Genomic DNA, 144,179 nt, shown 5'->3' with positions numbered 1-144,179 from the left:
TCAAAGTCTTAAGACAAACGGATTCCTTGGGAATGGATCTTTTTGTTCGTATTTTTACAGTAGGGGGCACCTTCATTACAATGGAGCAAGGGAAATGGTTCCTGGCGATGAGTGAATTCAGTTTTATCATATCATCAGCCTGCATTGAACATAACCCTGGCTGCGGCATGAATATATACAATGGTATATAGCTGTCACCATGCTGTTTTTTTTTTCAAATGGAAGGAAATATGCCTTATTTATAAGACGGTTTGGTTTCTATTACTTAAAAAAGACAGCTGAGATATATTTACTATAAGAAGACTGAAAGTAATGCACATTGTGATGAAGTGATCCATCTGCCACCTTTCTGGTCTGGGAAAGTTGAGTGGATTTAGGCAAATGTTTAAGTGTATTTCCTTCCAAGAAGAGCTGATCTGTATTCATTCAATTTAGTTTAAATATTAATACGTGGGTCTCTATTACTAAGTGGGCTCACAGACAGTAGAACTATTGCTTAGTGGGAACACAGTGAGAGCACTATTAATAGGTGAAGAAGGCAGAAGGGGCCACTGATGGGACACTATTATTAAGCAGAGCCAAAGAGAGGGCACTATTATTTTGTGGGGCCATAGAAGGGGCACTATTATTTGTGGGGCCATAGAGAGAGGACTGTTACTTTGTGGGACCACAGAGAGAGGACTTTTACTTTGTGGGACCACAGAAAGGGCACTATTACTTTGTGGGGCCACAGAGGAGAACTGCTATTAGTAGGGACATTGAGAGGGAATTTTGAGTATCGGTAGCATAGGGACAGTGTGCAGAGAAGAATCGTGGCTGGAAGAAGTTTTTATGATAATCTAACTCTGGATAGAAAAGAAAAGGGAAAGCAGACGTCACTGGAGAAATCATCAATCAGAGAAAATGTCACCTGTGATGACTGGAGGTAACTGCACTGGAATTACTATCACCGTGTACGGTAGGTATATATTACGTGGTGATTGCATTGCTTAGACTTACATAGTTATATTGGAGCTGAGCCTTTGTATCTGATTCTATTGTGCTATAAAAGTTGTCTAACAGAATGTATATATAAGGTATAATATGTTCTCTATTTTGGGGAGCAGGGGGCCAATTCTGAGTTTTGCTCTGGGGCCCATTGAGTTTTGTGTAGGCCCCTGATAACAGGCCTGCTACTCCGGAGCACATGCAGCGAGTTGCTCTGGCACTAGAAGAAGTCTCACTCCCGTTTCTCCTTCCTTCATCTCATATGCCCTCCTATTGTTCCCACTCTCTACAGCAATGCCACCGTGCAGTGCCACAACACCGTCCCTATATCAGCATCAAGACCTATGTGGGCCGATCCTGACGCTAGACTCTATCTTGTGTACTGATGTGCAACGTCCCATAGGGACACCCCGGACACTTGACAAACGTGAGAAGGTGGGAGGGTTAAGTGTTGGCTTGTCACCGCGGCACTTACCAGGCTCCTTTTCCCAGAGGGATGACACGTAGCCAAGGCGAGAGCGGGATTGCCGGCCACCGTCGACACCCCTAGGATAGGGAATGCCAATAAACAGGTTAAAGGGGATAGTAGTTGTCACGGGTGACGCCACCATTCCCACACACCAGTATGTCACACGGCGGAGAATAAACACAGACATTGGTGTATAGTACCTCGGGTCCCCAGGAACGGTTAGGGCCCGGTATAAACTTTTCTTGGCAAGACAATTATTCACAACAATTCAGGTACAATTCTTCACAGTGCAGGTAAGAAAAGGAAGTTCAGAGGTCAGGGAGGATGAAACCGGTCCTACAGTTCACGATATCTGTAAGGTATCGTTCCTGGACTGGGAGCACTCCGGAGGAGGAAGGGGGTAGGGGTCACTTCACAGACACTCTGACAGATGCGTGGGTGTGACTTAGTACATTTGCACTGGGTCTTGTTAGGAAAAGTGATTACTTACAAAGCTCTCTCTAAGGCCGCCTGCACACGGGCGGAAATCCCGCGGCGGGATTTCCCGCGGGATTTCCGCCGCTCAAAGCCTGCATAGGAGTGCATTACAATACGCACTCCTATGCAGACGGCCGCGGTTTGGCCGCGTGAAATCTCGCGCGGCAAACAAACTGCGGCATGTCCTATTTTTTTGCGGGGCTCGCAGAGCCTCGCACATATACGTCACTCACCCGGCCGCCGGCTCCGGTCTACGCATGCGCCGGCTGCCCGGCAGCCGGCACATAAAAGAGCCGGGGCCGCCGGGCGCGGGTGAGTACGCGCTCGTCTCTGCAGGCGCTCAGGTCGGGTCCCGCGGCGAGAATTCTCGCCGCCAGATCCGACCCGCTCGTCTGCAGGCGGCCTAAGGCTTGGGGCTCATTCCACTCTCATTCAAATTACAGTCGCTTTGGGAAGTCTTTCTTTCTCCTCCATCTTCACCCCAAGGAAGCTAAAGGTGGACTCTTTTCCCACTCTCAAGCACTCCTATTTATCCTCTCACTTATACCACATGACATGGCAGACTGATACATTTACATGCAGGCAATGATTTTATTAGAGTTAACCTCTCAAGCGCTGCAGCTGTGCAACTTACACGCTGAATATGACAGGCAGTTTTGCACAGTGCAGACAATTATGGAGGGGACCAGGATGATATTCTAGGACACTACAGATGCTGGAAGGGTTTGACGATTACGCACCCGCCGAACATCATTCAGCAACAAAGGCACGGGACAGGTGTAAATCAGGGGAAGAAAAGCGAATACAAAGACGAGAACCAAAAAATATCGTAAGGGGAAAGTATTACCCCTTTTACAACTGTGCCACCATGTGGATTTTCTTGGCACATCTGATTGGTTGAGGGGCTTGAATGCTCAGTTCGAACACTTAGCCTGGGCATTTCGACCATCAAAAGAGAAAATATAAAACTAGAGTAGAGATCAGCTCGCTGCTGCCTGAAGTATGCGGGTCATTTTCTCTAGTAGGATGTAGGCGTACGGAGCCCAGGATGATTAGCCGTCTCTCCGATAACTATAGACCAGAAGACAGGAAAACCTGAAATTCTACAGCATCATTAGTTTAAAAGCATTTTTTTGTTTCATTTTTAGCTTTTTTTTTTTTTTAAAGCGTTTGCGGCAATGCCAAACATGTTTTTTTTTGTGATTTTTTTTTTCTTTTATGTATATGCATTTGCTTATATATTGTGATATGGACCATACCGGTATAACCTGGGCATCTCCTGTATATAATTATATATGTACAGCTGGTAAAAGTTATAAATCTCCCTGTATATAGTGATATGGACCATACCGGTATAACCTTGGTACCTCCTGTATATAATTATATACTGTGTTTTCCAGCTGGTATAAGTTATACATCTCCCTGTATATAGTGATATGGACCATACTGGTATAACCTTGGTATCTCCTGTATATAATTACATATGTACAGCTGGTATAAGTTATATATCTCCCTGTATATAGTGATATGGACCCTACTGGTATAACCTTGGTATCTCCTATATATAATTATATATTTACTACTGGTATAAGTTATACATCTCCCTGTATATAGTGATACGGACAATGCTGGTATAACCTGGGCATCTCCTGTATATAATTATATATGTACAGCTGGTATAAGTTATAAATCTCCCTGTATATAGTGATATGTAACATACTGGTATAACCTTGGTATCTCCTATATATAATTATTAGAGATGAGCGAACGTGCTCGGCCCCGCCCCTTTTTTGCCCGAATACCGCGATTTTCGAGTACTTCCGTACTCGGGCGAAAAAATTCGGGGGGCGCCGTGGCGGCGCGGAGGGTTGCAGCGGGGAGTGGGGGGGAGAGGGAGAGAGAGAGGGCTCCCCCCTGTTCCCCGCTGCTACCCCCCGCACCGCCGCGCCTCTCCCCGCCCCCCGGCGCCCCCCAAATCTTTACGCGCGAGTACTGAAGTACTCGAAAATGGCGGTACTCGGGTGCGTAAGTACTCATTACGAGTACGTTCGCTCATCTCTAATAATTATATATTTACTAGTGGTATAAGTTATACATCTCCCTGTATATAGTAATATGGACCATGCTAGTATAACCTAATATCTTCTGCATATAATTACATATGTATAGGTGGCATACGTTATATTGTATGATTTATTCCAGCTGTACATTTATAATTATATACAGGAGATATCCATGGCATACCAGCATGGTTGATGATATCACTATATACAGGGGATGGATATACATCTGCCTACATATAGTAATATAGACCATACTGCTGTAACTTGGGTATCTCTTGTATAGAATTATAAATGTACGGCTGGTATAAGTTATACATCTCCTGTATATAGTGATATAGAGCAGCTGATATAACCTGGGTATCTTCTGTATATAATTATAGATGCACAACTAGTACACATTATACATCCTGTATATAGTGATATGAAGCATGTTAGTATAACTTGAGTATATCTGTAGTGGCTCAGTGGGTCCTCCAGAATAAACCACTATATCAGTATTCTGTTCCACCTTGCTATGAGCTCTAAGGAGGCATAGAAGTTGTCGTCCGTCAGAGGAACCCTGTTCTCCCCCTTCCTTACTTTAAAAATCAACAAAGCTGCTTAGCAAAAGCTAATCTACCATTGGCTGTTTGTGTGGCTTTCTCTAATTGGTGGAGAGAACAGATCCTAAGAAAGAGCTGGAAAAACACCAGAGGCAGAGGGGAGGGGTTGGAGAAAAAGTGCAGGAGAGAGAGGACAGAGGGGCAGTGAGTTGGGTCGTCGCCGGTCGGTTGCCGGAAAGAGAGTAATAGCCCGGAGCAATCCAAAGAAGGGAGTCACTACAGCTCTGAGATAAAGTACCCGGGAGTGAAGGCTTTATCTAATCTACACCACCCCGAGATGGAAGAAGTGGAGTACAGGAAAGTGTGGCGCCATCTTGTCGTCTTAATCGGGAGTTATATAAACCCTCACCTAAAGTCAGAGTCAGGAGTTTCTACAAGGGCCCTTCCTAAACTGTCTAATTTCAACTAAACTACTAAATTCATCCCATCAGTTACCTAAAGAGGGAGGATCAGCTTCTAGCTTAACGACCTTTAAAGTGCAGAAAGAGAGAGTGTTGAAGAGATTGTCAACTGTATTCCTGCGTTATTCTGCTTGCACAAGTGTATCTTTGGAACTGTAGTGTGCTCTCATTGGATTGTGCCTTATTGCTTTGCCTCTGGCAACTGTGTTTAGTAAAGTCTGCACTTCCAGATGCTGGAGTTTGTTGTTCTACAGGGTTCCAGGAGCACACCTGCACAGGTGAGGGTTAATTGAGCTGGCTGGGTGTTGTGGTTCTGGTCAGCCAATCCCCTGGATTTGCGTATAGATATATATATATATACCCCAACCCCTCTGCAATGAGGAAGCTGTATTTCCTCAGTCTTGTCTACTGTGTGAGTAGTGTCTGGTCAGCTTGCAGCTTGCTGTGTGTTTGGTGTCCTGTGCTGCCTATTTAGTGTCTTGCTAGAGTAGGGACTGCAAGACACGAGGAGCCTTGTCACGGCCTTGCAGCTTAAGTTCATTGGCCAATGTACGAGCTAATTCCTCGCTTTTATATTCAGCTGTACCATCTGTTTTAGTGTGTGAGGTTGTGTGGTAAGTGAGTTTGTGCATATAATGTGTCAGTTCTGCCTGGTTGCGAGTGTCACCCTTTCAGGGAGAACAAGGACAAGGTTCCAGCATGGGGCCGCCTTTATAGAGATAATCACTCTGTTTGTAGGTAGGGCCAAGTCATCCGCCCTATAGCATAGGGTCAGTTTCCTCTAACCCATGTCTGCGGGTCACGTTTGTGTGGGCCCGGTGCTTAGTTGCCCAAACGAACGTAACACCAGCTTTGCTAAAAATGACATCACTGGACTTGTGTCAAGTTATTTCTGCCATCTCGATGAAAGTCCAATACAAATTTAAAGAAGAAGACCCATATACAGGTAACCGCTAAGTTAGCATTGCCTTGGCAAAAAGTCGCACGCGTCCTTCGGGGAGGAGTCTGGTAGAGGAGTCCACAGCTAAGGAGTTTACTCTGCCATCTCCTTAGCTGTGGGCCCCGTGCCTCGGTCACTGCATATCCTGTATATAATTATATATATATTCAGTTGGTATAGATCGCCCTGTATGGACAATACTGGTATAACCTGGGTATCTCCTGTACATAATTATATATGTACAACTGGTATAAATTATAAGTCTCCTGTATATAGTGATGTAGAGCAGCTGATATAACTTGGGAATCTTCTGTAAATAATTATAGATGTACAGCTGCTACACGTTATACATCCTGTATATAGTGATATAGAGCACGTTGGTATAACTTGAGTATATACTGTATACAAATATATATATATATATATATATATATTCAGCTGGTATAACGTATACATCATCCTGTATATAGTGAAATGGACCATACTGGTATAACCTGGCTATTTCCTGTATATAATTATATATGTACAGCTGATATAAATTATATATCTCCTGTATATAGTAATATGAACCATACTGGTATAACAGTGTTGTAGAATATGCCGTACTTGAATTCCGTGCCAAAATTTGCATGACTACCTGTGGATTTTGATGTAGAATTGCCAGCAGGTTTCTTCTATTTTCAATTCCGCGCTAAAATCCGCACGTTAGCAGTACAGATTTCGGTGCTGAATATTCCGCAGGAGGGCATATTCTACAACGTTGTTGTGGAATATTCTGTCCTGCATGAAAGGTCCCTTAGAGAATGCCTTAAAGAGGGTTATGGTTTCAGTGGAAGCTCTAAGTCTCTGGAGTAAAGGAAATCATGGATTTTGCTTGTGATGTTATTGTGAGATGTTTGTGTTTTCCCATTAGACAATTGCTTTGCAATTCTTCCCTTCATTCCGTGGCTCTAATTACATAATTGAACAGCTAAAATCTCATTTTTCTGGGAAGTGCTAAACATTAGCATCTTAATGAAATCCTTAATGAGCTGTCTTGTGTGCATTCCAATCATTGGCGCTCCTGCAGCCTATGGCCAGGACGAGCCCCTGTCAGGAGAACTTTGCAGTGGATTTTGATAACCCAGAATGTTATAAGGCTGGTGGCCTAAACACTTGTGTACGATTCTGGGCGGGAGGGGTGCGCACAAGAGATCAACCTGTATAATATTCTTTATGGATATGGGACACAATAGAATTATTATGCAGGACCACATTTGCAATTTTGCTGGAGCTGGTGGATATTCATACACAGAAAAGTTCATTAAATTGGTTGCATGAGGTTAGAAAAGAGTCTGCTTTTCATTTCAGAAATAGCACCATTCTTGTTAGCAGACTGTGTCTGGTATTGCAGTTCAATTTCTTGGATATGAGCTGCAGTATGAAAAACAGATGGTCAATAAGAATGGCACTGTTTTTGAGGGAAGAAAGGTGACCTTTAGTTACGTCCGAGCAGGGCACAACCTTAACGTTCTACTTGAACGTAAATATAGACTTACTTTTTAAAGGGGTTGTCCAGGAATTCAACCAAATGGCCACCATCTGTGTAGCCTCTGAGAAACCCATGCCAGTACGAGATAATGTTGTGCTGCTTGTTTTAAAAGCAATGTCTTAAATTTTACAAGGACAAATTCTGTCAGGTGAACACAACACTCAAGCACGGGCCTTCTCCACTAAGGAAAAGTAGTAAAGTTACTGAAAAGTAAGCTAAGGGAGATAGCAGCTGTGCTAATGTCAGAAAGTTTTCAAAGGACAAATTCTACCAGGTGAACAGAACAGCCAAGCACGGGCCTTCTCCAAGGAAGAGCAGTAGAACTACATCCCTTTCTTGTGTGTTAGAAAGTTTTGTTTTTGGGAGAACGAGAAAGATGAGGAGGAGGGGTGAGGAGAGGATAGACAAGGATGAATGTCCTACAACTCTTGGGGGTACCTTGAAATATGGACCAAGACTTTTGGCTTTATGCCTCACCTGCAGGACATTCACCCAGTGTTCTGTTAAGGATATAGAACACCACTGGCCATGATTGCTGCACCAAGTGTTCATGGTCATGACAGTATTCTAGAACACCAGAACAGGGATGGCTTTTTGGGCAAAGAAATGGTTGCTGGGAATCTGGTTCGATGGGTTAATATGGAGCATCACGTCACAGAAGGCATGTGTTTCCACTGGACTGAAGGGCAGCATTTCCATTGCAAACAGCTGTGCAATGTTTGCATTCAGGCTCTGTGCTCATGGATGGTTGGGGTGGTATTTTTTTTAGGTTCTCACAGCTGGGGAATAGGGGGCTGGCTGCTCACCCAAGATATTGGAAATATGGGATAGATATCAATGTTGGTGAAGGTGGTGGTAATAGTGGAGGCTCAACTTCTGCTCTCCGCTTCCCACTCCTGACTCTGAAGCCTGCAGCCTCATCATCAATGGTGGAGGAGAGGCTTAAAGTAAGTGTGCTACTGCCCCTACACAAAACTGCCTCTCTATGCTCAGAGGCTACTGCATGAACGCGGAGGGACATGGAGGAAAAGGCAGTTACAGCAGCGGAGGAGGGAGCAGGAGAAGGTCGACTCCTTGCCCTCTAGTCCTGGTGGGCTTTCCAAGGTATTGGGTGGAGGGGGTTCATGTAACTGTTCATACAAGCTGTGTTTAAATTATTTAAATTCTTGCTGTGTTTTAAACACTTACCGCAGATCTTACAGATGACCGCTCTTCTGTCATCACATGTATTTTCAAAGAATGCCCAGGCAGCACAAGTCCTGTGAGCAGACCTAGCTGTTGGCCTGATGTTGCTGCGACTAGTAGTGGCTGATGGTGCCAGTACAGCTGTTATGTTTGTATGTGACACTCTACTCCCTGTCTTAGAATGGTGCTGCCCCGGAACATCCACCTCTTTCCCTGTGAGCTGCTCTCATGCCTCTCCCTGTCTGTCCATGTTGGGTCAAGCACTTCATCCTCTTCCACCTCCTCTTCCTCTTCATTGTCCTTCTCCTCCTGACTCTATGTCACAGTGAGCAGCAGATGCTGGAACCTCTATTTCCAAATCCCCTTAATACACATTGACGACTGACCCTCATCTTCCTGTTCTTCAGAGGAAAATAGTGGTTGGGCATCAGTGCGCTCAATGTCTTGGTCTTTTTCCACTGGTTGTTTGGACTGCCTGGTTGACATCGTGATACTGAATGATCAAACAGCTCCTCAAACAGAGCCATGTGGATTGCTTCAGAGGGCGAGGGAGATTTGGCATGGCCTAAAGTGGAGGGGAAATGCTCAGGGCGGACTGACTCAGATTGACTGCTGTGTGCCTGCAACTGGGAGGAAGAGAAGGTGGTGGTACTTGATGCCTGCTGTGTCATCAATCTGCAACCTGTTCTGTGTGCTGTGGATGCAACTAATGGTAGAAACACTTAATAAGGAATGCAGTGGGCTTGCCTCACATGCTACAGAATGTGGCATTTTTGGTTTAGTGGGTCCGCTTAAAGTGCCAACTTGCCCTGTTCTCTACCACCTTCAACATCAACACATACCCTACCCTTCATCAGGTTTCCTTTTTATTTAGCTTTTATTTGTTTTTTTCGGTTTACAATATGTGAGAATAGAAGGCCACAGAGTATAGATTGTATTTTTGTGAGCTGTCCCTGTTTGGCACGGTATAATTGAATCCCCCAACCCCACTGCTAGCAAATAATTTGTAGGGCCAGACTGGCGACTTTGAACGAGTCTGAGCCTGTTGACATGCACTGTGTGTATTTACTGTTTTCCTGTTTGGGTTTCTTTTTGGTTTTATGTTAACACAAAACACCACCCCAAATAAATAACCCCCAATCCCTGGTCAGCACAATATGTGAGAATAGAAGGCCACACAGTACAGCCTGTATATTTGTACACTGTATGTATTTGGTGCAGCGTAATTTATTTCCTCAAACCCCACTGCTAGTTACATAAGGTCTGAAAATAATTCCGAGTGGCTGGACTGTGGACTTTGAATAATATCCACAAACAGAGAACTCCAATATTCCCCATGGCAAAGCCTGCTTTGCTGTTATCTACATTGACAGCAGTAGAAATATACCCTCTCCCAATGTACAGGCCACGTTTTGTAGTCATATAAATGTGATGCAGCTTCTTTTTCTGCTCCCTCCAATAGAACCTATTTAAATTCTCTGTTATAAAAGCTTTCACACCAGCAGCTATATCTCTGTAGAATATCTGTCCCTAACAACAGACCACACTTATATAGGCATATAAATGTGATGCAGCTCCTCTGTCCCATGCTCAACTGCTTACACTATGCCTATGTTATATATGGCTAGGTCATGTGATGCTGGGGACCAATGAAAGTGCTGCTCATATGCAAAATGGAGGATACATTTGGTGGCACAATCAAAATCTGCTACAAGCAAGCGCACCCTAAACAACAGTCTGTATTCTATTGATGGGTCTGCAGCAGTCTAATCGGGAACATGAAATTCAGTTGTAAAGCATGGACAATCCAAGGCCGCCAGATTGAAGGCCACTGTTTATGACTCGCACTCTGATCTAGCCCATAGGGGGGATCCAGAGCTGGGGAGCCCCCTAGCAGGGCATTTGAAGAGGCATTGTCTTGATTAGACATCTTCTTTTACACCTTTAGGACGTGGCTCTTTTTTTCATTTTTGTTTTCAATTCTTTCTCCCCACTTGCCACCATCTTCCTTTGAAATGGTTGTGTCAGGGTTCGTTTTTAGAGAAATGTCCTGTAATTTCTATTGCCACCATTTTGGAGTACATACAAGTTTTTGATCGCTTTTTATAAAAAATTTTCTTGGAAACAGGGGTGACCAAAACAGCGCAAATCTGTCATTGTGTAATTTTTACAGACATTTACCGTGCGGGATAAATAATGCAGTAGTTTTATAGATCGGATTTTTATGGACTCAGCGATACCAAATCTTTTTTGTTGTTTTGAATGTTTTATTATAAATATGAAATAGGGGATTTTTAAACTTTTAATATATATATTTTTTTCAATAATTGATAAAACTTTTTAAAACTCATTTTTACATGTTTTTATGGGACTCGAACTTGCGATCGTTTGATTTACCTGGTTAACAGCCACACACGGCATGTGTCAGCTGTGAGAAATAGCCAGTACCCGTCCTGTAACCGAAATTATCAAAACGTCCAAAACAAAACGGGAAATCCATTCCTGTATTTTACTTTAGTGTTAGTGCATTAGTTTTAGAAGTAAAGAACTATAGATTTAATTATTTTTTTTAACTTTTTGTTCACATTACTCCTAATAACTAAAAAAAAAGTTTAAAAAATGATCAAAAAAGGGTATTAAAAAAAAAGAAGCTCGATATGGCACAAAAAATGCAGCAAAAAAAAATTGTTCCCTAAAACCACCACATGCACAAAATCACTTAAAAGTGTCTAGTGCTTTAGGATGGAAATACTCTGGTCTTTATGGGGTTTAGTAAAGCCATATGATATTTTTCAAAGCAACTACACTCATTGTCAAAAAAAATTCATGCACCTCGAATAAAACAGAGGAGAAGCAGAAGTATTACAGATAAGAGCTACATAAAACAAACATAAGTGAGCGTGTGAGCTGAGCGAGTGCGTGGCTGTACTCTAAGTGTGCTGTCTCCTAAAATGTGCTGTTTCTTAAGTGTACAATTTGAGATTAGTGACTTTCCATTGAGATACTTTGGAAGAGTCCCTTGTATTTAATTACTGCTTATCTATTAGAATATATTACTTTCATCTAATCTAGTTGTATGATCCCCAGTTAGAATGTGCTCCATGATTGACAATGCCATCCAGGGTACATCTTGTGCCACGTATGCAGTCCATGAACAGCCGTCGGAGGGTGCATACTGCTTTATGAGATGTGAGCATGTTGTGCATTTGGAAGCCCAGATCCTGGATCTAAAGGAGCGTCTTGCAAAAAATCACAGAGGTGAGAGAAAAAAACCCAAAAAACCAAAGACATTCACTGAAAGAGCCAATTTACTCCTCCCCAATCTGGGCTGGGTTGAGTGGGAGACTGCACATTAGTCTGCACTGAACAAGCAGCTCCTCCTTATCATAGTCTGTCAGACTGCATTTTATGAGGCTTTACGGCGATTGCCCTTGCCCTATGGCGATTGTGCCTACTTTATGGCGATTGTGCCTACCTTACGGTGATTGTGCCTATCAGGTATTGCATTTTTCGGCTCTTTCAGTGAATGACTTGCAACACTGAGATCCATTGGCACCATGGAAAGCAGGTAGACTCTGCAGTAGATGTGGGGGTGGATGGAAGTATGGTAGCTCACGATGATCGGGAAGCTAGCTGGGTGACAGTTAGAAGGAGGAGTAGACAGAAGAGATCCAGGGAGCTAGTCCTGAACTGGCACACCCCAACAAGTTTGCAAAGTTGGCAGATAAGGGGGATGCCATACAGGATTAGCACTGCTGCAGCCCAACATGGCCTCTGAATGCCAAAGAGATGCCTTCTCCATTAAGAGAGGGAATAGGAGAGCAGGGTAGGCTAGATAGGTTCTGGTAGTGGGGACTCAATTATCAGGGAGACAGACAGGGCAATCTGCCACAAAGACCAGCATTGTCGAATGGTGTCTTGCCTTACTAGCACTCGAAAGGGTTGAACCACTTGAACCACTTTTAGGGTCTTGGGTGACAAGACCGTTCATCGAATCACACCCCAACTCTAATCATTTGCATATCTGCCTGAGATGGAGCTGCAGGACGGGTTTAACAGCAAGACGACAACTTCTTCTAAGGCCATGATTTTTTTTGACACTGAGTGAAAAAGATGGAACTTCTTCTCCTGCTCCCATAAAGCACTGTAGCTGCTGTCATCTGATAATGAAGTTGCAAATCCTCCAAGGAAGCATGAGCATTCATATATTATGGATTTCTATGTGGGGATTTCTAGGATCGCTGATCTGGGTCATTACGCGTCACGTTTATGTCCGGTGCAGCCGGTGACACTTATTACTAGCCGGGATTTGTCACTTTTATGTAGGATATAATAAGTGTCTCCCGGTTGATACTTCTTCACCTTGAGATCACAGCTTTGCTTTTCCTAGATTAACTTGGTGTTATTTATGATTATGGTCTTGTATTCATATGATGTGCTGACATGAGGCTCATCTCCTCCCCACTATGTATAAAACCCATCCTGGTGTCCTCGCCAGAGTCAGGATATGTAATCACAATGTCATTGCACAGCACGAGGGCTGCAAGCGAGGGCTGCAAATTACCTGACAGAACCGAGTTGGCAAAACCCATTCACTGCCATACAGACCCCATCAGCTTCCCATTACCAATCAGCAGAGCTGCTCTAAATGTGTTTCTTGCACTATAACATGATACTCCTCTTGTCGTATGACAAGTCCCAGCGGATACCCAACCTAGCGCCGGTCTCTGTGGGTTCCATCTATCATTATGTCTCAGACCAGATGCAGACTCTCTCCTGCCGAAACATATGTTTTTATGCGCACTGCATCTGTTATATAACAACCCAACCCCGGCTTCTATAAGTGTTTTCATTCCCTCCTGTTTAATCTGATGGTTTAATGGACCCCAGCAGTCGGGACATTATTGTCCGCACATCAGGTTATTTTCTATTTTCAGAATACTCAATGGGAAGCCTTTGTTTAACTGAAATCGCTTATATGAAAAATGTATGGTTTGGGGGAGAAAGAGAAGAAATCGTGAGATATTTTTACAATTTTTCATCTTATTAAAAAATTACAGGTAGACAAAGGGAAATGAGAGAGTTATACGAGATTAGATAGAGAGATAGATAGATAGGAGATAGATATTGGAATGATAGATAGATATGAGATAAATAGATATGAGATAGATAGATAGATAGATAGATATGAGATAGATATTAGAATAATAGATATGAGATAGACATTAGAATGATTGATAGATGATAGATAGATAGATAGATAGATAGATATGAGAGATAGATAGATAGATATGAGATAGATAGATAGATAGATAGATAGATAGATAGATATGACATAAATAGATATGAGATAAATATTAGAATGATAGATAGATATGAGATAAATAGATATGAGATAGATAGATTTGAGACAGCTATTAGAACGATAGATATGAGATAGATATTAGAACGATAGATAAATGTGAGATACTTAGATAGATATGTGATAGATAGATAATTATATATGTGATAGATAGATAATTAAATATGTGATAGATAGATAGATAATTAAATATGTGATAGATAGATAGATAATTAGATATGTGATAGATAGATATGAGATAGATAGATAGATAGATAGATAGATAGGAGATAGATAGATAGATATGGGATAGATAGATAGATAGATAGATAGATAGATAGATAGATAGATAGATAGATAGATAGATAGATAGATAGATAGGAGATGGATGGATGGATGGATGGATAGATAGAAGATGGATGGATAGATAGATAGAAGATGGATGGATAGATAGATAGATAGATAGAAGATGGATGGATAGATAGATAGATATTAGATATGAGATAGATAGATAGTTATGAGATAGATAGATAGATATCTCATATACGCTGTCTTATTTTATTGTAGATGATTATGGGGAAAGTCATTTTTCCCTGAGATGCAGTTATCAGCATTCAGAGATATTTACAGCTAAAAAAAAGACCATAGGAACTAGTAGTCTAGAAAGGATTCACTGACTTCTTTGAGAGAGTGTTGTGGGCATGCTCTGTGACCTATACAGAGCTCATTGTGCGAGGAGGTGAACTGTAACCCCCACCTATTGTGTTAAGACCAGTGGGTGTGGACCCACTGTGCCAACTAACTGATTTGACTTTGGGCTAGACCTAAGGGCGTTATCCTAATGGCTCCCCGGTATTCACCATTTAACCCCTGTACAGGGATCTGGTTTTCGCTAGGGGGAACCAAACAGGCTGCTACCTCCTGGAATAGTCCAGGAGTAGTTGGCGGCTAACCCACGGGGGTCAGCAACACTGGCGCAGTGCGCCATGAGACAGGGAAAAGCGCACAGTCAGGATACGGTCCAATGTCAGGACAGGTGATATACAAACGAGATGCGAGTTACAAGTCCGAGGGCCGGGGCACGCAGAGTTCAAGCATATCTAAATAACAAGTCCAAGGTTTGGTGCACGCAAATCAGAAACAGAATATCTTCACTTGGAGCAAAAAACAAACTAACACCAGTACTTGGGCAAGGAGAAACATTCCCAGTGCAGCTAAATAGGAATGTAGAAGCCAATTTCCCTGCAGCTGGGTTGAGAGCACTGGGAAGGATTAACTCCTGCAGTGCTGATGGAAAGTATGCAGTACTGGGAAGAATTACCTCCTGCAGTGTTGATGGAAAGTAAATGGCTAAAAACTATTTATACAAGAGGAGTGGGGCAATACCCGCAACTGCCCGGAATAGTGAGAGGATGGCTGCCCTCAGTAACTGGCCTTACATAATGTAAATGGTGGATTGTTTGTAATCTATATATAGGTGCTACCTTTTATTGTGATCCTGCCTGTGATAATAATGAAATGACTGCTGAGAAGTTTTTTTTATACAGAATACAAAGTATCAAACTATTATTAGTGTTCAAAGTGAAAACTGCAAGATTTCAAGACGTTTTGAAAATATAAATCTAGACATGGAAAATCACAAAAAATTCTTAAATATGTTTACAATAAAAACTTGATAGATCATTTTCTCATCATACATCCCATAAGGCCAGTCTCACACGGGCTACAGCTGCTGGAGATGTCATGTGTTTCATATATGGCATGCCTGCACCACACTGAGGTTTCTGGTGCATGTGCTGTAACTCCTTGGCAGGAACGATGTTACAAGCATACACCAGCTATATCTTAGCTATTCATGAATGAATAGTTAAGGGCTATGGGTGATTGGCAGAGCGCTCAGCCAATAGCTAAGCAGTAGCTGCTATTGGCTGAGCCCTCAGCCCATCTGCACAGCCCTTTCAGGAGGCGGGGATTTTTAAATCCCCGACAGCTGAAAGAGCTTAATAGCAGTGTCGGGGAGCCAGCAGGAGGGCGCGGCTGAGCGCAGGAGAGGTGAGTAATAATTTTTTAAAAAAATTTTACCACTTATTGATGATTATCGGGGAAGGGCTTATATTTCAAGCCCTTCCCTGATAATCATTCTGCGGGGCTTGGCAAAAAGCAGTGCTTTCAATGGGATCGGCAGCAGTGCCGATCCTATTGAAAGCAATGGGCTAGAATGCCGCGGACTTCTGCCACAGCTGTAACAGCTGTGACAACTGTGGCAGAGGATTCCTTCATCCCCGCGGTCCTCACGGGGATGAAGGAAACTCCTGCCACAGCTGTCACAGCTGTCGCAGAAGTCCGCGGCATTCTCCCTATGCTTTCAATGGGGCTAGCGCTGCTGTCACTGGCCCCATTGAAACCACTTGCGATATGCCGGTTCTATACCGGCCTCTTTCTTGTGCTGCGATGCGAGAGTTTTCTCGTGCTCTCGCAGCGCAAGAAAGAAAATATCGCCAGTGGGTGGGAGCCACTAAGGTGCTTTTAGTTTATCATTCAAAAAAATCATTCAATCGAGCTTAAGTGAACAATAATCATTGTGTCTAAATACGAGCCAACGACCGAGTATATCCAGGCTGTTGTATATCCATATCATTGTTGGCTTGTTCACTTATCGTTCAGTCTAAACAGCAATCGTTCAGTCCCTCTCAATCACTTTTATGTGAAAGAGTGAACATCTCTGAACAATTCTTTTTGAATCTGTCTGTCTAAACAGGCTGCACAAGGGCGAATGATCTAGCGATTATGTCACTTGCTCAAGGCCCCTTCACATGGCCGTAGGCCGCTGGCACCATAAAAACGCGTGAACAGGCACACAAATCTAACGTTTGTGTGCCCGTTCAGATGGCACAGGCCTGGCGCATATACACCGAAGCCACAATGCCGTTGGGCGGGGGGAGATGTTTTAGCTCTGCTAAGCCGTCTCCCCCTTCCCTCTCCTCCGGCTGTTTGTTATGGGAGGAGCGAGACCTGAGCGGAGCTAAGCTCCCGCGCCTTCCCTCCAATCAGCAATGGCACAGGGCAGGACGGGGCGGAGCTTAGCTCTGCCCCCATACTGACCCCTCCCATTGCGAACAGCCAGAGGGGAGGAGAGAAGGAAGAGGGAGTTTAGCAGTCACGCTGCCAAACTCCCTCCCATCTCCCTTCTCCTACAGCTGTCATAGGCTCCAATAGGAGTCTATGCAGTGGCTGACGTATTCTGGCCAGGAAGATAGTTCCAGGACTATCTTTTCTGCCCGACGCTATATTGGCCCACCAGGCGCTTTTACGCCGCAGGAGTATGTCTCTGATCTGATGCATTGGAATCCAATGCATCAGATGGTAGCATATATTGGCCGTGAAAACAGCGGCCTATATACGCTGTGTAAATAAGCCCTCATTTAAATGATAATCAGCTTGTATACTAAAGGACCTTCAACCATCATTCAGTTGCTCATATGTCGGTATTCTGAGTTTAATTAGCTGACAGACTTCCTTTAATGATTTCAGTGATACATTTACTGAAGCGCAGTTACAGGCCTATTGCAAATTATTACGCTCCTCAAATATGTAGTCACTTAGTTATGTTGCAGACCACTTTAGGCACACGAAATCTCTGAATATTTACCAGACCTCTTGTGGTTCAGTGGCCACGCGATACGTTATACAGTGATTACTACTCACAGGCCTTGTAGTAGAAGGCTCTCTTTCTGCAACACAGTGGAATTTGACCAAAGCTTCTACAGTCCAACTATCCAGGCATTCACTCTTGCAGACAGGAGGCTCCAGGAAATTCCCTCGCAGTTCCCAACCCGTCCACATGGGCTACCCAAGATTTGAGATTGTTAGCCCTTACCATGCCAACGTTGCACTGTCCGATTACTCTTGCTTTCGCTTCTCACCACCAAGATTACGCAACAGCAACTTTGCATGCCTGAGCCGCCTCTCTCAGTAACACGGAATTTCCGTGGCGAATCCACCCTGTGTGAACCCAGCCTAAATCTACTGTATTTGCACCACTATTTATTAAAGGTATTTCCATAAACAACACCAGTGTTTATTACACTTCTCAAGTAGGCATTTGTACTCTCCCTCACTAGCAGATATGTATTACCTCCACTATTTAACAGCATTACCGGCTTTTTCTCTAAAAAAAAGCCCCGTGTGGTGTAGAGTGCTAAAGCCGCAAACATGCAGTCCTAAGTGAACAACCTGAAGATTGCAAGTTCAATCCACGCGTGGGTCGAGTAGCTGGCTCAAGGTTAACTGATACTTTCGAGGTCGGTAAAATTGAGTACCCAGCTTGGTGGTGGTGGTGGGGGGGGGGTAATAAATTATTCAAAAGTGCTGCGGAATAAGTTGGTGCCATACAAATAGCAAGGTTTATTTTTTATTTAAAAACACTGGAATTCTAGCATTTCCCTATAAACAATTAGCATTGAATGCAGTCTTCCAAGCTAAACGCTATCAACCATGATGTTTTTCCTAAATTTGTGGGGGTCAACTTTTCCATCTGCCTTAGCCCGGCCGCACACGGCCGTGACGGGCTCCGCCGCGTGAATTCCGCGGCGGAGCCCGTCACGGCGCCCCCCAGAGACCCCAAACTTACCTGCGGATCCGGCGTCCTCGCTCCCGCACGACGCTTCGGCGTGACGCGCCGCAGCGTTATGTGACATGCCGACCACGTCACATGACACGCCCACCGCATCACATGACATGGCTGTCCGTGTCATATGACGCGCCGGAGGCGGAGAGGCGGAGGCGGTAGGCGGAGAGGCGATTTCACGCTATCTTCTGCTGTGCTACAGCGGAAGATAGCGTGAACGGACGGCTTCCATTGACTGCAATGGAAGCCGTCCCCGCGTACACCCGCGGCAAATAGAGCATGCCGCGGGTGAGGACGGGAGATTTCACGGTGCGGAATTCCGCGGTGGAATTCCGCGCCGTGAGCCCTGAGCTATTAGGTTCAATAGAACCTAATAGCTGCGGGCAACGCAGCGGATTTCCGCCGCAAATTACGCGGCGGAAATCCGTCTGTGGGAAGGAGGCCCTACACTCTGGCTATTGGTTGTTCAGGCCGTTCAGTTGTAAACTATAACCCATCGTGATGATAGGTCAGTGATGGCGAACCTTTTAGAGACCGAGTGCCCAAACTGCAACCCAAAACCCACTTATTTATTGTAAAGTGCCAACATGTCAGGGGGCGGGGCTTATCACAACGTATGATTTTTACCTCCGTCGTTCTTAAAAGGATAAGGCTGTTTCAAAATAGACCGGGTGCAGATTTTGACTTCTTTTGGATGCAGAATTGCTGTGGAATTTGCCATGGAGATTTCCGCTGAGGACATTCTGCAGCATTTCCACCTCGTGTAAACATATCCCAGCAGTGATATTGACCCCCCCAGAACGGCCCCAGCAGTAAGGGTGACCCCCCGAGAGCAGCCCCAGCGCTAATAGTGACCCACCCCAGAGCGGCTTTAGTGGTTTTAGTGACCCCGCACAGCGGCCCTAGCGGTAATAGTGACACCTCACCGTGGCCCCAGTCGTAATAGTGACATCCCACATCAGCCCAGTAGTAATAGTGTCACCTCACAGCGTCCCCAGTAGTAATAGTGACATCCCACAGTGGCCTCCTAGTAGTAATAGTGACACCACACAGTGGTCTCAGTGGTAATAGTGACATCCCACAGTGGCCCCAGTAGTAATAGTGACACCCCACAGTGGCCCCAGTAGTAATAGTGACATCCCACATCAGCCCAGTAGTAATAGTGACATCCCACAGTGGCCCCAGTAGTAATAGTGACATCCCACAGCAGCCCCCAGTAGTAATAGTGTCACCTCACAGCGTCCCCAGTAGTAATAGTGACATCCCACAGTAGCCAGTAGTAACAGCGACATCCCATAGTGGCCCCTGTAGTAATAGCGCCGACCTCTGAGACCCAAATTTCCCCCCACCCCCACCCCCCACCTCCTCTGCTTGGTGTTGCTGCCACTGATCCCAGGAGCACAATGTGACATGCTGCCGGACACCTTCTCCCCTCCCCTGCTCTCGCGAAACCAAGTAGGAGACGTCAGAGGAGGGGGGAGGAGGATCCCGTCTGCACACTGACATCACAGTGTGAGCCGGGATCAGCGCCTCTAACAGCGCTGCTGAGTGAATACCAGCAGGGGAGCTGCGGCACCCCTGACGGTATTTACTAATGTGATGAGCAGCCGATGGTGGCGAGTGCCAGCTGGGAAGGCTCTGAGTGCAGCCTCTGGCACGCGTGCCATAGGTTCGCCACCACTGGGATGGGTCATCAATATTAGATTGGCAGGGATCTTCCAATAAGTTATTCGCGGGGATGCTCCACTGAGCTGACTTTTGCAGGCAGCAGACAGCTCTGTTCTTACTACAGTGGCCAGGCTTGGTATTGCAAGCCAAGTTCCCACACAAGTGAATGGGAACTTGACCTGTAATACCAAGCTGGGCCACTGTAGTAACAACGGAGCTGTCTGCTTCCTGCAAAAATGAGCTCAGTGCATGATCACATTGGCCAGCAAACAGGATATACTGTTTATGTCCTATCCTGAGTATAGGCCATTAGTAATTTATAACTGGACAACCCCCTTTAAATCCTTGATGCTGCACGTTCAGGGGCCACAATTACCTGTCTCACTTTCCCATCTCCTTTTGGTGTTACCAAAGGAACCATTTCACTTTCTGCATCAGGCAGCAGAGTTGGCTGCATTTCATCTTCCTATATTTGCACTATATTTCCAGATTTTCTTAAAAAATAAGGACAGTACGGACAGGACATATTTCAGCAGTATCTGCAGCATGTGTCATGGTGGCACGCAAGATAGATGCTACTTTCTCCTTGATGGCCCCAAAGACATTGTGTTAATAAATTAGTAGAGCTAGGGAAGCATGGCTATTCAATTTGAGCAACAGTAATCTAGATAAAAGGGTTAATAAACGAGAATGACATTCACTTAGCAGCGACTGCGGGTTTTATTTATGCGCATATCCATCACCATTTATACGTGTTGTCTCTTCTCTTTAATATTTTGCTCAGGTTGAATTACGAGCCCTTTATTGCTGTAATATCTGAAACATGTCTGCCGCGCCGCTGCAGTAATAACAGCTGTTCTCTATCTGCTGTCTGCTAGCAGAGTCTTCGCAGCATGTTCATAGTTTCCAAGAACAGTTGCTAAATACCCTGTTTCTCCGAAAATAAGACGCGTCTTATATTAATTTTTGCTCCCAAATATGCGCTATGTCTTATTTTCAGGGGGTTTCTTATTTCGCCAGCGGGAAGCTCTGCAGATCTACCTATACATCTGGAGGTAGGAGACAATGGGGATGGCAGCAGGGGACAGGCCTCTTGACTTGCCTGCACACTTTACTATGCCTTACTATCGGGGGGTGCCTTATATTTGGGACTTCTGCAAATTTTGGGGGGGTGTCTTATTTTCGGGGGGTGTCTTATTTTCGGGGAAACATGGTAGGCGCATGATTTTCTGGCAGGGCACCAATGGATCAAAATTAGAGATGAGCGAACCTACTCGTTTCGAGTAATTACTCGATCGAGCACCGCGATTTTCGAGTACTTCCGTACTCGGGTGAAAAGATTCGGGGGGTGCCGGGGGGCAGGGGGAGGCGTGGCAGAGCGGGGGGTAGCAGCGGGGAACAGGGGGAGCCCTCTCTTTCTCCTTCTCCCCCCCACTCCCCGCTGCAACCCCCCACTCACCCATGGCACCCCCCGAATCTTTTCGCCCGAGTACGGAAGTACTCGAAAATCGTGGCGATTGGGCGAAAAAGGGGCGTGGCCGAGTATGCTCGCTCATCTCTAATCAAAATCCTTTATAATAGTACATTGGATGGATTTTGGAATATCGACTGATCATTTAGAAGACTTGTAACATGTACAGTAATGATTCTTCGATCCGGCATCCAGTAGTCTAGAAAGTCTGATAGTCTAGCGATGACTACAGGCAGACTCGACCATCCCAAATACACGCAGGCATCTCTCATACTAAAAACCCATACTTACATAGACCCTGTATTAAGTAAGTTGGAAACGCCAGACAAGGATTAAAGTTTTAGGTGGTCGGCCACGGCTTTAATTAAATTCTTGGTCTAACAACAACCCGTTCAACCGTAATGTAATATTTATGAATTGGCTGGGAAGCGGTATGCCACTCCGGACTCCTGGCGTGCAAGTCCACCTTCCCAGCATCTTCTCATATCACCCTGTAAATACCGCCAACTGTGATTTAGTATCAAACAGCAAAGCAATATAAAATATGTATCAAATGTATATTGACTTGTTATTACATCTTCTAACTTATTATATGTGTTCAGTTTGCATTGATTTTTCGATGTGCCGTTATGATGTTTTATGGTACACTTAGGAATATATGTATTAAAATAAAAAAGATCTATGCATACATATATACAGTATGTGTATATACAGATATTTTTATTTTAATATATATATATATATTTTTTTATTTTTTTTTTCAAGTGTACCATGAAACATCATAATAGCACATCAAAAGATCAATACAAACTCAACAGGGAGGGAAGGGCAGGTCAGCTTCCAGGACTTGGTGGGAAGACGGGAGGGAAACTAGGCTATATGGGGTATTATTACACAGTGAGGATCTATATGAAGCATTATTCCTCAGTGAGAGCCTATATGTGGCATTATCACTGAGTGGGTGCCTGTGAGGGCCATTATTGAAAAGGGGTCAATATGGAAGACTTCTTCTGAGTTGGGGCCTATGAGGGGGATTACTACTGAGTGGGAGACTATTTGGGGCGTTATTACTGAGCAAGGGGATAAGGGGAGCATTATTATTGAGTGGGAGCAGTTATACTTTGTGGGGGATATGAATAGTAGCACTCACTATGTGGAGCCTATATGGAGTGCAAAAAGGGGAATACTATTACTATGTGGGTCATCTCAGGTGGCATTACTACTATCTGGGGTACTATGGATGGGAAGACTATGTGGAAGCGTGGAAAATGAAGATAGGTCCCTGAAAAATTGAGGAATTAAAGATATCTGTGTGTCAAATTCGGCAGAGATATGTTATGAACGGGAGAATTCATCATGACAGTCTGGGCTGGATGAAGAAAAAGGGAAAGTGAATAACTCCAGTTTGAAGAGATGTTACCTGTGATCACTGGATATAACGGCACTGTAATCATTTATACAGTCTGTAAAGTGCCTGTGTAGATATAGTATATATTGCTTTAGGGATCATATCGACGGCTGTGTTTTCACTGTGTATCACGTGTGGACACATGATACACTGTGAATGGATTCAATGAAAGTCAATGGACTTTAATTGATCCATGCACAAGAGCATGTGGACATTGCGTATCAATACGCAAGAGAAATAAATGGCAGCATGCTCTACTAATCTGTGTACGCACATAGCATGAGCCTTCGTATGATACGCTCTCCATACGCAATACATTGAAACAGAGCAGGGAGTTTTAAAATACGCCGGCATGCACAGTGCCATACGCAGCAGGTAGTGCGTATGGTTGCACAATGTGTAAAACGCTGTGGGGAGACCCGCAGTGTTTTATGCATACGCCCGTGGGCATGAGCCCTTATGGTCACTGTATGGGGGAGTATTATTGGCCTTTGTATAGTAACACTATGGAGGCATTATACAGTAACTGTCTGGGGGTGTTATTATACCCTCATATAGTGTTATTGTCGGTAACATTGATCTTTGGAGTGGTCGTTTTAAACGACAGTATGTTGGTATTAATCACTATGTGGTGGTAATATGGTGATTAATGTGGTGATACTGTCTGTGGTTTATTTTTTTCATTAACAGGGCTAAGGCCTCATGTCCACAGGGAAAATCAGGCCCGCTACGGATTCTCCATGTAGAATCCATAGCGGGTCCCTCCTGCCCCGCGGACATGATGCATAAAAATAAGAATTAACTCACCTCTCGCCCGCTCCAGATCTTCCCTTCGCCGCAGTGTCATCTTCTCTGCGTCGCGGCCGGATCTTCTTTCTTCGGCCCGGCGGATGCGCAGGGCACGTCAGTGACGTGCCCCGCGCATGCGCTGGCCCGAAGAAAAAAGATCCGGCCGCGACGCAGAGAAGATGAAGCCGCGGCGAAGGGAAGACCTGGAGCAGGTAAGTAAATTCTGATTTTGGTTTCCCGCGGATCCGGACGGCTTCCATAGGCTTCAATAGAAGCCCGCGGGAGCCGTCCCCGCGGGAGACCCGCACGAAAATGGAGCATGGTCCAGATTTTTTCATGCTCCATTTTTTTTAAAATCACTTTTATTGACCAATTTATCTACCCCGCGGGTGGTCAATGCATCCCTATGGGATGCGGATCCGCGGGCAGGAGAAGAGTTAAAATCCGCTGCGGATTTTAATTCTTCTTTTGCCCGTGGACATGAGGCCTAAATCCGCCTGCGTATTCATGGCAGAGTAGTCATAGATTCCTGCTGTACTTCAGTAGATTCAGTGTGGAGAATTCTGTAGTAGAATCCACCCTGTGAGCACACCCTTATGGTACATTCACACATTGTGGATTTTGCTATGGTTACAAACCAAAAACTGAGTCCCAATCTGCACTATTGCTGCAGATGTTGATGCGGATCTGTAGCATATTTCACCTGCAGAATTGAACAAATGAATTCTGCTGCAGATCCAAGTCAAAATCACCACCAAATCTGCTACATATGAACACACCCCTAAGGGTAATTATGTTGGGACTATTAGGCCTCATGTCCACGGCTAAAATAACATTTAGAATCCGGAGCAGATCACCCGCAGCGTGATCTGCGCCCCATGGTGATGCATTCGACACCCGCTGGTAATGAAATACCTGCGGATGTCGTTTTCCCTTGAGGCGCGGATTGTCTGTGCGGGAAAACAACCGCAGCATGCTGCATTTTAGTGCGGGTCTCCCGCTGGCTTCTATTGAAGCCTATGGAAGCCGTCCAGATCTGCGGCACACCAGCAGATGAATTCCTGCTCTCCGGCGCAGGAGAGCAGGAGTTAAAAAAAAAGAGAGTGCACGGCGCATGCGCACGGCATGCTGACGGCGTGCCGAGCACATCCGCCGGGCTGAAGAAAGAAGATCCGGCCGCGACAGAGGGAAGATCCGCAGCTTCCGGACAGGTAAGTAATTCTTCTTTTTAGGCCTCATGTCCGCGGGAAAGGAGGGACCCGCTGCGGAATTCTACATGAAGAATCCGCGGCGGGTCTGATTCTCTCCGTAGACATGAGGCCTTAGGGTTTTTTACACATAGCGGATTTGCTGCGGACATCGGAGTCCCCGGGTTGTGTAAACAGTCCCGAGCCTTTGGCCCCCTTAATTTGTCACTGCCAGCAATGCAATGAAAAGTTACGCACAAGCCGTTGTTGTTGGTCTGAAGAGGAGATGAGTGCTTGCTTGGGGGGAACCAAACTAAACTTTTGCACCAGGGCCCATGAGACTTTAGCTATGCACCTGCTAGAACCACAATGTTACAAGGCAACAGTGCTGAGCCATCAAGCTTCTTCCTTCCTCCTCCCCCTGCGTCTTCCTTCCTCCTCCCCCTGCGTCTTCCTTCCTCCTCCCCCTGCGTCTTCCTTCTCCAGGGTACTAAAAGAAGGAGAAGACGAAAGAGGAGAGGAAGATCTTCTCCTCCCCCTACTTCTTCTCATTAATTTTCTTCTTCTCCTTCTCTTTTGAAGAAGGAGAAGAAGACATAAAAAACATGGTGGCTCAGTTGCCTTGCAGTGCTTAAATCGTAGGGTCAAACCTGAGTTTTATGTTCTCTTTGTGTAGTCTTCTTACTTTTCTCTTTCTCCAGAAATGAAAGAACAAGAATGGTGGCTCAGTGGCTATGACTGTTGCCTTGCAGTGCTGGAGTCGTAGGTTCAAAGCTGACAACTATATCGAGTTTTTCAAAGTTGATGTTGCCCTTGATGAGATTTGACCCTAGCATTGTAAGACAACAGTGCTAACCACTGAGCCACATTCATTACCCCACCAGCACATAGAAAAACATCCTCATGTCTAGCAGCTGCACAAGAAAACAGATTTATTTTAAGTGTTGAAGAATGGATGTAAGTGGAAAGCTTACCAATACTTCCCTTTTTTCATTTCTGTTTTCTAATTTCTGTTTTCAGTAAAACTGGATCCACAGAAGAAAAACTCTATTATGAACGAGCCCTAACACTGATTGGGCAAGGCTTACCAAATCTGCAATAGGCTTAATTTCTGGTTCCCTCTTCAGCTACCCCTCAGCACAGTCCTAGTAGTTTCTGCATCTCTCCAACGGCTCTGCAGCAAAAACAGGATGAAAAGCAGTCTGCCACCGATAGACTCCTTGGGTGGCCATGGTCACCTTGAGCCTATAGCCCCAGGCAGAGGCGTAACGTGAAGCTCCTGGGCCCCAGTGCAAAACCCGTAACAGGGCACCCAACTATAATGCTTTATTCATAGTACTCGGCTCCCTATATGGAGAAGAGAAGCCTTATGGGCCACTCAAGGCTCCTCGGCCCGGGTGCAACCGCATCCCCTCCATCTACTATAGTTACGCCCCTGGCCCCAGGGACCATCCAAAATACCCATGTTATGATCTGCTACTGACCACAAAAATTGAATTAATACCCCTGGACCAAAATGTATGCTTGTTGTACCCCAGCTCTATTTCCTAATAGAACAAGAAATATGTAAAACTACAATAGCCTCTGATGTATGTTCACATCACGTTTGAGCTTCCATCCATTCGTTCTGTCCTGAAAACGGGATTGGGACATTACTCCTGGACATAAGTCCTGTCTGCCATTTAACAAATCTGCTAAAACAGAGACCAGAAGGTCTCCATTTCAACAGATTCACATTAGTTTCCGGCATTCTGTGCCAGAAGGAATAACAGGGTTGACCATGGAGGTAACCTAGGCTGGAAGCCCTAAATGGAAACTCCAATGTGATGTGAACCTACCCTTATCTAGATAGCGCATTTGGTATCGATGTGTATGGGAGAATCAGAATACTAATTTTTGAGGTATAACTACAGAATGTTCTTGCTTCTGACACCAATTCCCTAAATAAAACATACAAAATAAATGGATGCCGGCTCCAATTTTAAATACGAAGAAATATGATGAGAAAGCCTCTGAGTTCGGCAAAAAAAAAGACAACCTCTTTAAGGAACAGAATCCGTATATTTAGATATGAAGCATTAATGTGCCCTTGGTATAAGTATCGGTAGATTTTACGTTTGTATAAAGTGGCTATGGTTTTAGCAGTGCTTTAATGAAGACCTGATAGCGGAGTCTGGATCTGAGGCTTTGATTCATCTAGTATTAGGGGTCAATATATTCTTTTTTTTTCCGAGAAAAGTACATCACAGACATTGATCCACATGGAAGTGGGGTCGTAGTTTGCCTCACATTATGGATATACCTTTAATGAATTATCTTACTATAAAAAGCTATATGAAGCCATCTAAAGAAAGTGCACTTCATCCTGGATTATAGAGTAAGGACACCACATTCACTGCAATGGAAATGAAAAATCTCTTAGATGACCGTTCTTAACCGAGTTGTACTCTACCACCAAAGTACACCATCCTACCAAGAGTATTTGGACACCTCGATCAGTAGAATGGATCGTGTCTTATTAGCATGTTACGTGTCCTAAACCATGCTATATAAGATGGAGACTCTTGGAGGTGTCTGCCAAAGTTTGTGGCGGGAAGAGCAAGCTATTGGATATACCAATTATGCCGTGGCATACAAGTCATCTATCAAGAAACACAAAGCATCAACCCTTCTACAATGTTGCAAGGAGCGTCATCATTGGACAGTTGAGCAATGGAAGAACGTTCTATGGAGTGACAAATCACGCTACTCCATCTTCACATCAGATGGCCATACCTGGATGTGCAGGATGTATGGGGAACATCTTCTGCCTGATTGTGTTGCGTCAACAGTTAAGTACAGCAGAGGTTCAGTTAAGGTCTGGGGATGTTTTACATGACATGGTCTCATTGGTTGTAGTGACAAGAACCATGAACATGGAGGTTACCCTGACGTTCTAGAAAGTAATGTGCTGACAACAATGTGGTAATACTCTGGGATTGGTCGACCATACTTACAACAAGACAATGCGCCTTGTCACAAATCCAACGCTGTTCTACATTGGTTTGAGGACATGGATGTTCCACGATTGGACTGGCTGCACAGAGTCTCGATATGAACCCTACTGACCAATAAGCAGTTTTTTTAGAAGAGCGATGCTCGCTCGAGTGACTGCTGTATCCGAGCGTGCTCGCTCATCTCTAGTAGAGACTAATAAAATGTCACAGGTGATATATGGGTAGAGACGGTAGAGCTTTAGAATCACTTCTGAAAGTTGGATCTTCATTTGTTCTACTGATGAAATCAATTGTTTTGCCACCTTGAACATGACATTTATCTCTCCCATTGAGAAAATCGGAGAATCCTCTGGTACTCTTCCTCTGTTACTCCCATGGGTTTACACAACCATGAGGATCCAATGTCATCTCAAACTCTGAAACAATTACATGCCGTGAAGGTCCATCATAAGACAACTTCATATGGAGATGATAGTGGAAATAATCACTTGTCAATAGGGTCAATAACCTATGGGTTGATGATTACAAATGACCTATTAGAGCTTCTCAATGATATGTCCAGTGTGTACAGCAATAGTAACAGAGATTACTATGCAGTTAAAAGTGGATGTGTACCTGTTCCATATGGAGGGAGGGAGAACCTCAGCATTATCTCTGGTGGGCCTAAGAAACCATATGTGATAATATACACCACATCATAAATGTGTCTATGACCTTACAAAGTGTCGGACTGAGGTTACCAGGGCTCAGCTGAGGAAATAATTGTGAGAACTACACTATACAGAACACAGCCATGTCCACTTTTAATTGTATTCTAATCTTTGTTCTTACCACTGTACCCATAGCACATATCATCCATAATGTCCAATAGGTTATTTGTAAATCATCCCATAGGAAATATATCCTAGTATCAAGTGATTTGCTCCAAATGGGGTTGTTTTCTGCTACGCCTTTGGGGTCCTGTAATATTATAGCCTCATTACTGTCAGACCTTGGGCATACTGGAGAACCCTCTGGTTCCCTGGTGGGCCAGACCAATCCTGACCTTGAGTAACCTTGAATCTTTCACACAGTTATGCCCCACTATCCAAAACCCTTTTGAGCATGAAAGGGGTTGTGTAAAGTTTATAGCTTATCCTCTATCCTCAAGACATGGTATAAGTGTTTGATTGGTGGCAGTCCAACTGAAGGGACCTCCACTAATCATGAGAACGGAGATCCCTTGTCCCCTTAGAGGAATGGAGTGTTGCCAGTCTCTATAGGACTAAAGGAGACAGCTGAGTACAGAGTTTGCCAATATTCGGAAACCATGTAGAGCTCAATGAAGAGGCAGCGCATATACTCGACCACCGCTCCATCCATCCAGGGGACAAGGAACCAACGTGATCGATGAAGGTTCCAGCGATTGGACCCCCACTGATGAGAGACTTATCTAGGGGACATACTTTAATCTTGGCACAACCCCATTAGTGGTTTTGTAATCCAGGGAGCAAAAGTAAAATTATAAAAGCGAATAACTGAATTAAATTCTGATACCCTTCACAGAGTCGGGAAAAAATACTTAGGACTTTCCTTATTTCTTCCACGTTTCCCTATTTGTGGCACGCACACGATTGTTTCAGTGATCAGAGAGGCAATTACTTTTTCACACATAACCAGATGGTGTGATTTGTTTCATTCAATAAATGAAATCATTTTTAAACTTATTTTGTGTTCGGTCGTCTTATCTTTGTCTTCTATTAAGTTTTAGTTAAAGGAAATGTATCACATATATATATATATATATATATATATATATATATATATATATATATATATATATATATATATATATTGTCTACTGATTAAACCCGGATAGTGACACATTTTCCTTTTTCATAGTCTGTTTTTATTTAGATTTTTTTATTCTACTGTCTGCACTTGACTATGGGGGCATCTTGCAGACCAAAAGACAGAATTGTACCAGCAGCACCATCAAATAATCTCCCCTGGGTAGGGCTGGAAAGAATGCAATAGCCGAGGCAGAATCTGAACCATATTTCCCTGAAGTGATCCAAATATTGCAGCACTAAGTCTCTTCATTGTGTGGGGGCATCTTGCCTGAGCTGTAGTTAACAGCATTTAGAGCTTCATGGGCCATAGACACAATGGAGAGGAGCTGTTTCATTGACTTCTATGGGAGGGTGTTGTGGGCATGCTCTGTGACCTGTGCAGGGAGATGGAGGAGGTAAGCTGAGACCATCACCTATTGTTAATTGTGAATACTATGTTATCTAAGTATAGGTGTCAACTTTCATTGTAATCTTGCCTGTGATCATGGGCGTAACTATAGAGGATGCAGGGGATGCGGTTGCACCCGGGCCTAGAAGCCTTGGGGGGCCCATAAGGCCTCTCTTCTCCATATAGGGAACCCAGTACTATGAGTAAAGCATTATAGTTGGGGGCCCTGTTACAAGTTTTGCATTGGGGCCCGGGAGCTTCAAGTTACGCCTCTGCCTGTGATAATCAGATGACTACTGAATTACTTTCTCTACAGAATGGAAGAACAGCAGTCAGAGTGAAAACTACAGATATTCCCTTCAAGGATCTGAAGCAAGTGTGTGACAAATAGGCAAAAAGAGATTAAATCAGGGAGGGGCAAATACTTTTTTCATGGCACTGTTTTTGAAGTATGTGGAGAAACATGGGATTTCTCAAAAATTTAAATGCAAGTAGTTTTAAACTGCAGTGTGTGACCCCCAAAATTGTGCGGGATTAGAAAAACATGGCTGCCACGTCACCGCCTGTATCCATGATGTGTGTCAATTGCAGCTCAGCTCCATTGAAGTTAAACTGCAATACCACATACAACCTATGGACAGATGTGGCGCTGTTTTTAGAAGAAAGTAGCCTTGTTTCTCTAATCCTGCACAACTTCTTAAAGACGGACATGGAAACATTTTGAAACTTCCTGTCTTGATAAGTCATGTGTTGCTACATCTTGTAATGTCCTCAGTCAAAGACCTTCACAAGGTGGGCAGCTCTTGTCCCAATCAAGAAAAAAAAAATGCAATTTACCGTTACACTCGAATTCTAATTTGGTTTTATCTCTAGTGGAGTTTAGGCCTTTGCTGCCCGGAATTTTAATTAAATCCTGATGAACTTTGAATCTTTAATTTTCCCACAAAGACAAATTTATCTTTATCAAGTTGCAAGTAGCTGACTAGAGTTTGGCCGAGTGGCAACCACAAGGAGCAGGCAACCCCGAATCATACTACTTAAAGCGGAAAATGTATCCGAACTGCCAGGCAAGTAGTTTAGAGTATGAGTAGCCATAGAGGTAAGTTGGCCAACCCATTGTTGGCTGAGGCACAGTGGGTCAAATGTTTTCCCATACATGTTTCCTGTTATACCTTCATACCACTCTAGCATACCCATAAATATCAATAATACTGCCATAACATGGCCAATCCTTACCACCATATAGATGGGTAAAGACAGTACTGATATGCCATTGTCAGATAATTAAAGAGGTATTCCGGTCTCAGTCAATTGTAGCTGAGAATACCCATCTCTATGCAGTGGCCACTGCAAAGAGCCAAACTGACTGTTCTACACTTTCTGAACACTTCCATAGTAAATGGGAATTACAAAAAACAATTTCGCACAGTGAGATACGCAGTTCTTGTAACTCCTGAGTTGCGGATGTAGTATAACTTGCTGTACTATGCTGTTTCCACCGCCCCCCATTTATTTCTATAGGAGTTATGAAAACAGCGTAGTACAACCAGTTTGACAATTTCCATAATCCTGGGCACCAGTGGCTGGCGCATACAAATGGGTATTCTCATCTTAAGGCCCATTTACACGGAGCGATGATCGTTCAAAAATTACTAAAAAACGGTCGTTTGAGCGATAAGCATTTTGTCTAAATGCGCGGCCATCGTGCACTTTTTGGGCACTGCTATCTGATCGTTAAGTTCAGGCCAACCTAAAAATCGGCATCCAGCCCTATCAGCAGTTCTCCGCGGGGAGTGCTGATAGCATTGTTTTCCCGCTGGAGAACAAGGGAACTGAAAGCAGATAAGAGCCCTTTATAAGAGCTTTATAAGAGCAGATATAAATACCCCTTTAAAAACAAGTAAAGGCACAGATGACGTCTTCTGTGATGGTATTTCTTCACTATTCCTGTGTTTCCTACCTGCCCAACAGGAATTAAAGGGGTTTACCAAAACCTCTCTGAGAATGTAAAGCTTAGGGTGATCAGCTGTTTGCCTTGAGTCCTACCCTGCGTCCCTGGCAAACAATGGATTCTGCCAGGGAAAGCTGTGGCCAGTCTGGCAATTCTGCTGTAGGGAAAATGTAGTATTACAGGATGGCAAAAGGTCCACCAGGACAGGAATCGCTCTCTCTTCTGACCCCACTCTATGACATTCATATGCCCCAATAGGGTGTATGAATAGGTGATGCCATCTTAACACAAGCCCTTTAACCCCTTGAGTGGCGGGCTTCCTACCACCCTGTCGTGCCCACCAGGGCAGGTTTTTTAAAATGGTCTAATCATTGAATTTCAACTAATTTTGCAGTTGCGTCTCAAGAGCCATTTTTCCATTGACATGGCCATAAGAGGGCTTGTTTTTTGCGGGACAAGTTTTGAGTTTTTTTAAACGGGGGAGGAAAAAAAGAAATGGGGGAAAAAAGAAAAAAAGGGGCCATGTCATTAAGGGGTTAAATAATGTATTAACTTCCTTCTCTGGGTCATTACGATGCATGGATACCACATGTGTGATTGTATTTTTGATTTTTTACAAAGTAAAGGGAGACAAGTGTTTTTATTTTTTTTTTTATTATTTTTTAACTTTTTTTTTTTTATTTTAATTTTTTGTCCTTTTAGGGGACTTCCACAGGGACCCATCAGGACCCCCTGATCACATTCCGGGGGTCCGATGGTGACAGCCCTTTACATGCTGCAATGACAGCCCTTTACATGCTGCAGTCACATAGACTGCAGCATGTAAAGGGTTAACACAGCAGAGATCGGAGGTTTTCTCTGATCTCTGCTGTAAGAGCTAGTACCTAGCTGTCCTCTGACAGCCGAGCAGCAAGCTCTCCCTGCCACAGAGACCATCGGCTTGCTTCTGACAAGCCGATGGTCTCTATGGCAACCTGTAAACAAAGCAGTAGTTTGCCGGCACATCGGGCACATCGGCAATATCTTCTGCTGGTTTTTCAAAGTCCTGCACTGCTGTATGTGGGTCTGTGCAGGCAGAGCACAGTGCCACAGCTTGTGGCATTGTGCTCTGCAGCTCCCATAGTGATACATAGCCCGGAAATCTTCCGGGCTATGTTGCTATGAGCAGTGGAGCTCGTCCCGGAAAATTTCCGGGCGTGCCACTCAAGGGGTTAAAGGGGTTTTCCAATATTGGGCAAACATGGCCCAGATTGGAAAACCATTGGTTATGGCTGGGCGACTTAGATGATGGAAACAGCTAACTTGGTTGAGCTATACTATTTCCGTAACTCCCATAGATGTCAATGGGAGTTACAAAAACAGTATAGCACAGTGAGCTACACTGAATTCAGTGGGCGTTATGGAAAAAGCATTGTACAGAGCGCATGACCAGAGATGGTGGCTGGGGCAGTAGAGGCCCAGTCATAGAGGTGGGGACTGCACCTTTCAGACTTTTATGGTATATTTTGTGATTATACCATAAAAATGTGATATAGGAATACCCACCTAAGGCTTCCTTCATCTATGATGCGCCACTGCAGGGTTTGCTTTCCAGGCTCCTTGCTTTTACACCATACACCCCCCATGACAGCCACAAAACCCCAAGCCAGTCACATTACACTCCTCCCTTGTATAAGTACAGCTTTGCTTACCTGCTACCTTCTCACTATGTCTAATATATGCAAAGTAAAACCACAACGTGTGAATGTGCCCTTGGAGCCGCGGCTGCCTCGCCTATTTGTTTTGAATTGCATTGGCATCCTAAAGAAATGGTTACAACTTGAAGTAGCGATGGCCACCCAAATCGTCAATGGCAAGCTATCCATTGATTGTGCCCATGGTTCCCTGCTTTAAGAGCACCACTGCAGTCAGGTATTATATAACTAAAGTGCACTGATTGAAAAAATGTAATTTTAATCAAATTTATCCTATTTGCTAAAAAAAAAAATGTGGAAGCAGTCTTTAGTACATAACAGCTCAGTTCGTATAAGCAGCTACAAAGCCGCGGAATTGAGCCGTACCACTGAATGTCTCATATTCCCTCTGACTCTGTCCTTTTCTCCTTGGCACCAGCTTATACAGTAATTGTCATTATATCGCCTGCTGTTTGGTCTCTCCTCGCTTTCTCTGTAGATGCCACTAGGAATATAACCTAATTCATGTTCTCCCAAAATACAATTGTTTTCTGCATTTGCTTCATGCTGCTTGAGTGAGTGGAGATGAAGTCACCTTGTGACCCGTTACACCCGACTCCTGATCTGCTATTATTCAGTGGCAGAGTACAGCCACAATGTAACCTTTTCACTACTGGCCACTAAACCAACTACAATTTATGTAAATGTAGACTTTACAGCGAATGTAATAAAACTGCAACATTGTAAACCCTATAGAGGTTGCATCAATTTTTTGTAGCGATTTCTTTTGGCAAAGTCATGGCAAAAACACTGAGGTTTGGAGAATTTGCTCCCCCCCCCCTCCCCCCAAAAGTTGCAACAAAAGTACATTCAACCATATTGTGTAAGCAAAGTTTTACTTAAAGGGAACCTGTCAGCAGAAAAATAGTTTTAAAGCCACCACCATAGTTCATGACTAGAGATGAGCGAACGTACTCGATAAGGCCGATTTCGCAATCGAGCACCGCGATTTTCGAGTACTTCACTACTCGGGTGAAAAGTACTCGGGGGCGCTGTGGGGCGGGGCGTGGCGTGGTGGAGCGGGGGGTAGCAGCGCGGAACAGGGGGGAGCCCTCTCTCTCTCCCTCCCCCCCCCACTCCCCTCTGCAATCCCCCGCTCACTAACAGCGCCCCCGAGTACTTTTCACCCGAGTAGTGAAGTAGTCGAAAATCGCGGTGCTCGATTGCGAAATCGGCCTTACCGAGTACGTTCACTCATCTCTATTCATGACACAAGGAGGGCACATGTAGTATGCAAACATGCTGTCTCCAGTAAAAAAAAAAAGGTTGTGCCATTATCCTCACAAGTCAGGACATCTCATCAGAATCTCGGCCTCTTCTCCCATTGCCGCCTCTTCCTGTATATTGATGTCAGCCCTGGTAGCGCTGAGATCTTCCAAACATGCACTCCTCTGACTGCATCTTCTGATGCACCGGTAAAGTCGAGGTGTATACAACTTGCTTCACTGCACATATGAGGAAAATGTACAAGTACGCAATATACTGCAATACTGAAGTATTGCGGTATATTTTAGAAGCAATCGAACAAACATGTTTGAGTAAAAAATGCTAAATTTAGTCAAATACATTTGTAAAAATATAAAAAATTAAGAAAACCCCTTTTCTCATTTTTCCCACAAAACAATCTAAAAAAATAAAAAAATAGATATTATTGGTATCCCTACATCCAACAAAGGTATTACTGCAGCATGCGTCCACATTGCCATTAAGCATGTGTCCATGTAAGGTTTTTAATAAAGAACTGGTCAAGAAACAATATCAAACAATAAGAACTTTTTGTTTTCTTGTAGTTTGACATTGTTTCTTGACCGGTTCTTTATTAAAGCCCAATTTTCATGTTGCAACAGAGTACACCCCAGATGGTAAGGTGCCATATTTACGACATAGCTGCAATGTAACTAGGAAGAGTAAGGCACCATATAGGACCATTTAACATAGCAATTAGAGATGAACGAGCAAACTCGCTAAGGAGAATTACTCGATCGAGCATTGCCCTTAGCGAGTACCTGCCCGCTCAGAAGAAAAGGTTCGGCTGCCGGCGCGGGTAAGAGGGGAGTTGCGGCAGTGAGCAGGGGGAGCGGGGGGGAGAGAGATCTCCCCTCCATTCCTCCCCGCTCTCCCCCGCCGCTCCCCGCCCACCGCCGGCAGCTGAACCTTTTCTTCCGAGCAGGCAGGTACTCGCTAAGGGCAATGCTCGCTCGAGTAGTTTGCCTTAGCGAGTACGCTCGCTCATCTCTAATAGCGATCCATGTACCTGAAATCAGGCGAAATTGTACGGAAAGTCGGTTCTGTGCGTAACAGAGAGATATATGGCGACAAAGACTGATCAGACACATAAAAACAAATAGTGGAGTAGAGCCAAATAGCGGATCCAAGCCTCAGAGGCAGGAGCTATTAAAGAGGGCGCACATAGATCTTGAGGCGCTTACATGCACATGTATCCTGGAATGTAAGGTGCTGGTGGGATATGTATGTAATGAGGATTGTGTATTGATCAATTAAATGTTCTAATTCTGGCGCTGCAGATGTTGGGCCAGCTGGCGTATATGCCAGAGGGTCAGTTGATCCATGTAAATAATTTCTATGTTTTCTGCTTTATGTAAATATCGAAGGGGGAGATAACTGATTCTCATTAAGAAACCTTAGGGCTTCCAAATAGAACAGAAGGAAAGAATTTTCCAGGTTTGTTAATCATTTTGGTGCATTTAGAATTTCCGTATTTTTATATTGTGAGAGCCTACTTGTAATACTGCCCTACAGGTCAGAGTGATGTCATCGCAGTACCGAAATAACACTTACTTGCTGCCTAAAAATAATACCATATGATGCCCTGATAACACACTGTCTAAATAATATTGCCTATAGAATGGCCATTTAGTGCATAGGTATGGCCGGCCTTGGGTGCGTACAATCCATATGGTTGTATTGGATGCCATTCACCAGCTTATAGGGGGAGAACCAGACGGATGAAGGTTGAGGGTGATCACCCCTCTTTAGGTCTCCCTGGCCAGCTGATACTTTTCCTTCATGCAGCAGCGTCTTATGGAGCTAATTGAATCATCTTCTTCCTCCTGGCTCTGTCTCTACACCTCTGATGTTCCACTGTCAGCCCATTGGCACCCCTGCAACAAAATCACTTAGCTCTGCTTCTGTATTTATGTCATGAGCTTGGTTCTGGGGCTGTACTTACATTATAAGCTTGGTTCTGGTATTGTATTGTATTGTATGAACATATATTGGTTTGTGCTGTATTTATGTTATAAGCGTGGTTCTGTTGCTGTATTTATGTTATAATCTTGGTTCTGTTGCTGTATTTATGTTGTGAGCTTGGTTCTGCTATTGTATTTATGTTATGGACTTGGCTCTGGTATTGTATCTATGGATTAAGATCGTGATGTATTTATGTTATCAGCTTGGTTCTGCATTTATATTATGTTTGGTTCTCGTACTGTATTTATCTACCGAATTTGGTTCTGGTACAGTACTTATTGACTTTGCTGTTTTGGTGTGAACATGCTCCTATCTTGCTACAGAAGCAGATTACAGGTAGACTGCATATCAGTATCAGTATAGGGTCATTCCGTGTCAGTTCAACCAACGCTCCCGGTCGACCATCTCAGATTTCAATGAAACTTTGCACAAAGATAGACCCTGACCCTAAACTAAGATAGCCAGAATATTAGGCTTCAAAGTGCTTTGGTTCACGAGCTACAGGTCTTAATCTAGGGGGTTGTCATGTGATTACAGCCTACAGGTCTTAATCTAGGGGGTTGTCATGTGATTACAGCGCGCAACCTGAAAAAAGTGGCGATTTCAATCCATTGCCAAGCCAGTTCCAATGACTCTAGAGCAATGAAACGTCACACACTAGGAGAACTTTTGGTGCTGAATCCAGCTAAGCTACTCAGACTGCCACTCTTATCATCATTCTGCCACCATTGCATGTCAAAGGAGCTGAAAAATTCTATCGCGCAAAATAAAACTCATATTTTAAGCAGTAATAACTCCTAATCAATGAAATCCAACTCAGCTCTGAATTTATCAATGTGTACTCCATAGAAATGGTTCTCATTATTCACATTATGGACCCAAAAGGATGCATAGCTCTTAAGATACAATGAGTCAAAAATGGCAAAAAACACTTTTTTGCTAATTTTTCCCTTTTTCAAAGGCGAAAATCGGAATGTACTCCATTTTTATTTTTTTTCATTTTTGTTCTATTTGGAAGAGAATTTTTTGCTCTACAAGATTCAATGTTTTTCATTTTGTTCCCAGACCTTCTAGATGGGAAAATATCAATGCCTGTGAAGGTCCTATGCACTCGCGGAGGTCAAATAATAAAATAAGTGTAAGTTTTGCATGGATGTATAATTAGTTTAGAAATCATGAGAAGGTAAATTATTTTTGGAATGAGACAACATTTTGTGCTCAAGAAACTTATGTGATCAAAAATTGCATGGCGAGTTCAGGTGAGCCACAAGCTTTGGCCTAAAATGGTCAGAATATCATTGAGTGTTGCATAATGATTGTGGTATATTACAGTGATCACTGGGCTTATTTAGCACTCTATCCATATTGGATACTAAGATTATCTAAGGCTAGCATTTGTGTAATAAATAACTAGTTATGTGATCAAAAATTGCATGGCGAGTTCAGGTGAGCCGCAAGCTTTGGCTTAAGATGGTCAGAATATCATTGAGTGCTGCATAAGTGTAAGCCCAGTGATCACTGTAATATACCACAATCATTATGCAACACTCAATGATATTCTGACCATCTTAGGCCAAAGCTTGTGGCTCACCTGAACTCGCCATGCAATTTTTGATCACATAAGTTTCTTGAGCACAAAAAGTTGTCTCATTCCAAAAATAATTTACCTTCTCATGATTTCTAAACTAATTATACATCCATGCAAAACTTACACTTATTTTATTATTTGACCTCCGCGAGTGCATAGGACCTTCACAGGCATTGATATTTTCCCATCTAGAAGGTCTGGGAACAAAATGAAAAACATCGAATCTTGTAGAGCAAAACATTCTCTTCCAAATAGAACAAAAATGAAAAAAAATAAAAATGGAGTACATTCCGATTTTCGCCTTTGAAAAAGGGAAAAATTAGCAAAAAAGTGTTTTTTGCCATTTTTGACTCATTGTATCTTAAGAGCTATGCATCCATTTGGGTCCATAATGGGAATAATGAGAACCATTTCTATGGAGTACACATTGATAAATTCATGGCTGAGTTGGATTGCATTGATTATGAGTTATTACTGCTTAAAATATGAGTTTTATTTTGCGCGATAGAATTTTTCAGCTCCTTTGACATGCAATGGTGGCAGAATGATGATAAGAGTGGCAGTCTGAGGAGCTTAGCTGGATTCAGCACCAAAAGTTCTCCTAGTGTGTGAAGTTTCATTGCTCTAGAGTCATTGGAACTGGCTTGGCAATGGATTGAAATCGCCACTTTTTTCAGGTTGCGCGCTGTAATCACATGACAACCCCCTAGATTAAGACCTGTAGCTCGTGAACCAAAGCACTTTGAAGCCTAATATTCTGGCTATCTTAGTTTAGGGTCAGGGTCTATCTTTGTGCAAAGTTTCATTGAAATCTGAGATGGTCGACCGGGAGCGTTGGTTGAACTGATACGGAATGACCCTATAGTGTTTATCATTTTTTTCTTATGATGGAGGGGGTCCAAAAAAGATTCAGCACAGGGGGCCACTTAAAGGGGTTGTCCCGCGCCGAAACGGATTTTTGTTTTTTTCAATAGGCCCCCCGTTCAGCGCGAGACAAACACAAGGGATGAGTTAAAAAAACCAAACAGTTTAGTACTTACCCGAATCCCCGCTCTGCGGCGACTTCTTTCTTACCTTAGCAAGATGGCCGCCGGGATCTTCACCCACGATGCACCGTGGGCTCTGTGCGGTCCATTGCCGATTCCAGCCTCCTGATTGGCTGGAATCCGCACACATGACGGGGCGGAGCTACGAGGACCAGCTCTCTGGCACGAGCGGCCCCATTCACCAGGGAGAAGACCGGACTGCGCAAGCGCGTCTAATCGGGCGATTAGACGCTGAAATTAGATGGCACCATGGAGACGAGGACGCTAGCAACGGAACAGGTAAGTGAATAACTTCTGTATGGCTCATAATTAATGCACGATGTATATTACAAAGTGCATTAATATGGCCATACAGAAGTGCTTAACCCCACTTGCTTTCGCGGGACAACCCCTTTAATCTAAGGCCAGCACTGAGTATAGGTTCCTGGTTTACAAACACCAGAGACTTGTAGTTGCTGAGAATACCTCCTGAAAATAGAGGTTCCAAGGAATTTGCTCATTTAGACCTTCCTATAATTTAGCTCTGTGAACGATGAATGTTTCCATTCACTGAGAGTAAAGCAATTTTGAAAACTATGAGGAATCTCAATGCATAGTCATTAAATGGTCACTGAACTTTTAGCCAACTTGCATTAATACGAGAGCTAATATGATAACTAGCAAAATTGGAAACCACTTTATTTACCTAAAATTATGTTTTTGTGCTGAAAATCCCTCTAAAGTGACAACTTAGGGGTCTCCCTTCCTTCTAATTTTCTTTACACTGCCTCTAGCCTTGTGAAGTCTGTCTTTACTAACAGAGACATCCGAATGAGAGAAGGAAATGGCTCTACTACCTTATGTATAGGGCAATTGGACAGCGGGTCCCACACTGTCCAGCTAATTCAGAGTGCACAGTGGAGCAACTGCAGCAGGGAGACACCATGAGGTTCAAGGGTGTCGGGCTGACTGTCCGCTGTCATAAACGACTGCAGTGCAGAATTAGAGCCATTTAGGAGCTGAAAGAACTGCCTCTTTTTGCTGAGCTAAAAGATCTTTCCCACCAAAAAATTCCAGAATACCCATCACTATTTGAAACGGATTACAGGAAGTACAGGGTGAGAGAGACTCGCATGAATGAGCAGCTAATAGTAAGTGATTTACTGTGTTACAGTTATTGGAATCACATCCACACTGCTCAGTACTACTGTATGATGTCCTCCATGATGCTATTACTGCTATGTTTGTGCCACAGAAAGGTAGAAGAAACTGTTGTTTTCTCCATGTACTGTGTAAACAAGACATCATAGCAACTAGTCTTCACTCACCAGCTTAGAGAGAAGTGAAAAATTAGATATACAGACTGCAGAGGGGAAAACTGGTTATTAAGGCAGGATACAAGTCCTATAATGGATAAATATAGTGTAATATTCCTCATGTACAGACATGGCAGCTTATTTTGAAAAGTCACCTGAAACTGTGGAAACTCTTTAAACATGTCTGTCGTCTAGTAACAAAATTCATTGCTAAGTGTTAATATTAGAGATGAGCGAGCACCAAAATGCTCGGGTGCTCGTTACTCGGGACGAACTTTTCGCGATGCTCGAGGGTTCGTTTCGAGTAACGAACCCCATTGAAGTCAATGGGCGACCCGAGCATTTTTGTATTTCGCCGATGCTCGCTAAGGTTTTCATGTGTGAAAATCTGGGCAATTCAAGAAAGTGATGGGAACGACACAGCAATGGACAGGGCAGGCGAGGGGCTACATGCTGGGCTGCATCTCAAGTTCACAGGTCCCACTATTAAGCCACAATACCGGCAAGAGTGGGGCCCCCCCCCCACACTGTCAGCATAAAGATCGTTCTCCTCTGCCATAGCTGTAACAGCTGTGGCAGAGAAGAACGATGTTTGCTCATTGAATTCAATGGAGCCAGCAATACAGCCGCCTCCATTGAAAGCAATGGGCTGCCGGCGATCGCAGGATGAATTGTCGGGAAGGGCTTAAATATTTAAGCCCTTCCCTGCAATTCATCCAGAAATGTGTTACAATAAAAATATATACCGGCGTATAAGGCGACGGGGCGTATAAGGCGACCCCCCAACTGTCACCTTATACGCCGGCAATACAGTGGAGCAAAGAATAAAAATCATTACTCACTTCTTCTGGCGTTCTGCGGCGCTCCTGCAGGCTGTCGCTCCCTCCTAATCCACGGCAGACAAGCTTTCTCTACGAAGGGCTTCAAATCCCCGCCTCCAGAAACACACGTGCCTTCAGCCAATCACAGCCAATGACAATGATGTCATTGAATGGCTGTGATTGGCTGAAGGCACGTGTGTTTCTGGAGGCGGGGATTTCAACCACTGCGTCCAGAAAGCATTGCTCTGCCGGGAACCAGGAGGGAGCGACAGCCTGCAGCAGCGCCGCAGAACGCCCGGTGAAGTGAGTAATGATTTTTATTCTTTGCTCCGCTGTATTCCCGGCGTATAAGGTGACAGTTGGGGGGTCGTCTTATACGCCCCGTCGCCTTATACGCCGGTATATATTTTTATTGTAACACATTTCTGGATGAATTGCAGGGAAGGGCTTATATATTTAAGCCCTTCCCGACAATTCATCCCGCGATCGCCGGCAGCCCATTGCTTTCAGTGGAACCTGCTGTATTGCTGGCTCCATTGAATTCAATGGGCAAACATCGTTCTTCTCTGTCACAGCTGTTACAGCTGTGGCAGAGAAGAATGATTTGTCTTCTATATGTTCTCAATGGGGTCGGCGCTGCTGCCGCCGGCCCCATTGAGCGCATATAGAGAAGAGAACAGAAATCGCAGATCGCACATAGGTGCGATCTGCGATTTCTATGGCCTAAGAAGGACCGTTGGGGTTCTTGAAGCCTAAAATCACTCCTAACGCTCTCCCTATAGCAGCTCCGGCACCAACAGCACTTTCCCTGAACTATGTCAGAACGCATCTGTGGCGAGCCGCGGGAGGGGCCGATTTATATACTCGGGTGACACCTGATCTCGCCAGCCACTCACTGCAGGGGGGTGGTATAGGGCTTGAACGTCGCAGGGGGAAGCTGTAATGCCTTCCCTGTCTTTCTATTGGCCAGAAAAGCGCGCAAATTTCTCAGGGAAGAAAATGAAAGTAACCCGAACATCGCGTGGTACTCGTTACGAGTAACGAGCATCTCAAACACCCTAATACTCGAACGAGTATCAAGCTCGGACGAGTATGCTCGCTCATCTCTAGTTAATATATCTTTATAGCATTGAGAACTCACTACTGACGATGTATCAACAGGATAGGTCATCAGTAGTTGATCAGCTCTGGCCCCATGGCATGCAACACTATCTTTACTTCTTAGTGAGAGCTCCTAGAAGGTGAGTGAGTGAAGAAACTTATAAGGCCATCCATGCTCCTCTGGGTAATATGCAAATAAGGTAGATGGAACAATACCTCCGCACTGCCCCCTATTGGAAGGCAGCATTCCTGCAAGTCAATGTTAGACTCTTTATACAAGTCTTGATTTTTTTCATGTACCTTTAAGAAATAATGGGCGATTCTTGAACAGAATCACCCAAATATAGGACATGCTGTGATTTTTCGATCTAGTAGTATCACTACGAGCAAAAAAAAAATCGCTCATGGAAATGAACCCATTGTAAATAATGGGTTTATTTATGCTTTTTCTGCCAGAATTCTGGCGCAAAAACATAAATAAAACCACTTTTTGTCTATACAGGTAATTTGGGGCTATATAGCAGAAGAGCGGGGCTTAAACCACTTTATTAATATAGTAAGAAAAATTAATCTGTACACCACTGCGGACCTAAAAATGACATGATTATAAAAGGTGGAGATGGAGACGTACTTGAAGCTTTACTCACAGGCTCATATTTGTGCCGGCTCAAGAAAAATGATTGGGAAACTCTGTTTACTTGGGAGATATCAGTACATCACCTATATCAATGCACCTCCTTATATACAGGCACTTTCTCAGATATTTAATATCGTGAAGCGCCGCAGGAGATGCCAATAAGATGAAGCCAAATTTAGTCCTAAGAAAAACCTTGAGTATTTGCTGCTAAAATAGGGATCATGAGTCATCCTGCTGTAAAGCAAATTAAAAAAGTTGAGAAGAAACATTTTTTGTGCTGGGGACTGGGCGGCCGATCAGTTATAGTCCCTGTACTGAACACGCTGTGATCTCATACGTTCTCGCAGTTGCTATATTGTTGCTGATTTATAGCCTGACAGCTCATTGTTCCGCCAGCCTAACCTTGAGCTCTGCAAACTGCATACAGTGTAATGTACTAACTGTACTAATGTTCCGCAGCGAGAACTAGTAACATAAACTCCTCTCTCAGGTGACATGTGCTAAGGACAAACTAATCCCTCTACCCCCAAAAGAAGCCTCCTCCGGCCCCTCCGATATAACAATCTATGTATGGAGCTAAGGGAAATAAATACAAGAAAGCAAAAAGCCATTAACTATGTCACAACATGCTGAGCAAAGTCATCGTCTGGAACCAAATCAAGTCATTAGTCAAAAACATTCAATATTTTTATATGTGTTTTTACACAAACGGCTGATTCTACCAAAATAGATCAATTATGTGTCTTTCTATCAAGGTATATGGGAGTCAGCAGGGGCGTAACTAAAGGCTCTTGGCCCTGATGCAAAACGTGAGCTGGGGTCTTTCCTCTATCTGTATCTGTACCCGTACCCATACCTAAACCATGCTGCACAGAGACATAACTTGAAGCTTCTGGGCCCCAATGCAAAACCTGTAACAGGGCCCCCAACTATAATGCTTTATTCATAGTACTGGGCCCCCTATATGGAGAAGAGAGGCCTTATGGGCCCCCTAAGGCTCCTGGGCCCGGGTGCAACTGCATCCCCTGCACGCTCTATAGTTACGCCCCTGCCCGTACCTATACCTAAACCATGCTGCACACAGACATAACTTGAAGCTTCTGGGCCCCAATGCAAAACCTGTAACAGGGCCCCCAACTATAATGCTTTATTCATAGTACTGGGCTCCCTATATGGAGAAGAGAGGCCTTATGGGCCCCCTAAGGCTCCTGGGCCCGGGTGCAACCGCACCCCCTGCACCCTCTATAGTTACGCCCCTGGGAGTCAGTCTGTGAACGGAGCATACACCGAGGGGCCACTTTATTAAAGACCAGATCTGGTAGTGTGTTGGGTTCATTTGTCGTTCAGAACTGTAGCAATTCATCGTGGCGTAGATTGTGCTTGATGTCGACATTACTCTGCAGGAATATCGGCCCCTGCGGACAGGAAGCTCCTTGTAGTTGCCAGAAATAAGATGGAGGTGCTGACATGTTCTGACCAGCTGACAGGAAGGGGTCATCAATTCATGCTGCTTGTGCCGAATTCTGACCTCCCATCAGCACGGTGAAGCAGAAATATGGATACATCTGACCGGCAATGCTTTTCCACTTCCCTATGTTCCAATTTTTGCATTCTTTTGCCCACGGGAGTTGCAGATTTCTGTTTCTCTTAGGCAGTAATGGCGCTGGAACTGGTCATCTGTTATTTTAGCCCAGCTTAGGGACGATGACTTGTGTGTTCAGACATGTTAGTTGGAGCCAGATCGTATGGGAGGTGATGAGCTATTCACGGCACAAGGGAGGTGAATCCTTCTTTAACATGCTGCCCTACATCCCCTTCTCGGCTCTCCATTCTGTGCCGATGGTTGAGTAGGACAGCGGTGATTTCTGATGTCACCTGCATGTGCCTCCTTCTGGCACTAACAAGCACCCAACTTTATTTTCCGTCCCTCCCTCCCAGATGCATCTCGAACCAGGACGGGGAAGGGCTTAGCTAGCAGTGCTACCCTCTTGCAGAAGAAAGATTCCAGCTCTTCCCCCATGCTAGGATGTCATAGAGGGGGTCCGCCACTCAAGGGCCTCCTCTAGCTGCCAGAATGAAGAGCAGAGGAAATGTGTAGATGTCTTCTGGGAAAATAAGCTCTTTGTTGGGGATCCAAGAGGTGGGATCCACCATGAATAGATTTTCATTGCAATGGCTATTGGTTTAAAGGGAATGCGTCATCAAAAAAATTACTTATTCTTTAAAACAAGTTTTTATGTTAAACATATATATTTTTTTTTGTGTATTTTTTTACATTTTCCATGTTGTATGTGTATTTAAAAAAGATACTAATATCCTGCATTTTCAATCTTCCCAGCCAAATAATATCTTAACATTTCCTGTTCCATATAGTAGCCACATGGATCATAGAAACAATACACAGAAGAGGACTCACTGACTTCTATGGGAGAGTGCTGTGGTTACTCTCTGTGACCAGTTCCAAATTAATTATGTAAGAAGGGGTAGAAGGTGTTCTGAGACCATCCTATATTGTGAATGACAGATCCTATGTTATCTATATATAGGTGATACCTTTCTTTGTGATCCTGACTGTGATAATAATGTGATGACTGCTGAAAAGTTTTCTCTAAAGAACAGGAAGTATCAGACTATTATTAGGTGTAGCAGTCAGCAGAACTGCTAAATATCAGGATTATTTAAAATATAGATCATGACATCAAAAGTTAAAAAAAATAACCAACAATTATTAAAAATATTTTAACACAGCTTTATTTATACAAGAGGTGATTTTCTGATGGTACGGTCCCGCTATAGGGCGTACATTTACATCCTGCGGGGTCGGGGGATGTATGAAGGGATATCACAGGGCGACCTCCCTTCATGCAGCGCAACATCCGGCAGCAACGGCTCCATTTAGCCGCACGGCTGAGCGGATCTATTAACCATATAAATGCCGCTGTCAATTCTGACAGCGCCATTTAAATTCCCAAAACGATGTTTGGGGGGGTCACAGGGAGCCATGCAGGTGTCATGGCAGCCAGGGGCCATCTGAAAGGCCCAAGGGCTGTCTTAGCGGAATGACTATCAAGCCATCCCCGTGGAGTGGCTTGATAGAATGCCTGCCAGATCGCAGTAAGATGTAATGCTATGGCATTGCATCCTACTGCAGCAGCAATTAAAGCATCGCATGTTAATGTTTTGACTTAAAAAAAACCCTAAAAATAAGAACAATAAGTCTGGGTTCGCACACACTGGAATCTCGGCGGAAATCTTGCGGTTTGGCCGCAGCGGAAAAACGCGAGATTTCCGCCGGCAGGAGCGCTGCCGCGCGGCCGCAGCTGCAGAGGAAGAAAAATGTACATGCTCTGGCCGGGGAATCCACGTCACAGCGCCGTCTTCTGCCGGCTTTGCCGTGGCGGATTTGCTGTCCCGTGTGGATGAGATTTCTGAGCAATCTCATCCACATGGCTGGCTAAGCCTGGGATTAGCGGCCCAGGCAGACCCAGCCTAAGTGTGGATTCAGATGAGCGTATATCAGCTCGGTTTTCACGCCGAGCCGATATTAAGTGTCCTCATCTGCAGGGGGGGGGGGGGGGGAGGGAAGAGCCAGGGGCAGGAACTGAGCTCCCGCCCCTTCTCTGCCTCCTCTCCACCCCCTCTCCACTCCTCTGCACTATTTGCAATGAAAGGAGGCGTGACGGGGGCAGGGCTAAGTTCTGAGAATTAGCCCCGTCCCCGTTCCGCCTCTCCTCATTGCAAACAGTGCAGAGGGGCGGAGAGGAGGCAGAGAGGGGGCGGGAGCTCAGAGCACTGCTCCAGGCTCTTCCAGGCTCCCCCCCTGCAGAGAGAGACGCCGTATATCGGCTCGGCATGAAAACCCAGCTGATATACGGTCGTCTGAATCCAGCCTAAAGCTTTACTAATTGTTGGAAAAAAAAGTAACAAAAGTAAAAAAAACAACTTTTCCCATATTTACAATAAAAGAATCTAAATGATAAAACAAAAAAGCAAATTTGGTATTGCCGCGTGCGTAAAAGTTCGATCCATCAAAGTAACGCATTATTTACCCCGCATGATGAACATTGTCCGAAAACAAAAAAAAGAATGCCAGAAATGCAATTTCTCAGTCACCCTGTCCTCCAGAAAAAATGCAATAAAAAGTGATCAAAAAGTCGTATGTATTCCAAAATTGCAAGAAATGAGCCCACACACAACTATGTTGATAGAAAATTTTAAAAGTTATTGTGCGCAGAAGATGGCGGCAGAAAATAATGCAAAAAAAATGTCTTTGAAAAATATACAAGTCATACATAAAAAAACCCCAAAAACATAAGTTTGGTATAATAGTAATCATACTGACCCATAGAATAAAGTTATGTCATTTTTGATGCAGTTTGTGCGCCATAGAAACAAGACGCACTGAAAGGTGGCAGAAGTTCAGGGGAGGAGGGGGAGGGGTTCGTTTTACTCCACTTAGAATTTTTTTAAAAGGGGGAAGGAAAAAACAAAAATTAAAAAAAAAGGTCCGCGTCATTATAGGGTTAAATAACAATCCCTGCTAGAGTTCTATTCTTGATACAAGTGAAAGCATTGTGCTAATATGTATAGGCTGCAGGATAGGAAACAGCAGGGCATTAAAACTGATCATTGAATCTGCCATATTATCAGATGATCCTGATAATTTGATGTGTTATAACTAGAGATGAGCGAACGTACTCGGTAAGGGCGATTTCACAATCGAGCACCGCGATTTTCGAGTACTTCACTACTCGGGTGAAAAGTACTCGGGTGCGCTGTGGGGCGGAGGGTTGCAGAGGGGAGTGGGGGGTAGCAGCGGGGAACAGGGGGGAGCCCTCTCTCTCTCCCTCTCCCCCCCACTCCAACCCCCCCCCCGCTCACCCACAGCGCACCCGAGTACTTTTCACCCGAGTAGTGAAATACTCGAAAATCGCGGTGCTCAATTGCGAAATCGCTCTTACGGAGTACGTTCGCTCATCTCTAGTTATAACCAAACGATGGACAGATTATAACACAATCTTAAGTATTGGTATTTAAATACAATCTGTCATCATGGACCCCCCTCCCTACTATAATGCATGGTTGATTCAAGTTTTTATCTTCGTAGTGATAGGAGCTCTAATTAAAAAAACCTAAAAATTCTAAAACGAAAAAAATCTGCTGCATTAGTACAGATAAATGATAAATTCTGTGCTGCCTACAGTCACCACTAGAGGGAGCTCAACAGTGTACAACGTGCTGTTTTATTATGGGAGAGAGCTCTATCTCGAGCGATTCCATAGAGCTGAGTAGAGAAGTAGTGTCACGCTCAACTGCCACTCCATTCATACTGGGAAATACAGGATACCTGATGTCTTGATTAGTGGGGGTCCCAGGGGTTGGACCCGCACCTATCAGTTATCATCCATCTAGTGGGTGATGACTTTTTTTTGCCCTTTTAAACAGATATATTCTCCTACCACTTAGGGAATGTTTACTGCATAATGTTTTATTGCTGAGTTCACTCTGAGCTGTACAAATACATATGCAGATAGCACCCCCTAGTGTCTGCTGTTGGTAAACATAATTTCATGGTTGAAGTGGCAGCAGAAATCTCTACACTAACAAAATGTGTGAAGAAGAACATGTGTAAAGTTGGCAAAGTAAATCTATTCTAGAAAGGGGAATGGGGGGGGGGGGATTTTTCAAGATCCCCCTTCCTAAGAAAGAGGCGCTGTATATTGCACTGATAGTCTGCTTGTATTCTGCTAGTGCAGAAAGCAGCAATATAGTAGCTTACCCACACCAGAATAGCTCAGGAAATAAATCACCAGAACCAAGCTCATAACATAAATACAGCACCAGAACCAAGCTCATAACATAAATACAGCACCAGAACCAAGCTCATAACATAAATACAGCACCAGAACCAAGTTCATAACATAAATACATCACCAGAACCAAGCTCATAACATAAATATAGCACCGGAAGCAATTTTGATGCAATACCCCAACACTTTAAAAGAATATTCCGGGCATAGACTAATATTTTAAAATCTAATGTACATCATCACAATAAGTCATTCTGTAATAGGCTCACCGTTACTGGTCAAGCAACCTTCTTCATTTTCCATTTTTTGTGACCCTCTGGCTGAAAAATTCTCCACTTCCTCTGACATCTTGTCTGTTGTCCATACCGTCCAACATCCTGTGAGCAGTGCATGATGGGAGGACATTGGAAGAAGTACTGCACTGTATTGCTCATGTGCAGTTCAGAATGCTGGAAGCTCCTGTCTGTTCTGCCGCCTGGCACTCAGAGTGAAAGGTAGATTCGTAAGTTGTAGGACCTGGAATCTGGGGGCGGAGCTACAGTGCTGGTAAGTTGTAGGACCTGTGAGCTGTGGGCAGAGCTACAGTGCTGGCCAGGGAACAAACTCCATGTATGCCGGAAGTTATAGGTAACAGTCTGTTGTTGTGATTACTGAAGAAGTAAAACATGTAAGCACTGATGCATATAAGCACAGAGGCAGATTGCCAGCTGCACGGGACAGAGAAGAGGGTCCAGAGTGGCAGATAGAAGGTACAGTACCGGCTCTCTGCCGACAGAGTGGAGCTTAGCTCTGCCCCCTCCCATTGCAAACACCGGAGTGGAGGAGAGAGGCAGAGAGCCGGTGAGGGAGGGGGAAACTGCTCAGACGGAAGCCTATATAGGCCGGCCCTGAGGCGGTATAACCAGATTGGGTCATAGGCTGAGGCCACACCTGATCCGTTACTCAGCAGTTCTCTCTAAGGAGACCATCACTTTAAATGATACATAATAGTTGTGAAGCCCTGGTACAGATTTTGCATTGGGCGCCAGTTAAACCTCTGCCAGCCCGCCCCTTGACATTTGCATCATGATTTATGAACTACAGCATAATTATCCCTAGAAAATATGCAAAAAATGTCATCCTTGTGATCTTCTGCTGAATTTAAAAGCTGCCTTACAAAACCATGGCATCAATTCTGGTATATGTACATCACAGTGACCAGTCCTCAGAGAGCCACTGCCTCAGGCGGCAACCCATAGTTGCCTCCAGGTGGGGGTGATTTACAGATTAGTATACATGGCTCTCTGTCCTGGAAGTCTTAGTCTCCTGAAAAAGAGATTGCCTGGGAGATTCTGTACTTCGCTCGCTTGTATTCTTGCTTACAGCACAAATCCCATTGAAAACAAGAACTTGGCATCCAGTGCAGCTATAAAGCTCCGAGACTACATTATTGTAATCCAGTAATCTGGCAGATCAGAGCATCTGCTGCAGAACGCCCCGTATATCGGACAGGGATCTGGAGACATCAGGAACTGGCATTAATTGTCAGCAGTGGGTTTTGTCTGCACAAGGCATGGGCATTACTTTAAGGCAAATTCCTCTACTTTAACACCTTTATCAGCGCTCGGCTCTAATACTTGGCTCTGACCTTTTGTCCGTGGTGAAGCAATACAAAGGCGGTAAAATTCCCAGTGTCTAACATCACTTAGTCTGAAAATAGATAGCTTCTACCAAGATATATGTAGGAATTAATCAGCGTATGATTTGACCTAAAATGGAAAGGTGGCCATTAAATTTAATTAAATCGCAGTACGTTTTGGTGGATTTGACAGTGGGGCCCATTGTGAGTGCTGATTGGTGCCCTGTGATTTGTGTATGCACCCCTGGAGTCCGCCGGTACATAGAGGTTCACAATCGTCTTCTCTCCTATAGGGCATAGGTACTTAACACAAAGAAATAGACCGCTTGTCGTTCCAGCGGTAGGATACGAATAGGTGTTAACTTACTTTTGTAGGGGTGCCTGGTCCGCGGCACCCCTTAAATCCAGGAAGGCGTGTAGTAATTATCAGATTGAGGAGATGCCGAACATGGTTTCCAATAGATTAACCCTTTGCAATCCAATTTTGGATTCAGGGTTTCCTAGGAGGCTTCCTCTTTCTGCCATTATACAATGGCGCCATCTGACAACAGAGCGGCCAGTAATCTACAGAAAGAATACCCTGCCGGACGTCTTCCGACATCGGAGCTGTACAGCGTTCAATCAGAATGTCTTTAGACGTCAGACAGTGGATTGGAAAGGGTTAAAATGTATACAACGCGTTTCAGCCTTCTAGCAGGCCTTTATCATTGCTTGAAAAGAATGGGAAAAGAAGACAGCTGGCTCTATTTAAGCATTAGCAGTCATTTCGAGGGATTTCTGTGCTGCAGCGTATTTTTTTGCCCGTGTGGATGGCAGAAGATATGCGGCTCAAGATCAGGGCTTGATGGCGGCTATTTTTTATTCATGCGATTTTTCAGCATGTATGGCCGAACATAAAAAAAGCATACTGTCGTGTGGAAGAGCCCTAAGGCCGGGTTTATACACTGCGCTTCCCTACCTTGCTTTCCTGCAGATGAAGCGCAGGAAAAACGGCCATGTTTTTCTGTGGTTTTGTGAAGACGGTATTTGAGTTGTGATTTCTAAAGGTGCAACGCATTAAAATATGTCTTACATCGGCAAAAACCACGTGGCCAAAAGTCACATCACAAAACCACGGCAATTTGCAGTAAAACGTGTGCGGTTTTTCAAATGCATTTTATTTTACCCTGCTGTTACAATCAGCAGAAATTCTCCTGCTGCATAGGCATCCCCTATCCACTAGTTTGTTGTTGGGGCAATTGCTATACAACTGTCCCACAACTGATCAAACTACTGCCGTTTAAGCTTGTTTAGAGCAAAATTCCTGATTGGGTAATCTCTCTTTAAATATTCCTAGATTGTGCAGTGGTGCTGGTTATAGTGTAAGCTATGTGCATTTTTTTCATCTTTGTATGCTTCTAGTATCTTGTTCATAATCTAGCTGATTTCTTGTCACTATATTCTTGCTTTTGTGGTTCTCTAGTCCAGTCCTTGCTTCTTACCCTTTTGCGTTTTACCTATTTGTATCTGTCCTCGTCTTGCTTATTTCTGCTGTTTCATTTTCTTGTCGTCGAGTCTTACTTGTCATTGTTCATAAGAGCCAGTGTTTTGATAAGGCTTTATTCCTACAAGCGCATATACGGAGCGTTTTCACGTCGGGGCGCATATACGGTACCCATGTGAAGCATTGATTCCCAATGCATTCGTTCACAGGGGCGAATATACAGCGCATAAATACGCCGGCAGTGCGTAATAAAAGAAAAAATGCGCAGCCAGCGCATGTACGCTCAGCCAAAACATAGTTCTGGAACTATGTTTTGGCCAATATATGCTGGCAGGTCCTATAGACTCCTATGGGAGCAGGGAAAGAGAAGGGAGTGGAGGCATTTTTGCAGCGTCCAATGCTCCAAAAAGCTTTCAGGTGCCTCTATATAGGCGTTGGAAGGCATCCAGAGGATTTTGGCAGACAAAGGTTTTCCAAGGTGCGAATGGATGAGAAAACGCTGGCTGTGATTGTGGAAAAACGCCCATTCAGGCGCTTATACTGAGCAGGCGTGAAAATGTAAAACCGTCGTCACCGTATATGCGCTCATGGGAAAGAGCCCTAAGGAATATCTTTAGATATAATCAGGGACAGTGGTGCCTGTTGTCAGGGTCAGTTTCAGAGATAAATTAGGGGAGGTCTGAGCTCTGCTTGTGGCCTCATAGGATTACCATCATCAATCTGTTGCTGTCATCTATTGGTTCTACTCTAATATTTTCTCATCTACTAAGTGTCGATACGTGCTTCATATTCTTGCTCATTCGAGTGTTGAATTGTTACAAAGTTTGTCTCTGCTGTAAGACCTGAGGGTACAGGAGTACTAGAAGACACACTAAATACCCAAAAAGGCAACTGTTATATGTGAAGCCCAAGATGATATCATCTTGTGTCCAGGCAATGTCATTACACTTGTATTCCAATAGCTGGAAAAAAAAGATGAAAACCTGTAGCGTGTGAACTCAGCCTTTCATATAAAACATTTAGAGAAAAAGTTCACGCAGTCAAACTTTCACACCATCTCCTCGGTCTTAAGCTGACTCAGAGACGCACTATTCAACAACTGTCTGACTAATTTTGTGAGTGAATGATTAATTACATGCTTGTTCATATCTAGAACATTGCGTCGCCATCGCAAGACTTTAATTTATGCCGCTTAGAAAATGTCACTGTAACGTTCTACTTCAATTATCTGTATCAATGTCTTTCAAGTTGTAAAACTGCTGAACACGAAGTCCTGATTTCGTTGCCGCCGCCATACGTACTAATTACTGTTTTTATTTTTTTTTTCCTAATTACAACTTGCGTATAAAAAAAAGACACGCCACTGGAACCAAAAAGGAAATGAAAGTGCCCCTCTCCTACTCGGTACTGACAACTAACTGTCATTTCATCATTCACCTCTTATAAACCGTCAATACCGAGGCCACAATGAGATAGGCGGCGACATTTATTTACGCTGATTGCGTCATCTTGCTGGGGACGGTTATTCAGATGACCTCCTCCTGCACATAGTGGACCTCAGGCTAGGTCATCAATTATTGATCATTGGGGATCCGCCCCTAGGGATCCTTGCCGATCAGCGGATTGAAGAGGCCACGGTGCTCAGTGAGAGCTGTGGCCCTTTTCAGGCAGCTAACATCATGTTCATCAGTCAAATGGCCTGAAAGCATTCAAGTGAAGGGGATTCAGCTGCAATACCAGAGACAGTTGCTATACAGAGACAGAAGTGACAATGGCGCCCTCCTCAATGCGGCTGTCATTTCAATCAGCTGATCGGCAGCGATCCTGAGCAACGGACCACCAGCGATCAACTATTGGTGACCTACCCAGAGTATAAGTCATCAATAGTTTAGTGCTGGAAAACCGCTTTAAAGTTGTATTTCGAGAAGTCAAATGATATTTACATACTTTGTAATATTATAGTGTATAAGCAAAAAAAAAAAAAAAAGGTAGTAATGATAGCACTCTACTGACACCTGATGGCCACAAGTGGAACTACAGGCACGTTGTGAAAGTATATTAGTCTGTAATGGTTAGGCTACAGCACAACATATCAGAATACACATACTGACTTTGCATTGAGCTTGGTTGAGGCTTGTGCTTATACACAGCAGCCAATATGAACAAGCTGAGCTGCAGTGTAAAGCATGAGTGAAATAAAGAATAGCAGCCTAAAGCAGTGGTGACCGAGGAAGTGGGTTTTAGACTGACTAAAGCCTTATGAGCACACTGCCACGTGCAAGACGATGTAAAAAGACACACAGCGCAGCTCTGGACTACAAAGCCATAGGCAATGAGCAGCCGTATGGCAATGTTCCACAAGGCTCTGTTCACATTAAGCCATTTGCTTCCATTGGAGGTATGACTTACATCCACTGAACAGAGCTTACATCCACTAAATCATGCTAGTTACATTGCATCGGAGTGCTGATTCCCCCCCCCCCCCCCCCCCCTGTTAACATATTCAATCATTTGTATACTGGGCACAGAAACAAGCAGCACCAATGTTTGGCGTACACGGGAGTGGGCTAGTAAGGCCTCATGTCCACGGGTGGGTCAGATCATGCCTACGGGATCCCGTAGTGGGATCTGACCCTGCCCGCTGCAGAGGACATTAACGGTCCAGGTCTTCTGCGGACCGATGCAGGTCTTCTCTCTTCCATGCTGGATCTTCTTTATTGAGGATCTGCTTTACTGCGCATGCGCAGTACTTTTTTTTTTTTTTTTTAAACTCCTGCTTTCCCGCAGGATCCGCGGCAGGTCTGCAGTGTCAGCTGCGGACGAGCGGCGGATCGGACGGCTTCCATTGACTTCAATGGAAACCGTCAGTGCAGAATTCACAGAAAAATGGAGTACAGATAGTCCTCTACTTGCGAACAGGTTCCGTTCCAGAAACCTGTTCGCAAGTCCATTTGTTCGCAAGTCCGAACAAATGGTTGTATGGAGGGGATCGCGGGTGGATCCCGCTCCATACAACGTTGGGTGCCAGCTGTTCTTACAGCGGACACCCGGCGACAGCACGTTGGAACTGTTAACACTTTAAATACCGATGTGAGAGCGGTATTTAAAGTGTTAACAGTTCCAACGAGCGGCGTGGCTCGTCGAAACTGCTGTCGCCGGCTGTAAGAAACAGCCTGCACCCGACGTTCAGGGGGCCCGTACAGCGTCCCATGATGAGATTGCGGGACACTGTGCGGTTGCTAGGCAGCCGGGGACCTCCTGAAAGGCCTCAGGACTGCCTATGCAGAGTGCCTATCAGAAGGCCCCCAGCTGCCTAGCAACCGCACAGTGTCCCGCGATCTGACCGGACAGGCTTCTATCGGGCTTGATAGAAGCCTGCCCAGTCCCTGCACAGCATGATGTAATGCCATAGCATGACATCATACTGTGCCATAGCATGACATCATACTGTGCAGGACAGATTGTTCGCATCTTGCGAAGTTCGTAAATCGAATGTTCGCAAGTCGGGGACTATCTGTATACTAAACAAACCCGCATGCTTAAATTCATCTGCGGGCGCCCAGGTCTCCCCATGGGCGGGTTGATTTGCGGATCTCCCTGCGGCAGTGAGGAACTAGTAAGTTCAGCTGCAGTTTTTGGAGGACATGACAGCTCCTCTATGAAGGCGTTGTACCAAAATCGATTTTTCAAAAGAAAGGGTCCACATATTATTTTTGAGTGTGCATTGGATGTAGAAGGTATCAAAAGAACTCCATTGATCTACAAGGGACACAAAATATGAAAAAAGGACCAGATAAAGACATTTTAACCCTTTCCAATCCACTGTCTGACGTCTGAAGACTTTCTGATTGAAGGTTATACAGCTCCGATATCCGAAGATGTCCCGCAGGGTATTCTTACTGTAGATTACTGGCCGCTCTGTTGTCAGGGGCCTCTCCAGCATGTCCCATACTGCAGTACTGGATCTAGCCAGCAGATGGTGCCATTGTATAATGACAGAAAGAGAAAGCCCCCTAGGAAACCGTGAATCCAAAATTGGATTGCAAAGGTGAAATGTTTTTAGCTGGTCCTTTTAACATGTTTTGTGACCATTGAATTAAAGTAACTTTTGATACCTTATTATACTTGGGTGTGCATTGAATATACATGTAAATGTTGTATCTTCTTTCTATTGGAGTGATATTTGGACACATTCTGGATGCACCCTATTGGTTAGAATTATATATGCATTCATTCATTCATTCATTAATTCATTCATTCAAATTTTTCAATTTATTTGTAGTGCCCGTTTTACATTTACATTTCCAAAATTGACTTATATCACCCATCTACAGGATAGGCGATAAAAGTCTAATCAGAAGGGGCACGGCGCCGAGACCCCACCCGATCCCGAGAACCGGGGTCTCATGTCTCCATCTCTTCCTCACTGCACTCCCACACAGTGAGCAGACAACTGAATGGAGCAGCAGTGTGGTGCCGCTTCATTCATCTTCAAGAGAAGTGGCAGAGACAGCCTTGTACTCTACTATTTCCGTCAGCCTCATTGAAAGCCTGCAGTGAAAAGTAGAGGGGGAATCCCATTGATCAGATTTTAGCCCCTATCCTGCAGATAGGCCATGGTCAACAGAAATTGACTATTGCCTCTCTGCAGGTACTAATAAAGCAGATCTGAAAAGTAGCGGAGCTGCCAGAAGAATAGCAGGTAAGCATCACCCATACGTCATAGACAGACACTGCTGGATCCACGCTAGACCACATATGCCACCTTAAATCCTTTAATATACAAATGATACACAGGAGTGGTCACGGTCCTTACATATGGCTCCCTCCCGTCACTGAGTCCATAGCGCTCTTAGGTAGCGCTGATCATAAGCCGTGGATGATGGTGCGGTTTCGCAGCGTCTGCACGTATTCCTGTGCTTGCTCAAATCCAGTGATGGGTTTTTTATTTGGAGGCGGTGGTCCCTCAACCAACTTGACGAAATAATGGCAGTATACCTTATCCATGATGCCATATCTGCCACGGGCATGGTAACGAATTCGCTTTAAGTAGCTGCCTTTTCCAGAAAATGAGTTGGCTGAAAAGGAACAGAGATGGGTCTTGTGAGAATGCCAATGTCTTATGTTCTGCATATATCACACACATATACTAACAGCCTTCATTCTCTACATCTTCTCACCATCTATATTGAACCCTATGATGCTGTACAACGGTCAGTGCCCACGACCTCAAGGTTGCAGGTTCAATCACCACTTGGTTCAGTTAGCCGGGTCAAGGTAGCTGGCTCAGCCTTGCATCCTTCTGAGGTTGGCAAAATGAGTACCCAGCTTGCTGGGGGGTAAAGATGACCGGGGAAAGCAATGGCAAATCACCCCGCAAAAACAGTCTGTCACGACTCGGGGCTCGCACCAGGGGACTTTACCTTATAGAACTTTGCAATGTTTTAAAGACAACTGCTGTCCATAGGGAGGCGTCCTACCAAGACAACTGCTGACCATAGGGAGGCGTCCTACCAAGACAACTGCTGACCATATGACAGAAGGAAGCTACATGCAGAATAGGTAGCTTCCTGCCACCAAGTCAGTACATGTGAGTGCGCTTGCTTCTGGGAATGTGGGGAATCCTGCTATGACTACTGGGAGGGCAAGGGGAGTTCTGCTATGACTACTGGGGAGATACAAGTGAAACCAGATGTGACTATAGAGGAATTCAGGCAGCTGTGATAATAGAGGATCAAGAACTGCAAAAATATTGGGGTATATAACTGTAACTAACCAGGACGGGGACAAAATATAAAGGGGCTGTGTCCCAATTCATCGACAGGATAGGTGATAAATGTCTGATTAGTGAGGGTCTGAATACTGAGCCCTCACCCCATCCCAAGAATGGGGGTCTGGTGTCCCCCTCTCCTCCTCACTGTGGGTGGTGCATTGAATAGAGCGGTCATGCACGGTGCCGCTCCACTCACTTTCAATGCAGGAAATAATTGAGCGCTGGGCGGTGTGATGCGAGAGCAAGCAGGACGATAGAACATGCTGCAATTTGTGCCATGCAGGAAAGTATGGCGCACATGTATGACCCCATTCAAAAAAATGAGGTTCATATTTGTGCGTCTCAAAATGCACAAATCTCGCGCCATTTTGACTCCCGTGTGAAGCCGGCCTAACTCCCATCAAGGTGAATGGGAGATCTGGAAACCGCATAGCGCGGCGAGTTACTGTACTACACCAGTATATCCTGCTGTGCTTCACCGTTTCCATAACTTCCATTCACTTTGATGGGAATTACAGATAAGGCGTACAGAAGAAACCCGCAGCTGTTTCCGTCCTCCCAGCCGCCTGGTATACAGCGGTGTTCTCATGGCGGCCATGTTTAGCCGAGACTGGAACATACCTTTAAATTATGCTTTAAGGGTTAAACTTTTTTGACATTTTGAAGCTTCTATATCTACGAATCCCACATCACTTACCTACGTAGAGGTTAGATTTATACTCCACATGGTTGTTTCTCACTGCCATTTCTTGAGCTTCTAACAAGACCTAAAACCCAAAATGTGAGAAGGCGTTCCATTATTTTGTCATTTATAATCCCAATATCAATGTGGCGCATCGGTACCGCCTTCGGGGTTATTACAAACCATCTTCCCTATGTGAGACCCCCATAACTCCTGTTTACTGACTCTCGGATATGGCAATTCGATGTAGCAACCAATCACAGCGCTGCTTTCATTTCTCAAGCTGCTGAGCTACAATGAAAGCTGCGTTATAATTGGTTGCTACGGGCAACAAAGACATCTTACTGGTAGACAGTTTTGCTAAATGAGCCCCCCCAAAAGTTTTTTTCTGCCGTAGTCGTCACTAGGGATATATTTTTTCTGCGAGGGTGTGCAAACGCTAATGGAGGCTGGAGTGCTTCATGGAGTGTTTAGTTATGAAGTCGGCTTCCACCTTTTAGGCACAGTTATCAAATGTAATGTCAGGGTGATCTGGGGGAGGGACACTCCCATGTCTACGTGGAGCGTATGTGCGACTCCCCCAAAGTGAACGTGTTCTGCGCTATAACCTGCAGGAAAGTGTACGGCTATTCCATAAGGAGATGATCCCGGGGATTTCCTACCTGGATCCTACAGACATGGCTTCAGCTGGAACAGGAGATCCCAAGAAGTGGGGATCACCTCTGACTTGGAGAACATTTTTGATGTTGCGCAACAAACTTTTTGAGTTTGTTTCAATTTATATCAAATTTCTGCATCTGAATCTCATTAAACGTGAATTGTGTGAGCTTCAAATCGGGAAGAGCACTTGTAATAACCCTGTATTCTATACTCCATATTAGAAACAACCTGTAGCTACTCACAGAGAACAGACCTTCCCCATTATACAAACTGCAGCTCCCCCTAGTGGCAAGAATATGCTTATGCAAGAGTACACCTGTCATTTAACAGGTAAACTTTAAAGAGGTTTTTCAGGACTACACTACCAATGACCCATCTTCAGGATAGGTCATCCATAGTGGATTGGTGGCGGCCCACCGCTCGGGATCCCCCCCGCTCAGCTGATTAACCCTTTTCAATCCAATTTGTATCCTGGTTTTCCTAGGGGGCTTACTCTTTCTGCCATTATACAATGACGCTATATGCTTGCTAAAGCCAGTACTGCATGAGGGGACACATTGGATAGGCTCTGACAGCAGAGAGGCTGGCAATATACAGTAAGAGAACCCCGACGGACGTCTACCAACATCGGAACTGTACAGCCTTAAATCATAATGTCTTCAGAGGTCAGACAGTGGATTGGAAAGGGTTAAAGAGGCCGCGGTGCTCCGATGAGCGTCGAGGCCTCTTCTCAGGGCAGTGACGTCGCGTTCATTCGTCACGTGGCTTGAGAGCAGCCCAGTTCTATTCAAGCGAATGGAACTGAGCTGCAATACAATGTACAGCACTGTCACTTCAATCAGCTGATCGATGGGATCCTGAGTGGCGTACCCGTACTGGTCAACTATTGATGACCTATCCTGAGGATCGATCCCTGGCCCACACGACCTCCCATTCACTAGCGATGATTGTTCCTGTGTAAAAGCACAGGAGTGATCATCGCTGGGACCACCTGACAGGCATCTGGGACCACCTGACAGGCATCTGCGCCCCACAGGTCATCCTATGTAAAAATATCATGGCATGTCCTAGTCGCATCTGTTTTTACGGCTGCATGCCTTTGGCTCTATAGAAGGAACCACTGGATTAAGCCATGTCAGGTAGGGGTTTAACATAATCATATACAAGGCAGCACCCCCTTTCCGGGAGTTATTCTATGATGTCATTGTCTGACCCCTGAGACCCCCCACTCCCACCTAAATGAATGGAGCAGCAGTTGAGCATGCGTGCAGCGACTCCAATCACCTCTATGGGACTGCCGGAGTTACCGAGTCCGGTCCTCGACTTGCCTTCTGCAGTCCCACACAGGTGAACGCAGCAGCAGATGTTGGGCGTCTTACCTCTTTAATTATCTTTGCCCCTTTCTTGTCGCTGAATTCCATCTGAGCGATCGCTTGGTCTACAGACATCCCCTTGATCTAGAGATAGAAATAAAGGGTTAAATCCTCCAGGATCATGTGACTGATGGGTAATTATTCTGCTACTAAACAGGCCCCCAAGGGCTTCTGCGCTCGCTGGATAAAAGCCATCCTATGGAAATCGGGGATCATTTACATATCTCCATCCACTATCTAGATGAATTAATAGCTTTGTTCAATTTCACTTTGATGACCAAGAAACTCATTTTACAAAAGTCTGTTTGTGGTTACAGTCAAAGTTCTGGATTTAGGAAATTAATCACAAAGGAACCGGCGGGGATTCAATTTACGAAATGTTATTTAAAGAGGAGGCCGTCTTTCACGGAGCAGCACTGGCATTTGGACATTTACATAGAGAGCCTCGATTAGGCACCAGGTGGTGGTGATGGCACTCAGGTGCTTCCTCCCACCCAGTTGTACCACGGTCTACGGAGCGGTGGGCACCTGTGAATGGTGGGACTGTCACTGCATTGTAGAGCCAACATATCTTACACCTCTGTAATGAGATTGTCACCACGTACATCAGTCTGTCACCAATGGAGATCACAATCTCCATTTCCGATTTCAATATGGTGACATGGAGAGAACACACTATCCTACCAAAAGTAACTGGACACCTGAGCAAGAATCAAAAGTAGTATTTTTTCCATAGGTTACTACTTAGTGAGGCTCCTTTGGCCCTAATGACATTGGATACTCTCCGTGGCATACTTTCCACTAATGTCCAATACACTTCACCTGGCATTTCCCTCCATTCATCCTGCAAACATCTGGCCAGTTCTCTCAAAGGATGGATGCTGTTTATATTTCCTGACCAGACGTTTCAGTTTGCTCCAAAGACGTTCAGTAGGGTTCAGGCAGGCCAGTCTAATCGTGGAACATCCATATCCTCAAACCAATGTAAAACAGAGTTGGATTTGTGACAAGGCGCGTCGTCTTATTGGAAGTATGGCCGACCATTCCCAGAGTATTGTGACATTGTCAGCAGCACATTATTGTCTGGAGTGTCAGGGTACACCTCCTTGTTCATGGTTCTTGTCACTACAACCACTGTACCGAGCCCATGCCATGTAAAACATCCCCAGGCCATAACAGACCCTCTGCCGTACTTCTCGGTTCACACAACATACTCAGGCAAAAGGTGTTCCCCCAGGCTCCTCTAAACCCGGGTACAGCCATCCAATTTGAAGATGGAGCATTGGGAATCATCACTCCATAGAACGTTCTTCCATTGCTGAACTGTCCAATGACGATGCTTCTTGCACCATTGTAGACGGACTAATGAATTGTGCTTGGACGGCTTGTGTACGGCAGAATAACTGAAATATCCAATAGCATCCCGATCCCCTCACAAACTATGGAACCTCCAAGGGTCTTCATCTTATGTAGTATGGTGTAGAACATGTGATCTATTGATAAGGCACAATCCATTCTACTGATGGGGAGTGTCAAAATACTTTTGGTAGGTCTCCATTGTACGCCCCAGTGCTTGCCTGCTTTTGGGAAGGAAATACTCCAATTTGGGGGTCACTATGGCTGGCGGGTCAAACTAATGTTGACCATGCCTCCTTGTCTTCTGAGGGTCAGGCTGGCAACAGAGAGGTTAACTCCATTTTATTTGCCCTCCTTGGTAGGGTAAACAGGGAGAGTCTAATACCAGCTCTGTAGACCCAGTCAGCAAAGTACAGCTGAAGACCAATGAAAGGAGAGGTTTGCCTCCTACAGGCACTAAACCAAAACTTGCTAACGTGTTGCCTGCAGGAGGGGTATAGCTGGTAGGAGGAGTTACCACTTTCTTTGCTTAGTGTCCGCCTTCTAGTGGAAGTTGCTATGCTCATGGTCCTAAACTGTGTCCCCACTACAATGGTTGAGAAATTATGTATACCTGTAGGAGCTCACAGCGTGCATATTTACAGTATATAGCACCCAATGAGTTCAATACTAGCAAGTTCCCCCTAGTGGTGACTGCATGTAGCCGAAATATTATAATTTACGTCTATGGTTGAGTAAAAAAAAAAAGCAAGGGATTTGGAGCTCTGTGCCAGATAAAGGTGCATTATGACATTAAAGTATAACTAAACTTTTTAAAACTTTTGACACTTCAAAAGTTTTGATCCCAGGGATCCAGGTACTGAGACCTTCCCTGATCACTACATCAAATAGGCAGAAGTGTTCATCAGAGCGCTGTGCTCATACGGCTGTCATCGCCAGTGGAGTAAAGACTCCATAGACTTTCTATAGAGCCCCTACACTATTCTGAGCACTGATACAAATAAGGAAGATGGAACAATACCTCTGCAGCGCCACCTATTGGTGTTTCATTCCTTCAAATCAATGTACGACTCTTTAACAAGTCAGTAAAACAATGATTGGGAATAGGAAACGAAGCTAGAAAACCATACACAGACAGCTGCTTTGGGGTGTTTGCCCATCATCAGTGTGCAGTAGATGGCGCTGCAGAGGTATTGTTCCATCTTCCTTATTTGCATAAATTACCCAGAGGAGCATGCATGGCTATATAAGTCTCCTCACTCACCTCTGAAGGGCAGTGATGGAAACAGCTGAAAAGGTATGTCACTATGACATGTTTCTAAAAAGTTTAGTTAAAGTTTAAGTGTATACTGTTTTTCTTTTTTGTCCCCATTTGTGAAGTTGGGCTCATTCTGAGTTCTGCTATTGGGCCTCGTGATTTCAGTGTACAACCCTACACTGACCCCGAGATTTACAATTCCCTCATGGTAAAATACTTGTATTACCAATTGTCATCTGATTACAATCCCGGTCTATGCATGTGGCAATTGGACCCCAAGGCTTCATGTCCACTAGGAAATTTGGGCCCGCGCGGATTCTCCATGCAGAATCCCGCAGCGGCTCCCTCCTTTCCCGCGGACATGAGGGCTGAAAATTAAATTTTTCTTACCTGTCCGGACGCAGCGGATCTTCCCTCCGTCGCGAATGGATCTTCTTTCTTCGGCCCGGCGGATGCGCTCGGCATGCCGGAAGAACTTTTTTTAAAAAAAAAAACTCCTGCTCTCCAGCGCTCCCACGCCGGAGAGCAGAAATTCAGCTGCGGGTGTGCCGCGGTGACGGACGGCTTCCATAGGCTTCTATGGAAGCCTGCGGGAGACCCGCAGAAAATGGAGCATGCTGCGGGTATTTTGCCGCACGTGCATTCCGCGCGACAGGAAAAATTGACATCTGCAGGTATTTACTTACCTGCGGGTGTCCAATGCATCCCGATGGGCTTGGATCACACGTGCGGGACACCCACGCCGATTTGGTAATTCCATTTATTAAGTGGACATGAGGCCTAAACGGTTTAATACGTCTATTGTTTCCTGTTCTCAGATATTTCAGGCTAGAGAGAAGCCGCCAGCTTTAGATTTGGTGGTCCTAAAATGATCGCAGAAGTACAGACTTTCTTCATGTGGAAATTAGCTTTTGCCTTTTGTGTATGAAACACTTGGGGGGAAGGGGGGGGGAGATTTATCAAAGGCTTTACACCAGAAAACTGTGGTAGAAGATCTGCACATTGTGGCACATGCCATGTTGTGGGCAAAAACATGTGACTTTTTGTATTTTTGCACCAGTCTCGTCACTTTTAAAAAGTGGGAAGGGCTTAGCATTAGGGGTGTGGCCACTCATGGACCACCACATTACTATAACTTACACCAGGCACTGGTAGACCTTAAGTATGCCTGATTGTAGCTGGCGCAGGCATTACACTTGGCACATGTGCGGCCTGAGGATAGACTAAATAGGAGGTGTGCACCTCTTAAAAGGGAAACTATCATCACTTTCAAACAGATTAAACTGCCTAAGGTGACAGAATGCTTAAAGGGGTTGTCCCGCGAAAGCAAGTGGGGTATACACTTCTGTATGGCCATATTAATGCACTTTGTAATGTACATTGTGCATTAAATATGAGCCATACAGAAGTTATTCACTTACCTGCTCCGTTGCTGGCGTCCTCGTCTCCATGGTGCCGTCTAATTTTCAGCGTCTAATAACCCGATTAGACGCGCTTGCGCAGTCCGGTCTTCTCCCTTCTGAATGGGGCCGCTCGTGCCAGAGAGCTGCTCCTCGTAGCTCCGCCCCGTCACGTGTGCCGATTCCAGCCAATCAGGAGGCTGGAATCGGCAATGAACCGCACAGAAGACCTGCGGTCCACCGAGGGTGAAGATCCCGGCAGCCATCTTCGCAAGGTAAGTAAGAAGTCACCGGAGCGCGGGGATTCGGGTAAGTACTATCCGTTTTTTTTTTTAAACCCCTGCATCGGGTTTGTCTCGCGCCGAACGGGGGGGCTATTGAAAAAAAAAAAAAAAAAAACGTTTCGGCGCAGGACAACCCCTTTAACTACCTCTGTGGCCAAAACTTTTTCTTTTATTTGTCTCCTGCAGAAATCGTGCTTGGAAAAATAAAAGTTTTGAAACTTTCCCATGCAATCAGATGCAGACTGGCCCGGTGGGCTGCTGGACCAGGTCTGCTGGCTAGAGCTTTCCTGATAAACATGCCCCCTGCTGTTGGTGTGACGGGGATGACCTCAAATATGTTATTCACGGAGCGATCCAAATGTTGAGCGTGCACTAATTTACGGACTGGCACACGCGCTAAATCTGCCGACAAAAGAGACAAATGATCTGCGCATGCACTGGTCCCCTAACTCCCAGCACATACGTGACGTTTAGCTCACTCTGTGGATGATGCTGGAGATATCATTTATGTTACACCAGCAGAGACGGGCATGTTTTTCGTGAAAGCTCTGGTCAATGGACATGGTCCCTTCCCACCCCCTTGACCGTTCTGCATCCATCTACATGGAGGCAAAGGAAAATATTACAATTCTTCCAGGTATGATGATTTCTTCAGGAGACATAAAATAAGAATTTTGTCACTAAATAGTTTAAAGGGGCCGTCCAGTAAACTACTGATAGCATATAGGTCACCCATAGTAGATTAGCAGGGTTCCACCCTCTGGCACCCTCACTGATCGCTGGGCTGGTGTGCTCATGAACAGAGTTGATTTCTGGAAGAAGCAGACAGCTCCGTACTACAGTGGCCAGGCCATTCACTTCATTTGGAACTTTGCCTGTAATACCAAGACTGGCCAATGCGGTGGGAACGGAGCTGTTTGCTTCCTGCAGATATCAGCTCAGTTCACAAGCACACTGGTCCAGCAAACACCTGATCGGCAGGGTTACTGGGCCGCAATCCCCTGTTGATCTCCTACTGATAGACTATCCTGTAGATAGGCCATCAATAGTTTTACAAATGGACAATCACTTTAATATGTTTGACAGCAATGAAAGGTTTTCTTTAATACATTTGTCACGCCAGCACAGCTTTTACTTAGATAAGTGTATAAAACCCCAGTCTAAGTAAACCTGCCCCATGGTCTTTCACTAATTTGCTATGCACTTTTGACTCTATATATATAGATATATATAATATATTATGATGCAAAGACGAAAGCCCTCACTGACCCACTCACTAATTCTCTCACTTCTCGATGTCGTAGAAACATGAAATTTGGCACAAGCAATGATTATGTCATAAATAGGAAAAGTTAATGGGTCCCAGCTCGATTATTCCATTCTAAGTGCAAAAGAATTAGCGTCCAAATTTTACGTGCGGAATCTAATTCTCTAACTTCACGATGTCATAGAAATGTGAAATTTGGCACAAGCCAAATAGGAATAAAACTGACTGTAGTATGTATTGAAAGGCTGTAAAGTACAAAAGGAAGTGGACATGGACTGCTAGGATGGAGTATGCCTTTAAGTATAACAAGGGGCTGCAACCTTCAGTCTGGGTAGGAAATTTGAAAAGGGGCGTTACCTTTCAGGGTAAAAATGAGGAGAGTATGTGAGTTGGCACATGCTGAGTAGTGCCATTTTTACATACAGTCTGAGATAAATCTCTCTCCTATCTGCCTATACACTGAGAGGAATCTATCTGATCTGTGTGTTATGAGCAGCGTGTGTGAGGTGGCACATTCTGTGGAGTGACATTTTCACATACAGTCTGAGATAAATCTCTCTCCTATCTGCCTATACACTGAGAGGAATCTATCTGATCTGTGTGTTATGAGCAGCGTGTGTGAGGTGGCACATTCTGTGGAGTGACATTTTCACATACAGTCTGAGATAAATCTCTCTCCTATCTGCCTATACACTGAGAGGAATCTATCTGATCTGGGTGTTATGAGCAGCGTGTGTGAGGTGGCACATTCTGTGGGGTGACATTTTCACATACAGTCTGAGATAAATCTCTCTCCTATCTGCCTATACACTGAGAGGAATCTATCTGATCTGTGTGTTATGAGCAGCGTGTGTGAGGTGGCACATTCTGTGGGGTGACATTTTTACATACAGTCTGAGATAAATCTCTCTCCTATCTGCCTATACACTGAGAGGAATCGATCTGATCTGGGTGTTATGAGCAGCATGTGTGAGGTGGCACATTCTGTGTAGTTTTCCGTGTGAACACCAGATAAACACCAGTATCAAATTAACTTGGGCGAAGCCAGGTATATCAGCTAGTATATATATATATATATATATATATATATATATATATATATATATATATATATATATATATATATATATATATAAACATTTGGATCGCTCCATGAATAACATATTTGAGGTCATCCACGTCACACCAACAGCAGGGGGCATGTTTATCAGGAAAGCTCTAGCCAGCAGACATGGTGCAGCAGCCCACCGGGCCAGTCTGCATCTGATTGCATGGGAAAGTTTCAAAACTTTTTTTTTTTTTCCAGCCATGATTTCTTCAGGAGACAAATAAAAGAAAAAGTTTGGACACAGAGGTAGTTAAGCATTCTGTCACCTTAGGCAGTTTAATATGTATGAAAGCAATGATAGTTTCCCTTTTAAGAGGTGCACATATATATATATATATATATATATATATATATATATATATATATATATATATATATATATATATATATATATATATATATATATATATATATATAAAGACGAAAGCCCTCACTGACTCGCCACTGATTCTCTAACTTTCTGTGTCGTACAAATGTGAAATTTGGCACGACCATTCTTTAGGTCCGAAATAGGAAAAGTAAAGGGGTCACAACTCGATTATTCAATTCTAAGCGCAAAAGAATTAGCGCCCAAATTTTTTACGTACGGAATCTAATTCTCTCACTTCCTGATGTCATAAAAAGTTGAAATTTGGCACGAGCATTGATTGTGTCATAAATAGGAAAAGTAAAGGGGTCACAACTCGATTATTCAATTCTAAGTGCAAAAATAAGTGACACACTGTGTAATGTATCTAATCTAATTCTCTAACTTCCCACTGTTGTACAAATTTGAAATTTGGCACCACCTTTCCTTAGGTCCGAAATAGGAAAAGCAAAGGGGTCACAACTCAATTATTCAATACTAAGTGCAAAAGTAAGTGCCCCCCTATGTTATGTAAATAATAACATACAACTCTACCGCACAAATGTGAAATTTGGCACGACCATTCTTTAGGTTGTCAATAGGAAAAGTAAAGGGTTCACAGTCTGAGGAGAATCTAATGCTCCTCTATGTGTATACATGTTTTATTCCTCGGTTCCTCTGAAGTAACCACAACTTCAGAAAATTTTCCGTGAGAACAACAGGTAAACACCAGTACCAAATTAACTCGGGCGAAGCCGGGTATATCAGCTAGTACTGCATATAACACGATGCAGCACTATAGAACCGCACACCGCTGGCACACTGTATGCCGAACACGCTGCTTACCAGTTTGGCCAAATACCACATCTTGTCCATGCTGTACTTAATGTCTCTCCGGCAATGGTGAACTTCCTATGGAAATGAAGGGAAAAAGGAAGAATGAAAGTGAAGTCATGAATGGGGGGGGGGGGGGGGGGGGGGAGGACATCTTGTTTCCAACTGCAAATCAGGGAACTCAGTGTATTTACATCTATGGCAGCGATTCCCCTCCAGGGTATAGGAAATCACTGACTGATCTCTGCAAAAACATAACATGATCCAATACTTTACACAACACCAAATGTGACTGATGTGGAAGTGAGTATGGCTTCTCTGACAGGGGCTCCTGCATGGGAATCACTGGATGCTACAGACATGGCTGAACATACGGGAACCCCCTCTATGTTGTCTATATGCACCATTAAGGACACAGCAGACCCTTTTAGTTCTATTTATGGTTTTTCTTCCCAACTGTGAAAAAAATCATAAACGCTTTTATTTTTCCATTGATGTATGTTGGAGGGCTTGTTATTTTTTGCAGGATGAGTTGTATTTTTCAATGATACTATTTAACATATAATGTACTGAAAAGATTTTAAGAATTTCTAAGTGGAGTGAAATGGGAAAAAAAAAAAAAAGTAATTTTGACATCTTTGGGGCATCTTGTTTTTATGGCATACACACTGCAACAAAAACAACAGGATAACGACACAGCCAAAAATGTATTTATTTTGCTGTGCTATTTCTAAAAAATATCTTAAAAAAAAAAAAAACAACATATATAGCCTTTTTTATTTTTCTGTCGGTGGGGTTGTGTGGGTTTTTTTTTTGCGGGATGATTTGTGGTTTCTATTGGTGCCATTCTGGAGTACATATGACTTTTTGATAGGTTTTTATTACATTTTTTCTTATATACAGGGTGATTTAAAAAATAAATAAATAAATACATTTTAAAAAAAGCACAATTCTGATGTGTGTGTATTTTTTTCTACCGAATACACAACTTGGGATAAACGTGTCATTTTGACTGATTGGAATTTTATGGCTACGGCCATTCCAAATATGTTTTTTTTTTTTTTTAAATTTAAACATGGTAAAGGGTTTTTTCAAAAACTTTTAATATTCTTTACAATAATTAAAAAACAAACAAACAAAAAAAAAAACACGTTTTTTTCCCCCCACTTACCTTTCCTAAGAGAACTTGTATTTGTGATTGGTCATACAGTATAATACAATACCGTAATTCGTACCATAATGTTGCATTATACCGCATTCTAACAGGCAGTGTATAAAGACAGGCCACAGGCATGACCTGATAGCCATTCATGGTAGCTCTGGGGGCCTTCAGAAGAACTCGGGCTGTTATATGTACCTCCCAATCATATTGTGAGGAGGCTATTCAGGACCCCCTGAACACTGATCGGGGGATTTAAATGCAGCTATCAGAATTGACAGTAGCATTTAAAGGGTTAACACTAGAGATGAGCGAATATTCTCGATAAGACAAACTACTCGAGCGAGTAGTGTCTTATTTGAGTACCTGCCCGCTCATCTCTAAAGATTCAGTTACCAGCGCGGGTGACAGGCGAGTTGCGGTGGTGAGCAGGGGGGGAGGAGAGGAAGAGAGATCTCTCCCCTCTGTTCCTCCCCGCTCTCCCCCGCCGGCACCCGAATCTTTAGAGACCAGAGGGCAGGTACTCGCATAAGGCACCACTCGCTCGAGTAGTTTGCCTTATCGAGTATGCTCACTCATCTCTAGTTAACACCCACAATCAGTGTGAAAGCTGATCCTGGCTGTTGCGGGAGGTGTCAGCTGTCAAAGACCACCTGTCAAACACCTCCTTCTTTTAGAAGGCAATCCCGTTCCATACAAACCCCGCAGCCAGAGGACATAACTGTACATCCTTAGGGTTGAAGGGGTTAAACTGAGCAGAAGAGCCGAGTGGACTTTGCCACCAGCGTCTGCACCCCTAAAGACAGTAATGCAAAAGGATCTTCCTACTGCAGATTAAGTAATCGGGGCATTAAATGTAATATGCCAACCCTAGATGGAGTAATAATACCATCCCAAACGATCCCCCAAAAAGTGGAAAACGAGACGTTTTTGTGTTTTAGACACTTTTTGCGCTAAGAGAAGTTACAAATCATGACAAATTCATAAAAGATGCGCGTTACTGTTTGGCCCTAAATATCAATACTTGTTATACACTAATATTTTTAATTCATGTCATTCCAGCATCGCCCGTCACTGATGCCAGGTCACCCGGTGCCCAGGGGCACTACAACCACCTGGAGCTGGTTTTCAGGGCTTGGAGACCACTGGTACTGTATGTATTGAATGGCCACTCTACTAGAGACACCCATTTAGTGGTGCGCTGGACCTCCTTCGGCCTCCAGAAGTATCAGAGGACCCGAGGTGCGCCAATAAAACATTCCCCACATCATTACTGAATTGTTAACAGCCGACAGGAAGGGTTCACCGATTCATGCTGCTTGCATCAAATTCTAACCTCCCATCAGCATGGGGCATCTAGTTTCATCTGACCAGACGATGTTTTTCTGCTGCTCGCGATATAATTTTTTGCACTCTTTTGCCCACTAGAGTCTTGTCTTTATGTTTCTTTTAGACACAATGGTGCTGGAACTATAGCCCCTCTGTGTTAAGGACCAACAAATGATTCTTGACATCCTCCTCTGACCCCTTTAACCTCTTGAGTGGCGGGTTTCCTACCACCCTGTCGTGCCCACCAGGGCAGGTTTTTTAAAATGGTCTAATCATTGAATTTCAACTAGTTTTGCAGTTGCGTCTCAAGAGCCATAACTTTTTCATTTTTCCATTGACATGGCCATATAAGGGCTTGTTTTTTGCGGGACAAGTTGTGATTTTTTTAAACAGGGGGGAGGAAAAAAAGAAATGGGGAAAAAAGAAAAAAAGGGGCCATGTCATTAAGGGGTTAAATAATGTATTAACTTCCTTCTCTGGGTCATTACGACACATGGATACCACATGTGTGATTATATTTTTGATTTTTTTACAAAGTAAAGGGAGACAAGTGTTTTTATTATTTTTTTTACTTTTTTTTTTTGTCCCTCTAGGGGACTTCCACAGGGACCCATCAGGACCCCCTGATCACATTCCGGGGGTCCGATGGTGACAGCCCTTTACATGCTGCAGTCACATAGACTGCAGCATGTAAAGGGTTAACACAGCAGCGATCAGAGGTTTTCTCTGATCTCTGCTGTAAGAGCTGGTACCTAGCTGTCCTCTGACAGCTAACAACCAGCTCTCCTTGCCACAGAGACCATCGGCTTGCTTCTGACAAGCCGATGGTGTCTATGGCAACCTGTAAAAGCAGGAGATTGCCGGCATATCGGCAATATCTTCTGCTGGTTTTTCAAAGCCCTTGCACTGCTCTGTGTGGGTCTGTGCAGGCAGAGCACACTGTCACAGCTTGTAGCATTGTGCTCTGCAGCTCCCATAGTGATACATAGCCCGGAAATCTTCCGGGCTATGTCGCTATGAGCAGTGGAGCTCGTCCCGGAAAATTTCCGGGCGTGCCACTCAAGGGGTTAAGAGACAAGTTGTTTCCGTTCACAGGATCCCCTTTAGCTGGATGTTATTCTAGATCACAACATTCTCCATACACTCTCTACACCATTAGATTAGAAAACCCCACAAGGTGGGCAGCAATATCCTGGCCCCACTAGTTTAGTACCGATGATCAGATATCGTTGGAGATCCCTCCGATCGCTGGATTCTCCTATCAGATGTAGATTCACATTGAAACTGATCCACGGAAAACTTGTCACATGATTTCATGCTGCACCCCGGGGTCTCTAACAAAGTGGTCATTATAAGTACTCGTATGAATATATGTAATCTCTGAGTTCCTCCCCCTGGAGGGAACATCAAAGTATGACCAGAATGTCACAAACTGTACTTTATTACCAGCTCCCGTAACACAAAAATGGACTCACGGCGGGTCGTCGGCGCTCGTCAGGATGTTGAGGAGGGTAGACCTTTCTATTCTTCCTCTCCCAGTTATCTCTCTCCAAGACAGCAGAGGTGTGGATGCCACTTTGTGACAGCAGACAGCTGGCGGCCGACAGGCTGAAATACAAATCACCATGTAATGAGATCAGTGCATGTGGCTGGGACACAAACAGAAAATCCCAGTAGCCTACAAATACACCATTCAATAGCTGAATATATAATAGCTCCATTCACTGACTGCTAACAGAGATTGAAAACACTGAGAAATGGAAACACAGTATACATTAGAAAGTCGTAGAACTTTTTTCCCTTTTACTACATATGACTATGAGTGGCATGGCGGATATTACTCTGAGGATGTTTCCCATGTCGCTTGGCCACGTACCGTACAACCACACGGGGCAGCATGTAGTGGGCAGCTTACAGGACAGTGACTAATTGCTATATTATTGCTAAGCCTTGTGTAGGGCTGTGTTCACATTACCGCTATGGCTTCTGTTCTTAAAAGGGACTGTGCCATGAGTGCAAGTTGTTCCCTATACACAGAATATGGGATAACCTGCAGATTAGTCAGGGTCTGACTACTGGGAGCCCCACAAGAACGAGGCCCCAGGACACCCCAAAACCTGTATAGCAACCGTGCATTGATTTCAGTGGGACCGCCGAAGATATCGGGCTGCGGAGACGGACTCCCATTTTGGGAACGGTACCGACTCAGCGCTTCTCGTCAAAATGTAAAGCACACAGAGCGTTTCTGGGGATGGAGAATCGCTGGCCCGATGGTAGGCCGGCTGCACATCTCCCCATTCACACCAAGAGATATACAGCAGACCGATAAAGAGCCAACAATTACGGCTTATTCAGAAGACCGTACGCATGAAAAGGCTAACTTGCGTAATGAGGACCACATATCTTCGTTTCCCCGTGTTTTGTGCTGTGTTTCATGCTTCCCTTTCGTATTTGCGTACCTCCCACAGAATAACAGCGCAGGTCCTACTTTTTTTCAGCGCACGTAAATTGCAAAACATGCTAAGAAATCCATTGAAATCAATGGGCTCTATCCTCTGTGTTTTGCGCGTACGAATAACCACGCAAACACGGTTGTGTGAAGAGGCTGATGAAAGCATTAGATAATTCGCTGAATGATCGTTGTGCCTTTACCCCCTGCTTGTGTCTGCCGCTGATCCTCCGTGCCTCTACCCTGCTTGTGCCTGCCGCTGATCGTCCATGCCTCTACCCTGCTTGTGCCTGCCGCTGATCGTCCGTGCCTCTACCCTGCTTGTGCCTGCCGCTGATCGTCCGTGCCTCTACCCTGCTTGTGCCTGCCGCTGATCGTCCGTGCCTCTACCCTGCTTGTGCCTGCCGCTGATCGTCCGTGCCTCTACCCTGCTTGTGCCTGCCGCTGATCGTCCGTGCCTCTACCCTGCTTGTGCCTGCCACTGATCCTCCGTGCCTCTACCCTGCTTGTGCCTGCCGCTGATCGTCCGTGCCTCTACGCTGCTTGTGCCTGCCGCTGATCGTCCGTGCCTCCACCCTGCTTGTGCCTGCCGCTGATCATCCGTGCATCTACCCTGCTTGTGCCTGCCGCTGATCTTCCGTGCCTCTACCCTGCTTGTGCCTGCCGCTGATCCTCCGTGCCTCTACCCTGCTTGTGCCTGCCGCTGATCGTCCGTGCCTCTACGCTGCTTGTGCCTGCCGCTGATCGTCCGTGCCTCTACGCTGCTTGTGCCTGCCGCTGATCATCCGTGCCTCTACCCTGCTTGTGTCTGCTGCTGATCATCAGTGCCTCTACCCTGCTTGTGTCTGCTGCTGATCATCAGTGCCTCTACTCCCTGCTTGTGTCTGCTGATCATCCGTGCCCCAACGCCCTGCTTGTGTCTTTCGCTGATCCTCCGTGCCTCTACTCGCTGCCGAACGCGCCATAATGTAGTTTTCAAATTCAAAGCAGCTGTAAAAAAAAAAGGAGCGATGCGGCCAGAAACTGCAAGCTGTCAGGCTTCCTGCACACGAGCACCGATCTCATGTCAATTTAGGCGCTGCGAAACGCACAAAAATTGCGCAAATATGAACTCCATTCTTTCTCATGCTGTGAAGTAAAAAATAGCGCCATGTCCTATCTTTTCGCGTTCCCTCAAAACGCATCGTCCATTGTTTTCAACCGGACAGTAAGGCCAGGCTCACGCGGGAGGATTCGAAAAATCGCAGCATGCTCTATTTTGCCACGGAATCCATGTGGACGGGCTCCAGCGATATCAACAGAGGCCACCCGACCGACTGCCCATACACAACTAACATTCCGGCAACTCTGAAGCCCCACCCACTTTCTGGCACATTGGTAGGTATTTCACTTACCCCCGCTGGATCCGGAATAATGACCCCCGGACAGCTGTAAGAGACAATAAATGGTCACCGACTTACATGATAGCCGACTAGCAAAACCGCTATTTACTTTATTTACCAAAAATGCTGTTTTTTCTGCTGAAAAGTCCCTCTAAAGTGCTGCCCACTAGGGCCCCCCCTTGATTGACAGGAGACGTTACACCAGGGATGTAGAAGGGGGGGTGAGTCATTGTGCTCATTGAGGTCTATTAGTGCAGAGGAAAAGAGAGAAGTGGGGACTCCCTCAGTCACTGCCTGCAGCTAATAGTAAGTCACTGCTTGCTGTGTTTTAGCTACATAAATCACATCTCCACTGCTCACTCTTACTGTACTCCATAAGGGTTTTATGTCTCTCTGTGTTACAAACATTAGAGAGCAGGATCTGCACTTGTCTATGCACAGTCTATAGCACACACCACAGCAGCCAGGCTCCTCCACCAGTCCTGAGAGAACTGAAAATCATAGATACACCCTGCAGGGGGACGAAACGCAGGACAGAAGTCATAAAGGGTTATTCGGAAGAGTTACGTACACTCGAAATATCAAGGGGGCTTTTGATGCTCCCTAAAAAATATCAATGTACTTGCCACCCCGCAGGGTATATGAAAAATGCTTCAGTCATTTTCACCACGATGTCCACCTAGCGACCAGGAAAGTATGACAGCTGAGCCTGTGATTGGTCAATGGTCACATGCACAAAGTATTACACAGGACCACCCAAAGTCTTCTTCCAGATTTTGAGCAGTGGGGTCTGCAAGCACTGGACAGGGGGGAGTAGGAGAGTCACATAATGGAAAACCCCCTTTTAGGGTGGATTCAGACGACCGTATATAGGCTTGGTTTTCACGGCGAGCCGATATACGTCGTCCTCATCTGCGGGGGGGGAGGATGGAAGAGCCAGGAGCAGGAGCTGAGCTCCCGCCCCCTCTCTGCCTCCTCTCCGCCCCTCTGTACTATTTGCAATGAATGGAGGCGGGATGGGGTGGGGTAAGTTTTGAGAATTAGCCCCGCCCCCGTCCCGCCTCTCCCCATTGCAAAAAGTGGAGGGGCGGAGAGGAGGCAGAGAGGGGGCGGGAGCTCAGAGCACTGCTCCCGGCTCTTCCAGGCTCCCCCCCTGCAGAGAGAGAGACGCCGTATATCGGCTGGGCGTGAAAACCGAGCTGATATACGGTTGTCTGAATGCACCCTTAGGCCGGGCTCACATGGGGCGGAATTACCACGGACCCTCGGTGCCGACCCTCCGCGCAGAAATTCCGCTTGCATTTTTAAAACTGAGACTAAGCAGCAAAGTGGATGAGATTTGCAAAAATCTTATTAACACGCTGCTGCGGACAAGCTGCACAGAAACGGACATGCGGAACGGAATTCAAATCCGCAACCTGTCAATTTTGGCGCCATTTCTGCAGATTTCCGCAGCGGAATACAGGCTTCAAATGGCGCATGTTTTGGACCAGCCTTTCTGCTGCGCAAATCTCGCAGAATTTCCGTGCGGTCCTGCTGCAGACATTTCGCAAGATTTCCGCCCCGTGTGACCCCACGCCTAATGCGTCTGTGACCGTTAGAGGGACGATTTACGGGCGCCTCGTCCAACGCAAAAACGAGAGTCGACAAGCAAAGCTTTTTTCCCCAGTGGCGCCGTATTCTGAGGCCGGGACACTCGTTATTTTCCATCGACCAGAGCGACCGCACCGGAGGCTTATTTTTTGCGGGACTAAACATTTTGTTGAAATACTATTTGGGGGTATTTACGGCTTTTTGATTATTAAGTGCGTTTCTGCACACCAAAAAATATGCGCAGCTAATACGCAGGTTTTCCGCCAACGTGGTGCGGATTTACACCAGCTCATTGATTTCAGTGGGCTCTTGCGCTGTGCGGATGCACATAGGAGGGGTCACATGGCGTATTTATTCCCGCGATCGCACAATACGTGAAAACAAACGCGAATGTGAATGAAGCCGCTGAAACAGATCCGCTCGCTGCGTATTACGCACGCAGAATTTGCCTGTGTGAAGGGGCGCTAAATGTCGTGTTGTCAGGGGGAAAAATGAATAAAAATTCGGCCACAGATCGGGACGCAAATCTACGCTAAACATGGAAAACAAGATGGCGGGTTCAGTGACATCACCGCGTCTGCGGATATTGGAGGAGGCTACAACAATCCTCCCTACGTAGCGCACTGCGAATGGCTGCAGCGCAGAATCCTACTGCAAGGGCTGATAACAGAGAATAACAGACAGTAAGTAACCCCACTGCACGCAGTAATGGTGACAACATGGAGCCGTCACATAGCGGCACTAACGTTTACCCGCGGCCCCGTATCTGTACAGCCGGTGGATACGGCATATCACAGGGCAGCAGCCGTCCGGTAGGTCACACTGCCCGCCACTCACCCGCACATATGGAGGCTGCCATCTTGGACTGTCTCTCGCTTTACGACACGCTTGCTGTCACACTCACATGGGAGCCGGTTCTTTACGACAGCACGGCCGTGAGGCGCTGCAGCGTGCGGGGAGAGAGGCTGAGCCGCAGGTAGGAGGGGAGCAGCTCTGTATATACTGCCTGTAATATACATATATACTCTGTATATACTGTCTGTAATATATATGTACTCTGTATATACTGCCTGTAATATATATATATTCTCTGTATATACTGTCTAATATATATATATTCTCTGTATATACTGTCTGTAGCCTGTGTGTAATATATATAGTATATACTGCCTGTAATATACCTGTACCCTGTGTAATATACGTATACCCTGTATAGAACGCCTGCGCCCCGTGTAATATACATATGGACTGTATAGAACGCCTGCGCCCCGTGTAATATACCTGTACCCTGTATAGGACGCCTGCGCCCCGTGTAATATACCTGTACCCAGTATAGGACGCCTGCGCCCCGTGTAATATACCTGTACCCTGTATAGGACGCCTGCGCCCCGTGTAATATACCTGTACCCTGTATAGGACGCCTGCGCCCCGTGTAATATACCTGTACCCTGTATAGGACGCCTGCGCCCCGTGTAATATACCTGTACCCTGTATAGGACGCCTGCGCCCCGTGTAATGTACCTGTACCCTGTATAGGACGCCTGCGCCCCGTGTAATATACCTGTACCCTGTATAGGACGCCTGCGCCCCGTGTAATATACCTGTACCCTGTATAGGACGCCTGCGCCCCGCGTAATATACCTGTACCCTGTATAGGACGCCTGCGCCCCGCGTAATATACCTGTACCCTGTATAGGACGCCTGCGCCCCGCGTAATATACCTGTACCCTGTATAGGACGCCTGCGCCCCGCGTAATATACCTGTACCCTGTATAGGACGCCTGCGCCCCGCGTAATATACCTGTACCCTGTATAGGACGCCTGCGCCCCGCGTAATATACCTGTACCCTGTATAGGACGCCTGCGCCCCGTGTAATATACCTGTACCCTGTATAGGACGCCTGCGCCCCGCGTAATATACCTGTACCCTGTATAGGACGCCTGCGCCCCGTGTAATATGCCTGTACCCTGTATAGGACGCCTGCGCCCCGTGTAATATACCTGTACCCTGTATAGGACGCCTGCGCCCCGTGTAATATACCTGTACCCTGTATAGGATGCCTGCGCCCCGTGTAATATACCTGTACAGGACGCCTGCGCCCCGCGTAATATACCTGTACCCTGTATAGGACGCCTGCGCCCCGCGTAATATACCTGTACCCTGTATAGGACGCCTGCGCCCCGCGTAATATACCTGTACCCTGTATAGGACGCCTGCGCCCCGCGTAATATACCTGTACCCTGTATAGGACGCCTGCGCCCCGCGTAATATACCTGTACCCTGTATAGGACGCCTGCGCCCCGCGTAATATACCTGTACCCTGTATAGGACGCCTGCGCCCCGTGTAATATACCTGTACCCTGTATAGGATGCCTGCGCCCCGCGTAATATACCTGTACAGGACGCCTGCGCCCCGCGTAATATACCTGTACCCTGTATACGACGCCTGCGCCCCGCGTAATATACCTGTACCCAGTATAGGACGCCTGCGCCCCGCGTAATCTACCTGTACCCTGTATAGGACGCCTGCGCCCCGCGTAATATACCTGTACCCAGTATAGGACGCCTGCGCCCCGCGTAATGTACCTGTACCCAGTATAGGACGCCTGCGCCCCGCGTAATGTACCTGTACCCAGTATAGGACGCCTGCGCCCCGCGTAATGTACCTGTACCCAGTATAGAACGCCTGCGCCCCGCGTAATGTACCTGTACCCAGTATAGAACGCCTGCGCCCCGCGTAATGTACCTGTACCCTGTATAGAACGCCTGCGCCCCGCGTAATGTACCTGTACCCTGTATAGAACGCCTGCGCCCCGCGTAATGTACCTGTACCCTGTATAGAACGCCTGCGCCCCGCGTAATGTACCTGTACCCTGTATAGAACGCCTGCGCCCCGCGTAATGTACCTGTACCCTGTATAGAACGCCTGCGCCCCGCGTAATGTACCTGTACCCTGTATAGAACGCCTGCGCCCCGCGTAATGTACCTGTACCCTGTATAGAACGCCTGCGCCCCGCGTAATATACCTGTACCCTGTATAGAACGCCTGCGCCCCGCGTAATGTACATATGGACTGTATAGAACGCCTGCGCCCCGCGTAATGTACATATGGACTGTATAGAACGCCTGCGCCCCGCGTAATGTACATATGGACTGTATAGAACGCCTGCGCCCCGCGTAATGTACATATGGACTGTATAGAACGCCTGCGCCCCGCGTAATGTACATATGGACTGTATAGAACGCCTGCGCCCCGCGTAATGTACATATGGACTGTATAGAACGCCTGCGCCCCGCGTAATGTACATATGGACTGTATAGAACGCCTGCGCCCCGCGTAATGTACATATGGACTGTATAGAACGCCTGCGCCCCGCGTAATGTACATATGGACTGTATAGAACGCCTGCGCCCCGTGTAATATACATATACCCCTTGGCGACTTTTTTTTTATTTACATAATTGGCGAGCGCATCTTCTGAAGTGGCCGCTGTGCGTATTTTATCTCATTTGGAGCAGCAGAACGCCCTCTAGAGGGCTCCCAGTTGGGGAAGCTTATTTTGACTGACCCTGCTATCCTTGGGTGGTGTGTATTTGGGAACCCTACTTGAGGGTGAGGTTGCCACTCATGGGCACGGTCCTTAGTCACTGGGAGATATAGAAACAGTAGAGCCCTCTGGTCGATGTATGTGCTGAGGACCTGGCAGCAGATTTCCGGCAGGCTTCAACCCCTTCGGTTGAGTGGGTCCATTCAGACGGAGCCGAATGGGTGCCGAAAATCTGAAGCAAACTGCACCAAAACTTGCACCTTTGGTGTGGATTTTGCCACAGATTCACATTGGATTACAAATCTGTGGATCTGCAGCAAAATACGACTCAGAATGTGCACCAATAATGTGGATTTTTACATGGTTTCTGACACAGTTTTGATGTGGATTTTCCGCAGAGGGAAATCCGCCCCATTTCTGATATATGTAAACATAGCGAAGGGTGAAATCTGCGGCAAAACCCACGTACAGATGCGCACCAATGGTGTGGATTGTAATGGGGCTTTGGTGCAGATTCTCTGCTGTAGAATATCCGCTACGTATGACCGTCCCCTACTACATACTCCTATAGTTATGGTATTCATCTACTGTGTTCTCCCTCTACAGGTGTCACAAGGATGGGGGATCCGGACCGCATGCTCAGTGCATCCCCCAACTGGTACTGCAGCCGTTCCAGTGATGCAGCCGGAGGGCTTATGGGGTTCGCTGCCCGTAATTCCGTCTACTTGCTACGTATCAGCCCGCAGGAGCCCGGATTGTATGGTAACTTTCTGCACTCTGGAGCTAAAAAGAGATATTCAGCTTTGGGGAACCCTATCAGAGTTAATCCCTTAATGTAATTTGTATTATCAGAATGATCCCTTCAGTGCTTGTGCATGCAATTGTATTATGGCTCCATTCAGGAACCCAGGGTAGGATCACATCCCACTTTATAGGTTTAGAAAAGTTTGGGGAAAGTCCAGAACTTTCAGCGTGAGACCTGATCACGTGATACATCTCAACAATTCATGTTGCCTATAACAACCAATCAGATTTCAGGTTTGAAAATCAAGGAAGCTATTCTGATTGGTTGTTATGTGGAGACAAGTCATCTTTTAGCCCTGGCCCTGCCCCACTTCAAATGGCAAGGATCACTTGGACCAAGAACCGCTGACCGCAGTAGTTATGTACTTTGGCTAATAGACGGTGTCCAGAGTTGCTCCATAGTTGAGCATAAAGACCGGGGTTGTCCTGAGTGATGCAAATACTTATGATTTTCCCACTTCTCTTCCAGGGGAGCTGGTTGGCCATACGGAGAGGGTGTCCGGCTTTGCCTTCTCCCACTTCTCTGGTCAGTCTAATCTCTGCGCCAGCAGCTCCGATGACGGCTCTGTGAAAGTATGGGATACCCAGACGAAGGGATTAGTCACAGAACACAAGCTGCATCGGGTAAGAACTGATCTGTGTACCAGTGTATATATAAGATAATGCAGGGTAGATGGAGTAAGTTATGATACAGTGAAAGATGGAGTGGAAATGACTACAAAATTCTATACATTCATGTATAATGGGGCATAAAAAGACTCTCATTAGGATTTACACACTTAAAGGGGTATTCCCATTTCCTCAAATATGACCACAATGGGAATACCTCTCTGCATGAGGTACACAGTTTCCGTAACTCCCATTCACTTCTATAGGCGCTAGGAATAAGACAGCCTGTTAGACTGTTTTTATAGGTCTGGGAGTGGTCACACCCCATTCTTGAGGTAGGTGGTAGAGATGAGCGAGCATACTTGCTAAGGACAATTGATCGATCGAGCATTGTCCTTAGCTAGTATCTCCCCGCTCGGCAGAGAAGGTTCGGGTGCCGACTCGGGTGAGAGGTGAGTTGCGGCAGTGAGCGGGTGGGGGGGGGGGGGAGAGGGAGAGAGAGATCTCCCCGCTCTCCGCCGCCGCTCCCTGCCCGCCCCCAGAAGCCGAAGCTTTTCTCTTGAGCGGGCAGGTACTCGCTAAGGGCAATGCTCGATCGAGCAATTGCCCTTAGCTAGTATGCTCGCTCATCACTAGTAGGTGGGGATCTCAGAGGTTGGACCTGGATCTATCAGACATATTTGGGGCACATCCCTTCTGTACTCTTATGGCATAGCCACTGGAATCATTCTTTAAGGCTCTTTTACACAGACCAACGGTCATTGCCTTGTATGCAAGGCAATGATCAGCTAACAAATGAGCAAACACTTGCTTGTTGGGTAATCAGATTTTCTGTGTTGCAAATAAAATTGTCAGCAACACATTGTCCAAATCATACGAGGGATGGGCTTCCGAGAATTATGAAAATGCATGGAGAATGAATCGCTTTCCCACCCTTACAGCCTGAGTTCAGGCCATTTAATTGAGTTCCGATCTCGTCGATATGCGCTCGTCCTCTGGTTCAGGTGGAATTGCGTAAAACCACCCAACGGGTAAGAAGTAGTTTATCAATGCCAGTTTGATAGTACCAAAATTGTAAGCAAATAGGCCTATGCAATTGGGGAGGTGAATATTGGTACAGATGGCTAAGAAGTTCATGGATGCTCCAATGTGTCCAGGCTTGCATGTAATCATCATGGGTGCTACATTACCTCATTTACTGTTACAGTATTAGGACTCCTTACACGGAGGTATGAAACTTTCTGTCCATGAATGCACAGCTATTTCACGGACTGAAACACTACATATTCCCTGTGTATTTGGCTCTGCTTGTGGTTTTGTTTTGTTTTTTTTGCTTTTGCGCACATATTAACAGCGTTTCTCGTCAATTGCATTGAGGGACACAGCTTAGACCATGAGTTTAGCTTCAACACTAAGAAAAAAGTGTCAGCTCCTACCAGCTTTACCCCTCCTGCAGGCACCAAGCTAATCTGTTTTAGCTTAGTGCCCATAGTAGGCAGACCTCTTTCTTCACCGGTTTTCAACTGTTGTTCTTTCTGGATTTGTGAATATTGGGCTGGCACTAAACTCTCCCTGTTACCCCACCAAGGAGGGCGATCAATGTTAGTTTGACCCTGACCTGCAAGCCATGGTGGCCCCGTAAACTGGAGCACCCCCTTCTTTTCTAAAGGCAGGCTAGTAGAGGGCACACACTGCAGGAATTCCTGGAGCTATTGCTTCCATGGATAAGTAGGTAAGTATTTTCTACGACATGGGTATTTGCCCACACCGCCCTGACTACTCCTCTTCTCTTTTTATTTTTCCTCTCCCTCCGCAACCCTCACCACCACTATCCACAGCCAACAACCCCCTTCCTCCAGCCTATTCCTGCACCAAGGGATGATACGTCTATTTCCCTGTGCCCTCTTTGTGGAGACCCTCCTACCTTTTGGGGACGCAGGTGCCTCTCCTCCTCGTGTGCACTCTGTGTCCTTGTCAAAAATGGGGTCACTCGGATGTTGATCTCATGGCGGACCAAAATAGGACACACATGAAAAACACAGGTCTGAAGACCCCAATGCAAATCAATGGGGATTCCGTACTCCGTATTACATGCATAATACGGAGAGTATATACGCCTATGTGAGTGAGCCCTTACGGTAAGGCTAAAGGCAGTGGAAACTTTCTGCCACAGATCTCATGGCTAATCCACAGCAAATCTGTCTTACTGAATACTGGCCGCTTGTGTAGAATGGGGTTGAGTAAGCAATGCAATGAAAAAGCATGTGGTTCCTGATCTGATCATATTGGGGCACTCTGGATAGATCCATAATTTATGGACTTTGGTCTAATTTGTTGTTTTGACTATTTCCTGTGTAAATGTTCTCAAAAACGTGTACTTTGTTCCTTCCAGAGCACGATCTCTGCCCTCCACTGGTCTCCCCTGGTGAAGGATTTGCTGGTAACGGGTGATGAGAAGGGCATTGTGGTTTGCTTTTGGTGTAACCGAAACGATGGGCAGCAGTTTTTTCCAGAGCCGAGGACCATTTTTTGCTTGTCTTGTGCACCGCACCAAGAGGATCTGGTGGCAGTAGGGTAGGTACCTACTTTCCGCTGGTTATAGACTGAACATTGGCTGGTAGTTAAAGGGGCAGACACTGCAAGATGCCTGCAGCCCTCGGAATGAGTTTTTACTTGGATTATAATCACTCCCATTCTTCAGAATACATGAAAAGTAGTCCTGTTTAATCTGCCGTTGATGGTGCTCTATATTTCAGGGCATCTTGGAAAGGTTTTAGCCTCCCCAAAAGCTGGTGCGTCCATTGACTCCACTAGTAGGGCATAGTTTAGATGCTATAAAGTAGAAAGGCCCAAAGCTGAGACCAACGACAACTATCTCATGTAATTGTAAACTGGTCTCCCATTTCCAGGTACAAGGACGGTATGATCGTCATCATAGATATCAGCCGGAGAGGAGAGGTCACTCACCGTTTGCGTGGACACGACGATGAGGTACATTGCCTGGCATGGTGCCCGCATCCCCGAGAGGACGATCTATATCAGAAGCTGGACGATCCACAAGGTACATAAATGATCTCACCTGTAAAATGCTTTCCTAAGATCTCTCTCATGGATTCACTCCCCGCATGGTTCTGGTAGCCGGCTCATGGTTGACTCAGCCTTCCATCCTTCTGAGGTCGGTAAGATGAGTACCCAGCTTGCTTATGGGTAAAGATGACTGGGGAAGGCAATGGCAAACCACCCCGTCTGCCAAGAAACCGTCACAATGTTACGTCTGTCATGGCCGAGCATGTACGCGTTCTTAATGCCACAGGACATATGTGTACGTCATTGGCACATGGTACTGTAAAGTGTCGCCAATCACGTTATAACGATGTTATACATCGTTAGCAGCCTCAACTAGGGGACCAATCACAGCAATCCTGCCCCAGCAATCACTGTGATTGATCATTCAGCATTAAGTGACCAATCAGAGCGCAGCAGCCAAGCTTGTGCTAATTACAGTGATCTCTCCGACCACCGCAGTGTTTATCAGTGGTTGAAAATAGAAAAGTGACAGCGATGGTCGTTAGTGCAGGTAGTGTAATATGTTCAGTATATTAATGTAGTTATTAGTGTATTGTGAGCATTCGGGCCTACTGGAGCACTGATATTTTATACCACCCCACCATGTTCCATGTGGCTGTTGAGAACGCGTATCAAAGCGATCATATAATTCCTGCGTTGTACTGACAGTTTGCAGGGCCCCCCCCCCCCCCCCCCAGCGATGATCGCTTATGTAAAATCAGGCCTGTAACAGAGCATTTTTTTCAGAGGCGTACACCCCTGAGAAAAACATTTCTGTAGATAAGTCCCTGGTACATTTCAAAATGAGAGGCTTAGATTCCGCAAGTAGCTGCCAGTAAGAGGGCACGGTATGGCGTGAAAATGTACAAGCTGTGTGAGGGTACATCAGGGTACACCAACAAGTTTCTGATTTATGAGCACTAGAATTCCCCCTCCCCCCCCCTCCCCCCCCTAGGAATTATAAGAAAAGTTGTATGGGAATTGGTGCCCCAACTACTGGACCAGAGTTACCACCTCTACCTGGGTAATTACACCAGAGTTCTATTCCAGAGCTGTGGCATGTGGGACTGTTAGAAAAAAAACAGAAAAGCCTCCCTAAATGGCAAATGCTCAGAAGGGGTGAGAGCCGGGCACTATGCAACGACAACGTATTGAGGGATGTCCTTCTATTGAGCACAATACACGGCCATAGCGGTACTCCTGTCCAGTACGAGGTACTAGTATAGAGACCCTCAAGCCAGACTGCGGCCGTGACTATAATAGTTGGTCAAGTACTTGAGTAGTACAATGTTATTTGGAAAACAAGGGTATGGTATAAAAAGTATCTGTGCACATCATCATATAGGTGCAAATAAGGAAGATGGAACAATACCTCTGCAGCGCCGCCTATTGGATGGCAGCATTCCTGCCTTTATACAAGTCTTTGGAACAATGATTGGGAATTGAAAACCAAGCCAGAATCCATACACAGACAGCTGTTTCAGGGTGTTTGCTCCTCATCAGTGTGCAGTAGGTTGGCTAAAGAGAGGCATGTGACGTGGGTCGGGGGCTTGGAATTTAAGCCATCCCCTAAAAATAAGCCCTAGCAAATAAATAAAAAAACATCAATATTCACCTAGCCGATGGCGTCTGAGTCTCTCGCGCTGGTTCCTGAGTATGCGGCAGGCTGCCGTTTCCTCTGCACTCGCACAGGAAAAGCCAATGGTGGGAGAATTTCCAATACCGTGGCGGACTCCTATGGGGGAACAGCGACGGCCAGGCATTTTGGGCTTATGACGTGCCTATTGATAAACAACAATGGATAGACCATTTCTTGTAAGTGGAAATCGGAACAGAATTAGGCACGAAATATAACTACAGAGGGGAGCCCCAAAGAAAACCAAGTATTGAAACAGTTTACAGTGGTCGCAAGGCCAGCATGGGTAAGAGCAGAGCCCTTGGCAGGAAAATCATTATACTAGGGAGTGCATAGCATGAAGAGGCAATACAGGTAGGTGGCGATATCTTCAAGCAGTCAGGGCTGGATAGCCTATGTGTCTGGAGATCAGGGTCCAGGTGATACAAGAATTCAGGGAGGTTTTCAGGTGACCTGAAGATCTAAATGGTTTTCAAGCGTAGCCCCAGCAGTAGTGATAGTTGCAGTCTTTTAAAAGATCGGTGAATGGACGTAATGCCGACCTCATGGATAACGTAAACTTGGAAAGCTCCGCCAAGACTTGCAAATGGTTCCCTTCAAATCTTATATCTGGGCTATTTCTGGCTTTTAGAGAGGATTTCTTCCTTAACTTTGTAGAAGAGGACCCTACAAATAACATCCCTGGGTCTACACAGATCAGGTTCTGCTATATCACTATCAGTACTGTTCGTAGACTGGATCCTAAGGATTTGGTTGAAGAGACTACCAAATCGAGGTAGCTACTAGTGTCTGGTTGGTCACAGACTCTGCTAGACTACGGATGTTGTTGCACCTGCTTGGATTTTCCAAGTTGTCAAGATGAGACTGAAGAAGCTAGATTCGTTCGAGATGCAGTTGTAATGTTGTCTGGTTAGAAGTTGTGGAAGTTTCGGTGGTAGCCATTCTGTGCTCATTAGCATCTACCCTTGCCCACAGGGTTGTACGGTCCTACTACAGTTTTCAAATTCCTGTTTGCATTCATCAATAATCTAGCGAATGAGGTCATATCTGTTCTGCAGCAATTATCGTTGTCTATCTGTGAAGGTATCCCGTCTGGCGGTGTCCCCAGGCACAATGTTGAGGAAGCAGGGGTGGCGATGAAGACCGGGCTTGAGGAGATAGTGTGAGACCAAATGCAATGGAAGTGGGTGAGCAGGCTAGTGGATCTACACTGGGATGTGCCACTGGAAGGGATGAAGATGTTGGGTCATGAGGCATTTGCTAGAGAAGCAGGTAGTGTGCTAAGATGCCCTGGAATTGGGCTATTGGGAGGGAGGTGGGTATTCACGCCTGCCATTGGCACATGCTGCTGAAGTGGAGAAGGAGAGGTGTAATCTATATATATGAAATTGAATGTATGCGTGTCTGTGTGTCGGTCTGTCTGTCTGTGTGTGTGTGTTTGTCCTTTATGCGCTACTACACCATTCATCCGATCGCCATGAAACTTTGGGAAGTTGTTGAGTACACTCCTGGGAAGATTATAGGCATAGTACAACTATCCTACGATAAATGGCGCGCGTGCGAGCGTAGTCGACAGTTACCCCCCCCATGTAGATACGTAGATAGTTTGATTTCCATCACTGCCACTAATTCTCTCACTTCCCAATGTCGTAGAAACATGAAATTTGGCACGAGCATTGATTGTCATAAATAGGAAAAGTTAATGGGTCCCAACTTGATTATTCAATTCTAAGCGCCAAAAAATTAGCGTCCAAATTTTACGTACGGAATCTAATTTTCTCACTTTCTGATGTCATGGAAACTTGAAATTTGGCACGAGCATGGATTATGTCATAAATAGGAAAAGTTAATGGGTCCCAACTCGATTATTCAATTCTAAGCACCAAGGAATTAGCGTCCAAATGTTACGTACGGAATCTAATTCTCTCACTTCCCAATGTCATCTATATATATATATAAAAATGAATGTATGTCTGTCTGTTTTTCCTTTATGCATTACTACACTAGATATATAAAAACGAATGTATGTATGTCTGTCTTCGCAGCAACGCGCGACGGGTAAGCTAGTTTACCATAAAATGCTCTCCATGGGTTGTGCTGGCACCTTGCAAAGTCTGTGTAGCGAGGGTACAAGTAGTTGGTAACTAAATCTGGGCTTGTGCAGAGGCCTAGAGTTTTTAGGAGTGTTCAGATTGGCTGTTCTAAGGGGAGCACTGCATTCTTCAATGCACGGGCGGGTGGTAATTGGCACTGAGGTGCCTTGGAGCGAGCGCACGGTACCTGTCTCAGGCATCCCCAATGTCTTCCACTATGCGCCATCAGTCAAGGAAGATGACATTCCACTCCACCGTAGTAAGGGGTAAGGCCTCCACTGATCATATTACGTCAACCATCTGCTTCTGGGACAAAATTTGTCCAGGGTCCAAAGAGAAAGTTGTATTACTTGCTGTTGTCCTTTTCCATATTCGGCCACTGATGCCCGTTCTTTGGGTCCCTTTTCATGTGTCCAAGATGGCTGTAATGGTACTTGGATTACCTGATGCACACTGAGCACTGGCGGTGTATCGGTAGTCTAAGACATTACATACTCATCTGATTTACTGACACTGCTGACGTTTTCAGTACTGGCCAATCAGAAAGCAGTATGCGGTTTCTGACTGAGTAGAGACCGGTATGCCAAGGCCATGTTGGAAGAATGAAAAAGAGCCCCAGGAACAGGCAGAACTGGGAAAAGGGCAACGCCAAGTAATATAGCTCCACTTTTGGTCCACAGTCAAGGGTCGGTGGGTCACTTTAATGACCGTAATGGAATCCACTGAATCCATGAAAGATGAATTGTTCGTCCTTCTGCTCATCTTTTTTTTTTTTTGTCTATGGCCAGCTTAGGAGAACTCTGTAGCCAATCCCGGCCTCATAGTCAACCGTATTGAGCTAAAACTCGGATTGTGCAGTATGAATGTTACTATTGGCGGTAACCACTGGCGTAACGATAGGGGATGCGGTTGCACCCGGGCCCAGGAGCCTTAGGGGGCTCATAAGGCCTCTCTTCTCCATATAGGGAGCCCAGTACTATGAGTAAAGCATTATAGTTGGGGGCCCTGTTACAGGTTTTGCATTGGGGCCCAGAAGCTTCAAGTTACTCCTCTGGCGATAACGGTATGTTAACAGCGATCTGTGAAGTTTTACCTTCATGGCCCTATATGAATATTGCAGTCCAGCAATGCTTTTCTATCTGTTAGTCTTTTTGTTACGAAGGCTAAAAAAGAATAGAAGATACAGCGATGCATTAGTAATCCAGCAAACGGCACTCTTCGCCTCCGCAGCCTCTCTTCTCTCTGTGTTGGTCTTCATACGGATTCTATGTTTCTTTTTATCAGGAGTGGAACTGAATGCAACCAATGGCGATCTCCTCCCCGAGTCTGAGAATAAGGGCTGCTACCTGGCCTCGGGCAGCAAAGATCAAACCATTCGCATCTGGAGTTCCTCCACAGGCAAAGGTAGGAGCCCTCTAGGTTTATCCTGCGTCGGATACTTATTATGTAGGTCGAGTACATCCTGTGCTTCACTGTATTAATATTGTAAAGTTATGTGCAGTTACACTTTTTATATTGCAGATGTATGTCAGTGTAGATCACATGTATCAATGTATACAATTGGTGCTGCAAAGAATATGTTAAGAATTTCCTATGTATTAGTTCCCCTATTTATCTTTTCCTGGCTTTGTCAATCGGGTGGAACAGTCAAGATCTAAGGTATCACTCCTGCCACTAGGAGGCAGACCCTTAGCAAAGGAAGAGTTGACTCCTCCCACTAGCTCTGCCCTTCCTGTAGCCACTCTGCTAAATCAGTTTTAGCTTAGTGTCTATAGGAGGCAGATTTTCCTGCTGCAGGTCTTCATGATCCTGGAGCTGTTGGACTCTTTGTGTTCACAGGGTGACAGAATCCCTTTACTTCCGTACTTCTATGCTGCTTGCTTACCTCCAAAAGGCAAGGTGACACAGAGAAGCCCTAACTTTTCTGTGACCCACCAGCGAAGATCCTTTCGCTATGACCCCTGGGCTCCCTTCCTCCACCAAAGGGAGGCAAGAAACATTGAAGGATTAGGTTGGATTCTGATGCCACGGCCTCTCGCACTTTCCCTCCAGGGAAGTCAAGTATGAGACCCTTTCTTCCAGTCCCTTCCCATCCCCGATCCCTGGTTTCCGGGGTAATTTTTCCCAGGGGGAGTAGAAGTGGCTTTTCCGGTCTGCACCGCATTTATAAGGAGTTTTGACTGCTTTTCAGTCAAGGCAATCGTTCCGATCGCTTCAAGTAACTGCGACGAAACTCCATGCCTGTGCTACTTCAGTTGACTCCCCTTCCAGGCTGCTATGTTGTTTTCGTCCCCTCCCCTATTGGGTTGCCCGGCTTTTTCCGTCGCTCTCTACTTCTGGCCTGGCACACTTCTTCAGTTGCCTCCTCTTCTGGCCTGTCCCCACTCAGCCACAAGAATGAGGGCTTTTCTTTGCATTTGCACAGGAACTATATTTGCCACCAATAGGCGCTCACATCTGGCCTTCACTTAGTTGGTTTAGCAATGCTTCTGGGGGCGGGATTTCCACTACTAGCGATCAGTCCAGCCTCCAGTTTCCCATGCCTCTCTTCCTGGGCACAAGGGGACCTTCTGGACCTGGGTAAGAACTGCCCTAGATGATTCCTCACCACCCTAACCCACATACAGCTACAATGTTGGATTCAAGATGGGAACTCGGTAAACAGAGTAAGTCTTTATGACACACTTCACATGCTGACATTGTTGCACAAACTTTTCATTCAGTCAGCAGAACCCCTTTGAAGGAATTGCCTACCTTCCAGACCAGCCAGTGAATCCACTGCCATGCCCCTGCAGGGCCCTGCAGCCGCATGGGTGCACTATCTCTCGGTGGCTGACCTTTCAAAAGTTTCAAAATCCATTGTAAAGATGTTGGGCAGGACACCTAGCCAGAACCCAACTGATGGGTCCAATGCTGAGGAATCATTTCTACCAGAATACACGTGTTGCAGGACCTCGAAATGTCAATGGTCCTCAGCATCCTACTCCTCAATACCCTCTAAGGCCAGCTCCCTCTCCAAGGGCAAAATATCGAATTCTGCCTCTTCCTTAGGAAGAGTCCTCCAGAGTCACCGTCATGGTAGACACTCTCATAGAGGCTGTTAAAAAAAAACACTCCATGTTTAGGACCAAGATTCCATTGCCAACGTGGACCCCTCCTAACGATGTCCTAGACGTTTACATAGGATGTTCCCTACTCATGCAGAATTGAAGGAGGTCATGGCCAAAGAGTGGTCACCCCTGGATAAACGTTTCCTCAAGCCTAAGCCCTTGGACATTATCATCCGTTCCCTAAAAAGTCAATTAAAAGGTTGTCTTCTTCAACATCGGTGGATGCGCCAGTGTCTTGCCTATCCAAACGCACTACCCTGCCCAATTATAGTGCATGTTATTGTAGCACTATGCCTTTTTAGGAGTCCTAATATACTGATATACTGTGCTGCTTCATCTCGCACTAATTCTAAGTACTACTTTATAAACTGTAATCTTTTAGATTTAGTACTATTTTAATTCTTATGATTTTTCATTTTCCTTAGGTATTATGACTCTGAAGTTGCCGTACCTGAAGAGGCGCGGAGGAGGAACAGATCCTATGGTGAAGGAACGCCTTTGGTTGACAGTCCACTGGCCTTGTGGGCATCCTACCCAGATACTCTCCAGCTGCTTTGGGTTAGTGATTACCCTCTTCCTGCCCTATGACATAATAGTATTTTGTCATAAGTAGTTTTTTCCTTCTATTGACGTACTATTACGTCACTCTGATGGTGCAGAAGCCATGCCCTCAGCATCATCCGTGGCTGTGACTGTCGAGATTTGACATAATGAGAGTCCTGGGCATTTAGCCTCTTAGATGCCGCGGGTAATAGTGATGACAGCATCTTAGTGGTTAAAGGAGATGTCACGCGCCGAAACGGGTTTTTTTTTTTTAAACCCCCCCCCCCGTTCGGCGCGAGACAACCCCGATGCAGGGGTTAAAAAAACCACCCGCACAGCGCTTACCTGAATCCCGGCGGTCCGGCGTCTTCATACTCACCTGCTGAAGATGGCCGCCGGGATCCTCTGTCTTCATGGACCGCAGGCCTTCTGTGCGGTCCATTGCCGATTCCAGCCTCCTGATTGGCTGGAATCGGCACGTGACGGGGCGGAGCTACACGGAGCTACACGGAGCCCCATAGAGAAGAGGAGAAGACCCGGACTGCGCAAGCGCGGCTAATTTGGCCATCGGAGGGCGAAAATTAGTCGGCACCATGGAGACGAGGACGCCAGCAACGGAGCAGGTAAGTATAAAACTTTTTATAACTTCTGTATGGCTCATAATTAATGCACAATGTACATTACAAAGTGCATTATTATGGCCATGCAGAAGTGTACAGACCCACTTGCTGCCTCGGGACAACCCCTTTAAAGGTGAATGCTTCCTCTGTTACTCCATTGGGTGCCCCAGCAATGCAATCAAGTGTGCTAATGGGTTGTCTTAGCATTTGCCATGTGTATGCGCTTATTACCGGTCACAGCCTAATAATGCATTGTACTGTATGTACGATTAGAGCACCACAGGACCAAATCACATAGAGGGGCAAAATAAAGGTTAGAAAACACAATAAAATCTATTTTCATTATTAGAAAAAAAACATATATAAAGTAAAGAATAAAAGCGTTATAGGACAGTTGCAAAAAATAACTTGCCCCACAAAAACGCCTCGTACAGCTGCGTGGATGGCAAAATAAGAGGGTTGTAGCTGCCAGAATGTGACTATGAACAAAATAGCCGCATTCTGCAGGTCATGGTACTGCGTCCTTAAGGGGTTAAAAGAGCCAAGCATTCAAGGGTGGATTCCCACGTGGTGTGCTGTGTTTTTACGCCACGTGTGAATACACCCTAATGGTACTCCAGGTGCTCCTTGCTCCATTCTGTGAGCTTGGAGTGCTGGTAGGGCATGGAGCGGTATAGACGGCTACGTTACATGGCTTGGTTTCGAGGGTTCCATCCTGATAACCCGCTCAGGACGTTTCTCACATCTTAGATTGATTGTCGGCTGTTTGTGCCCCTCACATTAGTTAGGGCACATACTCCACTGAAATGGTGCATATTGTCTACAATGGGCAAAATTGTGCTCCTCCAGTGATGCAGCTAATAGGCTGGGATCCAGGGTATATTACTGTGTTTACCCCCTTTTAAAAACTAGCTTGTGTGTGTGTGTGTGTGTGTGTGTGTGTGTGTGTGTGTGTATATATATAATATATAAATAATATAAACAATATTTTGCATCTTTTTTGCAGGGGCGAGCTGCTTCTATGGGACCTATCTAGGAGTGGAAAGCAGAAATGGACCCTCCTGGGCTCCTCGGAGGGACAGAATCATTCCCGCATCGTGTTTAACCTTTGTTCCCTTGTTACGGAGGAGGGGAAGGAGCTTCTTCTGTCCACATCTATGGATCGGGATGTGAGTGTTGCTCATAGGGTGTTAAAGAGGTACGGTATTCCCATCTTGTAAAGCGATGGAATATCGCTAAGTTGTTTATGATCAGTCGGGGTCCGATCTGTGGCACCTGCACTGATCCTGAGAATGAAGGAGAGGAAGCACTGATTTAGCACTTCGTCTAATTTTTTTCCTGCACAGCTGCTCTTCTAGCCCACCCAAATGTGCAGGGAGCCGCTTCTAACCCCATTTTACCTGCCGTGTTGCAGAACCCCTGAAAAGGCATGTGGCCGAGGCGCCGCTGTGCAGGGGAAATGGTTTAGGGGGCGCAGTGCTATACCAGAGCTACCTCCTCGTCCTACTCGGATGGGGGTCACAGAGATATCCTAACCATATGCCATCGCTTTACAAGATGGGATTAACCCTTTAAATGTAATCTGTGTATTTTTTTTCAAATCTGTAATGGATGATACAATTTTCCACAAAACGCGGCGAGTCGGTTGACGATATCTCTTTACAAGTCTCGTTCTGACTGATCACCAATGTAGACTGGAGCTGCATTTAGTGTTCTGCTGGTTGTTATAGGCAATGTATAAAGGTCAGCGCCTAAGTTTATGAACCCAAATGATAAATAAAGGTGATCTCACCTGGTGCTGAGCAGGACCCCCCAAAGGTAGGTACCCGCTTACGCCAGAGCTTCTGGCAGGCTTATCAGTGGTGTCTTGTGGGTCCTCTGACGATCCTCATAGCAAGGAGAGCAGCAGGAAGAAGTACCCCATATTGGATTCACCAAATGGGGAAAATAAACTAGAGTAAAGGAAGAAAAAATCTCCTTTTGCGCTCCTGTTGTAGTAATTTATGAAGGTTAACAGGGAGCGATTTTCAGGGAACACAATATTAGGTTCCAACAGAATAAATATTCCATAAAATCCAATGTTACAACAAGTAACAGGTCACAAGTAAAGTCCAGTCAATGCAAAGCGTTTCGGCGTCTAGCTGACGCCCTTATCTAACATTGTGTTCCCTGAAAATTGCTCCCTGTTAACCTTCCTAAAGGACTACAACACGGGCGCAGAAGATTTGTTCTTCCTTTACCCTGGCTGTTATAGGAAAGAGTTAAAGGGGTTGGGGTTGTCCCGCGCCGAAACGGGTTTGTTTTTTTTTTCAATCCCCCCCCCCCTTACTTACCTGCTGAAGATGGCCGCCGGGATCTTCACCCTCGGTGGATCGCAGGGCTTCTGTGCGGTCCATTGCCGATTCCAGCCTCCTGATTGGCTGGAATCGGCACGTGACAGGGCGGAGCTACATGGAGCCCCATTGAGAAAAGAAGAAGACCCGGACTGCGCAAGCGCGGCTAATTTGGCGATTAGACGGCGAAAATTAGTCAGCTCCATGGAAACGAGGACGCCAGCAACGGAACAGGTAAGTGAAAAACTTCTTATAACTTCTGTATGGCTCATAATTAATGCACAATGTACATTACAAAGTGCATTAATATGGCCATACAGAAGTGTATAGACCCACTTGCTGCCGCGGGACAACCCCTTTAACAAGCTATAAAACGCCCCTAACATATTAGATGAGCTTCTTGGGGTGCGTTCATGCTTGGCAGATTTGCTGCTGACTTTCCATTTGGTGAGGGTTTTGACACTGATCTGCAGCAGACTTCACCCCGTCAGTTGAATAGGGGAAATCTGCTGCGGTTCTGCACCAAAATCCACCATGCATGAACCCACCCTTATACTGTAGAAGGGCAATTTGACGTTTCCAACATAAAATTACTGTACAGTGCCTGGGATAAAAACTACACTAGAATGCATATCGCCAGAGAGAACCACTTTGAATTCTGCAGAATTATGAATGCAGCTCTGAAGTATAACAGGCTGTAACTCTGCATCCATAAGTAAGATGTAATGTATTTAGTGTAGATTAATTCTGTATGTAAGCTACGTAATAGAATTGTTTGTATTGCTAATTTATTTTTTTTAGGAAGGGTTGTATAAGAAGTTCCATTGTATCAATATATGTTCACGACTTTATAGTTGATGGTCCATACGACCTCTGTAGGGTCTCTATGCTGTTGCATTCATGCAGTCATCTCTGTGTAGGTGAAATGTTGGGACTTGGGCTCCCTCTCTTGCTGTTGGTCATTGAGCTCACTAGGAGGCTTTGTGTACAGCCTGGCCTTTTCTCCGGTGGCATCTGGATGTCTGGCGATTGGCGTTGGCGACGGCATGATTCGTGTCTGGAACTCCCTATCTGTCGTAAATGCATATGATGTGAAGACATTGTGGCAAGGCATCAGATCTAAAGTCACTGCGGTAAGTATATTCAGCTTATTTTGTCTAGCATGAGATGGGCGCAGCGGGCAGGATTTCTAGTGGTACTGTGCAGTATCACATATGTCTCAAAATCTGTTTGTTGGCATACTGCCCTCTGCCAAGGTGACCTGATCTTCCCCTTGTACGGAGATCCGGGGCCTTTAACATGGAGGATAGTGTCTTCTAATGAGTAGGATTGTAGTAGTTTGCCTTGTTGAGTATCTGATGTTGGGATGTGTGATGTCCTTCTCACCAGATCCTTTCTTTCTACAGCTTTCTTGGCATCCAACTAAGGAGGGCAGCTTGGCCTTTGGGACGGATGATGGAAAAGTTGGGATTTATGATGTATTTTCCACCAAGTAAGACATACTTTTTACTGCATGTATGATTTTTACATATATTAGTGGTTACCTTGAGTCAGAGGTTGTACCATGATCACAAGGTATTCCCTAACCACAGGCAATAACTGCTTCCCGCTGAGACCCCCATGATCCTGAGAATGGGGGGTCCCATGTCACACTCTGCCTGATCACTGCAGGGTCGCTTCACTCCCCACATTGACGTCAGAATGAATAGAAGACTGACCCAGCATGTACAGTTGCCGCTCCATTAACCCTTTGCAATCCAATTTTGGATTCAGGGTTTTCTAGGGGTTTTTCTCTTTCTGCCATTATACAATGGCGCCACCTGCTGGCTAGAGCCAGTACTGCGGTATTAGACATGCTGGAAAGGCCCCCCGACAACAGAGCAGCCAGTAATATACACTAAGAATACCCTGCCGGACGTCTTCCGACATTGGGGGCTGTGCAGTCTTCAATCAGAATGTCTTTAGACATCAGACAGTGGATTGGAAAGGGTTAATTTAAATAGGCTGACGGAAATACCCGAGTGCTTGCCGTCGGCTATCTCCAGCAGTCCCATTGAAAGTGAATGGAGCAGCAGTACATTTGCGCAACTGTCATTTCATTGTCTCCTTCTCACTGCTGGCTGCGCGGTATACCTGCAGTGAGGAGGACACAACCTGTGCTTTCTCAGGGTCAGTGGGGGTCTTAGCGGTTAGACCCCCTCCGATCAGAAAGTTATCCCCTATCCGGTGGCTAGGAGATAACTTGTGATCCTGGTATAATACCTTTAAACAACTGCTCAGACCCCCTGATGTACAGTTTGCAGCCTGCTCCTTTTTTCACGTTTCTCTCATCTGGACACATTCCTACCAGTAATACATGCTGGATGTGACATCCGTGTGCCTAGGATACTGCTGCCTTCAATGGCTCTCATATATCAGCACCGCTTCATTCCTGCACTAATCTCACACGGCCTTTTTACCTGACAGATCCACATCTCATTTATGCATCTGACAGCATAATCAGTGGCAGAACTCTGAAGCCGAGCCTCAAAGTTCTGCCATGGATTTTGATGCAGATCCGCATGTGCATTTAACCTCCATCCACGGGGGAAATCCACGTGCGGCAGCCCAACAGGTTTCTTTGCAAAAATGGTGCCAAGAATTGAGATACGAGTTCTCTTTTCTGCAACTAGGATTTCTGAATTCGCGCCGTATGAACTCTGCTATAGATTATCATAGCATTCAGTAGAAGGCTAGCATCCATCTCTGAATCTGCAGCGACATTCCATTGTCTGAATTGGGCCTTCCATAGGCTTTGCAGAAGCAAAATGGAAGGAAAGTTTTTAGTGAAGTCTATTTAGAAATTTGCTTCATTTAGTAAGCAAATTAAAAAAAAAACTGTGCAAAGTTGTCCATAACCAGTAAAGAGTACCTGCTAGAGATGAGCGAACCTACTCGTTTCGAGTAATTACTCAATCGAGCACCACGATTTTCGAGTACTTCAGTACTCCGGTGAAAAGATTCGGGGGGCGGGGGGAGGCGTGGCTTAGCGGGGGGTAGCAGCGGGGAACCGCTTCCCCTCCCCCCCCACCCCCCACTCCCCGCAGCAACCCCCCACTCACCCACGGCGCCCCCCCGAATCTTTTCGCCCGAGTACGGAAGTACTCGAAAATCGCTGTGCTCGGGCGAAAAAGGGGCGTGGCCAAGTAGGTTCGCTCATCTCTAGTACCTGCATCTTCACGCTGGAACACTCGTGCTCAATCAGCTGTTTTTAGCTCCTGAAGACAGCTAGAAGGAGCCGAAAACTAACGACAGAGTGCGTGAACGTGCCGGAACTCTATAAATGGTAGAAGGCAAGTCACTTTGAATTCCACTCTCAATATTCTTTGTATTCCTTTCACAGGCCCCCTCAGACCTCCAGTACTTACCACAAAAAGACTGTATATTCCATATCCTGGGGGCCGCCATTATCTTTTGGTGAGATATATATATACTTTTTCTATTTTCTACACATGTTGTATTTGGTGTTATAAATGATATGTCCATTTTATATAGAATATTCCATAAATGTCTCTCACCCTTTCAGAGAATAGACCTAAACGTATTCATGTCTTCTAGAGCGCTACATCAGCGCACACCCCACAGTAGGTAGGGATACAGTAAGCTTTTATTGCAGGCAGCGGAGGTAGTAGCACTGTTTTCACTGCTTGGGATAAAAGCTTGCTGTATGCCTACCTACTGTGGTGTGGGCGCTGATCATTTTCATTGATCGAGGAGCAGCACTGCCTTGTAATGTGCTGTGTGTCAGTTGAGCGGGTATTACTGCATTAATTGATAATTCTCTGGTGGTCCTAGACGGGGTCCTTGTTCGTCGTTTTTTTTTTCTAGGTTGCAAACATTGCTGGGAATAATGCAAAAGAGTTATATCTTATCCTAACTAATGTTACAAACTGTGATTAAAGTGACCATGCAGTTTCAGGATAACCTACAGTTCTTCTTCTGTCACCCCTCTGATCTGCCAGTTCCAGGTCCTGTTTTTGGCTGTCTAAGATGGCCCATGCAATCTTCAGACTACCTAATCCCCAAAAGTACATTGGTAGTATTAAACTACTGTAGGCATTTAAAGGGTGAAGTTGTGGATGGGGTATACCTCCCTCCCAGGCTTTTAGTCTGGACAGGGTGGCGCTCCAGTCCACAACTTCACCCTAGTTTTCTGGAAGCGCAGCTGAAGGCACTGACCTCATTACTGGAGCATAAAAGGCTGTAGCTCCAGGGAGTCAGGGCCTGACAGCCTGAGGAGAGAAACCTCTGAGTACCTGGTGTGGTGCAAACTGCCTTTATTGTTTGTATGGACTTGAGCACCCTGCGCGGTGCCTATCCTGCGGTGAAGGACACTGTTCTGCTTGCTGTGCTGAGAAAATAAAGTTTGCCGTCAATTCATCAATTGGTTTGGAGTCCAGTGTGCCGCTGCCGCCGCTCCCCTGGAGGACACTATACCACACTACCAATACGCTACAGCTGCTTTCTGATTGGCCAGAACTGCTCACGTGATCGGCAATGGCCAATCGGAGAGCAGAGCACAGTGTGCAGTCGGTAGCTAAAAAATTGGGCAGCCAGAAAGGGGGCCACAGAGAAGAGCAACCTACAAGTAATCTCCTCTCCTCTCTTGTCCGGAACAGAATGTTGTTGCGAAACTGAAGGGTCACTTTGACACAAGATATGTAAATTGTACATAAATATTCCTTTTTTTTCTGTTTCCACCAGGTGCTGAAGGGGACCGGCCTCCGTTCACCGTGTATAGCTGTGGAGGAGAGGGGATTATTTTCCAGCATAACCCCTGGAAACTGACTACGGAAGCCCAAGATATTAATAAGCTGATCCGGGATACCAATGACATTAAAGTAAGTTTGTCTCTCTGTACGTCCTACTGAGCTGATATGTCTTTCATCTCAGCAGACTTTCAGATAAGTTCCAACGGCGGAAAACCTCACAAATGCTTAAGAAGCCCATGCATTCAATTACTGTCAGCTGAACCCGCTGATTTCAGCGGAATCCACGGACCATAAAATACATATGGAAGTGTCCCAACTCCCCTGACGAGAAATGTCGGATGAAAGAAGGATTAGGCTATTGGATTTCAACATGCCTAATACTTGTGTTCTCAAGAAAATAAGCTTCTAGCAGCCGCTTATTTCCTTCCTCCTATGAAACAGATATGTGCTCTGCAGAGCTGTCGGATGAATGAGTGTTCGGTCAATAGCTATCTTGGAAATATGGCCACCGTTAGAGTGGACTTTGAGATGTTCATTGGATGTGCCCAATGGATAGGTCCATAGTGACTTGGTTGAGTGTTACTATGTATAATGTCTGTAGCCACTGGCGTAACTATAGGGGATGCCGTTGCACTCCGGCCCAAGAGCCTTTGGGGGCCCATAAGGCCTCTCTTCTCCATATAGTAAGTCTAGTAGCATTATGGTTGGGGGCCCTGTTACAGGTTCTGCATTGGGGCCCAGGAGCTTCAAGTTACGCCTCTGCGTTAAGAGGTTAATAGAAGTTGGGGGGGGGGAGATACACCTTTGCACCCTGGCCTATGAGCCTTTAGCTACTCACACCATGTGTATAGTTCACCCTGCAGGCCGTAATGGAAGGCCAGATTGGGCCTGTTAGTATTTCAGATGCGACTGTAATAAGATTCACTGTTATGAAATATATGCAGGAATTGGTGCCACTTTGTAAAGTGATTTATTGTTTGTTTTGTCTTCTGTTTAATCAGCACAAGTTACCATCACATACAGAATTGAGCTGGAAACCAGATGGGCAACATTTAGCTATTGGTAATGAAGACGGGTATGTAGCGGTAATCATGTATAAATGAATACTGTAGGAAAACTCTTAGCATGGCGGTTAGAGGACCTGTCACGGGATAAAGTCAGCAAGGCTGGGTACATCGTTCTGCAGCTGCGGTGTCGCTGACCCTATGCCCACTTCTTTTCTTCCATGTTCTCCTCCCTTGACCCACATAACTCTTTTTAGTTCCTGTGCTGTCAGTTTGTCAAGTTGGCGGTCCCCACTGCTCAGTCTCAATGCTTGACATCGGACTTGGTTGACAGTCCAACGTCACCCATTGTGCGTGAGCTATTAGGACCACCCTCTTGACACATTGACAGCGCCGTGAGTCAACCCTAAAAAGAGCTCATCCGGGTAAAGGGTGGCGAGTACCTAATAAAAAGGGGGTTGGGGTAAGCAAGGCCGTAGCCGCAGAGCCATGTAACGAGCCTCGCTGACTTTATCCAATGACAGGTCCTTTTTAACTACATGAAAGGGACTCTGCTGCAACTTTGCCTGAGTCGTAACCGTGTGACCTGTTTATTCCGTCGCCACAAATGAATTTTCTATTTTGTGTACTCGCAGGAGTATTGAAATCTTTCGGGCTCCACATCTTCAGCTGATCTGCACTATTCAGCAACATCATAAACTCGTGAATGCTCTCCGATGGCACCATGATCACTGTGAGGATCCCACCCTAAGTTTCCTTCTTGCATCAGGATCAAATAATGCTGTGATCTATGTACATAACCTAAAGGGGGCGCTAGGTGAGGTTTTGCGCATTTACAATGTAATATCAGTTTACCTGAATGACCAGTTATTTGCATTAATTATGTATTGGGGATAGCTACCTGGTCGGTGTGGTTACAATTACTGCACCCTCAGCGATGGCCAGTACAGGAGTCCCATGACCCCCTGTTCCACTGGCAAAGAATGGAGTGGCAGTGTACATGCTTGACCATCGCCTCCTTTATTTTCATGAGGCTGATGGAGGAAGCAGGCGGCACAAGGTGTTTTTTCTTAAGGTCTGTGGCGCCAAACGTGTTTTGTGATCCCTGGGAAATCCGCTGGTGAAATTAGACCACGGATACCGTTGGGGGATGGCAGCGAGAGAGCACAGTGCCAAACGGGCCTCAGGTTCTACTTTAGGCCCCAGCTGCAGCCTAACATGTCCCATGTCCTCCCTACCTAAGGTTGTGTTGACCTTCTACAACAATGAGGATGTTGTTCTGCCTTTCTTCCATTCCTCTGCTGCGCACCCAAGGGAATCCACTCTCCATAACTTGGACTTGGTTTGAGCCTTGAAGATATACCTCTCCCAAACGTCTTCTTTCAGACGCTTTGATTTTCTTCTTGGGATTCCGGATGGCCCGAGACGTGGCCTGGTGGCTTCTAGATTTGTTATCTCATGTTGGATCAGGTCTGCAGTGGTGTAGACCTATCATGCCAAGGAGCCTCCATTCCAGGTCAAAGCCGGAAGGCAAAGACAATCTTTCAAACGATTGAACGATTGACAGTTTTAGCAATCGTTTTGCATAAACTCCTAATAGACACTAATGTCCTTTTGGCAGATTATTACCTTCATTTGCGTGTAATTAAATCTCCAGCAGCTGTTTGCAAATCCTAGCATGTGGTCTGGTCTTTGCACTCAGCTGCATTGGCTTCACAGGGGCTGCCACAGGCTGTCTGCTGAATACAATGTAATCAGCTGCTCCCGTGGAGAACACAGCATGCGGTCTCTGCTATCTCTCTCCGAGTAAACAATGGATTTTAAGCTTGCCTAAAAATCATCATTCAGCTGAAGAGTGAAAGATGGAAGCATTTACACGCAAAGATTATCGCTCAAAAGCCATCGTTTGAATGAATTTTGAGCGATAATCGTTGCATGTAACTGGGGCTTTACTACACTCAACTCTTGGTCAAAGAGTCTTGCAGACAACCATAGACTGATCACATGTGTCTGAATCTACTCTTCCCCAGAAACTGCTCCGGAATGTTCCAGGGTTTCTAGTCTTTGTCCTCCAGTGCAACGGACAAGAAAATAAGCTTTTCTCATCTCATTCATTGGGAGACACAGCACCCACCCAGTAATACATTTTTTATGGAATCTGGTTCTCTGTCATCTGTTTTCTTCTTACGGTCTGTATTACAGATGCTCCTCTACTTGCGAACAGGTTCTGTTCCAGGAACCTGTTCGCAAGTCCAAACAAATGCTTGTATGGAGGGGATCGCGGGTGGATCCCGCTCCATGCAACGTCGGGTGCCGGCTGTTCTTACAGCAGCTGCAGTTCCGACGCGCCGCTCGTGGGAACTGTTAACACTTTAAATACTGCTGTCAGAGCGGTATTTAAAGTGTTAACAATTCCCACGAGTGGCGCGGCTTGTAGGAACTGCTGCCGCCGGGTGCCGGCTGTAAGAAACAGCCGCCACCTGACGTTCAGTGCGCCCGTACATTGTCCTGCAATAAGATCGCGGGACGCTGTGTGGTTGCTAGGTAGCCTGGTGCCTTCTAAAAGGCCTCAGGGCTGCCTATTCAAAGTGCCTATCAAGCGCACGGCCTGACAGCCGCGCTGCATAGGCAGCCCTGGGGCCTTTCAGAACGCCCCCGGCTGCCTAGCAACCGCACAGTGTCCCGCGATCTGACCGGACAGGCTTCTATCAGGCTTGATAGAAGCCTGTCTCGTGCCTGCATAGCATGATATAATGCCATAGCATTACATCATACTGTGCCATAGCATTACATCATACTGTGCCATAGCATTACATCATACTGTGCAGGACAGATAGTTCGTATCTAGCGAAGTTCGTAATTCGAACGTTCGCAAGTTGGGGACTATCTGTATTTGATATTATGTTAATTTGTGTTTCTCATACTGTTTATGTGCAAACGGATTTAGCTTGGTGCCTGCAGGAGGGGCATAGCTAGTGGGAGGAACTAACACTTTTTGTACTTGGTGTCGCCTTCTGGTGGCAGCAACTATACCCAAGGTCTTGCTGTGTTCCCAATAAATGAGACCGGAAATAGTTTTTATGTTAACAAAAATCCTGTCTTTACCAGAATGCTTCTTTAATACCCCCCTCGCCTCCTGTTTTGCTTATTGAGACCGTAATATAAGACAACTCATAACATGGTAATCATTTGAATTAAAGGTCTTACTACTTACGTGTTTTCATCTTGTGTTGCTGCAGAAAGCTCTGCTGAAGTCCCAGTCACCATCACAGATCCTTTCCGCACCTTGTCTGGGCACACTGCTAAGATCACAAGCCTATCTTGGAGCCCTCATCATGATGCTAGACTGGCATCTGCCAGCTACGATGGCACCTCTCAAGTGAGAATGTATTGGAGGATAATTGTTAATGTTTCTGTTGGTGTTTCGATTAAAGGGATTGTCTAACTATAAACTATTGATTACCAGGATAGGCCAGTAGTAGTAGACTCTGGGGGGTCTTCCAACAGAAGCCAAAGCCAATTTAGCCTATCCATTGCCTTCTTCTGGATCAACAAGGGAGGTGGAAACAGCCTGAACTGGATGGACATGGTCTTCTTTCAGTCTAACCTACTATGTTACCTTGTAGTACTTACTTCCATAACTAGCATAGATTTCATTGGAGTAGCGGGCATTTAGTTTTCATCTCCAAGTGGCAGATGCCAGTTCTCTTGGCTTGCAATAGGGTGTGGGAATGTAGGTAGTAGACAAGGGGCACGGAGAGGTTTCTCCTTCCCTCTCTCCCACTTATAGAATAGAAATATGTATTTAAAGTGGGATAACACTTTGACGTCCAGGCTGAAGATGTTCTGCTATTTCATCCCTGGCTGTCGAATAATAAGGTTGATTGCCATCGGTTTCTTGATCACAATTAATCCAACTATATTTCCTTGCCAGGTTTGGGATGTACTACAAGAAGAACCAATCAGTAACTATCGGGGGCACAGGGGACGATTACTGTGTGTCCAATGGTCTCCGGTGGAGGCTGACCAGGTATGGTCAGGAGCAGATGACTTCTGTTTACACAACTGGTCGGTATCCAAGCAGGAGCACAGCCGACCTCCCAAAGGTAAGTTCCCATATCTGATTAATTTTTGTTTATTTAAAGGGGTTGTACCAGACGTTAACCCTTATCCACAGGGGAGAGGATAACTTGCCGATTGGTGATGGTCTCGCCACTAAGACCCCCCGCTAATCTGGAGACTGAGATTCTCTTGTTCCGCTCTCCTGTCACTGTGGGGGTCACTTCTCACCCCACAGTGATGTCACTCTGAATGAGCAATTGACGAGCATGTGCGGGCAGCACTCCATTCATTTCAAGGGGAGTGATGGAAATACTTGAGCGGCAGTCCCATTGAGAGTGAATGCAGCGCTGGTGCGCTTCTGCAAAAACAGCCCCATTCAGCCTCCTCCTCACTGCGGATGAGGGACATGGGACCCCTGTTCTTGAGATCGGCGGGGGTCTTGGCAGTGAGACCCCCACTGATCATCAGCATGGTATCCTGTGGATAGGGGATAACTTGCTATTTTGGTGCAACCACTTTAAGTAGTCCTCTTTCATACATGAGTCCCACAATTTTGTACACCCTTCTGCGTTTTTCCTCTTCTAGGAAAGAAATCCACTGACCTGGAAAAGAAACGTTCTCTGCAAGTCAAGAACAAGACAAAGAAAAAGAAGAAGACGGACAACATCACTCAGGAGGTCGGAGGAGAAGCGGTGAGCCGGGAACAGGAAAGCCCTATTACCTCAGCGCAGAATGGGACATCTGATCAAGAAGAGGACCAGACCTCCCCTGAGATCGTTCCTGAGAAGACAACCCTGCAAGAAGGTATTGTGTCTGACCTGTGACTTTGTATATGCAGGGGCTCATTATTTGGCCTTGTACATTAAAACCAATGCTGTTGAGAAGTTACATACTGAGTTGGTCAGAGTGGGAGATTTTTTTTTCCAGAGAGGAAACCACCAAGCAATCGGGATCGCTGCAGAATAAAACTCTGTAACCAATATCACTGCTTGCTCTTGCAGAATGGAAACATAACTTTTTTTCTGTCCAAAGACTGAAAACCCTTATTGACCTCATATTGCACACATAGTTTGCTACAGTGTATCCAGTCTATATATTACTACACTGACATGCCAAAAGTCACAGGACAGGAAATAATATCTTGTAAAACCCCCTCTAACCCAGTGCACTATCCTGTTGGAATAGCCCATCATTGTAGGGGTACATGAAGTCCATCAAGGACTGCAAATAGTGACTAAACGGTGAAACATAGCAGGAACCAGTCAATGATGTATTTAGAGGAACCAGTAGACCCAACCCCTGCCATGAGAACACACTCCACACCAGTATGGAGCCACCACCAGCCTGTGCAGTGCCTTGTTGACAGCTGGGATCCATTGCTTCATGGGGTCTACACCACACATGAACCCTACCATCAGTACGAAACAATTGGCACCATGACCCATTGGACCATCCCAAATGTTGCCAGTCTTCTAGGGTCCAGTTAGCAACCTCACGAGCCCAGGTGAGGCACTGTGTCTGGTGTCGTGGTGTTAAGAGGCATCTGGTGGGGCTTCTGCTCCCATATCCCATGGAAGCTAAAGAACGCTGCACTGACCTGCAGGATACGTGTTTGGAGTCTCCTGTATTGAACATGGATGTGATTTCTAACAGAGTTGCGTGTCTGTTCGGACAGACAGTTCTAGCCAGACGCTGCCAGTCGTGAACATTAAGCACCCGTTGGTGGCCACTGTGCTGTTCATTGAGGGTGGTAATGCCATGTATGACGTATTCCTGGTACACATATGGCACTATAGATTAAGGAATGTTAAATGCCCACACAACCTCAGAAATTAAGCACCCCCTATCCGTCTGACACCCACTATCGTGCCTTGATCAAACTTGGATAATTCACGTTGACTTGCTATGAGCATACTGGCCAGTGTTCAACCTCACCCACAAGATAACACCTCACAGCTTATCCAGGTGTGGGCGTTCCTAAGCTGTCACCTGGAGTAATACCACTTCATGATCAATTTACATACTGTTATCCCATGACTTTTGGCATGTCAGTGTAATCCTAAACAGCCAGGACTTTTGGCCACTAACTCTTACAGCGTACTACTAAATGTTCCCATTCATTGACTGCAAGCAGAAATTTTTTAATTGACGGAGTTGAACCACAAAGTATATTAGAAAGTTGCAGAACTTTTCATTATACAGTGATTAGGAATGATTAAACTCTAGATAACCCCCTACATGCAGAAATGTCCTGAGAATTGTTAGCAGTCGATGTAACTGAGGACGAGTCTTAAGAATACGGGTTTATCTGCTTTTTTTAACCCTTTCCAATCCACTGCCTGACGTCTAAAGACATTCTGATTGAAGGCTGTACAGCTCCGATGTCGCAAGACGTCCAGCAGGGTATTCTTCCTGTAGATTACTGGCCTCTCTGTTGTCGGAGGCCTCTCCAGTATGTCCCATACAGCAGTACTGGCTCTAGCCAACAGATGGTGCCGTTGTAAAATGCAGAAAGAGAAAGCCCCCTAGGAAACCCTGAATCCCAAATTGGATTGCAAAGGGTTAACATTTCTTCCGACTCATTTCTTGTATAAATAATTTAGTGATTGAAGAAAAATGTTTGTTTAGTTTGTAAGCTGTCAAAGTGCGACCAAGACCCCCACAATGATGGCTGCGCCATAAATGATGCATCCAGCTGAATTATTTACCACCACAGCAGCGGTTCTCCTCACCCCCCTGACCTGCACTTCTTACCCCAGGCACATCTCCCCTGCGAGGTTACATCCGGCTGCTCCATCTATCTTTGTCTCATTATCTACTGACTTCTGTTTTATTATGTCTCTCTAGTTTTTAATCCTTGTTGTTGCTTTGAGCCCGGATATAAGTAAAACGTCGAACTGCATTATTCAATATGCTCATTGGTATACGCTAGTGATCTGCAACCTGTGGCTCTCCAGCTCTTGCCAAACTACAACTCCCAACATGCCCTGACAGTATGCTAGGGGGTGGAGTTTTTGCAACCACAGGTTGGCGGCCACAGATATATTGTATACATAGACTATATGGTTAAAAGTAGGTGAACACCCGTTCTAAAGGGCTCGGCGGCTTATAACATGGTGCTTCGAACCCAGCCTCAAAGTGGAGGAGAAATGGATGAGAGTGGAATGCATACATTCTAACATATTGAAAGACAGCATGGGGGACACGTTGGGACCCTATACATCTGCTATTTAGGGAAATATACATGTCAATTGGCGGATTGACCCTTTAACCCCTTGAGTGGCGGGTTTCCTACCACCCTGTCGTGCCCACCAGGGCAGGTTTTTTTAAAATGGTCTAATGATTGAATTTCAACTAATTTTGCAGTTGCGTCTGAAGAGCCATAACTTTTTCATTTTTCCATTGACATGGCCATATGAGGGCTTGTTTTTTGCGGGACAAATTGTGATTTTTTAAACAGGGGGGAGGAAAAAAAGAAATGGGAAAAAAAGAAAAAAAGGGGCCATGTCATTAAGGGGTTAAATAATGTATTAACTTCCTTCTCTGGGTCATTACGACGCACACGGATACCACATGTGTGATTGTATTTTTGATTTTTTACAAAGTAAAGGGAGACAAGTGTTTTTATAATTTTTTAAATAATTTTTTTACTTTTTTTTTTTTTTTAATTTTTAATTTTTTTTTGTCCCTTTTAGGGGACTTCCACAGGGGACCCATCAGGACCCCCTGATCACATTCCGGGGGTCCGATGGTGACAGCCCTTTACATGCTGCAGTCACATAGACTGCAGCATGTAAAGGGTTAACACAGCAGAGATCGGAGGTTTTCTCTGATCTCTGCTGTAAGAGCTAGTACCTAGCTGTCCTCTGACAGCCAAGCACCAGCTCTCCCTGCCACAGAGACCATCGGCTTGCTTCTGACAAGCCGATGGTCTCTATGGCAACCTGTAAACAAAGCAGGAGGTTGCCGACGTATCGGCAATATCTTCTGCTGGTTTTTCAAAGCCCTTGCTTTGTTCTCTCTGGGTCTGTGCAGGCAGAGCACACTGTCACAGCTTGTGGCATTGTGCTCTGCAGCTCCCATAGTGATACATAGCCCGGAAATCTTCCGGGCTATGTTGCTATGAGCAGTGGAGCTCGTCCCGGAAAATTTCCGGGCGTGCCACTCAAGGGGTTAAAGGGGCTATGGGGAAACACAAGTGACCCGACCCAGTCTAAGTCCAGCAGTGCTAGGACCTTCACTTACAGCCTGGTTCTATCAAAAAATCCTACCTACCCCAACGTGGTAACAATAGAAGCTACAGCTCGCCCCACAAAAACTGAGCCCTCACACAACTGCAGCTATTAGAAAAAGGAAAAAAGTTAGAGGTCTCAGAAGATGGTGACAGCATATAAATCTGGTATCCCCCCCCCCCCCCATAATCGTACTGACCCTACAGAATAAAGCCAGCAGGTCATATTTCTGCATTGTGAACCTTATAAATACAAAACCTCTCTAAATATGTTACAATTACATTTTTCTCTACTTCATCCCACTTAAAAGCTCTCATATGGCTAAATCCATGGACCTAAAACCAAAAAAAAAGTTTTTTGTTTTTTTTTTTAAAGCGGGGAGGAAAAAAATTTGAAAAATCTCTGGTTCTGAAAAGGTTAATGTCCTAGGGATGGGAATACCCCTTTACTGTTAAAAGTGGATACCAAATTTTTTGAGCCCGAAAAGGTGGCCCCTCTGCAAATGCATCAGTTCCCTGTATAAAGCTTGCTTGGGGGTCGTGAAGTCAGTCAGGTATCCCTTCCCTACTTTTGCTGATGGGATGCATGGCGGTGGGGGCTTTATACGTCAATTTTTATTTTTTTTTTCTGTTACTGCGTAGTATATATAATATACTGTATAATGCTCTCTTTGTGTGTAATCCTAGCCGTAGCTGAATCTCAGCCTCCATCAGATGCTTCGCCTCTGTCCAGTGTCGAGAAGCGCAGTCCAAGCCCAATATTTAAGAGAGCTGCACCCAAGAAGGAGCAACAGAAGGAGAAAGGAGGTTTGTAAGCATTTGATACTGCGCCGCATGCTTGGTCTGGGCGAGAATGTGTGTAAGTGGGGTGAGTAACTGGTCAGTGCTAGAAAGCAGAGGGGGGTTATAAATGGTGCATACTCTGATTGGGTCACCATTACTAGTTGGGTACCACAGGGGGCAGTATTGGGCTTTATTCTTTTTTAATATATTTATTAAGGACCTGGTAGGCGGATTGTGCAGTAAAATATCAATATTTGCAGATGATACAAAACTATGAAAAGTTAATAACACAAGAGGACAGAATGTGGTTGAAAATGGATCTGGATAGGTTTGGTTCTTAGGCAGAAAAGTGGCAAATTAGGTTTAACACTGATCAATATAAGGTCAACACTAGAGATGAGCGAGTATACTCGCTAAGGCACTACTCGCTCAAGTAATGTGCCTTAGCCGAGTATCTCCCCGCTCGTCTCTAAAGATTCGGGGGCCGCCGCAGCTGACAGGTGAGTTGCGGCGGGGAGCGGGGCAGAGCGGTCAGGACAGAGGGAGAGAAAGATCTCCCCTCCGTTCCTCCCTGCTCTCCCCCGCAGCTCCCCGCCCCGCGGCGGCACCCGAATCTTTCGGGACGAGCGGGGAGATACTCGGCTAAGGCATATTACTCGAGCGAGTAGTGCCTTAGCGAGTATACTCGCTCATCCCTAGTCAACACCCAAATTTCCCAAAGGGCAAGAAACCCCCCATTTGAATATCTTCATTAAAATCTAACTTTTATTGAACTAAATTAAAATACTAAGAGGCACCGGAATTAAAAATACAAACCCCTGCCTAGCAAACCTGGGAGCGCTGAGCCGCCCAGAATATATATCATTCAATGCTGCTGCAGTATGCTGTATACTGGGCTTCATAGAGCTCTCCTAAATAGCTAGTAAGATATCAAGCAGCTGCAGACTAATGACTTTGCCTAATTAACATCACCAGGTCAGCTAAAATAAACATAGAACACCCCCCAACATGTTTCGCCAACGTAGTGGCATCCTCTGGGGTTTGGGGTTACTAGAGGCGCACCCACTTACATGACAGCTATTATATAACATAAGGGAGGGATTCTCCCATTTGACTGACCAGTGAGAGACACTGCATGCTAAGCAGCCAATGGAGAGAGAACAGGTCCTTAAGCCAATCATACAGAGCCTCCCTCATACACAGCCAATCCCGATGTGTGCATGTAATCAGCCCAGCGAATGGCAGTTTTGGCCTTTCCGAGCATGCTCAGTGTGTCCCTTATAGGACTGATATTTTTTCCATTCATTTTATGGTGCGTGCTCAGTGCGTAAAAGTTCCTACTTAGGCTGATTTGCCCAGGGCTGCAATTCAGCAAGATACTATGATTTATAGAGCATAATATTACATATTATAATCACTAATTACTTCAGACGGGTCGGTGATTTGGGGGATTATTCTGATTGCCAGTCTCTATAAACAAAGAAAAAGAAAATTGGTTTTTACCTCATTGGGGTGTTTTGCCTTCTTCTGGATCAACATTGGGATTGTAATAGGCTGAACTGGATGGAATAGCACTTCCCTAATGAAATGTCCTGAACGGTCATTGAATGCTCAGCTTGTTAAATGCAAACCCCATAGCCCCATTGACCGTTCCTGTGTAGAAAATGTAATTAAAATTTTAAGCACAGTCCCTCTATTATCTCGCCTCCAGACCCCTACAGCCGAAAGAAGAAATCACGTTCTTTGCTTCCAATTAGCACCAGTAAAGATCACCGTTCCAAAGAAGAGCAGCATCGGGATTGTGTGAAGCTGGCAGCCGTCCTGTGCTGCGGTGGAGGTAAGCGTATTCCTCAATGTACCCTTCATAATGACCACCAATGATTGCTCCAATGATACCATTTTAGGCTAACTTCACGTGGGCGAGCGCGATATCGGGCCGTGTATCCCGCCACCATATCGCGCTCCTCACCATGTGAATTCCCCAGGGAAATGCAAGGCGTTTTCATGGCAAAACAGCCTTGCTCTTTGGGGAAGAAGCAATTCTCCTGTCACAGCCGCAGCAGGAGGGTTGCATTGTTTCTCCCATTGCTTTCAATGGGGCCGGTGCTGCTGCCGCCGGCCTCGCTGAAAGTAATGGCCGCTGCGATCTGAGAGAACCTGCTGCGATTTGTTTCCTGCATAGCATTGCAGTGCCAGGCAGAAAAACATTGCTCGTGTATGATCCCATTTAAAAGAAGGGGGTTCATATGTGTGCATCTCAAAATGCACAAATCTTGCGTGATTTTCGTGCCCGTGTGGAGGCAGCCTTATAGTTTATATGTAGAATTAATCTACATAAGATGTTAAGTTTCTAAATACTGTATATTTCTTGTATTGATCCAGAGTTACAGTCTGTATTCTAGTTCAGAGCTGCATTCACAGTTTTGCAGACTTCAGAAATAAAATCTCCCAGCATTCCTTCCTGGTTCAGTGTCTTTACATGTGGCACTGTAAAGTAATCTGAGTTAGTAGAAACATCCCCACTGCACTATGGGAGCTCATATAAATGTATAAGGATGCATCTGTAAGCATGACTATCGCCATATTCCAATAACCATAAACAGAATTGTGAATACAGCTCTGAGGGGGTTGGGTCATACCCATGTTGTAACACTGAATTAGCAATGTTGATGGACATTGTTAACAAACTGCTGTCCACAGATGTATGCGCACTTGAAAAACCTGTCCTATTGCTCCTGATTATTCCTTAACCTGGCAGCCATATTGGAGCAGAATACTGAATGTCTCCTGTTTGTTGTCTCTTATCAGAATCGTCTGTTGCAACTTCTTCCCTGAATGAGCTTTCTTCACATCTCGGCCTCTACAGTGATCGAGCTACTCTACACCAACTCATGGAGGAAGAGGGTCAGTGACAAATGATTTTCAGACAGTTAACTACTGGATGAGCATTGATATTGGTATTTAAAGGGAATCTTTCAGCTACTTTGAGCCCTTTAAACTAAAGCCCCATTTACACGCAACGATTATCACTCAAAATTCGTTCAAACGATGGCTTTCCAGCGATAATCGTTACGTGTAAACGCTTCCATCTTTCACTCTTTGGCCGAACGAGGATTTTTAGGTGAGTATAAAATTAATCGTTCAGCCAGAGAGAAATAGGGACTGCACGCTGTGTTCTCCACAGGAGCAGCTGATTACATTGTATTCAGCTGACAGCCCGCGGCAGCTCAGTGCGGTGAGAATGCAGCTGAGTGCAAAGTCCAGATCACATGCTAGGATTTGCAAGCAGCTGCTGGAGGCTCATTTACATGCAAATGAAGCTGATAAAGTGCTAATGGTTATTGGTGCCCATTAGTACTTGATGCAAAATGATTGCTAGAACTGTCAGTCTTTTGAAAGATTGTCTTTGCGGGTAAATGGGCTTTATGTTCAACCCTACTGTTCCCCCATTGTCAGCACTCAAACCTGTTGCTGCAGCGCATTGAGGCGTGCGCTAAGTAGTTCTGCCCTTCTGTGTATAAAATAGTAGGACTTATTAGTGTGTACCTCAATGCATTGCAGTGGCGAGTTTGACCACTGAATCTGGGGAAGGTAAGTATAAAAACATTCCAGAACCGAGCGGGTCAGCTACTTGAAGCCCATGAGCTTAGCCTTTGGGTCTCATAGTAGCTGACAGACTCTTTAAAGGGTTTTCGCACCATTAGATGTTATATTCGTTCTATGGATCATAAAAATAAACTATGTTTGCCATGTATTTGCTGGTATACAACTAGTCAGTGAAGCATTATGACATTTATTACAAGGTATGGTGCTACCTGGTGGTTTACCGAATAAGCTTGTTGCTGGAGGACAGCCATGCTCAATCACTCTCCCCACAGCCAGGTCTCTGCATAGTGATCCTCTATTCACTGCAGGGCAGTCAATGGACATAACTTTCTGCCCTGCAAGTCTAAAGAGGAGCAGAGCTGCTGCAGTACATGGCAGTGTAGATAAGATGTCGTTTACAGGTGAGATAGGATTACATTGTAATCTGCCAGAGGGGATTGAGACTGATTCTATATGGAGCCTACCCCCCAGCAGCACAAATTAGCAGCAGAACCAAGACCTACACATGGAAGCAAAAAATTGTAAAGAAGGTATTTTTATGCTCAAACTTCCCCATTCAGTGCCTCAACTTCCATCTCCGGGAGCTCTATCCCAAAAGTGACTTCAGCAGTCGCATATTGCTCATTGCCGACTTGACTGCCCACCAATCACTGGCCTCAGCAGGCATCTGTGCATAAACAGTGTGACCCCTGAGGCCTGTAATCAGCTGAGCCAATATGTGGCTGATGACTGGTACGTGATCGCTGCAGTCACACACAGGCTATTGCAGCAGGAACGCTGGTCAGTAATAGGCCGTTGGACAGGTGAGTATTACTTTTTGTTCTATTTTAGACCATTTTGAATTTTTTTGGCTTAGTATTGGAAAACTCCTTTTAAAGCGACCCTCCGGTCCTGAACAAACAAAGATGGACACACAGCTTCTCTGACTACCTCATGCGCACCGTGCATTAGTATGGTAGTCTAAGACACTGCATGCTCTCTGACTGGCAAGTGCCGCTCACATGGACAGCACTGACTAATCAAAGCAGCATGTAGTGTCTTAAGGCCCATTTTAGACTGGACGAATGTTGGGCAAACTATGCCCGACACTCGTCTCTGCACATACTCGCTCTCGTGCTGCTGCAAGGGAGCTGGTATCGCTGGCTCACAGCGGGGAGGCTGGAGGAGATTGCTCTCCTCACGCTCCCCGCCTTTCTCCATTGACTTAACATAGTGGCCATAAAGTACCGAACGGGCGCTATTTACACTGAACAATCAGCTTATCGTCCATGCAGCATAAACGATGGACATTGAGCGATGAGTGTAAATAGCAGCTGTTCAGTACTGAACAGCCGCTATGTTAAGTCATTGGAGAGAAATCTCCTGCAGCTGCCCCGCCGGCCGCTCTGTGAGCGAGCCAGCGATACTAGCTCCCGTGCAGGAGCATGGGAGCGAGGACACACAGGGACGAGTGTTGGGCATTGTTTGCCCGACATTCATCCGGTCTAAATGGACCTTTAGACTAATAATGCATAATAATTTACAGTGTGCGTATGAGAACTGGTGCGGTTTTCTTTGGCTGTCCAGGACCGGAGGGTCCTTTTAATTTAGTATATGTGAAAGTTGATGTTCTATAACCCCTAGAGGGCTCAAGTGCTTTGATGAAGTGACTACTGCCGCAGCCCATCAGTCATAGGACCACAGTGGTGATCATATCACTTTCCATGCTTCTGCTGTTGTATGATGTTTTATTGAATTGCTTATTTAGAAGAGGTTCTTTTTACTACATCTTGATCTGTTTTATGCCTTAATTATCCCAACCTTCTGTTTTACTCCTTATTTTATTAATAACGATGAGCATGTAGCGAATTGGCCAACTTCTAATTTGCCAATGTTTTTACATCAGGAAAATCTCACTTGGAGAGTGGACACTCGGAACTCCAGCACCAGATCATGCTGTGGAAGGGCGACCTGCAGGGGGCATTACAACTGGCTGCAGAGAGAGGAGAGCTTACAGACCAGCTGCTTGCCCTGGCACCAGTGGGTAGGTACACACACACATAATATATATATAACCATCAGCCCCCTCAGGATACTCAATAATATTATTAATTGAAGTGCATAAGTTGCCTTAAATTTGCATCCTAAGCAGCAGTCCTCACACCAAAGGTGTACGCGCTATAGAGGCATGCTATGGGGCCCATGGAAGAGGGGTCCCAGTAATTTTTGGTTCTGCTCCTTTTCTACTTTTCAGAGGAGGAGCAGAATTACTACAGATAAGAGCTATATAAATCATAGCCTAAGTGAGCGTGTGAGGCTGTCTTCTAAAGTGTACTGTGTCTTAAGTGTGTGACTTTGGATTAGTGACTTTTGATTCAGTGACTTTGAAGGAGTAACTTTTATTGAATTACTGCATATTTGTTTGATTTTTTCGGGGGCACATATTTCCATCTAATCTATCTGTATAATCCCTATTTAGAATGTGCTGCATGATTGATTGATTGACAATGCCGTCCAATATGCATCTTGTGCCATGTATGCAGTCCTTGAACAGTGGTTCGAGGGTCCATACAGCTGTACGAGATGTGAGTGTGTTTCACATTTGGAAGCCCAGATCCTGGATCTAAAGGAGTAGTTTTCAACACTGAGATCCATTGGCACCATCGAAAGGTGTTTTCTGCTCACTGAGCAGGCACTCGCTGGGTCAGATTTGGGGGTGAATGGTAGTATGGAGAGCAGAATGAGCAGGCAGCTAGCTGGGTGACAGTTAGAAGGCGGGATGGAGAGAATAGAACCAGGGAGGCTAGTCCTGAACTGGCAGACCCCTACAAATTTGGCAGATGATGGGGATGCCATTACAGGCTTAGCACTGCTGCGGCACCACGTGGCCTCTGACCGCCAGGGGGATGTCTGCTCAAGTAAGAAGGGGAATGGGAGCGCAGGGCAGGATAGTTAGGCTCTGCTAGTGGGAGACTCAATTATTAGGGGGACAGAAAGGGAAATCTGATACAAAGACCGTGTGTTTGCATGAGGCCGGTCAGGGACCCTGGGTGGCAGTGGTGCGGTTTGCCGTGGCGTTCTGGAATGGTGTTGCGCTCACGTTCGAGTCGGCGAGCGGCGGAGACTCCTGAATATAGTCTGGCAGCTGCTGATAGCAGTTGCCAGTTATTGGTTCCGTTCCCTGTGTTCTTGACCTCTGTCCTGCTCCAGTGGAAGTTACCTTGTCTCCACCCAGCTCTGCCAGTGTTCTGTGGTTTTCCTGTCGTGTTGGGTTATTCCATCTGCCTAGCCTGTCAGTACTAGTAAGTTGTCATCCCCATAGGTACGGCAGTTCCTCCCTGTCCTGCCACTAGGCAGCGTAGGGTCAGTGTTGGCGACCTGGACTGGTCCACCTTTGGGGCTACCTCCAGGCAGGGACATTGGCATGGGTAAGGGTCAGGGAGTCCCGCGCCGTGCGTACCTGTGCACACTACTAGTACTGTAACACCGGAATCCTTAAACGGTGTGTTGTCTTCCTGGCACTTGAGTTTTACACATTACGGATAGAGTTGACAGATTACTGATAGGGGATTTGTGAGGATCCAGCGGTCATAGTACACATTTGCACCATTGACAAAGTTAGAGGTAGGTGGAAGGTCCTTAAAAACGGCTTCAGGTAATCAGGATGTAAGCTTAGGGTAAAAACCACCAAAGTAGCATTTTCTAAAATGCTACCTGTACCATGTGCCACACCAGAACGGCAGTGGGAGATTAGGGAGGTAAACAAGTGGCTCCAGAGTTGGTGTAGGAAGGATGGGTTTGGGTTCCTGGAGACCTGGGTCAACTTTGCTGTCAGATGCAGCCTATCCCTACAGTAGAGCCTGTATCTCAATGGGGAAGGTGCAGCTGTGTTGTGGAAGAAGATGGCTAGAAGGTTAGAGGAGTGTTTAAAATGGGCACTGGGGGGAGGGCAACCAGAGAGACCTTTTAAATTATATGGTGACTAATGCTAGAAGTCTGACCAATAAGGTTGATGAACCGGAAGTAGTAATGTCTGAGAAAAACTAAAACATAGTGGGAATAACTGAGACCTGGTTAGATGAAAGCTGCGACTGGGCGGTGAACTTACAGGGTTACAGTCTGTTCAGAATGGATCGTACAAACTGGAAAGGGGAGGGGTTTGTCTTTATGTAAAATCCTGTTTAAAGCCCACAATACGGGAGGATTTATGTGAGGGAAATAAAATTGTGGAGTCTCTGTGGGTAGAAATACATGGAAGGAAAAAACAATAATAAAATCCTCACAGGGGTTTTATATAAACCACCAAATATAACAGAAGCCACTGAAAATCTATTATTGAAACAAATAGATGAAGGAGCAAATCACAATGAGGTAATTATAATGGGGCACTTTAACTATCTGGATATAAACTGGGAAGACTAAACCTGCGGATCTCATAAAGGTAACAAGTTGCTGTCAATAACTAAAGCTAATTACCTTACCAATCAGGACTAGAGATGAGCGAGCGTACTCGGATAAGCACTACTCGCTCGAGTAATTGGCTTTATCGGAGTATCGCTGTGCTCGGGGCTAAAGATTCAGGTGCCGCTGCGGCTGACAGGTGAGTCACAGCGGGGAGCAGGGGAGAGCGGGCGGGAGAGAAGGAGAGAAAGATCTTACCTCCGTTCCTCCCCGCTCTCCCCTGCAGCTCCCCGCTCCGTGCCGGCACCCGAATCTTTAGACCCGAGCACAGCGATACTCGGATAAAGCCAATTACTCGAGCGAGTAGTGCTTATCCGAGTACGCTCGCTCATCTCTAATCAGGCCCCAACTAGAGGGACTGCCATTTTGGAATTAATATTAATCTACAGACCTGACAGAATAACGGGTGCAGGTCGGGGGCACCTGGCAAATGGTGACCATAATATTATCAATTTCAACTTGTCTTTCAAAAGAGAGCTTAGTGATGCCCGTAACCTTATTGACTGGGATAATGTCCTCAAACATAAAAGTACAGGCAGTAAATGGGAAATGTTTGTAACCATCTTAAAAACTTACCGTGAGCGGTTCATACCTTACAGGAATAAAAGTGTTAGGAATGGGAAAAAACAATATGGCTCAATAAAGATGTAATCGGGGCGATAAACCGCAAAAAGCAAGCGTTTAAACTACTAAAACAAGAAGGCAGCAAAGAAGCACTAAAAACGTATAAGGAAAAAAAGAAGTTATGTAAAAAGCAGAAAAGCACCAAAGATGGAGACAAAGAAAGTAAAACTAACCCTAAACTATTCTTCAATTGTATAAATAGTGAAGCGTTAAATACTGAAAGGGTTGGCCCTTTATTATAGAATGTAGGAAAGATTGTAGAGGCTGATGAGGAGAAGGAAAAGCTATTAAATAGTTTTTTCTCCAGTGTATTCACAGAGGAAAATGAAATGTCAGATGAGATGCAGAGTGATAGAGTAAACTCTCCACTAAATGTCACCAGTCTAACCTAGGAAGAAGTGCAGAGCCACCTTAAAAAGACTAAAATAGACAAATCGACGACTACCGATGGCATACACCCCCGGGTTCTAAGGGAATCAAGTACTTTGATAGCCTGTTGGTTGTTATATTTAGGGACTTTATAGTGACAGGTCTGTTCCATTGGATTAGCGCATAACCTATGTGGTGCTGATATACAAAAAGGGTTCAAAAAGTGACCCTGGAAATTTCGGGCCGGTAAGTCTTAATTCTACTATGGTACAATTCTACGATGTTTGAAGGGTTTCTAAGAGATGCTCAGTGATGGAAAGCAGAGGGGGGTTATAAATGGTTCATACTCCGATTTGGGTCATCGTTACTAGTGGGGTACCACAGGGGGCAGTACTGGGTCCTATTCTTTTTAATATATTTATTAATGACTTTGTAAAAGGATTGTGCAGTAAAGTATCAATATTTGCAGATGATACAAAACTATGTAAAGTTATTCACACGAGATGACGGAATGCAGTTGTAAATGGATCTGAATAAGTTGGGATTTGGGCAGTAAACTGGCAAATAAGGGGTAACACTGATAAATGTAAGATTCTGCAGATGGGCAAAGGAAATGACACCATTACACACTAAATGGGAAACCACTGGGTAACACTGACATGGAAAAGGACTTGGGGGGGTTTTAGTTAACTGGAGCAACCAGCGTCAGGAGGCTGCTGCCAAGGCAAATAGGATCATGGGGTGCATCAAAAGAGATCTCGGGGCGCATGACCAGAACATTGTTCTTCCTCTTTACAAGTCACTGGCCAGACCAAACATGGAATATTGTGGACAGTTTTGGGCATCGATACTCAAGATGTGGTAATGGCGAACTCACTAAAAAGTACAAGAGGAGCCTGGACGTCTTTCTTGAGCGTTACAATATTACATGTTCTAATCCCTGATTACTTCAGAAGAGTCGGTGATCCAGGGATTATTTTGATTGCCAGATTGAGTCAGGAAGAAAATTTTCCTCTTAAATGGGGAAAATTGTCTTCTACCTCATTGTGGTTTTTTTGCCTTCCTCTGGATCAACATTGGGGGGTAATAGGCTGAACGGGATGGACATATGTCTTTTTTTTTTTTATTGGATTAACATACTAGGTTATTAGTGGCTGGAAACCGTGGAAGACTCCCTTGTCCAGAGGAACTGCATTGCTCAAAAACAAGGGGGATGAGGATTGTCTTAAAGGGGTTTTCTGATTACTGGACAAAATGCCCCCTTTAGTACCCCCTGTGATAAACCAAGAGGAGCAGTACTTACATTTTCCCTGCCAGTGCACAGTGCTACATATTGTCCAGTAACCGGACAACTCCTTTAACCCCTTGAGTGGCATGCCCGGAAATTTTCCGGGACGAGCTCCACTGCTCATAGTGACATAGCCCGGAAGATTTCCGGGCTATGTATCACTATGGGAGCTGCAGAGCACAATGCCACAAGCTGTGACAGTGTGCTCTGCCTGCACAGACCAACACAGAGCAGTGCAAGGGCTTTGAAAAACCAGCAGAAGATATTGCCGATATGTCGGCAACCTCCTGCTTTGTTTACAGGTTGCCATAGAGACCATCGGCTTGTCAGAAGCAAGCTGATGGTCTCTGTGGCAGGGAGAGCTGGTTGTTAGCTGTCAGAGGACAGCTAGGTACCTGCTCTTACAGCAGAGATCAGAGAAAACCTCCGATCTCTGCTGTGTTAACCCTTTACATGCTGCAGTCTATGTGACTGCAGCATGTAAAGGGCTGTCACTGCAGCATGTAAAGGGCTGTCACCATCGGACCCCTGGAATGTGATCAGGGGTCCTGATGGGTCCCTGTGGAAGTCCCCTAAAGGGAAGGAAAAAAAATAAAAATAAAAAAAAAAAAAGGTAAAAAATTATTTAAAAAATAATAAAAACACTTGTCTCCCTTTACTTTGTAAAAAATCAAAAATACAATCACATGTGGTATCCCTGTGCGTCATAATGACCCAGAGAAGGAAGTTAATACATTATTTAACCCCTTAATGACATGGCCCCTTTTTTTCTTTTTTCCCCATTTCTTTTTTTCCTCCCCCCTGTTTAAAAAAAAATCACAACTTGTCCCGCAAAAAACAAGCCCTTATATGGCCATGTCAATGGAAAAATGAAAAAGTTATGGCTCTTGAGACGCAAATGCAAAATTAGTTGAAATTCAATGATTAGACCATTTAAAAAAACCTGCCCTGGTGGGCACGACAGGGTGCTAGGAAACCCGCCACTCAAGGGGTTAAGGCAACGGGCGCACATGGCTATAACACACGGTGCACCTAAGAAAGTTTGCATCGGCCAGCACACCTGCAGATTCACAGACATTGTATGACCTATTCTCATCTGTGAAAAAGGAGAATAGGACATGCCATGATGTCTTTTACGTGGACCGTTAGTCCGTGTAAAAAAATTGTGAATGTTCATAGGCTGTAAGAGGGCTGTGTGTAGTCCGTGAAATAAGCGGACAGTACACGCCCAAAAAATGTGCCAGTGTGCCTTTGCCTAAGGGTAATGGGAAGTAAGTGGTGGAAAAAATGAACCCCAGACCCTTCTGTCCTGTTTGCCAAAATCCATTACCTAAATATGGGGCCCATTTTTATCTTTGCTGTGGCGCCCCCTTTCTTCTTTGTCCGCCACTGCCTGGCACTCACCCATTTAGATAAAATGTAATGCAACATGATGGTCAACTGAAATCTGAAGGCGAAAAGTATCCGACTCTCCAGGAGATAAGATGGCCCAGAGTGTGATAGATAGACCATGGCTCTATACCTATATAGACCATGGCATACCTATATACTGTATACCTGAACAGGTCATGCCATGTACAACCTATACATGTTACGCCCTATATTGGTTATATAGTGAGATGGCTCCTTCCAGCAGGATTACATTATTACAAATTTATAATCCAGCTCTCTAATGTGGCTGGCTGGATTATAGACCCCCAAGGTGTTGGGCTGTGGTTACACCACTGCTTGAGAATCACAGTCTTCATTTTTTTTTACCTCCCTCTCTCTAGCCGGATACAAAGTTTGGGTTTGGACAGTCGAAACTTATGTGAAACAGCTCTGCTTCCAGGAACAGTACGTAAAGGCCGCCACTCATCTCCTCTCCATTAATAAAGTCTATGAGGCGGTGCAGCTCCTGAAAGGAAATCACCTGTACAGGTAGGGGGCCTGTGGAGCTTATATATGTACGGTTCACCTCTTCTGTTGGCTCTTTGAAATGTGTTATTATGAATGTGATTGGTCTTCCAGAGAAGCCATTGCTGTGGCCAAATCCCGTCTGCAATCGGATGACCCTGTACTCCGAGATCTGTACACCAGCTGGGCGACTGTACTGGAGCAAGATGGGCACTACTCCATGGCTGCTAAGTGGTAAGGCACTGCCAGGTGGCACTAGTAAGACGGTAAAGGTCTAGGTGGGTACTGGGTAAATGGTAAGATGAGAAACATTACGGGATTCCGTATCCATCCCTATAACAGAGGATAAACTGGATTTCTCGCTTGTTGCATTGGGGGACACAGCCAAGACCGTGGGTATAGCTACTGCCACTAGGAGGCGACACTAAGCACAAAAAAGTGTTAACTCCTCCTGCAGGCTATACCCCCTCCTGCCGACCTGAAGCTAATCAGTTTTTAGCTTAGTGTCGTAGGAGGCAGACGTCTTTGTCTGCGGACTTCAGAGATGCTGACTGACAAATGCTTCCAATTATTGGCTCCCCAAGATTATCGCCGCCGAGATAGAAAAATGTTTATGGTGAAAACGGTGTACACTCGTCCTCCCTTGGCAGAATATTAATCTATCATATACACGTTTATCCTGACGATCTATCCTTTTGATAGGTCATCAATATCAGATCCGACTACTAGCACTCCCACCAATCAGCTACTTGAAAGAGCAACAGCCTCTTTGTTTACAAGGCACAGTGCTATAAATTGCATAGTGGCTGTGCCTGGTATTGCAGCTCATTCACTTGAACGGGACTGAGCTGCCAAAAGATCATATGCCGATTTAACATTAATATCACAGACCAGAAGAAGGGGCTGTGTTCGTTTAGCACTGCATCCTGTTCAATCAGCTGCTTGGCATGGGATGTGGGAGTCAAGACCCCCATCGATCTAAAGATATAACGTCAATATTAAAGTCCCAGGAAAAACATTTTATAAGGGGTGTTATGTTAAAAGAGCTGTTCTGTTGTAAACTATTGATGGCCTATCCTCAGGATCAGCCATCAGTAGTAGATCGATGGTGGTCTGCTTACATCCTGAGCCAATTTCTGCAGGAAGCTGACAGCTCTGTTTCCATCACAGTGGCCAGGCTTGGTATTACAGGCCAAACTTCCAATTCATTTCAGTGGGAACTTGGCCTGCAGTAAGAAGCCTGATCACTGCAGTGGAAACAGAGCTGTCTGCTTCTTGCAGAAGTCAGCTCAGTGCACGAGCGCATCGGTCCAGAGAACAACTGGTCAGTCAGGAACCCAGGTGACGGACCTCTAATGATCTGCTATTGATCCCAAGGATAGGCCATCAATAGTTTACAACTGGACAAGAGAACCTGTCATGTACTCGAAGCTATGCAGCTGACCCAAGGACATGGCAGGGCCTCTTTTAAAAGCAGAAATTGTCCATGTGCCCTACTAGAGCACATTAACATCATAGATGGGGATGCTCAGAACCCCTTACTGCATCATACGCATCACATCCATGCCTTACATGGTCTTTCATATGATTGCCCAAATGTTGCTTCCTCCGGTGATGGACTTTATTTTTCTTAGGCTGGGTTCTCATATATCCAACCATGCATTATTTACCCCTCTGGCATTGTGAAATGCCGAGGAAAGCTAATACTAAAACTGATCCCATAGTTTTCCATGGACAGTTCAAGGCATCCGGCTCATCAGTCCTGAGCGCCAGAGAGAAAAACATTGCGCACAACGCAGCAAAATAACATCAGTTGTGTCCGGCTCTGGGGTGAAAACACTGGACACAACTGATACATGGGGACCCATTCTTAAAGGGGAAATCTAGTGAAAATGATCTTTGTAGACTACATAGGCGTACATGGGAAGATCCCATTGATGAACTCTGTGATCTCGGACCACCACAGATTTCTAGAATCTTAATGTTTTAACACAGTTAAGACCCCTTTAGAGAATCAGGAAATTTAACACAATAGTCAGATAATCATTCATTTGAATGTCTAGAGAAATCTCTAAATGGTTACAAAGGGGTTTAGTTCTCTATTAAGACTTCTTGATTCAGCACATTAGTGGTGATCTGCGATAACAGATTTCTCCAATGGGATCACCCTACTAATGGTAATTCTGTTCCTCGCTTCTCTTTCCTTCCTCAGTTACTTAGGGGCCTCGTCACCATATGATGCAGCAAAGGTCCTGGCCAAGAAGGGGGACCTGCTGTCGCTCAGCACGGCCGCCGAACTTGCATTAATATCAGGAGAGAAGACTTTAGCAGCCTCATTCGCTCTGCGTTGCGCTCAAGAACACATTGCTGCTAAGAACTGGGTTGAGGCCCAGGCGTCTCTGAAGCAATACCCAACCCTGCTGGTAAAGAACATTTACTTTCTTCATAGCACTGCCTAAAGGAAAAACAAGCAATATGTCTAAAAATGCATAAAAATTACCCATAGTAACCAGTTGGTTGGAAACTAGGGTTAGAATTGAAATATAGAAGTTCTAATTTGTGTATATTTGGGTCATTTTACAGGGACACAGGCTGGTCTTCTGTACCAGCGAACTGCTCTTCAACCATCTTGAAGACCAGTCACCGGTGGATTGGAAGACGCAGACCACGGCGTGTTTTCATGATTGGGTGGGACATAGCAGCAAGGAGCCATTCATTAGTAAACTCACAGGCCTGTGGCAGATGGAGTATGGACTGTGCTCAGCAGAGCAGTATACCGAGGTGTGCCAGCAGCTGTGTACATCTAACACCCCACCAACCACAGCCAACACCAGTCCCAAGCAGGTAATGGAGACGTCCATCCGTAAAGGGGTTTACCCACTATGAGATTTATCCCCTCTACACTGGATAAAGGTTAAATGTCAGATTTAGTCATTTTAGGAGTGGATGTGACTTTAGTAAAATCTCATCCACTATGCTGCTACTGTAAATGCTGCGGAGTTTCCACACGTGATTCCACCGTAGAAAATCTGCAATACATAAGGCCCATGTGAACATACCCTTAGGCTGCTCTTACACGTCAGCTAGTGGCTGACGCTAGTGCCGGTGTGTTCCTTACAAGTGCAGCTCGACAATAAGCACTATTACACGAGCTCTAATGCCCAAGTATAGTGGGTCTGGAAGGCCTTCAGACCCTTCCACAACATAATGACAACGTGAAAACCGAATGTCAGAAATCTTTGTAATAACATTTTGCATTAACCCAAGTAGTCACACCCCGTACTCAGTACGTAGTTACAGCGATTCCAGCCTCCCGTCTTCTTGGGTATGATGCCACAAGGTTTGCACACCTGGATTTGGGTATTTTTTGCCATTCTTCTCTGCAGATCCTCTTGAGTTCTGCAAGGCTGGATGGGGACCGTCTGTGGATGTCATTTTTAAGTCTGTCCAGAAATGATTGAATGCAATTTGGGACTCTGGCTTGGCCACTCAAGGACATAGAGTTGTCCCTAAGCCCCTCCTGTGTTGTCTTAGCTATGTGCTCAGGGTCATTGTCTTGTTGGAAGGTGACCGTTCTGCTCAGTCTGAGGTTCCTTGCGCTCTGGATCAGGTTTTCTTTAAGAATATCTTCATACTTTGCTCCATTCACCTTTCTATCGACCCTGACCGGTCTCCCTGTCCAAGCATGATGTGGTCACCCCCATGCTTCACTGTAGGGATGGTATTGGGCAGGTGATGAGCAGTGCCTGGTTTCCTCCAGACATAACGCTTAGAGTTGAAGCCAAAAAGTTCAATCTTGGTTTCATCAGACCAGAGAATCTTGGTTCTCACATTCTGAGAGTCCTTTAGGTGCTTTTTGGCAACCTCCCGGTGGTCTTTCATGTGTCTTTTATTGAGTAGAGGTTTCTTTCTGCCATAAAGCCCAGATTGGTGGATGCTGCAGCGATGGTCGACCTTCTGGAAGTTTTTCCCACAGTAGAGTCCTTTTTGTCCCAAACTTCTTCCATGTAAGAATTATGGAGCCGACTGTCGAGAACTCTTGAGAACTTTCAGTGCAGCAGAAATTTTTTATAGCCTTCTCCAGCTCTGTGCCTCCTCACAATCCTGTCTCTGAGCTCCACAGGAAGTTCTTTCCTCCTCATGGCTTGCTTTTGGCTCTGATATGCATTGTGAGCTGTGAGACCTTATGTAGAGAGGGGGGAATGCCTTAAAATTTTGTCAGTCAACTGAATTTACCACAGGTGACCCCAATCAAGATATAGAAACATCCCAAACATGATCAAGAGAAATGGGCTTCCCCCAGAGCTAAATTTCAAGTGTGTAGCAGCCTGACTCCCCACATCAGCGATCAGAGCCGTTCATTCTGCCTGCACCAGTCTACAAACTCTGTAATTTATTAACTCTTTCATTTGCCATAATTGTTCCATTTACTTATTCTGGTCGGTTTCAATCACGCAGCTGCTTCTTCACATCGCACAAGAGGTGACGCTGTCTGCTCTGACCTACCTGACAAAAAGCTGGGATGAGATGGTGTCCCCGTTACTCAGTGCCATCTTTCGCTGTTATCAGGCAGGACAGTTTACATTAATGCAAGAAATTTCCAAGTTGCTGCTACCAGAAGGTAAGTGCACCTTTTCAAGAAATTTGGCTCATCTTACTCCAACGTTTGTAGGTTTAAGACCGGTATAAGAAACCTCACTCTTAGTGACGTCCGCATGAAGGGAGCTCTGGCTGAGCATGTGCAGTGAGCGCTCTATTCATTTCAATGGGTACCAGTCGGGTAGCTCCACAGTCCCATTGAAAGTGAATGGAGTGTTAGTGCACTTGGATGCATTCAGTCTCTTCCTGTCTGTGGACGGGTATAGCAACCCTACAATGAGGAGTACGGGGGACTCGGAACCCCTGTTCTTGAGATCGGCGAAGGTCTCTGCAGTCAACCCCCCCCCCCCCCGATAAGCAAATTATCCTCTATCCTAGGGGACAACTTGCAATTGTGGTTCAACCCCTTTAAGTGAATGCATTGCAGTACTTCACTAGGAAGTCAACTGTAGCACCACCGTCCATTATTCCATGTAAGAAAATGTCTTTTACAAAATAAGAAAAATATTTAATGTCACTCAGGTCCTGACGAGCTGAGAAAGAACCTCAACCCAGACAACAAACACAGCTTAGCTGCCTGTGACAGTGTGCAGGCATTCCTCACCTATATTAAGATGTATGAAATGTGGTGGAATCAGCCAGGCGTGAAGATGGAGATCTCCTCTGGAGAAGATGCCGTTCTCCCCACCCCAGAGGAGGACGACACTCCTAAAAGTCTTTGTGACCTCGGTGTGCTGCTGTCAGACCTGCATGCCGGCTTCCAGAACGCACAGCGGGAGATCGCCGATGTTCAGCAAGGTCTCCGGGAGATGATCCAGCAGCATCAGAGGAACAGGCAGATCCAGGATAATTCTCTAGAGCTAGACCAGGACTCCGACTCCAACCCAACATCATCACCCGAGAAAGGTCCTGACAGTCAGAACCAGACGTGAGTAGACTGACAAGCCGGTTATCATTACTCCTTCCACTACCTCTTATAGTAATTGTCATTTTGCTTTTTACACAGTTCTAACCCAAATCCAGTATCCCTGACGGAGCTGATGAAGAAGCTTTCTACGGCAAACCATAAATTGGCTGAATTTCCTGATTACTTAAAGGTAAGAGACACACAGCAGCTGTGTTGTACTACAGTAGCACTTCTGTATATGTGGCTGTGCCAAGTACTGCAGTTTAGGCCTCGGCTGCAGTGTGAGGCATAGCTAGACATGTAGAACTGCTGCTGTGTCTGAACAAGAGTCAGTCCCGGCTGATGATGGGAGTCCCGCTGATCCCACATGGATGGACTACCCAGAATTCTCACACTAAAGCTACCTGTGCACAGTAGCCGTAACGCTTGGGCACAACTTGCATCCTACAGCACTGGCACAACCGTCTGTGTGCTGTCCAATATACACGAACTGCACACCGACATGCATTGGCATGTCCTATTGCTCTTCCAAGAAACGGACAGAAATAGGACATTCTGCAAGTTTTTTCACGCGGCCCATCAGACTGTGTGTAAAATAGCAATCATGTTCATAGTGTCTCTTATAGGCCTATAATGAGGCCACGTGGTGTCTGTGGATTAACACAGAAAAAGGGACATGACTGACATTGCAGCTCTGCTCCATTGAAGTGATTGGAACTGAACTGTAATTTTGTGTACAACCTATGGACAGATACGGTACTGTTTTTGGAAGAAAGCATTTTTTTGTGATCATGTACAATTCTTTAATCCCTTAACGTTATCGGACGGACATTTACATCCTGCAGCGTTGGGGTATGTATGAAAGTAGAGCGCGCGGCTATCTCCCTTCATACAACGTGGGCACCAGCTTTTTCTTACAGCCGACACCTGGAGGAAACAGCTCCGATAAGCCGTGCGGCTCATCAGAGCTGTAAACCTTTTAAATGCCATCATTAATTCTGACAGCGGCATTTAAATACCCCAAACGATGTTCAGGGGTCCCGTACGACCCCCCACGATGAGATCGCAGGGACCCGTGTGGGTGTCAGTCATATTTAAAAAAAAAAAATAAAGCCATTTTGCAATATTTTTAATTAAAAAAATCTAAATCATAAAATAGAAATACATATTTGGTATTGCTGCGTCCGTAAAAGTCCGATCTATCAAAGTAGCACATTATTTACCCCTCCCCCCCCACACACACACACACACACAGTGAACGCTGTCAGAAAAAAAATTTAGGAAAGCAGAAGTGCGCTTTTTTTGGTCACCCCGTCTCCAAGAAAAAATGCAATAAAGAGCTATCAAAGTCGCATGTATTGCAAAATGGTGCTAACGCAAATTACAGGAAGTCCCGCAAAAAATGAGATATTTGTTAATAATTTCATCATGAAAGAAACAAAAATGACATTGAAAATTTTGAGTTAGCTCTGAAATGTAGCCTGTTTAAGTTAAGCCCCCTCTACACATTTAACTTGGACTCATGAAGAACTCTGTAAAGGGTATGAACCAGGGTGGAGAAGCCTTCAGTACCTCAGAAGACAATTTCCACAGCTCAGTGATGCTAAAGTTAGGGAAGGCGTCTTCATTGGCCGCAGATTCGTCATCTAAAAGATAAACCCGTTGAGCAAGTTCTTCATGGTCAGGAGAAAGCAGCATGGGAGGCATTTAAAGATGTTGTGCGTGGCTTCCTGGGAAATTGAAGAGTTGACAACTACGTTGAGATTGTGAATAAACTTCTAAAAAAGTACCATCGATTAGGTTGAACATGCCGAGCGATGAACATGGAGAGAGATGGGAGAGGGAGAGAGAGATGGGAGAGGGAGAGAGAGATGGGAGAGGGAGAGAGAGATGGGAGAGGGAGAGAGAGATGGGAGAGGGAGAGAGAGATGGGAGAGGGAGAGAGAGATGGGAGAGGGAGAGAGAGATGGGAGAGGGAGAGAGAGATGGGAGAGGGAGAGAGAGATGGGAGAGGGAGAGAGAGATGGGAGAGGGAGAGAGAGATGGGAGAGGGAGAGAGAGATGGGAGAGGGAGAGAGAGATGGGAGAGATGGGAGAGGGAGAGAGAGATGGGAGAGGGATGGGGGGGAGAGAGAGAGAGATGGGAGAGGGAGAGAGAGATGGGAGAGGGATGGGGGGGAGAGAGAGATGGGGGGAGAGAGAGAGAGAGATGGGGGGGGAGAGAGATGGGGGGGAGAGAGATGGGGGAGAGAGAGATGGGGGGGGAGAGAGATGGGGGGGGGAGAGAGAGATGGGGGGGAGAGAGAGAGATGGGGGGGGGGAGAGAGAGAGAGATGGGGGGGAGGGAGAGAGAGATGGGGGGGGAGGGAGAGAGAGATGGGGGGGGGGGAGGGAGTGAGAGATGGGGGGGGGGGAGGGAGTGAGAGATGGGGGGGGGAGGGAGAGAGAGATGGGGGGGGGAGGGAGAGAGAGATGGGGGGGGGGGAGAGAGAGATGGGGGGGGAGGGAGAGAGAGATGGGGGGAGAGAGAGAGAGAGAGAGATGGGGGGAGAGAGAGAGAGAGATGGGGGGAGAGAGAGAGAGAGATGGGGGGAGAGAGAGAGAGAGATGGGGGGAGAGAGAGAGAGAGATGGGGGGAGAGAGAGAGAGAGATGGGGGGAGAGAGAGAGAGAGATGGGGGGAGAGAGAGAGAGATGGGGGGAGAGAGAGAGAGATGGGGGGAGAGAGAGAGAGAGAGATGGGGGGAGAGAGAGAGAGAGAGATGGGGGGAGAGAGAGAGAGAGATGGGGGGAGAGAGAGAGAGAGAGATGGGGGGAGAGAGAGAGAGAGAGATGGGGGGAGAGAGAGAGAGAGAGATGGGGGGAGAGAGAGAGAGAGAGATGGGGGGAGAGAGAGAGAGAGAGATGGGGGAGGGAGGGAGAGAGAGAGATGGAGGGAAAGGGGAAGAGGGAGAGAGATCTCCCCCCCCCCCCCCCCACCCCCCCGTTCTCCTCTGCTCTTCCCCGCCGTCACCCGAATCTTTTCTCATGAATGGGCAGGTACTCTAAAAGGACAATATTTAGCGAGTATGCTTGCTCATCTCTAGTTCTAAATCCTGCGCTCCCGCGGCAATCTGAATGATTCTGAACGATAGCTGTCCCGTGTAAAATAGCTATAGGTGTGCCTCGGCAGTAGTTATATACAGTGCCTGTGGATTACTACATCTTGCGTTCCATTCTCTTTTCTCTAGGTGCTGCCCTTCCCTGATGTGTTGGAGAGCTGCCTTGTCATAATCCACCTCCCCTCTTCTAAACCGACCTCTGATGTGTATGGACAGGCGATAAGTCTCTTGCAGAGACATGGCTCCAGGTCATCAGACCACCAAAAAGCAGCCAGCAAGTTTGTATCATCCTTACAAGAGCAGCTGCCTAGCGCCTAAATTCAGGACTCTGTTTATTACTGCTTCCAGGTCTGCAATAAACACTGCACTAGTGGCGGGATCCGTCAGCTGCCTTTGCTTCTTCCAGAAGCTGCATACTATAGTCATCCATCCATCTTGTGTCTATAGACACTGGGCTATGGGCTGTGCTGCCAGCAATGGTCTAACTGAGGCCTTAGGATGCATGGACTATGCTGAACGATAGCTTTTAAGAGGCACTTTACAAGCGCTCCATGCCATTGTTATGATGCAGTTCAATGCCAAGGATCCATCATCTTCTTGTTTTCCATACTCTGTGCCTGACATGCAGTGCGCTCATACTAAATAAATTCTGGAGGTGTTATGTGGTGGTATGTTGACAACATTGGACCCCGTCCAAGAACCACTTAGTTATAAGATGCTGGTTCTAGTGCGACAGTAGACTGCTTTGTCTTTAACGGGAACCCAAGACCAGATGTATATGGTGGGCATGTATGTCGTGCTCTGAAGCGCCGGGGGATTTCAGAATAAACATACACTATGCCACCAAAAGTAAATGGTCGCCTGAGCAAGAATTAGTAGTAGTATTTATTTCCATTTGTTACTACTTAGTGAGGGCTCCTTTGGCCCTAATGCTATTGGATACTCTCCATGGTATACTTTCTACTAACCTCTAATACACTTCAGCTGGTATTTCCCTCCATTCATCCTGCTAATGTCTGGCAAGTTCCGTCGGAAAATTTGGAAGCTTTTGATATTTCCTGACCTGATGTTCCGGTTTGTCCCAATGGTTTCAGGCTGAGACTCTGTGTAGGCAGTCCAATTGTGGAACATCCATATCCTCAAACCTCAACAGGTAATGATTTGAGGATCTAAAGAGAACATCTGTGGCACTGATGATGGTTAAATTACTTGTATAATACTATGACTATCCTGAAAACTTGACCAGTTGGTGAGTCGTGAGGACTGGAATTTGGGAAACACTGGCCTACGCGACAATTCTCTCCCTAATTGTGTATAGGGAGAGAGCTGCTACTCTTTATCAGTGTTTCCCAACTCCAGTCCTCAGGACACCCCCAACAGGTCATGTTTTCTGGATTTTCTCAGTATTGCCTAGGTGTTCTTAGTGTAGGATATCCTGAAGACGCGCCCTTAGAACTGGAGTTGGAAAACACTGCTCTAGATGATGTGGGCAGGGAGAGACCGGCATGGTGCTGCCTGCTTGACTCCAAGCGCTGCTCATACTGGAACTTCAAAGTATGTTTCAGAATAAGGTGTACATGCCAGAAATGTACATACTTGTCCCGGTTTGGGCAGCATGAACCTGGTGAGAAGTTCCCTTTAGTTTTGGCTGCAGCTTTTGTTTATAGAGGAATACCACTTTAAACTACGACAGAGGTTTTCCCATCTTATTATGTGATGACCTGCTTCTTGAGTATTGGGGTTCCAACTTCTGGTATCTACACCAATCACAAAAATGAAAGACTGTACTGTATGCCTTTTAATCTTTTTTTCCCTTGCACATGCACAGCTGGTGGTGTTGCTGTACAGGAGGAAATTAAGAACAGCTTGGCACTAAATAAGCACCCCCTCCATTTTCAGTATGAGTGGGGGTCCCAATCAATCAAAAAGTGATCCTAATGATGTCATCATATTAGAAAATAGAAAAAAACCCTTTAACGCTCCCCTCACTGGATCTATTCCTGCCATGTATGAACTCAATCCGCAAAAAGGACTACCACCACCGCGTACCACCATTACCCTACTGCTGTAATGGGCATTGCCAACAGACAATGAGGAAGTTCTGTATTATATATACTGTCATTTACATGTGATTTTTGCTTGTACAGAATATAAGTTTTATAACATCTGTGAATGGTGTTTCGTAGGTTGTCTAGAGTAAGGAAAGGAGTTTGCCCCCATCAGCCCTGAAACAGCGCTACTGCTGTCCATGGGCTGTGTGTGGTATTGCAACTCAGCTCTATTCCAGTGTATGGGACTAAGCTGCAATAACAGCCACAATCCATGGCCAGGAGTTCTGCAGATGGGGGTGGGGATGGGGGTAGCCATAGCCCCCTATTCTAATCCTGGACTAGTCTCTTGTCACCACTAGAGGATAAGAGTGCTTGAAAAATGAAAAATGTACTTAATATAAATAAATGTACTAGATGTGAATGGTATTCTTCCATCCTGAGGAGGAGTCATACTCACATTAAAACATTTAAGGGGTAACTGATTTACATTTTTTTCTCATGCAAATATAAAATTTTGGAATAAATCTTATTACAGAAAAATTGCTATATATCTGCTAAAAAGCCACTCCTCCTCCCTCCTGTACTGATCACTCCCCCTAAACCTGATAAGATTACAGCTGCAGCCCATAGAAGTCTATGGGGAGGAGGAAGGAGACAGGCAGACTCACAGAAGTGGCTTCAGCTTGTAGCAAGTGTTTTCTCTCACCCAGTTACTCTACATTTACAGCTACACTGCTCCATGCTGGGGAGGGGGGTGGGGGGGTTGGAGATAAGAGATCCCGTTTGCCTGTGTGTGCAGTCTATGGAAAGCATCATAGCCGCTCATCTACGCATCCTCTGGGCTGAGGGATAACTGACATGTAGAAATTAAAGGGGTCGTCTGAGTTGTAACTTTTCAGTAAAACTCCTTCTACATGTACTAACATAACAAATAGACATATAGTCACCTCTCTCCGCTCCCGCTGCTTGGTCTTACTCCCGCAGTTTGTTTACAGGCTGCACTCCCTCCCAGTTTATGGGGCATTGTAGTCAACAGCTCAGTGATGGAGGGCTGAGCTCTGTGATTGGCTGCAGTTCCTGTGTCATCCTGTAAACAGGTTGGGGTAGCCTGTAATGGTGACGTTAGAGAGCAGACCCGAAGCAGCACCAAGGGACACAGCGGGAGCGGAGAGGGGAGACTATATGTCTATTTGTTAAGTTAGTGCATGTAGAAGGGGTTTTATCCAGAAGCTACAACCCGGACAACCCCTTTAAGCCTCCATGTAGGCGGGAAGGGGGAGACAACTCCTTAATAAACTTTATACCAGTTATATAATGGCCCAATGTTATTCCTCACATACAAACATGACAGCTTATTGTGAAAAGAGTGACCTGAAACAGTCCATACACTTTACAGGGAGTATAGCGAATGAGATCTGTTCATGGAAATGACACTGTGACCGTACTGTATGTTGTCTGCACTCACACACTGTGACGCCAAGGAAAAATAGCTTCTTTTAAAATAAATATTAGAAACTTTACCATACTGGAGTTTTTTTTTAAGTTATTCGGCTGATCTTGTATATCCAATAAAAACCAATATCTAAACTAGGAGAGCAAGCAAAAAATTGAAGATGACTAATAATAGAATCTCATAACCCCACTGATGACATCCACATTACAGTAAGACCAGCCTACATGCTAGCATACCTTGTATGGCACCATCTATTGAGTCTTTTGCGTGGAGGAAGAGTGTGGTCAGATTTACCATATTAGATGTACCTTAAGACCAGGGGCGTACCTAAAAGCTCAGGGGGCAGACCCTGAAGCAGCACCATGGGACACAGCGGGAGCTGTCTCTCATGGTGCTGGGTTTTACCCAGAAGCTACAACTCAGACAACCCCTTTAAGCCTCGATGTAGACGGGAAGGCGGAGACAACTCCGTAATAAACTTCGTACCAGTGGGGCGTGGCTTGGCCGAGCACAGACATGGCTGCTTAGTCCGGAGCTCCGCAATACCAGGCTCTTAAAAGCATCGCCACAGCTACCAAACCGAGCTTCAACTCACCTATAACGAGCACTGAAGTCTCAGCGGCTCACTGATGTCCCGTCGCAAGTCCTCCCGCACTCAGGCAGGGCGCCTGGAGGAGTTCTTCACCGCCAGCAGCAGACCGCGGGAAACAACAGCAGAGGCGCTGACCCCATCTCTCTCCCTGCCCGGAGGGGGAAGGGATTCTCCTGAATCGCGCTGCTCCTCACCACAACACCTGGCAACTCTCCAAGAAGATCCTAGCGAGGTGAGCTTGTCGGGAGGGTCCCCGGAGGGCTCTTCCTCTTATATAACCACCTCTAATATTATAGAAACCTCTGGCAAAGAGTCACAGTGGGCTCACAAAATGGCGTCAGCTATGAAACACCAGACGCAGCACCAAATCTCACTATCAACCAGTACATTAAAACAACGCTCCAAACTGTCTGAGGAACAAATTGAAAGCCCATATATACCTCCTATAAACGACCTGATCTCCATTATACCCACATCTAAACAATCTGCAACCGAAACCTTTATAAAAGATGGTGGTCGCTTTGAGAAATTCTCTGCAATCCAACTTCGATTCCTTATCCCACTCCTTACCGGCAAATCTGGAGGAGCTAAATGAGAGGGCAACACATATTGAAAACAAATTGGGAGAAATTACACGCTCCCACAACGAACTGATTGACTCTCACTATACTCTGAAAGAAGAGGTGGACTCGCTTAAGATTAAAATGGCGGATATGGAAGATAGAAACCGCCGCAACAATATCAAATTCAGAGGCATTCCGGAAAATATTCCGGCAGCAGGCATTACTAAATATCTCCAACAACTAATTTTGGCCGTACTTCCTGAATCAAACCTGATGAACTTGATAATTGACAGAGCACACAGGCTACCCAAGCCAAAATTTATTCCGGATTCCGTTCCTAGAGACGTACTCGCTCGGGTACATTTCTTCCATATAAAAGAAGCGATCATGCAATCAGCTCGCAGGCTAAACCAGCTACCACCTCCCTACTCAGAAATCCATCTTTACACGGACTTATCCCAAGCTACACTTCAGGCCAGAAAGAAGTTTTTCGCAATAACTAATGCCCTATGTCAGGCAAAAGTCCCATACAAGTGGGGGTTTTCTCCAAAACATATAGTATATAAGGATGGCATTAACCATATTTTCTCCAAACCAGAGAAGACATACTTCAGATTCCCAAACAAATTGTAGCAAACCACGTGTTCTAAATAATGGTTCAACTTTTATCTATAAATGCTAATGGGCTAAATTCCCCGTACAGACGCTCGTCTCTATGGAAAGAAGCTTTGTCCAACCATGCTGACATTTTGTGTGTTCAGGAGACCCACTCTGCTGCCTCCGCATGTCCAAAAATTTTGCATAAAAACTTTCCGAACGTATATTTGGCATGTGCACAAAACAAAAAGGCAGGATTAATGATCGTCTTTAGAGATACTGCCCACTTGGAAATCAATTTCCAGGAACTTGATTCCAAAGGGAGATACATAATTCTCACCGGCAAATTAAATTCTTCTCCCTTTAAAATTCTAAACATTTACGCACCCAACTCTGCGCAAATTCATTTCTTAAACAAAACTATAAAAAAAGATGCGGGGACGCGAAGTGGGTAAACTAATTATTTGTGGCGACTTTAATCTCACACCAGACAAACAGATGGACTCCACAACTACCCCAATGAGAAATTCTCCTTTCTTACTCCCCTGGCTCCAGAAAGAAGCAATATATGACACGTTTAGATGCTTGAATGCCTCTTCCAAAGAATACACCTTTTATTCAGCGCGCCATAGATCCTTCTCACGCATAGATTTCATACTAGTAGGCAGAGCGACTTTATCTTGTGTCACAGAAGCAAAAATCAACGCAGCAACTTGGTCTGACCACGCTCCAATTTCCGCCACCCTCTTATGGCGTCATCCTGGGGAAGGAGCTAAATCATGGAGAAACAATCTTTTCTTAATGGGTCTGCCACAAAACTCTAAAAATATTTCAGACTGCCTAAAGGAGTACTTCAAGATTAACGCAAATCCAGAGATATCCCCGCTAACTATATGGAATGCGCACAAAGCTTATATCGGAGGCATTCTTATACAGATAAGTGCCAGACACAAAAGGAAAAGAACAGCTGAACTCACTGATATTCTTTCACAAATCGCCACCACAGAACATCTACTACAGGATACGCCCTCGAACAAAAACCAAGAAACCCTTTTCTGTTTAAGACGAAAGCTACGCGCTCTCCTCATGGAAAACTTTGACAAAGCAATGAAGAACAATCGAATTAAATACTATAACTCAATCAACAAACCCTCACGTTTAATGGCAAACCTAATTAAAAAGTAAATAACCAAAACAGAAATTCCCTTTATAATAAATCCAGAAAAGGGCAACGAAAAAAAATCTCCCACCCAAAGCAAGTAGCAGAAACCTTTCGTCAGTTCTACAAAAAACTATATAATCTCAAAAATGACAGCACCACCCCCCAACCAACAACACAAAAAATTTCAACTTTTCTTCAAGCTCTAAACCTACCACATCTCTCAGAGACTGAATTAGAACATCTGAATGAGCCCATCTCAACCACAGAAATTTTAGAAACAATAAAAATATTAAAACCCCAAAAATCACCAGGACCAGATGGTTTCGCTAACGAATACTATAAAAAATTCACACTAACACTTGCGCCCCATATGACCCTTGCTTTTAATCAGGCCATAGCTCAAAACAAACTCCCAGAAGAAATGCTAGAAGCAAAAGTAGTTACAATCCTGAAACCGGGCAAAGATCTCACCACACCAGCAAACTTCAGACTAATCTCTCTTTTAAACTGCGACACCAAAATCTACTCAAAAATTTTGGCTCAAAGATTTCTTAAAATTCTACCTGACTTGATGTATTCGGACCAGGTGGGCTTCACAAAGGGAAGGCAGGCGCCAGATGGTACCAGAAGAGTATTGAACCTCCTGGACAAAATGAACACCTCTAAATCCCCATCAATTTTACTAGCTCTGGACGTTGAAAAAGCCTTCGACAGGCTCCACTGCGGATATACATTCTCGGTTCTTGAAAAATTTGGCTTCAGAGGAAATATACTGCAGGCAATCAAAGCTTTATATTCTTCCCCAAAGGCTAAGATATTAGTTGATGGCACTCTATCTGAACCTTTCCACATAACAAACGGCACACGCCAAGGCTGCCCACTCTCACCACTAATCTTCACCTTCGTGATAGAGCCCTTAGCAGAACACATAAGACTGAATACTCAAGTCCATGGAATTCATGCAGGAATGCAACAACACAAAATAAGCTTGTTTGCGGATGACATCCCGCTAACTTTATCGAAGCCCGCTTCTTCCATCTGAGCAGCCTATATGATCCTCTCACAATTCTCAGAAGTCTCTTATTATAAACTAAATATTTCCAAATCACAAATTTTAGGTGCTCATGTTAATGAGAAATTAAGAAAAGAATTACAATCAGAATTTCCCTTCCAATGGCAAAACACATTTATCCCTTACCTAGGCATATACTTATGCCTACCCCTTCTTTGATCTAGCTGCCATAAACTACACTTCACTATTAAAAGATACAACTCGACCTAGATAATTTTAAGAAGCAGCAAATTTCCTGGTTGGGTCGTATCGTCATATTGAAGATGATGATCCTTCCTAAAGTAATGTATTACTTTCGAACATTGCCAATACTAATACCTAAATCTATTATACAAAAATTTCAAAAACAACTATCCAATTACATCTGGGAGGGGAAGCCTCCCAGAATCTCCCTATCTACTTTAGCACTCCATAACTCTCTAGGTGGAGTGGCACTCCCAAATCTAGAAGCATACCGACGTGCAACCTCCTTAAACCAATCTGTGTCCTGCTTTAGAAGATCTTCAGCTATCAGCTGGCCGAGTCTAGAGGCAGAACAAATTGGATCAAAATCTTTAATCTCCTTGATCTATGCAAAAGTCCTCGCAGTTATAATACCACCTTTAAAATCAATACTTAAACTCCCTTTATTAACCCTTCCAATGCAAGAAACAGTAGAAGCATGGGGCAATTTAGCTTTAATATCTGATCAATCAATATCTTTTAAACTAAAAAAGATACCTATCGACACTCTAGATTACTACATTCCAGAGGTTCAAATGGCTAGATGGTCTGAAAAGGGACTGAGATACATTTTAGACCTATTCACTAACGACACATTCAAACCTTTTACTTCTCTTGTACAAGAATTTGAGATCCTCCTTACAGATAGGATTTGATCTGGAGATGCTTAAATATTTCTCCAAACATTTCAAATACATAAAGTAGAAGTACCAGAAGCAATCTATCAAGGTCTTACAAGACCAGCGCAAAATGACAAATCAAAAACCCGCTTCTTCTACAATTTTATAGCAGGCAATCTGAGAAGTAGCAAAAAATGCCACCTGCTAAATTGGGAAAAAGATCTAGGAAGGAATATATCAACTGAGGACTGGATAGAATCTTTTGACTGGGCAAACCGAGCAACAAGATGTGCAAACATTGTAGATACCCACTTGAAAGTACTCACACCATGCCACCTTAAAGCCTGACACATTTCCACAGATGCATATTGGAGAGGCTGCATGCAGGAAGGCTCACTTCTACACATATATTGGAGTTGTCCCTGGATAATACCTTTCTGGAAGAAGGTATTTTCTTTATTAAAAGCTGTAATAGGAGTAAATGTTGGTTTCTCTCCTGATATAGCTCTCCTGCTTTTGAACTTAAGGGTACTTCACCCCCCAACCAAACAGCTGATAGGTCATATTCTCCTGGGAGCAAAGCTACTCATTGCAAGAAGATGGCGCACACCTAAGAGTCCCTTGATTGAGAACCTAATCCACATGGTCTCTGAACGCAGCATATACGGAAAGGTTTTGGCCCTTAGACAAAACACGCCAGACAAATATGAACACATGTGGAATCTGTGGCATAAAAAATTCCCAGCATGATGTCTTCACTCCCGTTCCACCCAGTTATCATGTTCGATTCCGCTTCCTTATCCACATCCTACTTATAGGAAAAATTTGCAGGACATACTGCAAAAAACCCGTATCACAGTGAATATCCGAACAGCTGATATGATTTATATATACAATAAAAACATTTTGAATTACTAACTCTCTTTTAATCAAAATGTCTATATGAGTAGATGACAAGATGTTTGATGTTTACATATCTTTAAGACTTTACACCATTAATTCTGTGTAACCCTACCATATGGCATAATGTATGTTATTCTTGTGATACCAATAAAAACTGATTATAAATAAATAAACTTCGTACCAGTTATAGAATGGCCCGATGTTAGTTCAGCTTTGCCCCCCTCCCCGCCGGACCCTTTTCCCACCTCCAGACCCTTTTCCCCCCTCGCCCCGTACCTATGCCTGGGGGCCACTAAGCACCCGGCAGCCAACAGTGCAGTGCGAAGTGTATGGTGGAGGGTGGCCTCTGGGCCCCCTCAAGAGTAGGTGCCGGGTCTCCGTTACGCCTATGCTTAAACCACTGCTGCTCTCGGATTTCCTAGAGGCAAGCAATTAGAATTCTCCCGTAATCTCTTCAAAGCTTGCAACTAAAGAAAACCATCAGGTCTTCACTGAAACGTCCAATGCAGATATACCAGTACCTGGATAGGCAACATCGTCAGGTGCAACAATATTGACTACGCTGATGCAGATGTAACTGCATAGAACCACATATCCAATGAAGAGGCAGTGGCTGCTTTCTACTGCCAGGCCAGAGTAGACAACACTGGACCTCTTTAAAGGTTCTCAGCTTTGCAGAAGTGGAGGACAAACCCTGACCCGGTCAAAGAGATTCTCACTATGCTGCAGTTATATATCCCACACTGAAAGCAAAGGAGATGTCTGCAATTGTACGAGGATGAGCAATTAATTGAGGTGTTCCTATAAGCCACAACCCACAAAATCGGTCACATGTGAAGTCATTCATGATGTTTACAAATGTTTTATTTATTTTTTGTAAGATGCGAACATCTTGAATAAAAGCTTTAAAACCTTGAAAAATGTTACATATCTGGCACAATATTTGTAATCAAAGTCATTCCCACAACCGCTTGGGATCATAAAAATCATGGATCTTTGCAAGACCTGGAGAATATAGGAAAAGGGCGCAACACATTGGCAGGAGATGGGAGACCGAGTGAATGGTGTCTGATTGCTGGTCGTTGATGAGACTTTCTGCTTATTTTCTCCTCCTTTGACTTGGGCGCCATTCTTGTTCCCAGCCCATACACACATCCACAGAACTTGGCATCATCGATATGGTCCCCAAAAAAACGCTGTTAAAAGAAAAAAAAAACAGAAAAAAGTGATGGTTAAAGGGGTTGTCCCGAGGCAGCAAGTGGGTCTATACACTTCTGTATGGCCATATTAATGCACTTTGTAATGTACATTGTGCATTAATTATGAGCCATACAGAAGTTATAAAAAGTTTTTTACTTACCTGCTCCGTTGCTAGCGTCCTCGTCTCCATGGTGCCGACTAATTTTTGGCCTCCGATGGCCAAATTAGCCGCGCTTGCGCAGTCCGGGTCTTCAGCAGTCTTCTATGGAGCCGCTCGTGCCAGAGAGCGGCTCCGTGTAGCTCCGCCCCGTCACGTGCCGATTCCAGCCAATCAGGAGGCTGGAATCGGCAGTGGACCGCACAGAAGAGCTGCGGTCCACGAAGACAGAGGATCCCGGCGGCCATCTTCAGCAGGTGAGTATGAAGATGCCGGACCGCCGGGATTCAGGTAAGCGCTGTGCGGGTGGTTTTTTTAACCCCTGCATCGGGGTTGTCTCGCGCCGAACGGGGGGGGGGGGGTTTAAAAAAAAACAAACCCGTTTCGGCGCGGGACATCTCCTTTAAGTCTAGTACGTATTTAAAAATAGTAAAACCACTTTAACCTGTTAGTGCCCACCTGCCATAAACATACAATGGTCAGTCAAGGGTGAGATATGCAGATGGCTCAAGAGCAGAGCTCGCTCCATATATGGATAGGGCAGGCTGCTTTAAACTGTAAAATGCCCAATTGCAGCAGTCACGAGGACATTCTACATTCTACTACTAGACCACAGCAATTAAGCAGCTGGCCAGAGAAGGGAAGCCCTTCAGCACCTCATCAGCCCCCAAACCAGCCTGGATGTTCCCAGGGTTTCCATGTATTGCAGTCTCTTAAAGGGGCGTGAGACAGAATTTATCTGACTTACAGTCAGCCCAGCTGTGGCTCATCCTGAAGTGCATGGCAGCGGATGGCCGTGCACCACTGCTGCATTCATGTTAATGGGACCGCTGGACATTGCCAACTCTGCTTTCTCTGTCAGTCCCAGTGTAGTGAACGAAGCTGTGGTGCCATGCACTTCAAGACAAGCCACGGCTGGGCTATCTGCATGACAGGTAAACCCCATCATGAGACAATGCCTTTAAGCCCTGCCTGTAGACACTTGTAAAGTTTTCTCACTGAATGGTACAAAAACTAAACCCACCTTTTTCATACAGAAGAACACCTTACTGGTTAGAAGTGAGTCCGAACCTGCTTGATGATGTCCACCAATCCTCTGCAGATCCAACTGATCGGCCACCTCCTGAAGACCCCCCTGTACAAAATAAACGTATTGCTTTAGACAAGAGATAAAATTCAGTAGCGTTCATTATACCATCTGCATACATGATGCTATAATCACTACCACACAGAGCAAATCTAAGGCCAGGTTTACACAAGGCAACTTTATAACCCACCTTGATATAATAGCAGCTTTTCATTAAGTATTTTACATCATAGATGGAAGGGAAGAAGAGATTCAGTAGATGGAAGAACTCGTGTTCCTCCTCCGGAAGTCGAGAGTTTGTTAGAAGTTTTACCAAATATCCAAAGTCAAAAGAGCTGCAGGAGACAAAGATAATAATTAATGATATAACAAGACCAGATGAGGCCAAAACAATACAAATCCATCAACATCACCAAGAATAGAGGTTATACAGCAACAATCCACAACATATGTACAGTACAGTGACCGCTATTTAACAAAACTACTTCACACCTCAGATTTCTTTGATATGGATTTTTAAATCCAGGCTCCAGTATATTGTATAGGCAATTGGGAGATTGCAAGTTCAAGTCCCCTATGAGGACAAGAAACCCATTTTAAAAAAATCTGTTAAACCTAATTATTAAAATATTTAACAACATTTTTAACATTAAAAGGTACATTATGCTGTAAATGGTACCAATGATACAAATACAACTTGTCCCACAAAAAGCAAGCCCTTTTTTTAAGTAAGGAAGTGAAAAAATAGAAATAGACATTTGTTCAAGGGGTTAAAAGCCTGGATAACCACTTGAAGATGTGACTCCATATGAGCGTTAACGGGGTATTCCCAACAACACTGTAAGGCCTTAGACGGGCGTTTTTTCCGCGCGATTTGCGCATGCGTCCGGCGATTTTTAAAAACCATTGCTTTGCAATGGTATCGGACACATGAGCGCTTTTTATGCGCTCGTCCGATAAATTATAGAACAGAAATCGCAGATCGCACCTATCTGCGATCTGCAATTCCTGTTCTCTTCTCTATGTGCGCTCAATGGGGCCGGCAGCAGCAGCGCCGACCCCATTGAGAACATATAGAAGACAATGTTTGCCCATTGAATTCAATGGAGCCGGCAATACAGCCGGCTCCATTGAAAGCAATGGGCTGCCGACGATCGCGGGATGAATTGTCGGGAAGGGCTTAAAAATATAAGCCCTTCCCTGCAATTCATCCAGAAATGTGTAAAAATAAAAAAAATATATATACTCACCTTGTCCCGGCAGACGGAGTTCAGCGCGGCCGGCCTGCAGTGGGTGTGAAGGGGGTGTGAGTCAGACCTGTCCCTGATTGGCTCAGCGCTGAGCCAATCAGAGGCAGGTCTCACTCACACCCATTCATGAATTTGCGGGTAGGAGCAGATTTTTTGGGCGATTTTTTTGGCCCCGGTCACGCGATTTGCGGATGCGCATCCGTCATGCCATGCGATCCGCAAATCGCGCGAAGAAACGCCCGTGTGACTAAGGCCTAAAACCTCACCTGTGAAATGACAGCCACTTCATATTATCACACATAACCACTCCAGAGGTCAT

General features: G+C 45.3%; 3 protein-coding genes across 3 annotated transcripts in view; 1 reads left to right on the top strand and 2 right to left on the bottom strand.

Moving 5' to 3' along the window:
• Nucleotides 1–57,414: 57,414 nt before the first annotated feature.
• On the bottom strand, nt 57,415–77,844 carry MRPL22 (mitochondrial ribosomal protein L22). The gene is made up of 7 exons (XM_066590462.1): nt 77,746–77,844; nt 75,328–75,361; nt 72,960–73,092; nt 69,009–69,074; nt 61,150–61,227; nt 59,126–59,195; nt 57,415–57,733 (listed from the first exon to the last, which is right to left on the bottom strand). The coding sequence occupies exons 1-7, from the start codon at nt 77,765–77,767 to the stop codon at nt 57,522–57,524; spliced, it is 615 nt and encodes a 204-aa protein (XP_066446559.1). The 5' UTR covers nt 77,768–77,844; the 3' UTR covers nt 57,415–57,521.
• Nucleotides 77,796–134,502, top strand: GEMIN5 (gem nuclear organelle associated protein 5). The gene is made up of 29 exons (XM_066590461.1): nt 77,796–77,884; nt 81,064–81,219; nt 81,731–81,885; nt 84,263–84,444; nt 84,780–84,931; nt 89,950–90,069; nt 92,201–92,333; nt 93,945–94,107; nt 96,192–96,404; nt 96,678–96,763; nt 98,654–98,727; nt 100,015–100,151; nt 101,024–101,097; nt 101,662–101,843; nt 104,266–104,405; nt 104,961–105,132; nt 105,674–105,892; nt 110,007–110,126; nt 111,814–111,939; nt 112,911–113,006; nt 115,594–115,731; nt 122,202–122,349; nt 122,440–122,559; nt 124,538–124,748; nt 124,909–125,169; nt 126,784–126,946; nt 127,447–127,852; nt 127,931–128,021; nt 131,061–134,502. Exons 2-29 carry the CDS (start codon nt 81,075–81,077, stop codon nt 131,247–131,249), a joined length of 4,416 nt encoding a protein of 1,471 aa, XP_066446558.1. The 5' UTR covers nt 77,796–77,884; nt 81,064–81,074; the 3' UTR covers nt 131,250–134,502.
• Nucleotides 134,503–138,779: 4,277 nt separating this feature from the next.
• Nucleotides 138,780–144,179, bottom strand: part of LOC136609911 (CCR4-NOT transcription complex subunit 8-like) — a 7,504-nt gene continuing 2,104 nt past the window's right edge. The window contains exons 3-7 of the mRNA XM_066589198.1: nt 144,127–144,179; nt 142,801–142,945; nt 142,548–142,658; nt 141,172–141,362; nt 138,780–138,945 (exon numbers count right to left, since the gene is read on the bottom strand). The exon at nt 144,127–144,179 is cut by the window's right edge and continues 109 nt beyond it. Of these exons, the coding sequence (XP_066445295.1) occupies nt 138,780–138,945; nt 141,172–141,362; nt 142,548–142,658; nt 142,801–142,945; nt 144,127–144,179 (666 nt within the window). The remainder of the gene's footprint in view (nt 138,946–141,171; nt 141,363–142,547; nt 142,659–142,800; nt 142,946–144,126) is intronic.

Source organism: Eleutherodactylus coqui, chromosome 2, assembly GCF_035609145.1.
Source record: "Eleutherodactylus coqui strain aEleCoq1 chromosome 2, aEleCoq1.hap1, whole genome shotgun sequence".
In the NCBI taxonomy this organism is placed as follows: Eukaryota; Metazoa; Chordata; class Amphibia; order Anura; family Eleutherodactylidae; genus Eleutherodactylus; species Eleutherodactylus coqui.
This window is presented reverse-complemented; position numbering and strand designations above follow the sequence as displayed.

Excerpts from the sequence above, each read along its gene's own strand:
- MRPL22 (XM_066590462.1), bottom strand. The coding sequence starts at position 77,767 with ATGGCAGCCTCCATATGTGCGG. Across the intron at positions 73,093-75,327 it reads TTATTCCGGATCCAGCGGGG|CCTGTCGGCCGCCAGCTGTC; the intron begins GTAAGTGAAATA and ends TTTGTATTTCAG. Across the intron at positions 69,075-72,959 it reads ACGAGCGCCGACGACCCGCC|GAAGTTCACCATTGCCGGAG; the intron begins GTGAGTCCATTT and ends TCATTTCCATAG.
- GEMIN5 (XM_066590461.1), top strand. The coding sequence starts at position 81,075 with ATGGGGGATCCGGACCGCATGCTCAGTGCATCCCCCAACTGGTACTGC. Across the intron at positions 105,133-105,673 it reads GCACAGCCGACCTCCCAAAG|GAAAGAAATCCACTGACCTG; the intron begins GTAAGTTCCCAT and ends TTCCTCTTCTAG. Across the intron at positions 111,940-112,910 it reads CGTCCTGTGCTGCGGTGGAG|AATCGTCTGTTGCAACTTCT; the intron begins GTAAGCGTATTC and ends GTCTCTTATCAG.